At 35.7% G+C, this 144,179-nt stretch overlaps 5 protein-coding genes and 4 long non-coding RNA genes across 9 annotated transcripts in view; 1 reads left to right on the top strand and 8 right to left on the bottom strand.

Moving 5' to 3' along the window:
- Positions 1-16,978: 16,978 nt before the first annotated feature.
- Positions 16,979-18,082, bottom strand: LOC149937524 (uncharacterized). Its single transcript, XR_016482378.1, has 3 exons — positions 17,973-18,082; positions 17,789-17,872; positions 16,979-17,313 (listed from the first exon to the last, which is right to left on the bottom strand). It is a non-coding gene; the product is annotated as an uncharacterized LOC149937524 (long non-coding RNA).
- A 15,885-nt stretch (positions 18,083-33,967) lies between these two features.
- On the bottom strand, positions 33,968-35,039 carry LOC149937525 (uncharacterized). The gene is made up of 3 exons (XR_016482244.1): positions 34,992-35,039; positions 34,566-34,733; positions 33,968-34,169 (listed from the first exon to the last, which is right to left on the bottom strand). It is a non-coding gene; the product is annotated as an uncharacterized LOC149937525 (long non-coding RNA).
- A 335-nt stretch (positions 35,040-35,374) lies between these two features.
- On the bottom strand, positions 35,375-37,666 carry LOC149937526 (uncharacterized). Its single transcript, XM_090153815.1, has 3 exons — positions 36,581-37,666; positions 36,424-36,510; positions 35,375-35,542 (listed from the first exon to the last, which is right to left on the bottom strand). Exons 1-3 carry the CDS (start codon positions 36,752-36,754, stop codon positions 35,375-35,377), a joined length of 429 nt encoding a protein of 142 aa, XP_090009941.1. The 5' UTR covers positions 36,755-37,666.
- A 20,299-nt stretch (positions 37,667-57,965) lies between these two features.
- On the bottom strand, positions 57,966-73,062 carry LOC149937527 (uncharacterized). Its single transcript, XM_090153816.1, has 3 exons — positions 72,817-73,062; positions 72,516-72,744; positions 57,966-58,092 (listed from the first exon to the last, which is right to left on the bottom strand). Exons 1-3 carry the CDS (start codon positions 73,010-73,012, stop codon positions 57,966-57,968), a joined length of 552 nt encoding a protein of 183 aa, XP_090009942.1. The 5' UTR covers positions 73,013-73,062.
- A 23,703-nt stretch (positions 73,063-96,765) lies between these two features.
- Positions 96,766-97,869, bottom strand: LOC149937528 (uncharacterized). Its single transcript, XR_016482380.1, has 3 exons — positions 97,760-97,869; positions 97,576-97,659; positions 96,766-97,100 (listed from the first exon to the last, which is right to left on the bottom strand). It is a non-coding gene; the product is annotated as an uncharacterized LOC149937528 (long non-coding RNA).
- A 14,957-nt stretch (positions 97,870-112,826) lies between these two features.
- On the bottom strand, positions 112,827-114,828 carry LOC149937529 (uncharacterized). Its single transcript, XR_016472365.1, has 4 exons — positions 114,781-114,828; positions 114,355-114,522; positions 113,751-113,958; positions 112,827-112,986 (listed from the first exon to the last, which is right to left on the bottom strand). It is a non-coding gene; the product is annotated as an uncharacterized LOC149937529 (long non-coding RNA).
- A 335-nt stretch (positions 114,829-115,163) lies between these two features.
- On the bottom strand, positions 115,164-117,454 carry LOC149937530 (uncharacterized). The gene is made up of 3 exons (XM_090153817.1): positions 116,369-117,454; positions 116,212-116,298; positions 115,164-115,331 (listed from the first exon to the last, which is right to left on the bottom strand). Exons 1-3 carry the CDS (start codon positions 116,540-116,542, stop codon positions 115,164-115,166), a joined length of 429 nt encoding a protein of 142 aa, XP_090009943.1. The 5' UTR covers positions 116,543-117,454.
- An 8,843-nt stretch (positions 117,455-126,297) lies between these two features.
- Positions 126,298-129,725, bottom strand: LOC149937531 (uncharacterized). The gene is made up of 2 exons (XM_090153818.1): positions 126,367-129,725; positions 126,298-126,310 (listed from the first exon to the last, which is right to left on the bottom strand). The coding sequence occupies exons 1-2, from the start codon at positions 129,723-129,725 to the stop codon at positions 126,298-126,300; spliced, it is 3,372 nt and encodes a 1,123-aa protein (XP_090009944.1).
- Positions 129,726-142,640: 12,915 nt separating this feature from the next.
- Positions 142,641-144,179, top strand: part of LOC149937532 (uncharacterized) — a 9,480-nt gene continuing 7,941 nt past the window's right edge. The window contains exons 1-2 of the mRNA XM_090153819.1: positions 142,641-142,696; positions 142,754-143,276. Of these exons, the coding sequence (XP_090009945.1) occupies positions 142,695-142,696; positions 142,754-143,276 (525 nt within the window). The 5' untranslated portion in view covers positions 142,641-142,694. The remainder of the gene's footprint in view (positions 142,697-142,753; positions 143,277-144,179) is intronic.

Raw genomic sequence — 144,179 nt, forward strand, 5'->3', positions numbered from 1 at the left:
CACTAGAAATCCATCTCCGCTGTTCTCGGATGAGCACGTAGCCATGTAAGTTTTTATCAATTTTTATGTTTTTAGCTTGGTGATCTATTCCAAAATTAAATGGTAACCCTGTATGCGTAACAATTTCAATATGCAAGATACTCGAGAATGGTAAAATAGTCTATATTTAAATTTAAAGTGCGAAAACTATATTTGTATAGTCGAAATGAATTTTAACATATTAAAAGCAGAATGCATCTTTCTGACAAGAGTCTTACCCATCATACATACACCATCTAATCTGGAATCTATGTTTAACAATTGGATGAATTCATGTGTACGAAAGGTTCTTTTTAAACGTAACTTAGTACATTAATTGAGTATTTTGAAATATTCTAATATCGGAATTTTTTTGATGTATTTAAAGTAGAGTTAAGATGTTTTTATAGTATTTTCTATGTATTTGCATATCTGAACTTGAGGTTCAATTTTGGGTATATGCACCACTTACTTGCTAATGATATTAAAATGAAGTTAACGTCAAGAACGTCGAGGATTTAGACTGTCCTAAATTATCTACCATTCTTTGTATAAGTGCTCCTAAACATTGTCATTTTCACCGTGACCCTAATAATTGCGCCGTTGTGAAATCTCACAAAATCGCTGTGTGGTACCGAAAAATCGTGTGTAAGAAAATATAAGTCGTTTTAATATTATTTTTGCTACTTTTTCATCACATTGGTTTTACGTTATGTCTGTTTTCTAAAATTACGTTTCTTAAATAGCGTAACGTATTAAAGTTGAATAAAGAGTTTTTAATTTAATTTTAATTTTAGTGTTTTTATAATATCTTTCTGACTATATGTGTATTGTTTAACTTCTTTCATTTTTAAAAATGTAATTGCTGGATTTAAATAAAGCGTGAAAATTATTAGTTTCGAAATGATATTTACAAATCTTATCCAATCTAAAGTCCATCGTTCGGGTATTAGTAAGTATTTCATACAAACTAACTTAATTAAGTATTTTTAGAAGTGAAGAGAAACACATTGTGAAAAACCAAATGAAAAGAGACTTTAAACGGTTTTAAAAATCTTAATATATCTATTTAAAAAATCCAACGTTTCGGAGGAACTGTTCCTCCTTCTTTCATCCCAGCATGTATCCCCTTTTATCCTGGTTTCTCTCCAAAAATAGCCAAAAATCTTAAATCAGTACGTCTCGATCCTATTTATCACCCACCGCCCAAATTGTCAGCTTTATTATGTAATAACAAAGAACCAACTGCCCTCCTCGACAAGGCAATCATTTATAAAATCTCCTGTGATTGTGGTGATTATTACATTGGGCAATGCCGTAGCCCATTTCATCAAAGGCTTAAAGGGCAGAAAAATATAAACAACCCGTACAATAATTCTCCCCTCAACGAACACCTTCGTGTTTTTGGACCATAATGCTAGGTGGGACTCAATAGACATACTAGCTCAACCCAAAATTACATAAAACTCATTTTAATGTACGCGAATCCATCGAAATTTAAAAAAATAAATCTGCGCAATGTTTAAACCGTGACGATGGTCTCTTCAACTTATACACGTTTTCTCCACTTTTTAAACGTGTTTATGGGTCTCACCCTCTCACACACACAACAAACCAATTCCTCCTCTCGCAGAATCCACCATTCCGACAATAGTAGCCTCGAGCGCGAACGGAGATATTGAGCCCGTTGCTCATATAACACTTCGACGGGGTCGACTCGCATTTGAGAAAAAACGCTCGCGGCTAAAGAACAGTAGCCTCCACTATATGTATAAAGCGCATAAATATTTTTTCGTCCCAAAGTTTTACCATCGTACTGTCAGACTTGTAAAAATCCCTGAAGAAGGAGGAACAGTTTCTCCGAAACGTTCGATTTTTTAAATAAATATATTGTGAATTTTAAAAACGGTTAAAGTCTCTTTTCACTAAGTATTTTTAAATATTTGAATATCGGAATTGTATTTTGCCGCGTTAAAAGTAGAGTTTAGATGTATAGTCGTTTTAAGAAATACTCGTGATAAAGGTTCAAGTGCTAAGCATATTTAAGTACTACAATGATATTAAAATAAAGTTTAAAAATATTTCCATTCTACGTTACTTGAACAACGAATATTCTATGACGTCAAAACACTCAAATCCATGTTTCAAATTCAAATTAACCGCGCAAAACACTTAAATCTATGTTTTCATTTGATTTTTAAATTAACCGCGAAGCGCCCCCCGAGAAATCCGCGCCCCAGACCGCGTCCCCCCAGGGGAAATCAGCGCACGCGCGCCGCCCTGAAGTTCGTTAACTGTGGTAGTTGAAACATCTGTATAGAAACTTCAGATTGAATGTTATTTTAACAATTTTAACTGTTGAAAATGGTAACGTTTGTTATAAGCTTGTTGAGATAGCTATAGTCGACTGATATGTGTTCATAATGTCTTATGGGAAACCAAAGTCATTTTAAAATTTGTTTCAGCTTCAATTTTAAATATATCTAATTAAACAAAATAAAAGAAAGAAAGAAATAAAAAATGTAAAAATCATAGTTTGAAATTATAGTCGTTGTCGGAATTCGCGAACATATAGGGTCTTCTATCTAAGGCGATACCACCTTTGAGGTCGGGGATGGTTAACTTTTATTCAATAGATAAAGCTCTCAAAATTATTCGTAAAACGTTTTGATCAAGTAATTTATATTTCTGTATTATCCGATTACGCGCACCTCAGGTTATGACTTTTTACGCATTCTATCTGTTTGTATTTGGATTTTTTAGCCATTTCTATCTGGGTTGAAAAGGAACGAGTGGGCTCGAAAAAGCTTCCCCAATATTCTTTTTAATAAAAGTTTATTTTAAACCATGTATCTGTCTCTATAGTATATTACTTACTATTTACTAGTTTAAATTAACCATGGTAAAATTTTGCGTTTAGTCAGTACTTACTATTATCATTAAACTACGTTAGTCATAACTTACTATTAGCGTTTAGCTACTTTAGGCATTACCTATTATTATCTTAAACCTCCACGAGTTATTATAGAAAGGGGAAACCGATGAGCTCGGGGAAGTATTTGCGTCGACTGTCGCCGTTATGTCCTTTTTGCCCTAGTGGAAACCAGCCTTTAAGAGCTTTAACAATTTAACGGTATACGTTTTCGACAATACGACAAGTTCGCATTAACTTACGATGGACGACGTTACCTTTTTTTGGGTATGAACGAATCTTTTCTCTGTCAAACCGAAAAAATAAATTCCGTTTTAATACTTTATTGAAACAGGTCTGCTCGTAACTTCCAACAAAACTAACTCGGTTTGGAATTATTATTATTATTACTAAAATATTCAGTGGATTAATTAGTGATACAATCTAACTAATCTGAAGTTTCAAGTAATAAAAGTGCAATATGTGTAGTTACAAATGTTTATATGACGGTTAGATTTATTTATTTATTTAGTTATTTATTTAAGAGACATACCTACGAAGCTGGAACGATTTACATGTAAGCATCACGATATGTGCTTTAGCTGATTGGGTGAATGATTAGCGCGATATTTTGCAGATATGTTAATGTAACTGCAATGCGTTAACCGACGCCTTGTGAAATAAAATATTATACATAGTTTATATACCATTAATATATTAGCATCTCTGTATAATGTAAGTTGCGAAAATCACAGTGCGCGTAAAACTCAGACATTATATAGTGACTAGAAAAACAATATAGCATAGTGAACAAGTTGGCCTGAACACAATATGTTGATATACGAAGCCCTCCCCACCTCGCCGTAGCCCGGGCGGCGCGCGTGCGCTGATTTCCACTGGGGGGACGCGGTCTGGGGCGCGGATTTCTCGGGGGGCGCGTCGCGGTTTTATTTAAAAATCAAATTAAAACATAGATTTAAGTGTTTTGCGCTGTTAATTTGAATTTGAAACATGGATTTGAGTGTTTTGACGTCATAGAATATTCGTTGTTAAAGTAACGTAGATGGGAAATATTTTTAAACTTTATTTTAATATCATTGTAGTACTTAAATATGCTTGGCACTTGAACCTATATCACGAGTATTTCTTAAAACGACTATACATCTAAACTCTACTTTTAACGCGGCAAAATACAATTCCGATATTCAAATATTTAAAAATACTTAGTGAAAAGAGACTTTAACCGTTTTTAAAATTCACAATATATTTATTTAAAAAATCGAACGTTTCGGAGAAACTGTTCCTCCTTCTTCAGGGATTTTTACAAGTCTGACAGTACGATGGTAAAACTTTGGGACGAAAAAATATTTATGCGCTTTATACATATAGTGGAGGCTACTGTTCTTTAGCCGCGAGCGTTTTTTCTCAAAGGCGAGTCGACCCCGTCGAAGTGTTATATGAGCAACGGGCTCAATATCTTCGTTCGCGCTCTAGGCTACTATTGTCGGAATGGTGGATTCTGCGAGAGGAGGAATTGGTTTGTTGAATTGTTGTGTATTATAAAACCACTGGGCGAGTGAAAATTTGGCGCCCCCAATATAAGCTAATTTGTTTTTCAAATCATATTTTGTCGCCCCTATACCCTAAACACGACAGTGGAGCCCGGGGCCTTCCCTGTCCCCTACGGTTTCTACGCCCCTGATGAAAGTAACCAAACCGCAATCAGCTTTTAAAATACAAGTTATCTATATTGTGCACGATAACATTTTTGTTGTCAAGTCAATCGCTAAACTTCTGAACAATATTACACTTTAATAAGCCTTGGAATCCGAGGCTTAAACCATGTTCATTTTTACACCTCGAAAGCGCTTCGAATCGCTCTGAAGCGGTTTCTGGTAAATGTGAACACGGTGTCTGCTAATTAGCAGACGAAAATCCAGTAGTTAAGCGAGCTTCTCGCGTTGGCCGCTAGAAAGCTCTATGGTAGCCTAAATGGCTTATTGTTTTAGCGAAATGTAAGATGGTAGGGTGGACACCTCTGGTTGAGTTGTCATGGAACAAAAATATTAAATATACCAACACCTTTAATAATTGAAATCTATTGGTTGACAAGCAATTATAATGGAAAACTATGGCTTTTAACAAATAAACTTCTTTTCTATGCTATAAAGCTTCAAATTCGAATAACTATTGATAAATAACTTTAATCTTAACAAAATATATGCCTTTTCAAAAATGAATGTTGGCAATTAAATTTGAACACCTAAATAGAACTATTTCAAATTTGAGTGTTAGTGGTATTTTTCAATGCTAACATGATTAATTATCAACAATACATTTTGGCAATTAAATGAGAACGCACATACAAGGCTATTTCAAATTTGAGTGTTACTGGCATTTTTGAATGCTAACATTATTAATTATCAAAATTGAATGGTGATATTTAATTTTGAGCGCCAATATGAAGAAGCAATCAATGTTGAGTTATAGTTGTTAAATTTGAACTCCAATATTAAGAGTTGGTCAAATTTGAATAGTAGTAGTTAATTTTGAAAGCTAATACGAAGGATTGTTCAAAACTAAATGTTGTTAGTTAAATTTGAGAGGCAATTGAATGCTTTTTTTACAGTGTATGTAAATGTAAAGATTTTTTTGTATTCTATTTAACCTACGTATATATTTTTCTATTTGACACTATTTAATTTAACCTATGTACGTATTTTTTCTTTATTAAATAAACTAGTGATTTGTTTAGGTATATTTGCCAAATTTCTAATGATAAAATGCTTTAACATTGAAGCTTTAAAGTTTCTTTTATCATTCGAAATGTGGCTTATCATAATTTGGCAAATATACCTAAAAAGATCATTATTTTGGTTACACTAATTATAAAAAACAAGGTGATTAAGGAATCTGTAAAAATATTTGTTATTTCAGGGCATACGTTGTTAGCATCGCGTATTACTCCGATAAGTGTCAAACTTATTTGTGTCACACTTATATGTTAGTTCAGGTCATACGTTGTAAGCATCGCGTATTACTCCGATAAGTGTCACACATATTTGTAACTTCAGGTAATACGTTGTAAGCATCGCGTATTACTCCGATAAGTGTCACACTTATTTGTTACTTCAGGTCATTCGTTGTAAGCATCAAGTATTACTCCTATAAGTGTCTCACTTATTTGTTACTTCAGGTCATACGTTGTAAGCATCGCGTATTACTCCGATAAGTGTCACATTTATTTGTTACTTTTGGTCATATTAGAATGGCCTCCGATAAGTGTCACACTTATTTGTTACATCAGGTCATATTAGAACGGCCTTGGAAAATGTCAGAGAGAAATTCATGACCTCCGATAAGTGTCACACTTATTTGTTACTTCAGCTCATACGTTGTAAGCATCGCTTATTACTCCAATAAGTGTCACACTTATTTGTTACTTTCGGTCATATTAGAACTGCCTCCGATAAGTGACACACTTATTTGTTACTTCAGGTCATACGTTGTCAGCATCGCACGTCACACTTATTTGTTACTTCAGGTCATTCGTTGTAAGCATCGCACGTCACACTTATTTATTACTTTCGGTCATATTAGAACGGCCTCCTATAAGTGCCACACTTATTTATTACTTTAGGCCATATTAGAACGGCCTCCTATAAGTGTCACCCTTATTTATTTATTTGTTACTTCAGCTCATACGTTGTAAGCATCACCTATTACTCCGATAAGTGTCACACTTATTTATTACTTTCAGTATTATTAGAACGGCCTCCGATAAGTGTCACACTTATTTGTTCCTTCAGGTCATACGTTGTAAGCATCGCCTATTACTCCGGTAAGTGTCACACCTATTTGTTACTTTTGGTCATACTAGAATGGCCTCCGATAAGTGTCACACTTGTTTGTTACTTCAGGTCATACTTTGTTAGCATAGCGTATTACTCCGATAAGTGTCAAACTTATTTGTGTCACACTTATTTGTTACTTCAGGTCATACGTTGTAAACATTGCGTATTACTCCGAAACGTGTCACACTTATTTGTTACTTCAGCTCATACGTTGTAAGCATCGCCTATTACTCCGTTATGTGTCACACTTATTTGTTACTTTTGGTCATATTAGAATAGCCTCCGATAAGTGTCACACTTATTTGTTACTTCAGGTCATACGTTGTTAGCATCGCGTATTACTCCGATAAGTGTCAAACTTATTTGTGTCACACTTATTTGCTACTTTAGGTCATACGTTGTAAACATTGCGTATTACTCCGAAAAGTGTCACACTTATTTGTTACTTCAGCTCATACGTTGTAAGCATCGCTTATTACTCCGTTATGTGTCACACTTATTTGTACTTTCGGTCATATTAGAACTGCCTCCGATAAGTGACACACTTATTTGTTACTTCAGGTCATACGTTGTAAGTATCGCACGTCACACTTATTTGTTACTTCAGGTCATACGTTGTAAGCATCGTCTATTACTCCGATAAGTGTCACACTTATTTATTACTTTCGGTCATATTAGAACGGCCTCCAATAAGTGTCACACTTATTTACTTATTGGTTACTTCAGCTCATACGTTGTAAGCATCGCCTATTACTCCGATAAGTGTCACACTTATTTATTACTTTCGGTCATATTAGAACGGTCTCCGATAAGTGTCACACTTATTTGTTACTTTCGGTCATATTAGAACGGCCTCCAATAAGTGTCACACTTATTTACTTATTGGTTACTTCAGCTCATACGTTGTAAGCATCGCCTATTACTCCGATAAGTGTCACTCTTCTTTGTTACTTTCGGTCATATTAGAACGGCCTCCGATAAATGCACACTTATTTGTTACTTTAGGTCATACGTTGTAAGCATCGCACCGAAGGGATAATTCAACTTTATCCTTACCTATCCAATAATATTTTTTTAACGTTACCGCTTTTTAAAGTTACTGGACTTAATTTTTAACAAAATATCTACCACACACAGACAAACTCCCGAAAACGGTAAGTTGGGCAAATATTACATAGTATTTAAATTTTCGCGGTCAAGATGGTATTTCGCGCCACCTATCAATTAGGTCTTCCAATATATATCAATTTGGCACTAGAAGGTTTTTAAATTTAGATTTAAATTTTCGCGGTCAGGATGGTATTTGGGAGCGTCCATAAATTACGGGAGGCGTTTAGGGGAGGGAGGGGGTCGAGCTGAATCTCACCCAATCTCACGTGGAGGAGAGGGGGGGATTTGGGGCAAATATCACGTAATTTTTTCCCCGCAAGAAACAGAGTACAATTGTGATAACACTGGGTGAAATTAAGTAAAACATGATTATCAACTAAAATATATTTTACTACTTTGTTGTTTAGTCTTTATTTAGTACCATTGATTCGGAAATATAACGCTGTCAAAATTATATTATTAAAAAGTAAAAGATTTGTTAAAATATGAAATATTATTTGCACCAAGAATAAAGGCGTTATAATAATATATCGAAGAAAAACGGCGTTAGACGCGTGATTTTAAATTCGCTATTTAAGATCGCGCGCTCTTTCGACGTTAATAAAATTCTAACGATTTTCAGTTTGAAATTAGATTTGAATTTGTAAGCCCCCGAAAAGTGGAGCTCCATTTGATTTAACAAATATCGTTATTAAAGTCCTGTTTGGTTATCAACAGTAGAGTTTTACTTAAAATAGTTAGAATTAGTAAAAGGAATTCAAATGATTTTTCAGTCGGTCATTTGAATAGCTCTCCCAATTAACGTAGTGTCTAATACAATTCCGACATCTACTGTCCCAGTTGAAGACTCTACAGGGAAGGGAGAGGCGAGCCAAATCTCACGACATCTCACTAAAGGGGGAGGGGGGTCGGAAAATCGCCAAAATCGCCTCACGAAATTACGGACGCTCCCTTTCGCAAGACTAAAAATATTACATGGTATTTAAATTTTCGCGGTCAAGATATCTTTTCGCGCCACCTATCAATTAGGCCTTCCAATCTATAACAATTTTACAATAGAAGTTTTGAAGCATGTTTTACGAGCTAGATGATGGGGTAAATCGTAAAGCCGTCAGTTTTGGAAGCGGAGGGCCGTGAGTTCGAATCTCGGTAACGACGGTTTTTTTAAAAATTGGTTCTTCTGGTAAAATCCGGTAGGGGATCCTCCCTTGTGGTCCCCCTTTTCCCTTCCTGCCCCAAAATCGGTCCTACAGCTGGGAGCGGCGGCGGCGGCGTGACCATCTCTAATATTTCATTGATATCTATGTGAGGCAGCAATGAAATAAAAAGGTATTGAGTAGAGCCTTATTAACATACGAGGAAACGGAGACGACACTAACCGACACTGAGCTAGCAATGATCAACTCCAGACCCCTAACCTACGTCTATAACGATATCAACGAACTCATCCCGCTCACACCTGCCGAATTCTTAATTGGGAAAAGAATTACTTGCCTCCCTTTTTAGAAATTTCCAAATGACAAATTATCAGCCACTCGTGTCGAATTAACTAAACGGTTAAAATACCGACGAAAATTCATTCAAAACCTTTGGAAAAGATTTAGACACGAGAACTTGATGGAGCTAAGATCAGCCCATCACGCCGCGACCGTAAAGGAAAATAGATTAATTGAAATTGGTGACGTCATGCTTCTTCATGAGGATAAAAACTCGATGTAGTCACTAAAATCTTTTACGGCCGTGACGAAAAGGTGCGTAGATGATAATCAGGCCAGTACAATTGCTCTACGCGCTTGAAATCAAAAATGATATACTATTGCCGTATTTCGGGGGGAGTGTTAAAAAGTGTAAAATAAATTAACTAAAATTTCTTTAATTAAAATTAAAATAAAAGGTAAAATTCAAACTTTTAATAATTAAATCTTTTTTTAAAGGATAAGATATTGCTTCTTTAAAATTGTATGAAATATAGGTATACCAAAATAAGAAGAACCCCCAACTTGCCCAAATGATAAATTGGTCGCAAAACTATTGACAGGTGCTTGCGAAATTGAAGAAAGGGTTTCGGGAAAATTGGGAGAGGCTTTGCGACTGCTCGGGCCGTCTTGGCATTGTTTTATTGTATTCAGTCACAGTGGCGTACTTTTGGCGGGCCGATTGATACACCACGCGTTGGTTATCTTGCCTGGATAATGGTCTCGGAGAAAATCATATCTCCTTTTATTACCAAAAGCTTATTCGCTTCAGGCATGTCATGGTTAAAGAAGTTTAGGGAAGGCAGTTGGGGAGAGACGGAAAAGTTCCGTTGATATTTGAAATTTGTATTCTTGAGGACGGAGAAAAAAAGAACTCGAGGCACTTCGCATTTGGAGCTCCTTCAGAGCAGAATGGATTTTTGTTACGAAGTCAAATTATTACATTAAAATTTAATTTAGCCCACAATTTGGGAACAATAATTAATTAACCGCGTATTATTAGACCACAATGCACTAACTTGGCTCCTAAAAACTAAGGATCCAACTGGTGAATTCACCCACAATCCAATCGGTCAGAAAGCGTAAATATTAACTTAACAGCCATGATTTCGGCATACGTTATGGAACATCACGATCTTTGGTATGTTCACCTACAACAGTTTGCAATGGCTATGCGCTCCACGATTCAACGGGTTATTCGCTTTCGCATTTTTTTTTGGTAGAGAAATCAGAGAAACTGGAGAACCTGTGTCAGGTTCACACTTTGATCTTGAAACTAAAATAAGTAACGATCAAGCCCAAGCTCTCCTTACTCGTGCTAAATTAACTCTCGAAAAAGCTCTAAGTAAACAGGCAGCCAACTATCATAAAAAGCACGACGATAAGGAATTTAAAGTTGGGGATTACGTTCTGAAAAAGACTCATTCTTTCGTCAGCGACCTATAATGAAAAGTTAACTAGGGTAATATATCTTCTCCGTGACTGCATCACTGGTGCGGTTCTTAAAGGTACACACCATATAGCTCAGTTAAAACCATTCGTTAAACGCGAGGGTATCGATCCCGTGACACAAACGTAGAAGAGAAGATTCATTCAATCGATCTACAAGTGTCATTTGGTCTAATCATTTTACCCAAGAAGATTATGAGCGTAATTTAAAAGCAGAATTATTAGGTTATCAACCAAAAAATAATCTGGCAAAAGAGGCTTTAGTCTGTATTGCTAATGTTTCAAAAAGGGAAAGACAATCACGAGCTCACAAAAGAGAAAAACTGAAGTAAGCCAAAAGTGTTTTAAACGCGGATTTAACCGGCTCTAACGTAGAGTTAGAAAATATTAATATTTCAGTGAATGGGCATGTATTTGATACAAACAAAGATAACCAAAATATAACAAGGTGACAGTCGTGTAACAGTAACAACTTGGAAAAACAAAGCAACTTAATGAAATAATTGCAATCCAGATTCTCTACGTCAAGACCAAATTAAATAAAAAAAGTAAAAGAAGTAAACTCAAAATGGAAAAAATGCTCTTCAGATATCCAACAATCAACTCAAAAAATAACTTCAGCGTTTGAAGACAAAGAAAGCCAAAAGGGACCAGCTTAATCGTAAGTGCAATGTTATATTTATCACAGTTTTCACAAAAAGTCAGATTTAGCGATTAAAGGGCAAGAAAATGGTATTTTGGACAACTGAAGATATAACCAAAGCATTCACGTTGAGCTATTTTAATAAAATGGCGTATCTACTTGTGAGAAAACAACTTGGGATTCCTTTACCCAGCCTCTCAACATTAACAGGGTACGCGTCAAGAATTAATTTTAAAAAAGGAGTCTTAGGGCCTAGGGCCCAGTGCAGAGACGTTTTTAAGAATCGCAAAATAGCGATTCCTCGTTAAATTAACAGAAAGGGGGTGTGGTTTCGGAAAATCGCGAGCTTCACGCCAAATCGGTGTGCAGAGACATCGCGATCGCAAAAATAACAGGAAAATCTTCTGTTTATTGTGCGAGAGGTCTACGGCAGTCGCTAGCCGCCGAAATATCGCTAAAACAATGGCGGATAGTGGTACGCAAAGAGCTCGGGAAATTAATTGAGAAATAAACGCCTTTAACCTACTTTAATAAGAAAAATAATACAACACGGTAGGTCAGAATCTTTTAAATGATTAAAATTTGAGTTTCTAGCTCATTATCGCTTTCCGAAATTTTTTTGTCGAATTATTGTCAGAGCCAAGGCCTAACCACAATCAGGATTTACGAAACAGAAAAATAAGCCAGACACTCTTAGCAATTTAACAGGTAAGAATAAATTATAATAGGGGATCTTATACATTACTACTTTGGGTGTATTCTAAGCCTTGGTTTATTTATAGATCCTTATTTGCTGGTAGTGTATGCAGTGGGTTTTAACTAATGAGTCAGTAATGACATGGTGAATTTGTTCAGTGTATCAAAGATCTTTAGCTATCAACCAGCGTTTATTCCAATTCATCTACCGAGAAAAAACCTTTCCTCGGGTAGACTAGGAGTTGCGATAAAAGATGTATTGGAATATTCAAGTTTATTTGGCATGCATCAAGAGCTTACTGAGCCAATTAGACGTATTACCTTAAAAGTGTTTGTCAGTTAATTCTACACGCTTTTATCATTTGTTACAATTGATACCTGGACTAGTCTGATGTAAATGCCAGATAATAATAATATAAGATATTTCGCTAGAAATTGCTTTAGAAAATTACCATTTTTTGTACACTCGTGAAATTGCTGTTTTTTTATTGATTGATTATGTTATAACTAGTTTTATTTTAATTGCTATCAGCTAAGTTTCGAATTAAATATTTTCCTAAAAACTAAATGATACGGCTCATTTTCTAACAGAGAATTCTTTTCGGAAAATGTTTGCTTATAATAGTAATGAATCTTATTCTCATTCGTTATTTTATTGGTGTACCATATTATAAAAATATCTTTAATATAACCAAACCATTAAACTGTTCGATTGCGAGGATCGCAAAATAAACAGCTCGCTAAATTGCGATCCTGTTAAAATTAACAGGAATCGCAAAACGTCTCTGCACCAGGCCCTAAGGTGGTGTTTTGAAAATTAAGAAAAGTACGGGTATAAATTTGCCTGAGCCAGAGAAATTTTCAGTCTTGACATTTAACGAGATAAAGATCAAATCGCAATATGAATACGATGTAAAGGTTGATCAAGTAATTGTCAAACAGAGTCAAATGAAGGTGGCAATGGTCAGAGGATTATTCGATCGCAAAATGACTAGAAAACTACTAGTTGAAATTAGTAAATAGCAAGTAATATACTATAGAGACAGATACTTCATGGTTTAAAATAAACTTTTATAAAAAAAGAATATTGGGGAAGCTTTTCGAGCCCACTCGCTCCTTTTCAACCCTTAGATAGAAAGGGTGAAAAATCCAAATGCAACAAACAGATAGCAAAATCAGCGTACAGTTATTTTTGTTGAACGAGCTCTTCCCTTTTTATGGCCTAAAAACCTTTTAAAACTGCCCCAATTACTCACTTTCACCTTTACCCCGTTTAGGTTCATACCCCCTCTGTCAGCAATAAAAATGCTTTCTTCGAAGGTTCGACTGAACCAATTTTTTTCTTTTTCCAACACTCTCGCTTCTTCCCACTTGATGGCGTGTCCGTCGCCGCCAGAACTCCACATGTGTTCGGCTATCCCGTTCTCCCTATTGCCCTCTTTTACACAATTCTTACGCTCTTTAATCCTTACATTTAAATACCGCTTCGATTCACCTATATATTTTTTCCCGCATTTGCAACCGATCTCATATACAATTTCAGTCATTTCATAAAAAAATTATCTGGTTTATTTTTAATAAGAAGCGAACCCAATGAACCTTGGTTAGAGCCAACAAGTTTTATTCCTAATGGATTTAATTGGCGGTTGGTTTTTTCGGTTATTGATTTTACATAAGGTAACAATAATATTTTATTATTTCTCGTTACCGTGTATTTTTTATAATGTTTTACAAGATTTGCCGCAAAAATGTCTTCTACCAGTTTATTAGGATAATTACAATTCAATAATTGTTTTTTATATAACGCTTTATCTTCTATGGGCCAATCCGATGTTTTAACGATTCAACTATTCCTACCTTTACACTCCTGGGATGTGACGATTTAAAATTTACAAAAGATTGTGCATGAGTTGGTTTTTGGTACATTCTACTATTAAGTTTGTCACCTTCCCGAATTATTAAAATATCTATGAACGGTAACTTCTTATCCTGTTCTGTCTCATAGGTAAATTTAATGTCATCGTCCCAAAAGCGTGTCATTATTATAATTTTAAACGAATCATAAGTGCAAAAAAAGCTTTCGGAAATTCAGTTGGCATAAATTGGACATTTTGTAGACCCTAAAAACTACTTTTTTTGTTTAGTAAAAAACACCAACTTTTTGTCCCTAGAAAACGTGTGGGGGGTCCCACTGTAATTCTTTATAAAATTGCACTTGTTCTTACACTCAATGTAAAGGTAAAACAATGATTTGGCTCAAAACATGTTCATTTTTCACAGTCAATCATTACAATAACATGAGGCGTAAAAACATTTCGGTTGTACCAACTTTTTTTTTCATGACCTATTATTTCAGTGACAAAATATACGATTTTGACCATTCCAACTCCATTAAAGGTTTTCGAGTATGTTCTACAACTTACTGATTGAAACGTTTCGTCTACCACCTAGCGTTCAAAGAGCGGAAAACAGTTTCCAGTGGAATTTCAGCTTACTATCTTATATAGCATCGGGTGCTCATCGAATTAACCATATCTGAATTTTATGAAAAATTCCTTCAAAAGAACTACTCAGGATATTAAGTAAAAAACGTAAACTATGTATCAAATGTCAGTTTTTCTTATTGAAATATAGTATTTAAACTCAAAAATGTTATTAACAAGCAATACTTAAATTAATACAGGGTGTTTTGAATTGTCTGACTGCGCATTTTTTTCTGAAATTGCAAAAGATAGAGTGGAAAAATTTTCAGGGTATTATTTCTAGAGTGGGATCGCTTTAAATCCTAAATTTCAGAAAAATCGGAAATAATTTCGGGTTTTGGTAAAAACGTTTGAATGAGAAAGTTGTAGAAAGCTGTCGGAAATGTTCCAAGAAATTGGTTTCGTTGGAAAAGAACACTTTTTCCAGAAGATAAGAGCTGATGAATAAAAACAAGCTGTCCATAGGGGCCAATAGCCTTCACAATTTTGTACGTATTTCAGATTGTTCTTTTGTGGTAGGCTTCGTTGGTACGCGATAGTAGAATCTCGCCCAGTCATATAAAGAAGTCTTTTCCCGTTAACCAGGGCCATAAGGATATATATTATCATCCAGATGTTTCATTAATATATCTGCGCTCTCGGGGCCACTCTCTTTTAGGGATTTCAAATCTCTGAATCGCTGAAGTAAACGCTTTCATTGTTCCTTGGCAACGGTATTAATGAATACGAAAGTTAATGACTTTCCATACAAATGCTGAAGGGTTAAACGATCTGCCGCCTCGTTACTGAAAACTTCTCAATGCGATATCTGATTTATCTTTTTTTGTAATGTACGAAGTTAAATAACGCGCAATAGACTATAAATTGGATGTCCATGATGATTTAAAACGCCAAAACCAGCGCATAGTTAGAATAATTAATGTGAGTTTCAACCAGTGATCTGGGAAGCGAGTATACTTTTTGGACGATTTCCCAGAGATAAGATGTCTTATAGTATTATCAATTTCAGTTAGCTTCTCTAAGCTAATAACATCTAGAGTCTAGAGGAAATTTGAAACGGCAAATTGTTTAATTTGTGATAAATAGCATGAACTTATGATAAATAGATAAAAAGGGATGAAAATAATTATATCGAAATGTTAATAATAAAACTCACAAAACAAAGGATTTTAATCACGAATAGGGTGATTAAATCTGAATTAAAATACCATGAAAATGATTATCGTAATAAAACTGTTTAAACATGAGTAAATCACTAAAAAAGAAAATGATGAAATAAAAATTGGGTAACGATAATGACTAGGTAGAAGAAATTTAAAACGAATAGTAAATATTTTATGTTTTCTAGATACATTCCATTATTTTATTGGAAATCTAAAGTGTGACTTCATAAATGTCCCCGACTGTTCGACGAAAATATCATTGAAGTCCCCACAAATTAAATTCACGAGAAAATATAATTTTACGCGAAAAACAATAAAAGAACGCTAAACCAAACCAATAATATAATTATTGAAGTCCCCACAAATTAAAATTATTATTATTCATAATTTCAACCACATACACCTAAAGATGTGTGAAAATGTCCCCACTTATCCATTATTAAGGTAGTGAAAAACTCCCACTTGATATTAAATATTTTAAAAACACAAAGTTTTAAATATTCTAAGAAAATACCTATACTTTGTGTATCGCTAGAAATCGAATGTTTTTAAATGTCCCCGGATGTTGGATGTAAAGAACATGGATGTCCCCACATACCAAACTTAAAATCGTGGGTTAAAACAAATTGACACAAAAATCAATTATACGAAAACAAAATAATGCAATAAAATAAAAAACAATATACTAACTGTATATTTACTGGTATATCTATAGATATAAAGATAGATAAACCGAAAGTTATATCTTTATTTATATCTATAGATCTATCTATTTTTATATATTTAGGCATATTTATCTATAGATATATCTATAAGAAAATCAAAAGGCATATTTATAGATTTATCTATCTATCATGATCGTAATCCCGATCCATATCCTTATCTTTATATAAGAAATCAATAACGCATGAAGATATTATTTTAAGTCATATTTCATGAAATCAATAACGCATGAAGATTTCATTTTTATTTATAAATATATCTCCTTGAAGTATCTGCTACTTTCAATTGTTCCAAAAGTAGTTTGAATAAAACCGTAACACGCGAGTCTGCAATTTTTTTGACACCCGAACTCAATATTTCATTTTAAAAACAGACGCTTTAAACACCACATTGTTCGAAACCCCCTCTTCCACCATGAGTTATCAAACTAAAAAATAAGTGACATTTCAAACATTAAGTTTCAATAGTAGTTTTTATTGGCGACGATTATTATTTGTCTATCCCATAAACACAATATTGAAGTGCACGAACTTTTTTGTAGACTTCCATACACTCAGGAAGACATACTTTTAAGTTTTGTATGTGACAGTTAGGACGACATGCTTTTGCGGTTTTTTTTATGCAGTATCTATAATACTCTGATGATACTCGGCACAAGCACCGAAATCGGCATTCATCTAAGTGACGATGACGGTCTTGACAGTCAGAGGGCATGAGGCAATCAGCGGTAAAATTTGTTTTTTGGCAATCTACGAGCTCGCATTGATGTATCGTTTGACGGTCGCACACTGAGTCCGAATAGATATAAATTATTACATTTAAAAAAATTAAATCAAACAAACTTTTTTGCATTAATACTAATTTTAAAAGTATTTTATGTTTTTTATAGTCCTGGCGCGCTTTCTTTGACTAGGTTTCTCCAAAAAAATTCAAATTTTAGGTAAAATATATAAATTAATATACATAGTGTACTCATTTCAAAAATAAATTGATTTAAAAAAAAAAAAATATTTAGTTGGGACAAAACCTAAATCAGATTTTTTAGAGATTTTTATGTTCTTGGTAGGATCAACTTTTTGCTGGTGAATTTAATAGATTAGAGTTAGATCGCAATTTTGGTCAGCTGCGAATTTTTACTAGATATTCATATTTGTAAAAGTTAATTTTTAAATCTGCGAAACATTTGGTAGCAGCGTGAAAACTGAAATTTTAGTTTTTACGTAGCTTTGATCCAAAATGAAATCACAAACTATTTTTTCTTACAGTCTCCGAGTTTCTTCTTGCCATTGGCGTTAAGAAACAGATATTGGCCAGCCAAAAGGAATACCAAGCATTTAAATATCATTTCTGCAAAAAAAAGTAAAATCTTAATACTTGGAATGAAACTGAGAAACTTAAATTTTGTTACTCCGTGCCGGAACTGATTTTTAAAAAATACATTTGTTACCTTAGAACGATCTTTATGCAAAAGCCAAAAAAGATTACGAAAAGGATCACTGGAGTTAAGATCAAATCCGCACACCTCTTTGTTACGTTTAAAACTGCTTTCAAATAGACTTCTATTTATAATGATGCGCCACAAGAATGGCAAAACTATTTCCATAATATTAATTTTGAAATTTATGAAACCAATTGTCTGCTTTTTAAAAACGACAACGATATCGTTAATCAAGAAAATACAATGGCGATATAAACTTTCCAAAATATGTTACATTTCACAAATAACTCTTTTAATTGAATACGTAGAAAATCATCTCTTTCGATACGACTCGAAAAGAGTAAAAAGGGCAATAACGACGAAAAATAATGTTCTTTTGTTACGCCAATTTTTTTAAACTTGCGATGAAATGAATTAGAAGAGATTATTTTCATAGGCCGGTTATTTCTAAAGCTCATTATTGTGTTAATTTTTAAAATGCGTTTATATATCAAATGGAGCCGTAAGTTACCTTTGGTCAAATGAGATTGTTCAAGGTAATTTCGGTGACAATATAGAAGTGGGAGCCCGTAGACTGAAAAGTGAATAAGAAGCAGTCCATCCAAAAGGACCCACACAGGCCTAATTCGACTCGGGACTCGGGAAGTCAATTACCTTTGCTTTATATCTTTAACTGACATTATTAAACCTGCTCAAATAAATTGAAAAAAATCGATAATAAGAAATATGGTCCAGGCAAATTGTTAAGTTTCGTATAAAGTCTGGCGGGACTAAAATAGTGTGGTACGACTTGTTATGATGTATAATAAGCTAACCCTTTTTTTAATTTCGAGTGTTTTTAATCAAAAGATTTGGTCAGCCAACTCTGAGACGAAATTACCCCGATTTTCAATTGGTGCCAGGTTTTTATTTTTAAACCAACAATAATATTGCCAAATCGTTTAAAATAATTTCAGTTTCTGAATAGCGAAGCTCAAACTAATATTGCAAGTCATTCGGTCTAAGAAGCTCTTTTATAATCGTTGTCGAAGTTGGAGCGAGCCCGCGATCACTTCTTTAAAAGTGTGGAATGTCTTTGCTAGAGGCCCTTACAGTATATTTGGGTATCAAATGGATGACACGCAAAGATATCGCAAATTAATTGTACTTGTTGACTCACTTTAGTATGAACTCAGGCTGTTATGGGAAACATTACTGCAGGGATAAGAGAAATAAATATTTTCACGTTGAAAATAGCCGTTACTGAAATTTGCTTGTGTGAAACCATCCTATTTTCTCGGCTTGGTAGTGGCAGGTTTCAAACCAATGAAATTTCGTATAGTTGATTTAACTCTAAAAAAGATTTTCGAAATACAGGTGGCAGGAGGCCAATTTAAAAATATCATTGCTTTTTTAATTTTGTCTCGTTTGATATCTTGATCAGTCATGAATATTTAAAAAAAATTCTTCCCGGCTAATCGAGAGTGCGAATGTCGAAGTTAACGAACTATTGCTCTTGATCTTGATATAATAGTGGTAGCTTCTTACATTATAGTACAAAAAACGCCAATTTGAGATTTGATGACATTCGAGAAATTATGTTTCATATAATCGAGTTTAGTAGGTTTGTTTGCACACAACCAATAATTTGTGAATAGAGTAAGACGCTCAGAGATAAGAGAATAGATATTAAGCTCATATGTTATTTAACGAAAATTTCATAAAAGATTAGTTTCAAAAAAATATTTAGTTGGTAACATACGGATGATTAATGTAAAGAAATTAGTCTTGCCCACTTAAATTTGAGCTAATTCACAATGTTAGTTCAGATTCGGGTGTCTCTAAAATATTAAATAATTGGGCCATTGTGAAGAATAGACCTTAACTTTCTCGATTTTTAATAATTATAATACCTATAGTTTTTGTTAGAATAATAAATAATATAATTAGTATTTGGCCAACTTATATAATTATCTGCAAAATCAGATTTTAGCGGCTGGTTTCTAAAATAATAAGTGATATATCTATTGGTATATCTATACGTATTATGATATTTATTTATTTTAAAAGATATTGTATTATTTTGGCTATGTTTAGTTGATATTGGTGTAAAAATATATTTACACACGATTTTAATTTTTATATGTGGGGACCTCAATTCCAACATTCGGGGAATTTTTATCTAATGATTCAAAATATTGGGATATAATTAGAAAATGGAAAATTCGTGTTTAAAAAATATTTGCTTAAAAGTGGGGACTTTCACGATCTTCAGAATGGATATGTGGGGACATTTACACTCATCTTTATGGCAATGTTGTTAAAAATTTTAGTATGGTAACCACACTAAAATTTTTAGATCATGTGATATTACTTTTTGGGAAGCATGCATTAAGAAATCTCAATCGTGCTATTCCAAAGAATGTACCTCAACTTTAAATAATACGACAATACGTACGGCGTGGCGTACAATGTATATGTGTGAAATTGCCGGAGCTTTTTGAGATAGTAATGGAAGATGATAGTACAGAGTTAGGAAATTTATTATCTAAAATGTGGCTCCAAGCAATTGAAATAAACGAAGAAAGTTCAAAATCTGACGATTTCTTTATCGTCGTTATCACCATTGTAAATCGTATAAAATAAAAATTCCAACTTAGTATTCAGAATTTGTTATTGTCCATGGTTAAAAACTATAGTTAGTAATTTAAAAATAACCTAATAAAGGTTTTTAAATTCTAATCTCCATGTGTAATTATTTTATTTTTAAATTACTAACTTAGTATTCAGAAATAATTTTGAAATAGGCATTATCTCAATACAGTTTATCTCAGCTTTAACGTTAAGCTTTGGTAATAACAGTTACTTTTGGAAAATAGAAATGACCTAATCAGGTTATTAATCACGCGTAACCATTTCTAACTTCCCTATTGTAAATTGAATCTAAAAACCAGCTTTATGAAAAGAAACGCTACATCTGGAGATAAATCCATCGAAGTCGCCAAGAGATAATTTGGCCGCTACTCTGCAGATGGCGGTCAGGACCTTAAATTTAAAATACTAGACGCGAGTAGGGGGAGTTAGGTAGTTCAGCGGCTAAGCAGAGTTCAATGCTATCGTAGTTTGTTCTTAGTAAAAACGTTAATCTGTTCTTGTTTAAATGTATTATTTTTTCCAAAATATTAAATTGTTTTTAAATTAATTTCTGTTGGCAATTCTCTAATTTACTCCGATTTCTATTTAGTTCCAAATGTTTATATATGATTACTCATATGTAGTCAATATTCATTAAAATTGTAGTAAAGTGAATTTTTATTGCGTTTTTAAAATCAACTCAACTTTATTTAAATTTACTTAAAGTAACTTAAATTTACTCGATTTTACTCAAATACACTTGAAAACTTTGAAATATAACCAATCGTTCTGATATAACCTTGATTTTCATCAATTATAACAATAAAATTAATTTTCTCCCATAATTTATCGAATAACTCAATTTCAATTATTTTTGAAAAAAATTATATCAAACAACTTTTAGATATTTTGCCGACTATTTATTTTTTCAAAATTTTTCAATTTTGATATATTTTTTTTATTTTTGGTCAAGTGTGACGAAATTGACCAGAATAAATATTTTTTTATTAATTTCCTTAAAACAATATAAATTAGATTAGCATAGAAGGGTATCTAATCCTAGTCTTTACCCTAACTTTTTATCCAACAATCCATAATATTTATAAAAGAATATTTCACTAATTAACCCAATTTTTTTTAAAGAATCAAAGTCAAAATTAGCATAAACAAACTTTATATAAACCTCACGTAAAACCGCAGCGGCTGGCACGCTTTTAGCTGGCTAATTCACTTTAATCTATGTATAAAAAAATTAAATAAACATAAATAATATTTCTACCCCAAAGTGTATCAAAAAACATAAAAACTTAACGATTTGAGCTTAAATTAATCTATCGAGTAACCTTAACAAAACAATAATTCCCCAAACGAATACCTAACCAAGGATCCTATATGTTAGAAGGATATGAGGCGAGGGACGAAAAATGGCAGTGCCGTCGGTGGGTCATGCGCGATAGCGAATCCGTCTTTGATTCCGTCAAGGACAAACACATGAAGGAAGCACCGCCAAAATTTGTCCTTGAGAGAATAGAAACAAGACGTCCCACGTTTAGAGGCTCTTACCACTTACAATAATTTATATATAAAAAACCTAATTTTCCTTTTTCGTTGATGTGGGGGTAAAAAGAAAAAGAAAAAATTAAGTTTAATAAGTCACTTATCTCCCGCGTCTGCAAAGGGCACTGTGCAACAACACCAAAACTTAAAAGTAAGCTAACTAAGCTTTTAGGCCCATAACCTAACGATGAGAATCACTCCTTTTATAATCATAACACCTGCTAACCTCATTTTTCTAATAATAGTTTTATTAGGACCAACAATCTCACTAGAGCAACCTCCTGATTTTTAGTCTGATTTGGGCTCGAAATAAACTTGATAGGCCTTATTCCATTAAATATTAGTCGCTCAGAAGCCGCTATAAAATATTTATTTGTCCAAATGGTAGCTTCTTCTATACTTATTATCAGATCTGTACAAATATAAATAAATTTTTCATTTTCATCTCTCACACTCTTAGCGTTAATAGCGAAAATTGGAGCAGCCCCACTACATTTTTGGGTTCCTACACCAGAGATCCTGGCAGTTGTAGAGATGCGAAACTCGGCCGAAAACCTGACAAAAAATGCAAGCATCAGCGCCGCCCTTCGGCCGGAAGGAAGCGCCCGTTTCAAGGCGAGAGACGCAAAAATTGTAAACAACGGTAACAATCCTAGGATCTCTGCGATTACTCCCCACGTACAGGCGTCGCTGCGATCGGCAAAAATTTGAAAAAAACTGAGAGTGTAAGTTGGCTAAACACATTTATTATCCTTACATGACAAATCCTTACAACGAATTACCTTAACAATAACAAAAATAAATCTTTTATTTTATATTGTTTTATCATTAATTTTTTGAGTCTTAAGAGGGTTTAATCAAAAGAAATTCTAGGGTTTTCGTCTATCTCCCATTTGGCATGGCTCCTAGTAGCCCTAAAACTTAACTTTTCAATTAAACTTAACAATTTTCTAGTCTACACAATTACCTTAGCCATTCCATCAAATCTTTTAAATAAGCGCAATATTAGCTCACTTAACAAAACTTTATTTATAAATAAAGGATCTAGAATACATCTATATCTATTAATATTAAGTTTGGGAGGGATAGCCTCTATAATTGGATTTTTCCCAAAAATTCTAGTTCTTTCAGCACTAGTCACAAGTACTAGATACCTCCTAATTTTCTAAATATTACTAGGGTCCATAATTAACTTACATTTTTATCTACGAATAACCTACAGCACCCTCGTCATGTTCAACCAAAGACCTCCTAAACTACAAAAAGAACAAAACTGGCTATCAATTTTGTTCCTTTTATTAGGCCCGCTAATAACACTAAGCTATTAAAGCTTTAAGTTAAAAAAATATAAACCTTCAAAGTTTACATTAATTAAAGTTAAGCTTTAATAACGTAAATCTTAAAATTTGCAATAAAATGTTTTTTAGACTATAAAACCCTAGTAAAAGGAATAAGCCATCAACAAATTTACAATTTATCTCTTATCTTCAGACATTTTACCGCGATGAATATGTTCAACTAACCATAAAGATATTGGGATACTATATATAATTTTTGGGGTTTGAGCCGCAATGGGCGGTTCTGCCCTAAGCATCCTTATTCGAATTGAATTAGGGCAACCGGGCTCAATAATAGAAAATGAAAAATTTATAACGTAATTGTTACATCCCACGCTTTTGTCATAATTTCTTTATAGCGATACCTATTATAATAGGTAGTTTTGGGAACTGATTAGTTCCTTTAATGTTAGGGGTCCCAAACATAGCTTTCGCCCGTTTAAACAAAATAAGATTTTGGCTACTACCCCCCTTCTTCCTACTGCTTTTGAGATTAACTTTAGTGGAAAGAGGCGCAGGTACTGGGTGGACGGTATACCCCTATATCAAGAAATTTGAACCATAGAGGGCCCTCTGTTGATCTAACTATTTTGTCTTTACATTTAGCAGGTATTTCCTCAATTCTTGGGGCTGTAAATTTCATCACAACTGTAATTAATATACGAACCCCAGGGATAAGTTTTGAACGAGTGCCTTTATTCGTCCGGTCAATTAAAATTACAGCAATTCTCCTTCTTCTATCCTTACCAGTCCTCGCAAGGGCTATTACAATACTTCTAACAGACCGTGATTTTAACACTTCTTTTTTTGAGCCCGCAGGTAGGGGGTGGGGACCCAATTTTATACCAGCACATATATTTTAATCCTCCCAGGATTCGGGATAGTCTCCCACATCATTAGACACCAAACAGGAAAAAAAGAACAATTATTGACACTGGGAATAATATACGCGATGTTAGCTATTGGTATTTTAGGCTTTGTAGTTTGGGCCCATCACATATTTACTTTAGGAATAGATGTAGATACCCGAGCTTATTTTACCGCCGCCACAATAATTATTGCCGTCCCAACAGGAATTTAAATTTTTAGCTGATTAGCAACCATACATGGATCAAAATTACATTTAGACCACTCTCTTTATTGGAGTCTGGGTTTTGTCTTTTTTTTCACCATAGGGGGACTTACAGGAGTAATCTTAGCAAATTCGTGCCTAGATATCATCCTCCACGACACCTACTATGTGGTTGCACATTTTCATCATGTTCTATCAATGGGGCAGTCTTCGCCATCATAGGAGGAATTGTCCACTGAATAAATCTATTTACAGTACTAATCATGAACCCTAAATGATTAAAAACACATTTTATCCTTATATTTTTAGGGGTTAATTTAACCTTTTCCCCCAACACTTTCTAGGTTGGGGAGGAATACATCGACGCTTCTCAGATTATCCAGATGCCTACACCTTATGAAATGTCATATCCTCACTTGGTTCCACTCTATCCGTGACTGCAATAATTTATTTAATTTTCATCGACTGAGAAAGCATAGTAGCCCAACGAGTTATAGTATTCTCATCACATATACCGACTTCTGTAGAATGGACACATCAACATCCACCAATAAGTCATACTAACACCAAATTAAATTTAATATTCAATTAATGGCAGCTTGAAATAAAATTTTCTTTCCAGACGGAGCTTCACCTATTATAGAACAAATAATCTCCTTCCATGATCACACCCTAATCATTTTAATCTTAATCACTATCCTAGTCTCCTATATGATAATTAACTCGTTAATCAATACCTATTCAAATCGACTTCTATTAGAAGGGCAGGAAATCGAAACTTTCTGACCAATCATCCCCGCTTTCATGCTTATTTTTATCGCCTTCCCATCACTACAATTACTATATATAATGGATGAAACAAACCACCCCAACATAACCATTAAAAACAAGGGGCACCAATCATATGTATATACAGACTTCAAGGACATTATTTTTGACTCGTACATAATTCAAACAAATGATATCTCTAGAGGGATAATTTCCGACTACTCGAAGTAGTAATCCCAACTAACATTAATGTTCGGCTTTTAATCTTAGCCACCGATGTAATCCATTCCTAAGCTATGCCATCAATAGGTATTAAAGCAGATACTATCCCCGGGCGAATAAACCAACTCCCTCTACTATCTGTACGAAATGGTATTTCGACGGCCAATGCTCAGAAATTTGTGGGGCTGAACACAGTTTTATACCCATCGTGCTAGAAAGTGTTCCCACACAAAATTATATCAATTGGATTAAAATGGAAGGTTGAGAAGGTATATAAATAACCCCATTAAGTGGCTGAAATTATAAGCTTAATAAATAATGAAAAGGATAGTTAACAAATAACGGTATTTTGTCAAAATACAATCGCAATCACTCCTTTTATTGCCACAAATAGCCCCTATAATATGAACGAGCCTTTTCCTTTATCCTATAATTCTAAAAGGGTTAACTTTAATTGCCCTTAATTTTTACAAAAAATTTAATGGTGCTCACGCAATTAGATTACCAAAAAAGCAAAACAAAAACTTAAGTTGACAATAATAACTAATTTGTTCACCAGTTTCCACCCTTCTACTTCCCAGAATTTCTCAATTAACTGACTAAGAGCTTTTAGCACTATCCTCATTATACCATTTTAATTTTGGCTCTCCCCAACTCGAAGCAATACTTTAATAAGTAACTTAGTAACTTCCCTAACTAAAGAACTTACAGCTCTATTTGGTAGAACTTCAACGCGAGGAATACCTCTAATTATTATTGCCCCGATATGAATAATCCTAATCAATAAATTAATAGGATTATTCTCATTTATATTCACCGCCACAAGTCACATAGTAATCACACTAAGATTAGCATTTCCAATCTGAATCACATTTATGCTATTCGGATGACTAAATAATACAAATAAGATATTTGCACATTTACTCCCGAACAACACCCCGGTTGCTTTAATAATCTTCATAATTGAAACAATTAGTAACGCAATTCGACCTATTACACTCGCTATTCGGCTATCAGCTAATATAATTGCAGGGCATCTTCTTCTGACACTCCTAGGTAACCAGGGAACAATTAATTATCTAACCAAAAGAGTGGCAATTATTTCAACACAATTCTTACTCTTAACGCTAGAATGAGCAGTTGCCATAATCCAAGCTTACGTTTTCATTGTTTTAATCTCTTAATACTCAACAGAAATTCACTATGACCCTTTATAACATCATTTAGCATCCTATTTATAACCTCAGGTATTATTAGATGGATATACCTTAAAGTTAACTTCTTACTGTTAATTAGATTAATAATACTATCTTTATCAGCTTACCAATGATGACGGGATATCACTCGAGAAGCTACTTTCCAAGGGATACACTCCAACAAAGTTACAATAGGGCTCCAATGTGGTATAATCCTATTTATTATCTCAGAGGTATTTTTCTTTATCTCTTTCTTCTGAGCTTTTTTACATAGAAGATTATCCCCCAAAATCGAAGTAGGAATAATCTGGCCACCACAAACAATCCAACCTTTTAACCCCCTTCAAATCCCATTACTTAATTCAACAATCCTCCTGTCTTTAGGCATCTCAATTACATGAGCACATCACAGACTACTACATAATAATTTTTCACAAGCTAAATCAGCCCTTAGAATCACCCTCGCGCTAGGATTAGACTTCACAATACTACAAGCCTGGGAGTATATTGAGGCCCCTTTTAGCATCGCAGATTCAATTTATGGCACCACATTTTTCGTCTCGACAGGTTTTCATGGGTAATGGATTACATGTACTAGTAGGGTCAACCCTCCTACTAATCTCTTTGCTACGGCATAACAACCTCCATTTCTTAAGCCTTCATCGCTTTGGGTTTGAAGCTTCAGCTTGATACTGGCATTTTGTAGATGTAGTTTGACTGTTACTATACTCAATAATCTACTGATGAGGCAGTTTCTAATTAGTATAATCAAAGTACAATTAGTTTCCAACTAAAAGGTTTAAATAAATTAGATAATCATTGTTTTACTAATTTCAATCGCTCTAATAATTAGAATCTTATTTATATTTCTTACCTCTAATTTAGCCTTTACCCCTCACATTGCGCTAGAAAACGTTTCCCCCTTTGAATGTGGATTTAACCCCCTCTATAAAAACCGAATCCCATTCTCTTTACAATTTCTTTTAATTGCATTAATTCTTATCGTATTTGATATCGAGATCGTCAATAAAATCCCCATCCCTATTAGAGACTTTTTATCAATAACAATAGTAATATCTGTTATTATTTTTATAACCATCTTAATATTAGGGTTACTACATGAGTGGAACCAACGGGCACTTAATTGAACTTAAGGTTAGTATATAAAAAAATAAAATTTAATTTGCCATTAAAAAGTCTGCCTAGCCTTACAATCATTAATAGTAGTATAAACTTGCATTCAGTTTCGGCCTGAAAAAAGGACAAACCTTATTAATTTAATAGAAACCAAATAGAGGTATCTTATTGTTAATAAGAAAATTGAAAATACTCCTATTAAAGAGAATAAATAGATAAAGCCGCTAACTTTAAAAATGTTAATTAATAACATAGTCTCTATTTTTATAGTGTAAAAAACACCGCCTAAAATTTGAATCAGCCCGTATGTATCTTTTTGTATAAAAAAGAAAAAATCTTCTAATAGCCAACGCAACAGAAAAAAAATCAACCTAGACAATCAAATAAAAACGTAAAACTTAACCCCACACTACCCTCGTATAAAGAATACTCTAAAACAAATCTTTTACCACTTATTAACAAATTTAACCCAAAAACAAGACACCCAAATAACACACTATCAGTAACGTAAACCTAATTTTAAAAATATTCACTACCTAAAAACTTCATATTATCTTCAACACCACAATTTGAAAATTTTTCTTAAACTATTTAAGGCTAAAAACATCAAAATTAAGTATAAAAGAGGCATAATATGTATTATTATTATTATTAGTTTTTTTGATTTATTAATGCAAACAAAAAATACAAATATAATATGTACTAAGACAACAAATCTCTCCCGTAAGTCAAGACAGCCAAAAAAACTATAACTACACAAAAAAGGACCATGATGAACCAAAGAAAAAAAATATAAAGAATAAACTGCGCCTAAAAAAAATTTTAGCCCCAAAGGAACTACATACAAAAGTTTTTAAATCTCCCTGTGATAAACAAATAACTCTCGCCAAAACACCACCTAAAATAGAAAAACTTACTACTAAGTCTAATCAAGCTTTAAGAGCCCTTACAAAAAAAGGTAAAAATCGAATAAGATCATAACCCCCCAATTTCAGTATAATAATAATCAGCTAGGCTAATACTCAAGGCACCACCTTAGGCCTAAGTCATCATGCGACTTTTGAAGCCCTTAATTCAGGTGGCCGGGTTACAATGCGTAGGAGGGTATAACACCGGCCAACACTATAGAGCCAGAAACGGAAGCTTCCACGTGTGCCCTAGGTAGCCACAAATGAACCATATATGCAGGCAATTTAACTAAAAAAGCCAAAAAAGTTAAAGGGAAGTAAATAAAATCAAATCACAATCACAATTAATATAATACAAATAACTCTAACCTAATCTATCCACATTAAATCTAATTAATAAAATGCCAGCTAATAGTGGTAAAGAACCAAAGATAGTATAAAATAGTATATAAAGACCAGCACCAACCCTCTCAGGTTGTGAACCATACCCCACAACAATTACTAAAAGAAGGACCAAAGATACTTCAAAAAATATATAGAATAACATAAAATCATTCACGCTAAATATCAAAAATAAAACGTTTATAAGAACAATACCCAAAGAAAGAAACATCTTTCCCCCGCCCATTTTAAATAAAGAGTAAGAGTTTAATAGACTCAATACCGTAATTATAATCGTTAAAAACAAAAGGACACAACCTAAACTATCTAATCCAAAGAATTCTCTAAAAGAATCCCACTCCCCTATAGGATAAACGGGTACTATTAATACCGTTAAAAATAATAAACAAGCTACAATAATATAATACTCTTAATAGGCCTAAAAAAGAGTCAAAAATAAGCTGAATAAAAAAATCTTTAACATTGTAACAAACTTATTAAACCAAATATCTCCCCTTCAAACACTTTTACTAGGCTAATCAATCATTTTTAATCTATATATTAATACAATTTTACACAACTAAAAAATTTTAATTTATTCCGTTCCATTTTTACCGAAACTGCTTTTGATCAAATTGGTACATATTCCTTAAATTTTATCAATTTTGAAAATATTTCATTTCAAACTATTTTAAGATTTTTCGTAAAATTTAGTAATTTTTTATATTTTTTAAAATTAAACAAATTTGATCATTGTTGACCAAATTCACCAAAATATTCCTTTCAAATACACCAATTTATCTACATATCAAAGTTGACCAATTTGGATTTTTTTCGTAAATTTTATCTATTTCTTCTATCGGTCAGAAGCCCATGTTATTTTCTCTGAGCAAATTTACAGTTTTTGTGGATAAAAACATTTTTCGTTGCCATGGCAAAACGGTTGCCCATTGAATAAAGTCCCTTTTATTGAAATATAAGTTACACGAGGGCTTACCAATCCCCCGAGTTTGAACAGAATCGTTGGTTTACAACTCGGGATGTCTCCTAACAAGACTTTTTCAGTCTTCCTTAACTGAGCGGACTATACAGATTTTAATATATAAGAAAAAAACAGCTGAACATGCCAGTCCTACAGCTATAGCTTTAAGGCCTTTCGCCATTTTAGCTCAGATTTGATAGAATGGGCTTCAGTCTTAGAATAAGGTACGCTTAAATCTATTCGAATTCGAAATTGAAGTGGTGTAGTTAAATATTTCGCCCGCGTGTGATATTGTCAAAGCCCCTCAGAAAAATTCATAATTAATTACGAAATTATGTTCAGCTTTCTAAATCCATTAGAACATCGTATTTATAAATATTAAAAGGCAGATTTCTAATAAACCAAGAACGGAAAATAAGACTTTAGATAAATAAAACAAAATAAAGCCGACAATTTGCTTCAATAGTTAATGCCTGAACATATTTCATTCTTCTAATTCATTGCATCGTTGTTTTTTAAATACACCTGACCTTTTCAAAAGAACATAACTTTTATCTTTTCGAAATTAATCGAAAGTACTGGTTTTCTACGTCTTCGTTAAAATAAAGGCTTATTTATGAAAGGTAATATATTTCAAAGTGTTTATAGCACCATTGTATTTTACCACTACCCACAATTCGAAAAATTTCACCTTACGAGTGTTTTCATATACACTAATTTCCGAAACGTATACCTGGCGCCGCGCTGCCATAATCGTACAGGCAAACGACGAGCAAGCGTTTTACCAAAGAAATTTTATCTACCTCAATCTCTGAAGAGAAAGTTCGTCTGCTATTTACTCCGAAGTAATCATAGATGGCGATACTCAGTTACGCAGAAGCAAACGAACATTCCTACAGTGCCACCACTTCATTTCCCACGCTAGCTGCGAGGAGGGTTTGAAATCTCTACGTGATTAATCATTAATTTTAATTAGTAATAATTAATTACTATTTAGTAATAAATAATAATTCATACTAATTTATTAATAATAATAATAACAATTGATTAGTAGTAATCAACAACTATTTAGTTATTAGTAATTAATGATTATTAATAAGTTATTGTCGTAACTAATAAATTACTGTTAGTGGTGAAAGTAAACAATACTTTTGTTAAAACATTGCATTTTCAAAAGTCATTTTATTTTGAGCTGGGAAAACCATTTTACATTTTAAATTTTCAAAATGCATTTGTTATTATGCATTTTGAGATTAAGCTTGTACATGTTTAGCTAATCGAAACCTAAGATTCGAAAGCATAAGTATAGAGCAACAATACGTGTATTTCAACTGTCGGGCCGCTCTGTCTTTAGTCGATCCACCTCCGTACCGAAGCAAAAGGCTGTCTTGGTTTCCCTCTGTTCCGCGGGTCGCTTTCTCTTCGCCGGCTCGCCTTCGCCTTCCTTACTGACTAACCAAAAGCTCGAACGACCAACCAACCAAGTGTTTTTTATAATATAGATAAGCTGAGAAACCAGGCCACCCAGTGGCATAGCTACGGGGGGGGGGGGGCGGTCCACCCCGGGTTCCACCCATTTGGGTAACACACAACCGGGAAAAAAATAAAAACTTGCACAAACTAGAGACTAGTAAGTAGCACACCATGATATCCACCCCGGGTGTCACCCATGCTAGCTACGCCACTGGCCATCGGCCAGGCTTTCAGCAAGTTGAGTAAGTTGGGGTTTAGAAAACGGAAATAACATGCACTATACTTTAAATATGCAAATAAAATTATTTTTGAACAGTAAATAGGCATTTTTTAAATTACAAACGTTTAATAAAGCAAAATATCATATCTTGTAATATAAAGATATATATTTTTTCTTTTAATTAGTTTAAGATGCAATTATGATCAAGCGTTTTTGTACACAATATTTTTAGTTTCTCCGTTCGCATGGTTTTTCTGAATCAATTCCCGCAGTTTTAAGTGACACAGATAGGGAGGGAGGGTGGGTGGGGGCAGTAGCGCCGCCAGCGGTAGGCACAAGTAGGCACGTGCAAACGTAGAACATTTTAGGGCCTACTTAAAGGTGCCTATTTTTGATTCATGATTATAAATTGAACCATTAGAAACCCTTTAAAAACTTCATAGGGTTTGCAACAAAGCCCCGTAAATACAGAAAATCGACACAAGACGGTTTATATTTTAACTCTTTTCAAACCCTTTAAACACTTCCTAGGGTTTGCAACAAAGCCCTGTAGATACTAGAAATTTCCACTATAGGGTTTATATTTAAACCCCTTAAAAACTTCCTAGGGTTTGCAACAAAGCCCCGTACATTCAGAAAATCGACACAACTGGGTTTATTTTTAAACCTTTTTCACACTTTTTAAAGACTTCCTTGGGTTTGCAACAAAGCCCCGTAAATACAGAAAATTGACACAACAGGGTTTGCTACAAAACCCTGTAGATACTGAAAATTGCAACAAAAGGGTTTATATTTAAACCATTTTCAAACCCTAAAACACTTCCTAGGGTTTACAACAAAACCCCGTAGACACAGAAAATTGCCACAATAGGGTTTATATTTAAACCCTTTTCAAACCCTTTAAACACTTCCTAGGGTTTACAACAAAACCCCGTAGTTATGGGATTTTCCATAGTACATACAAAAGTTTGGTCCAAGTATAGTTCAAATTCATCGCTTTCAAAGATGGTATTCTTGTTGTATAATATTGTGGGTTCACCTCTTTGGGAATTTGTCCATTTTTTCGGTAAATATATTTTCCTGTTGTTTCATTAAAAAGTGTTGGAATCAATAAGATGCTTCCAAATAGGCGTAGCTCTAAGTTTTTTTAATTAATTTTTATTATAATAGCTAGGTATAAACTGCCTTAGAGCTTACTATTTACTTCTTGTACATTCTGTGTTCTCATTTCTGCAGAATTTCACTTCTTAATGATGGAGGTTTTTTCGCCGATACCATTTTCCATACAGCATCAGCCTTTGATGCTAACATTCCATTAAATTTTTCATTTAAATCCACTTTAGTAATGGATTTAAACTCCATGAGAATCTACAAAGATTAAAACTTTTAATTAATGCTATATTCATATACAGTGTCTTTTTTGCTGGGAAAAGTGATTTGTTTTTCAAAAACTATACTACTGATTTCTAATTTGGAAGGTCAATTTACTTAACCGGGGAACATAAGTGTGAGAAATTTCAGCGAATCTGGTAATGTTTTTAACCAATTTAAAAAAAAATTCACCACTAGGTGCGAGACTAAAAATGTCTGTTGTAAATTTGTAGTTCGCCATCGAAAACTCTTAAAAATTATGACTTAGCGAAAAAAGACAGAGGTTGAAAAATTAAATTTTTGGTCTCGCACCTAGTGGTGAAACAATTTTTCAAAAATGGTGAAAAACCTTACCAAATACGCTGAAATATCTCACACTAATGTCCCACGGTACAGTAAATTGACCTTCCAAATTTGAAATCAATAGTATAAATACTTTTGGAAAAAAAAAGTTTTCCGAGCAAAAAAAGGACCCTGTACGTACAATTCATTTAATATAGAGTGGATGGCTAAAACCAACTCCCCACAGCTTAGGTGGGCGTGAAGGAGGTATATTCTAGGCAAAAGCTCCCCAGGCTCGTTCCCCTAACTAAATTTTCATAACAAAAAAGACGTTATTTGATATTGTCTGACTATTTAACAAAGAACACAACTTTGGAGTAACATATTTTCTGCTGGGGCCTGAGAATGCTTACTTGTGCCAAAACTCTAGCCCACAGCCATCATGCACCACAATGAAATCATGTCAGTAAATAACGTACCTGTTGCGGTCTTGCGGATCGTGTAAGGCTGGATATTCCTCCAAAACTGATGTGATGTTTTGTTCTCTAACTATTTTTGACCGGTCCAGAAACGTTCTTTCCATTTTTGATCTAATGATCCGCCAGTCTGGGTCATTTTTTTCAGCTCTTCTTTCATTTGTGCCTTGTGATGCTCTATTGAGATTTCATCCTCAAAGTCTTCGCTTTCCTAATAAAATAATATATAAATAAAAGCAAATATTTTGTTTATCAACTTTTCCGTTTCTTGGTAGTTTCAAAGATAATTTGTAGAAAGATAAAACATGGAAAAATAGTTCTGACAACGAATTTTTAAACTTCCGGTTCCGTAATTTCCAATAACGCAATAGCCCTACCACAGACGAATTAGCCTTCATGGTCGAGTGTCATACTTCAGAGGTATTATGCTATTCATGGTACTACTCACACTACCATCTATAAGAGAAATTGGCCGATAGGTACCAAGAAAAAGCCTTGGTACTCAAGATATTGCAAAAAGATTAAGTAATACAAGTCTAAAAACCTTTCCTTATAATTATTGTTAATACATTTTTTTTAAATTTTATATCTCAGTTATGCAACCTACGGGAATTTCGAAGCGCATCACAGTAGATAGTGTTTCATTCTCAGATGTGGTTGAAGTTTTCCTCGAAGCTTTTCCAAATTTATGCTTTTTTCCTATCACAGTTGGATCAGTTTTAATTTTGTAACTGAAGTTTTTGAAATGCCCCCTTAACCTATTTCTCCATGTTTCCTATAAATGGAGTGTTCAAAATTTCAAATTATTCTTTTTAGTGCGAATATACAAATGATTATTGATGAAATAAAACATACATATCCTTCTCCAGGCTTAACACACAAGTGCGGATAGTGTCAATTGTATTTACAAGAACATATATTTTATCATAATGCTTTTAACAAGATGTTATTAATTAAATTAAGATGTTTTAAAAGCCTTTAAAAAGCCCTTGTCAGTGAGCCCATATCACCTAAATTTCAAATATTTACTTACAAGGAGTATTCGTGTATCAAATCATTTGACAAAATAGTGAGGATTTCTTTATCTGTAAACTCTCTTTTCTCTTCAGATAAAGCTTTATATTTATCAGAATTGGTTTCAGTCTCTGGGAGGCTTGGAAGCGTATATTCAAAGCAGAAAGTAGTTTTACATGTTACTGGGATTCTACTTTTTTGATTGTCAATAATCCTGCTCAAAAAAATTGGAATTAGTTGAATAATTTTTCTAAACATATACGAATAGAGTATTGGCCATCTGTAGATTTTGATAAGTCTATTTTCTTTTTAAATTGATATTTAAAGCAGAAAACCTGAGTTCATTTTTAAGTGTCATTACTCTATTAACTAGATAAATAATGAATATGTGTTCATTACAACTTACAAAGAGCCAGATTCTGTATTTTTATCAGAAATAACTATAGTTCCTTCTTGACATGTTTGATTTTGATCAGTAATGCAGGAATTATTTTCTAAAGAATTTGATTTGATTACAGCTCTTTCTACTTCAGAGTTACTATCCTTCCTCAGCTTTTTAACTGGTAATTCCTGATTTACACAAATTACATATATTAAACAATAATAAACTTGTAAATACATTAAATATTAATTAATTTGTGAATACATGAAATATAAAATGAATAAATCATATACCTATCGACACCAAGTGGGAAAATTTTGAATAACACGAAGGGAAAGTGATCAAGAACACGCTATCTTAACAAGTTTACCATTTTTCGGTCCAAGTTATTTTTTAATTAAAAAGTGTATGGCAATCGTGTTAGATAGTAGCAGAGATTGTTAAGTCGCTCCACAACTTTACACTCTCTGATAGTAGCGGAGAAAAGGGGTTTCCAATTTGCAATACATATTTCATTCAATATTGCATGGCAGCCTTGATAATATAGGGTATGCTTCCATATAAATCTCATGGGTAACTAGAATGCTGCCGTGTAACTGGCAAATGGTACAAACGCCGCAGTGGCGGATTTAGAGGGGGACGCTCCCCTTGACGCGGGGTTTTCTTAAGCTTTGTATGTGACTTGATGATTTGCTATTGCACCCATAAAATAATAGCGCCACCCCCTCCCCCTTGAGTTTTTTTCTTGATCCGCTACTGATGGCGGCTCCTTTGAAATAACCGCATTAAATAATCTATAGCGATATACTTAAATTTGAAACGCCTTGAAAATGAAGGCCATTTTGGAGTTACTAAGCTGTTCACAAATTTAGGTTTTTTTTTTTTCATATACAACCCCACACCTCGCGAGAGCTTAAAACCATGGAGTTAAACGTTAAAAAACTATCCATTTGTACCCCCTCCCCTCCCACAATCAATATTTACCAAGGCCACGTAAATACGGAAAATATAATTTATCTGGGCCGTGTTTAATTATTATTAAGTTGCGCTGTGAATTAAATATTCTTACCGCAAATTTGACTGTTATAATCGTTTTATCTTCAATCACTGTAGACTCGTCTACCTCTACATCAGTATTAAACATTTCATCTGGTACCTGAAAAACATTATGGGGGTGTTAACATTAAATAACGTACGAATTATAATAACAATAATGGAACTATTACAAATTGGTTATTTTCCAAGTATATTAAGTCCGGTCCTTTAAATCCATGTAAAGACTCGTCCTTTTCTAATTGAGTGTTGAATCCATCAAGCGTTGGTTCCGTTAAAACAATCTTTCTTTTCCTTTCTCCAAAACATAGTAAACACGTAACCGACTTCACCGAATTTGAATTCATTTTGTTCGTGAGCTACTCCAAAAATTACAAACACGTTCCAATGTACCTTGCGAAATAAATGAATATAATTAAGTTTGTAGATCATATATAAATATCCTTCCTCGTCACTCGAAATACATCTGTACCGTTCTATAACTGTTTTGAGAATTTCAATCTCCGGCTCCGCGCTACTAAGTTTTTCCCGTAGGGCAAGCTAGACCCCTTTCTCTAGTTTGAAGCAAATATTCTTCTTTGGGGCTTTCCACTCTTAACATACCAAAACCTAGGTTCGGTCCATCGCGAGTTCCTCGATACCTTGAAAGAAGGAGAGAGGGAAGGGAAATGTTAATAGGCGAAACACTACATACTCTCAAAACTCTGCAGATAGGTCCGAAAATTTCGCGAACTTGCGAAAAGTTTTCACGCGTGACGTTCGTTATCATAGTAATTTTTCGTATAGAGCGTTATTTGTTTTTCGCTCTTATCATGTCTAATTACAAAATAAAATTTCTATATCGCGGCCGCTATAATTCTAGTAAAAACAAATAATGTAATATATCTACGATTTACAATTCCCCAAAAAACCTTAAAAAAAGTATGACCTTGTAAAGTTTGACCAAGGTTAATAAATGTTAGGCTATAAAAGGTTGCCTCAAAACGTGGTGGTTGCTAAGGGTGTGGTGTTTGGCTATTTTGTGGCTAACGAAAATCATGACGTCACTGAGATCACATCCATTTGAAATCAATGGGATCTCAACTGAGTGGCGTCAGCAGCAGACGATTTCTTGAGGCAATCTAAAAATTATTTCAAACCGTTTCTCGATCGAGATTCCGCTGAAGCTTAATTAGCTTTACGAAAAGAGAATATGTGATATTCACTTTTCGTAAAGCTAGCCTAATTAAGTTTTTACGGCGCATACTGCTCGCGTCGGTAGCCCCGTCGCAGCAAAGAGTATAAAAACTACGTAACCTAGAGATATAATGACGGCCGAAAGCGGTAAATGAAATGGCAGCAATCGGGAGAAAGCACTCAGTGAATTTTGTTCTTGAAATTTCGGTACCGCAGCGCCACTACGGCAGTTTTTAATATGATTAATAATAGTACAGGATAAAGACGTTTTGAAACTGCCGTAGTAGCGCTGCGGTACCGAAATTTAAAGGAAAATTCACAGAGTGCCTTCCCCCCGGTTAACTTTCGGCCATCATTATATCTCTAGGTTAAGTAGTTTTTATACTCTTTGCTAGCAGTACATTTTTTATCAGGTCATACTTTTTCTTAAGGCTTTTGAGGGGATTTCAAACTGGTAGAAATATTACATTATTTTGGTACCAGAATTATACGATCCGCGATTGCAAATTGTAATTAGACATGACAAGAGCGAAAAATTAACAGTTTCAGTAAACCCTTTTCTAGGGGTTTACGCGAACGTCTGCAACCATAAGTTTATAATACTTTACATAAGTATGTCTCTTTTTAGAAATATTTTACTGAGAGTTATTCACATAGTGATGTCATCACGGTAAGAAAATCGCCCCTTAGCGTGGAGCCGTTAAAGGCCAGATGAGCACCTGAAACATGAAGCTTTCAATTCAAATTCCAACATCGTATCTCATTTTTTAGATTCCGAAACATCTAAGATGATTCTAAATAGTCAAGAAGGATTTTCTCCGTGGACGTTACAATTTCAGATTTACTTGGACGAGTTCGAACTTTGTAATCCGTTGGGATCAAAAAGGGGACAGAATAAAATTTTGGGCTGTTATTTCTCAATTCTAAACAGAAAAGCGAAACAAAAATCAAAATACAGTGATATCCATCTTGTGTTTTTAGCAAAATCTGTAGACATTGATAAATACGGATTACAGGAAGTCTTGGAACCTTTAATTTTCGATTTAAATTTAATGCAAAATGACGGAGTATTTTTAGATTGCCTAAATATGAAAGTAAAAGTTATCGCTTCTATTTTCTAGTGGGATAATCTCGGTTTACATAAACTAGCTGGCTTTAACGCGAGCTTCAGCAGAGGTCGCGTATGCCGATTTTGAATGATCAACTACTCAGAAATCCCAGTCAAAACTAATGAAAAAGACGTTGTTCTACGTACTTTGCAGAGACATAAATATCACTTGAAAAACATAGATTTAGATGAAAAAGATTGCTCAGCTTACGGAGTTAGAAATGAAAGCCTGTTAATGAAAATTCATGGTTTCGATTTAACCAAAGATTTACCTCCAGACCCTTTGCACTATTTAAAAGAAGGGGTAATTCCTTCAGTAATTAAAGAAGTTGTAAAAAACTAAGTTTCTTCGAAGAAAATTACACTTGAAATTTTCAATGAAAATATACAAAACTTTAATTTTGGAAAAACTGAGATAAACAAGCCGCAAACGCAGACCCGACAAGTCGCTATAGGAGATAGTAACTTTAAAGGATCGGCCAGTGAAATATATTGTCTTTTTAGACTTCTACACTTAATGTTTTACGATTGCGTCTCCCACAACGACAACGAAACGTGGAACATTTACCTACAGTTGCGAGAAAAATGTGATTATATATACGCTCCCACTCTTCCGAAAACAGTTTTTCCCCAACTTGTTTCTAAAATTGAAGCATTTTTGATTAATTGTAGAAATGCATTTGGGGCTAAAAAGTTAACGCCGAAATTTCATTATTTAGTTCACTACGCGAGAAGTGTATTTTTGTACGGTCCTCTGAGTCATGTCTCGTGTATGAGATATGAAAGTAAGCGTAATTATTTTGAAACAATATCTCTCGCGTCACGTAATTTTATTAATATTACAAAAACTCTAAGCGAACGTCATCAATTCTATCAATGCTATAATACAATTGAAGAAAATTTTCAAGGAATACGGGATACATCTTCCAATCGACTAATTGAAAAGATAGACCCGTCACTAAGCTTCCAAACGCTATTAAACGGTTTTCCTTATAGAATATGCCTTGTTAACCGCGTGGTTTTTGAGAATATGACGTACAAGTATGGATGCTACTTCGTTTCTGACTACGATAATAGCGGTGTAACGCAATTTGTTAAAATTCGGTATATTATTCCTTCGAATGGGGACGTATTTTTGGGGAGTTCGGTAAGAAATGTGTTGTCCTTTAACAAAAGGATGCCCACTTACGAATTAAAACCTGAAGAGCAAGTAAATTGGGTTTTACTGAAAGCGGGCGCAGAAGAATACTATGAGTTGTACGACGACTATGTTATAGATCAAAAGCATTACGTGGTAGTTAAGTGTAATTTTTTTGGAGATGTAGTGTAAGAAATTTAAATATTTTACTGTAAATAAAAAGTAATATTTTTTTCCACTTATAATGTTGAAGTTTAAGGAATATAGGGTGATACAGCCTCTACTTGTTTTTTTCTTCTTCGAGGGAACTTTATTCCCTTGGAGAGGTTTGACAATCACCTTGTCTGTCTGTATGTGTGTCCGTCTGTCTGGGCTAATTCTTAAATTACCCGAATTTAGGAAATCAATAAATTACGCGGTAAATTACAGTAGCTTTAAATTAAAAGGAATTGCGTTTTTTTACTATTAAAACATGGAAAACTGCCCAAAAAGTTTCAATTAAATTGGAAATTCATTAACGCAGATGCTCCTAGACATCCGAATTCCGAGTAACCAAATGTGAAAATAAAATTAACAATTTAGCAGACTACAGATGGATGTGATTTTATTAAACAGGGAAAAGTAAAAGTATTCTTCCTATACAACGTATAAAACTATTCAAAATTTTTCTTCGACTTCGCAAACAAAACGAATCTAGGTGGCGTGGCCGAGCCTAGCTACGCGCCTATGATCTAGCGTCCGCAATACACTCTTTTCTGGGGAATTTTTTGGGCTCGCCCATGTTGAGTTTACTCCCCTTAACCCCCCCCCCCCGGTGTGGGCTCGTAACTGGGCTTCAGCCCAGGCTAACGGAGAGGGGCCGGGCAAACTGGCCGTCTCGGCGGTTTGGGTTGCCTGCTGTGGGGCTGCGGGCCTCCGTATGAGGGCACGGCGCCCATCTTCCGGCCTTTTGGGGTTCCACTACGATTTCTGGTGCCAGCTGTGCCGGGTTATGCGGTCTGTCGTGTGCCCGCCGTTCCCCTTTAGGCGCTCTTTCCAAAGGGCTTGGCTCTCTACCTTTCTAGGTAGGGTGTCGGCTGGCGTTGCCAGAGCATACGCTCTTATTCCCACTGCTGTGTGCGAAATGGCGCGTTGGTCGGCCCATTGCTGCACCTTCTGCTGGGTTGAGCGGCTTGCGTCGAAGGTGCGACCATCAGTAGTAGGGTTCTACTACCCATGCGGGTTTTGTCACCTGTCCGGGCGTGTGGACGCTGGCGTAGGGCATTTGATGATGGACCTCCGGTGGTGTGGTTTCAATCTTACCGGTACACCGGGCTATAAATCTGATGCATGTCCCCTTAACCCCATTATCCATATCCTGGGACAAAAAACAAGTGTCGTCGCTAGACCCTTTTTGTCAAGGTCCAGTGGAGGATTATCCAATAGACTGAGTAGGCCCGGATCAATTCATCTAGAAGGGCCCTTTAAAGTTTCCCAAGGTCGCGGGGCCCTAAATAAAGCCAAGCCTAAGGGACCGAGTGGTAGTGAATATTTTCCTCTCCCATAGACATTAGATATTCATAGGATATCTTCTTATATGTCATATAACCCGCAGATGACAGGAGCCCACCAAATGTTCTCGGATTAATCATCAAATTCCCATTATATTGGCCGGGTTTCGAACCCAAGCCCTCTAGCACGACAGGCGGGCGTTTTACCACAGAACCACCGCCAGCTGTTATAATGCAACGATATTAAGAGAAACCATTTTGGGCAAAGTCCGTCTTCCGATAGGTTTTTTATGAACTTACTATCGTCATTTTTTTTATAATACATTTACGTGAATAAGATATTGAGAGTCAACTTATTCAGTACGACTTCTGTATTTATAGATTACATTAAAATCAATTAAATTATTTTACGACTTTATAACAAATTTTGGCGATTGCATCGGCGGGGTTTCGAACCCAAGCCCTCTACCACGACAGGCGGGCGTTTTACCACAGATCCACCTAAAGATGTATGACTGCAACGATGTTTAAAGAAACCATTTTGGGGAAAGTCCGTCTTCCTTTACGTTTTATGAAATTATTATACGGCTTGATATAAAATTTTGGTGTAGATGGCGTGAGATAGTTTAAAACGTGCAAGGTTTGAAAAGGGTTTTAGAAAGTGATAAATTATTATTTTTCTATAGGTTCTTAAATTGGAATCCGAAGGGTTTTCCATTGACCTATAGGGGTTTCCTTTAAACATTTAAACCCTTTTCAAACCATGCAAGTTGCCAAAACAAACCTTAAGGGTTTAAAATGTTTTCCTAAACCTTTTTTAAACCCAAAGCAAACCCTAATAAAACCCATGGAAACCCTTTTTTCTAACTGAGTGATTAACCTTAGTGAAATTTTGTTAGGTGAATGATGGTAAAGGAGGTTAATGAATCAGGTGGTTTCTTTTCCGTAATTGCCGAAGACACTAGAGATAATGCGGGAGTAGAACAGCTGAGTGTTTGCATTAGGTATACTAGAAACGAAATTGGCGTAGTAGAGTGATTTTTAGCATACACAGATTTGCATAAGATCGACTCTGAAAGCATCAGCTTGGCTATAATTACCATTTTGGCGGAGAATGGACTGAAAATTTAAAATTGCGTTGCTCAGACTTTTGATGGGGCCAGTGTAATGAGCGGGCACGTAAAAGGGGTGAGGGTTCCCATAGAGAAGGCAGTAGGTGGAAATTGTCCGTACGTCCATTGAATGCTGCTCCAATATAGTCGCGGTTAGGGAATTACTCGGACTAGTTCAAGCGATCTATAATTTCCAAAGCAATTCAGTTATTAGGAGTGAATGTTTTGATAATTCTTAAAAAGAGCTGTGCTACGAAATAGTTATTAAAATGCCGCAAAGCTGCGACACTAGGTGGTGGAGCAAAAAAAAGGTCTTCATTACTTCAGAAGTGAATTTGATTCTGTGCTATTAACATTGGAGAACTTAGAAAATGGTAAACCCGAAGAAGATGCCGAGTGTCAAGGGTACATATTGCAATTACAAAACTTAACTAACTTGATTTTGATTACGGCTTTAGATGAAATATTAGGTATAACCAACTCCTTGTCTGAATATTTACAAAGTTCGAGAGTCGTTCTAACTGAAGCTATCGCTATTTGCAAAGCTAACATAACTACCTTAGAGGAAGTAAGCAACCCCGAAAAATTCGACTTAATTTGGGACGAAGCTTATAAGTTAGCAGAATCCGTTTTTATCACGGTTCCCGATCCCAACATTGCACCTTTAGCTGACTAAAGCATAGTGTGGTAACGTGTACAAAAGGAAACCGAGACACTGAAACAAAGACCTTAAATGAACATTTGAGATCAACTTACTACAAAATAATCGATAAATTTATATTAGAATTGAAAAACCGATTTTTAGAAAATAATAGCCTAATTAAAGGAATAACTGCGTCTGACCCCGACTCAGAAAACTTTCTCGTAGAAAATGTCGTCCTAGCCCACTGCCAAATATACAATCGCTTTAATTTCGACCTAGATTCATTGAAGGGTCAAATTAAAATAGCCAGAAATTTAATAAAATCGAAAAATTTGAAAAGTGTAACAGACTGTTATTACTATCTAATGACGATGGAAGGTGGCTTTCCCGACTAAGTTAAGTACTATAAAGTTGTTCTGTGTATTCCCGTGGCCAATACTATTTCTGAAAGGAGTTTCAGTTCCTTGAATAGAATTGAAACGCGTCTACGGACCACAATGCGAGAGGATAGACTTTCCAACCTGGCCACTCAATCCATTAATCGAGATTTATCGAATCATTTAAAAGAACATCCGATGTTAGTGGTTGATGAATTTGGGGAGAGCTCTAATCGCAGAGTGTCATTCATTGAGTCAAACGACTTTAATATTTAAAATAAGCTATTATTGGAATTGGGGATATTGGATATCTAAATGTTGGTTAAACTGGGGGACAAGTGAAAAAATGAATTTAATTTTAGCTTTACATAATTTTGCAATAAGAAACACGGTGAACTCTTTCAAAACGGAGAGTTTAGTTCCCAAATATTCTCGAGATAAATATTTAATGACCTTGAACTAATGTTTTAAGGTCATCCTAATTTGCACATTTCGAACTCCCCACTCGGTTAAGTATGTCACGACCATTTTGATCCCTTAAGTCTGGTTGTTTTCAATTTATAATTCGTTAAATGTCGCATCTTGATTAGAATTCCACACACGACCTTATGGTTTTCGGTCTAACAATTCTCGGCTTCTTATTGGCCAAATCAGATCGTGTAAAGACTGTTTAGACTTAAAATAAGACGTGGAACACATTTGTAATTGGATCCATTCTTCTAATCCTAATTTTTCTCGAGAAAAATTTTGAATGACCTTGAAGACCGGGTTCGAGGTCATTGAAATTTCATTGAAATTTGTTCCCCTGCACACACTATGTAACCTGAAAATTTCCAAATCTGCCTTAAACACGTTCTTAGTATTGTTCTTGTATTGTTTTGAGTTAACATCCTGTAGATACGTAGACTTAGAGGTCTAAAATATACCTAAGCAACTTAAAGACATCAAAATATTAGGCTTGCATCTCAATAGAACTCCCACATAATAGAATATGAAAATATTCTTTATTAAAATGAAGTTATTTAATTATTTAAATTATATCCTAGTCGCTCGGTAAAGGGGTTACGACGCCCGCCAGCGGAAATCAAAACAATGACGGAAATACGCACCCCACCAACAAGATGCAGACCGGGCTCCCTCCACTTTTTAGCACCTTGAAATCCAAGCTGGCTGAAGCCAAGGTTTGTTAAAATGCACGCCGCAATATAAGGTTGGCTCACGCGGACGCGTCGGGCACCGGTTTTTGGGGGAAAACCTTTGGGGCGGGAAGAAATAGACGTGCCTCGAGCTTTGGGCGTCACAAATTCCAGAGAGAGAAGAAACAAGATTCCCCGCATGGAACTAACTGACGCTAGCGTTAGTTAGTTCTGTAGAATAAGTGTGGTAAAATTAAACGACTCTAGGCTTTAAACGTAACTCTTTGTTAATATATTCTTCCAAATCTTTTTACACATCTACACTCTTTTAAATTCAATCTTCAACTGACTTCTTCACGCGCCTCCGTTTTCAAAACTCCCCTCGCGCTCGCAACCCGCTCCGTTTACACGTGCTTTATTCTTTCTCTACAATTTGTTTATCATATACATTTGTTTTACAATTTTGTTACGCTGAATATGCCAAATTATATTACACACCTCCCCCCCCTACAAAAAACACGTCCTCGTGTTTACAAACAGTCCGAAACTTAAAAGGCCGTTGCAACGCCGTCTTCGTTTTCATCTGTAGTCGCTTCAATGTGATGACGTAATTTAGGTTGAGGAGTGTTACCGTTTTTGTTTTTCGAGGGTTCCGGATCGACAATGGAGACGTTTCTTGATGTTGTCGCGCTAGAATAGCATCTCTTTAGTCTGTTGTGGTGGACGATGAAATCTTTTCCATCACTATCTCGCCTGATTTTGTAGTTCACGGGTCCGACGTTTTCCTTTATAGTAAACGGTCCGGTCCACGGCCTGAGAAATTTTTCACTTTGCCCTGGCGGACAATACGGATTGTGAAGCCAAACTCTTTCGTTGACTTGGAAGGGAGTGTATTTAACGCGGTTGTCATACTGTTTCTTTTGGTATATTTGTTTTTTGCGGATTTGGTTGAGGGCGGCGCGGTTGACGTTAGCCATTTCATTCTCTGTAGCGCGTAAGTACGTTTCTACGGTTTGGAGAGGCGCGTTATCCATTTCTAAGAACGTATCTGAAGGCAACCTCGCTTCTCTCCCAGTAGCTAATTTGTACGGAGTGACTCCTGTCGAGCTATGGATGCTCCCTCTCATTGACATAAGCATGTAGGGTAGCCAGTCATCCCAATCGTCTTGTTCTTTAGCAATGTACATTGTTAATTTCTCTTCCAAGGTTCGGTTTTGTCTCTCAGAGAGCCCATCCGACTGAGGATGATACGGTGATGTACGATTTCGTTTGATCCTAAGTTTTTTACAAAAGTCCTGAAAGGTTCCAGAATCAAAGTTTCGGCCCTGATCGGTGATAATTACCAATGGTAAACCCCAAGAAGCAACGTATTGTAGAAGAGCCACTATTATGGTTTCTGTTTTTTGATCTGGTAACGCGTAGGCCTCGGGCCATTTCGTAAAATAATCGGTGACAGTGAGAACGTACATATTGCCTCTCTTGGTTTCGCGAAGCGGTCCAACGATGTCAACTCCAACTTTATCAAAGGCGCGTCCTACTTCGATATTAATCATCGGCGCTACTTGATAATGATGCGGAGGTTTTGTTTGAGCGCACGGGATACATTCGTTACACCACGCGCTAACATCGTCAGCCATCAAGGGCCACCAATAGCGACGTTGAATTGCTGTTAAAGTTTTTTCCCTCCCGCGATGTCCAGAATACGGAGCGTCGTGAAACTCGTGAATAAGTTCTGGAATTAAACTCTCTGGTACGACGATTTGAGGATAAGTGCTTTTTCGTTTCTTCCTCCAGAGCAACCTTTTTTCTAAGTACAAATCATTAGAGTTTCTCCAAAGATATAGGAAACGACGATTGTCGTCCCCTTTCAAATCTTCCGCATTTGGCTTCTCGCCGGTTTGCAATATTAGAGTCATTTTATTAATATTGCGATCTTCCGATTGTAGTTTTTCGAGTTGTTCTTTGGTTATTTTTGATTCGCAGTAAAACGTGGCGTTAACCGTTTGATGCAAGTCGTCCCCCGTGACGTTACTCGTACCGTCAGGCATTCGCGACGAGGCATCCACGTTAGCGTGTTTTTTCCCACTCCGGTATCGTATTTCGTAGTCGTATTCCTCCAATTTCAATATCCATCTTGCGAATTTCCCGCGCGGTTCTTTCATATTCCGAAGCCAAACCAATGGGTTATGGTCGCTGATTATGATGAAATGGCGTCCGAAAAGATAGGGGCGAAATTTTTCAATGGCGTAAATAACAGCCAGCATTTCTCTTTCAACGGTTGAATAATTCTTCTCACTCTTGTTGAGAGAGCGACTTTCAAACGCTATAACCCTTTCTTTGTCCTGCTGAATTTGCGATAGTATTCCACTGATGCCATGGCCCGACGCATCGGTTTCAACGCGAAATTCTTCTTTGAAGTTAGGGTATGCCAAGATCGGTGGATTGGTTAATCGACGCTTTAGTGTTTCAAAAGCCTCCTGGCATGTCGTCGTCCAACTGAAGACAGTTTTTGGTTTGAGAAGAGCGTGGAGTGGCGCTGCGATACGAGCAAATCCCCTGACAAATTTACGATAGTACGATGCGAGTCCGAGAAATGACTGCACGTCCTTAGCAGAAGTGGGTGTTGGCCAATTCACCACTTTCGACGTATTCTTCGGGTTAGTCTGAATGCCCGCGCCAGACACCAAATGTCCCAAGTATTCTACTTCGTCCCTGCAGAAAAAACATTTGCTCGGCTTCAGTTTAATACCGCTGACCTCGAATCGGACGAAGACCTTTTCCAGTCGGTTCAAATGTTCGGCAAATGTAGATGAAAACACTATAACATCGTCCAAATATATTAAGCAAATTTCCCATTGAAGTCCGCGCAGAACACATTCCATCAGCCTATGAAAGGTGATAGGGCTGTTTGAGAGCCCAAATGGCATTTTATTGAATTCAAATAATCCTTTATTGGTAATGAAAGCTGTTTTTTCTTTATCGCGATCATCCATGTCTATTTGCCAATACCCAGAAGCCAGATCTAACGTGGTAAAGAGCGTCGCTCCCGATAGAGAGTCAAGCGTTTCACTAATTAGCGGTAAAGGATAGGCATCTTTTTTGGTAACGTCATTTAGAGATCTGTAGTCAACGCAAAAACGCCAGGAGTTATCTTTTTTTTTCACAAGTAGTATGGGCGCTGCCCAGGGACTAAGGCTGGGAGCTATTATGTTGTGTTTCAACATAGAGTCTATTTGAGTGTCAATAATATCTTTCTGCGAATAAGGCACACGATATGGTCTTTTCCTGATTGGCTGGGCTTCGCCCGTATTGATCGTATGTTGAACGTTCTTTACAAGTCCCAAATCATATTCATTCTTCGAAAATATGTGGTCGTAGCGCTGGAGTAACTCTGCCAGTTTGGTCTTCTCCTGGGGCTCTATCGAAGTGCATTCAAGGTCAAACCCACTAGCGAGTCTGTGGTTGGTTCCATTTTTTGCGGTGTGTTTCTTCGAGACATCTTCAACTTCATTGACCTCGTGCAACGTACCAATTATAGAGTCTTTATAGATTACGCTTGGAGTAGGGCCAGTATTAATCAGTCTAATAAATAACGAGTCACTTGTCAAATTTACTAGACTCCTACCCAGATCCAGAGTACTCGATTGACGGAAACTTTCGACTGGTTCAATCAAACCGTACCAATTTTTGAGACGGTTTAATTCAAAATGGCGAGAGTCTTGAGTTATTGCCCCTTTTACAATCATTTCGTGATTAGCCGGAATTTCAACTTCTTCGGCTAGGGCTATTCTACACAACACTGAATCGGAAGAGTGAAGGGACTTGAGCAACGGAAGCGTTATGTCTTTTATACGCAATACTTTCTTCCCAAAGTCAAGTTGTACTTCCATAAAATCCAGGAGATCGCAACCAATTACGCAATTGTTCACCAGACCCTCGGCAATGTAAACGACCCATTTTTGTTTAATTGATCCAAAACCGTATTCGATTTCCGTGGTTCCTAAAACTTTAATAGCTTCTCCAGTTATTGAGAATAATTTAGTTTGACTTTCCTCGTTGTGGGGCTCAAACGTTAATCCGAAATCCCGAGCCAATGACGCTCGAAGAATGCTAATCGAAGATCCACTGTCTATGAGGCTAGAAACTTGCCGATTATTGATTTCAACCGGTGAATAGTAGGTAACTCCAGAGTGACCCTTTACTTGCATCGCGTGGTTCGGGCGGTTTGGTGCGGAGTTGTCGTCTCTTGGAGTGGAAAACCCTGAAGCTTCTTGGCGATATTTACGCGTGGCATGCGTATTTCCATGACGGTTTTCCCTTAAATTTTCTTCCATTTTGAAACGATGATGGCAATCCCTCTGAAAATGACCCTTTTCTTGACAAAAGAAACACGTTGGCCTGGAATCAAAATACTCCGGTTGAGCCCAACCATAATCTGGGGCGGCGTAACGTTGTCGATATGACCGGGAACTCCTGTTACGTGGCGAGCCATACCGCGAATAATAATAACCAGGAGCCGCGAAACGAAGTGGGTTGTTTTGAGGTGAAGGGTAGTATGGATTAGCGTAGTAACTTGCCGATTGGCGCTGAGGCGATTCCGACGAATGGTACGTATCTTGAATCGTGGTCGTATCTGTTTGGTGTCTTTGAAGACGTAAAGCGGCTACCTCCGTGGCTAGTCGAGACACGGTGGTTCTCAAAGAATTTAATTCTTCTTTGTCTGTCAAGTTTGTTGAGTGCGTAGGTAGCGGAGTTTTAGCTACACCTTGAAGGGTTTCTGGTCGACAGTAACGAGGATCGTTTCGTCTCATTTCTTGAAGAGCCTGTAAACGTTTCGCCACTGACAAGGCTTCAGAGAGGCTATTAGGGTTAGCTTGATGTACCCCGTCTTGAAGGCTGGCGTGTAATCCGTATAGAAACTGCTCGAATACCAGAATTTCGTACGCATCGACATCTAATCCTGGCATTGCTCGTTCGACAAGTCTCCGAAGGTCTTGGCAGAAATCATCCAAATGTTCATTTGGTTGCTGGAGTCTTGTGCGAAACCCCAATACGTGGATTCTTTGACGTTCGGGTTGAATAAAAGCGTCAGTTAATGATTGTACCAGGTTATCATACCTGTCTTTTTGTTGCTGTGGTAAATTATCGTAAGTATTGAAAGCTCGGCCGACTAGAAACGTAGGAAGAAGTCTGCGCTTCTTCTCGTCGTCCCATTCATTCGCAATTGCGCAAACCTCGAAATATCTCATCCATAGTCCAAAGTCACCTTCTCCGTCGTACTTATCCGGTGTAGCGTCTAGGTTCGAACGGAAAATAACGGGTGGAATTTCTTGCCGATTTCGTGGCATTTTCGACGGTAAATGGTGAATATCCCACTTCTGCCACCAATGTAGAATAAGTGTGGTAAAATTAAACGACTCTAGGCTTTAAACGTAACTCTTTGTTAATATATTCTTCCAAATCTTTTTACACATCTACACTCTTTTAAATTCAATCTTCAACTGACTTCTTCACGCGCCTCCGTTTTCAAAACTCCCCTCGCGCTCGCAACCCGCTCCGTTTACACGTGCTTTATTCTTTCTCTACAATTTGTTTATCATATACATTTGTTTTACAATTTTGTTACGCTGAATATGCCAAATTATATTACAGTTCTATGTTCCCCGCGTACGAAAACCCCTTGTAACGTTTGGCGTGAAGCGAGGCGTGCAGAATTTAAAAAAGGTGACTTACTCTTTTCATCTATTTGAAAATAAAAATAATAATTGAAATAAAGAATTATTTCTAAATTAATTATTATTTACCAATTAAGAGTAAAAGACAACGAAGATTAAAAGTACGCAAAAAAATTATTTTTAAAAATTATACAATTAAACCCGACTAATTTCGGTCGCGTTATTAGACTGTCATTAAGGGAATAACCCGTTTACAGTCGTATCTTTTATTTGTAACCTCTTTTGTTTAGTTTTAAAGAAGCGATGGGAAAAGAACAAAATATATTGGAGGAATCTACGGCATTATCGGGCGGAGAAGCACCCGTCACTGATATGGAAAAGAATCATAACAGCGATGAAGCGCACCTTGGGTACCAAATTTGAAATGTTCAAATTGGAGATAGAGCAAAGTGTCGAAAAATTGTGGCCAAAGAAATGGTTAAAAATATGGCAAAATGGGATGACAAATTTGTCGCCATGACTGAGAACTAAAACACCACCCAGAATGAAATTTCAAAGCCAAAAATGGACATGGTCGCCCGACTTAAAGGGAAAGTAAGGTCGACACGCCACTCCCCCATTTCACCCCTTAAATCCCGGATCCCGATGATCCCGACGATCCTGATCCCGGGAGTGGCGTGTCGAACTTACTTTCCCTCTTCTGAATATTATATCTGGTATTTCTGTTGCCCTCCGAGGGTTCCAATATTGTCCGCAGCCTCCCATGGCTTTTCACAGTTTCGGCCGCTGATAATCGTTGATTGTGATGGGAATCAAGGAAATTGATGGGGTCTTCCATATAGAACGCGTTGGAGGTTCTATTCCCTTAAAGGATCTGAATGAAAAAATGATCATCAAAAAAGTGCGAAAATAGACATGAATAAAGTAATAAACAGAGCCGTCGCTGAAACGCGTCGTAGACGTGGGAAGCAGAATTAAAAGAAATAGCTCGTAACGAGAATAGTCAACTCCTCATTTCCTTTTTGGATCTCCGGAAAGCGTATGACACCGTTAGTAGACCGAAGCTTTTCTAAACTCTCGTGGAACTCGGGATACCCATTCCGTTCGTTCGTCACCTTCAGGCCTTCTATAGGAAAACGTCGTATCGATAAAACTTAGAAGACGCGAGGACTAACTTCGTGGAAAGCAAGATCGGTCTAAAACAAGGTTGCCCGATGTCGCCACTTCTGTTCGCGCTCTACCTCGTTCCTCTGGAGCGACGTCTTTGCGACCTCGAGAAGGGTACGCGCTAACTCACCCATCATACTCTACATTTCGGATTATCATAAAGCGCTTTTTTTCGCCGATGATATCGCCGCAATTGCAGACTCCGCGGAAAATCTCTTGACTACGTGCGGTGACTAGGCCACAGAGTACGGCCTTGAATTTAGCCACAGGAAGTTTGGCTACAAATACTCACATGCCATATTCATACCATGACCTTTACATCCAACGCTCAATCACCCCGTACAAAGACGAAGCGGTTTACCTGGGCGTTACGATTGGCGCCTCTCACGATTACTTAGCATCTCACGAACAGTCGCTGTTGGCGAAAGCGGGACGACTGTCGGGTCGTGTACGACACAAAGGCTTCCATTCGTATAACGTAGCCTCCACCACTCGACCACTCTGGAAAGGGATCGCCGTACCGGGACTGACATAGGGAAACCACAATACAGAAATGGGAACAAACGCAGAATGTAGTTGGAAAGGCGGCTGTTGGAGGGAATTTATTAAAGTCGAAGGCGGCCATTAAGGTAGAACTCGCTTGAACTTCCTTCAAAGAGCGGGAAGCCAAAAGGAAACTGAACTACCAAGGAAAGTTAATGTACATGGATCCCGACCGAATTGCCAAGTGAGTATTTAATTATGTCCGCCTGACAAGATTTAATTTTTCGTGGTATAAAAATATCTCCTTTCTCGATGGCCAGTATGCAGTGGGCACTCACAGATCGTCTGCAAAGTCATCGTTGAGAAGGGTATTTTGGAGGTTGCATGAAAGAAATGGGAAAATGAAGTAGCTAAACATCCTAGTTTGGAGCTTTACGGCTCCAAAGATCGTCCCTTCTTCGAACGCATCTATCAAAATGGCTCACTACAAACGGCGAAAAGAAATTCAGAGGCGTTTGGAGAGGATCCTTCTGCCCGTCTTGCAAAGATCCAGAAGAAACAATAGCGCACATTTTAATGCAATGTCCACGGTTCTACGATATCCGCGCTCAAAATCGAGCTATCCCTTTGGTCCGTAACTTGGGTATAAAAATTCGAAAAAATAACAGCGTCGCCGATTAACAGGAATCGCTAAAAGCCTAAAACGTCTCTGCACCGCGATTGCGAGGATCGCAAAATAAACAACTCGCTAATTCGGAATCGCAAAATAGCGATCCAGCTGAATTTTTTACTTGTGGCTGTTTCAAATCATTCTCTATATAAGTTATTTCATGGGAGATCGTAGTAGAATTTAGGATGTTAAAAAAATCTGGTGCCATTTCTAGCCCCAATTCGTCATTAATGCTAATAGACTGATCAATGGTGCTTTCATTACTGTCACTTCCCAATGTATTAATGTCTTCAACACTGACTTTTCTAATTTCGTTCCCAGAGCCTAGGAACAGAGTAAAACCATGATGATGTTCAAAACCAAAGTTTACTTCTGAAGAGTCCTCTTTAGAAAATTAATGCAATGTCTATATCAATGGATGATAAAATTATTTAAAAACAAATATTTTCACTTAACTGTACCTAAAAATTGTCTTACATTATTGAAATCGTTATCGTGAGATTTCAAAATGCTCATTCCTGGTTTAAAAATACTAGGTTTGAACTCTGATAGTGACCTCTGATTCAGCGAGTTTTCCACATCCATAGTAACAAGTTTCTCCTGAAAAGTTGAGAATTGTAGCCGGTTGGTAAATTTATAGCATATTTTATTTACCTTTCCATGGGTAGGGTTAGGGAATTGGTCAGTCGGTCCATTTCCTCCAGCAAAATGTTTAGTGTACAAAATATGTGTTTCTATTTACACTACTCAAACTAGAATCTGTTTTCAGCTCTTTCAACCATTTTACCCATTGTCTACAAATTTCAAGTTTTGAGAAGGATTTAGGAAAAGGTAATAGTTTTACACCTACCATATAAGGGCGGTCAGCATACCTAGAATCACTTTTGCATTATAGTGCTCCGCATGGTTCCAGATCCGACTCCGGCTCCGACCCCTACGGCTCCAGAGGCGGTCGGCTCTGGCTCCAGATCCAAAATATTCAGTTCCGGATCTGGAACCGTGGCTCCAGATCCCCTCTTTTTGGTTCGGTTCCAGTTCCGATTCCACGTTAAACGGAGATGGTTCCGACCTACTTTATTTAAATATTACAATATACCCTAACTCTAGAAACGTATAATTTTACTCGTTTTCCTTTAAATGTGATAAAATATCAGCAGACTGCCGTAACTTTACTCGAACTTCGTTTACTAGTTGGTAATTTTACTAATTTCCGGTAAACGTCCAAATTCAAAACTACTATCTAAACTCTGGTTTTTCCTCAACACCCATCTGATATTCTGCTTCAATATCTCGGTCGATATAGATTGAGAAGACAGTAAAGCACTTGGTAAAACTTTGATTTAAAATAAATCTAAATTCATAGCAATAATTTAAAACCGTGGTTTTTCTTAAATTTAGTTAATGTAATACAACAGACGGCGATTTTTAACGTTTATGTTATTCTTCGTAGAAAAAAGTTCGTATAGCCTAATAAATTACTTAAGTTAGTTTCGTCTTTTAATTTATTTTTCTCGAATTGACTATTGAGTCCCACTGTATTCAGATTTAGAAATGTTTGTTTATTTAGCTTTAGTTTTCGGTTTCGGTTTTTACAATTTCTCGACTCAGTCGGCAGAATGGCTGCTGTATTTGATATGACTGAAGAAGACAATGAAAACGAAAACTTTGAAGATCAAAATACATCAGAAAAAAAACCTGGTCAATGGAAAAAATATTTTACTGAGGTCATCGACAAAAAAGATTTGTAAAAATGCAACGAATGCAGGCATGTGATTCTCTTTTGTTTCTAAATATTTTGTCATTAACATGAAATATTAGGCTATTTTTAACAAAAGGTACTTTGGTTTTTTTTCGTTAAATTTGCAATTAGCCTTAATAAAAGTTTTCTTTATACCTACAATTTACCAACGCATATAGTACTGCTAAAAAAATATATTAATTTAATTTATAGTTATGTTCATTTTGAAAAAATAAAAAAATAAAACGTTTTTACTAAATAATACGTTTGTTAATTTCTTTAATTCCGCTTTAGTATAGTTGGTCGCTAAAAAATCCCAGGGTTAGTTTGCTTGACTGCGTCTGTCGGTGGTCCGTCGATACATAGTTACATGGTTTTAGGAAAAAAAAATAACGCGAGGAAAACGCGAGGGAAAACGTCCATATATAATACTTTTTCCTAAAACCATGTATCAACGGACCCCCGACGGACGCCGTCATGCAAACTCACTCTGAGATTTTTTTTGCGACCATTTGTAAATTTAATTGTTTTCTATATAAACATTACGATAAAGAAGGAGCCGGCTCTTGGTTTCAAATCCAGATCCAGATAATAGTAGGAACCGAAATTTAGATCCGGTTCCAGTCCCAGACGGTTTTGTAGCCGCTTTCGAGGTCGAATCCGAGGGGTAAGACACTCTGAGAACTCGGTGTACATTGCCGTACCTTTGACAGTGCTAAATGGAACTCGCGAACTCTTGAAAATATGTACCTTTAACAGTGCTAAATGCACGAACTCGGTGTACAGATTATCTGAGACTGTCTTACCCCTCGGTCGGATCCGGATCTGCGGAGCACTAAGTATCTATAATTGGTGCTTCTAAAATTTCATCATCTACATGTTGCTGATTTTCTGGGGGAAATAAATCTTGCATTTGTGAGTTAATTGCATTAGCTACACGTCGCCTTTTCTGGAGCTCTGAAACTTCAAAATTGCTCATTTTCTAAATATGCCTAAACAGCGAAAGCTATATTTAAATAAAACCCAGAAAAACCTGTACATTTTATACATGGAATTTGTAAAAGGCAAAACATTTATCTTTAAATGTAACGCCCCCTAACAATTAACTCTGAAAAGCTATATTATAAATCAGGTAAAATTGAATACCATACTAAATCAATAAAGTTAAGACTAATAATGTACATTTTCAAATACATTTATGGGAAGCTTCTTTCACATTTGACTTTGAAAAATCCATGCCTTGATTAATTCAATAAATTTCCATGTATGCAAATTTTTTACTCTAAATAAAATTATAACCTTATCACGGTGTTATATTACTTTGCATAAACTTATTACCCTTGAATAACCCAAAAAAATGCCAGAGTTCATTTAAATTGGAAGTTAAAAAATGTATTAATTTAATCATAAAAGTCAAACTCAAATTTGCGTTATGTAACCAAATTTAACTTTCTTTTTACCTAATGCCGTATTAAATAGGTGCACACAACACTAGCGTTCATTTTCAAATACATTTAGGAGAAGCTTCCTTCACATTTGACTTTGAAAAATCAACGCCTTGATTAATTCAATAAACTTCCATACATGCAATTTTTTTACTCTAAATAAAATTATCACCTAAGCAAGGTGTTGTATTACTTTGCAAAAACTTAATACCGTTGAATAACCAAAAAAAAATAAAAGTCATACTCAAACTTTCGTTAAGTGACCAAATATAACTTCCTTTTTTCAGTAATGCCTTACTAAATAGGTGCACACAACAATGTGCATTTACAAATACATTTATGAGAATCTTGCTACATTCACATTTATCTTTGAAAAAGCCACACTTAAACGTCAACGCAAGCTCTGAGGCAAAATAAAGAAAAGCAACATGCTTTGACAACCCCTCCAAAGCCTTCACTTGAACTGGCAAGGAAACAGGCTCAACCATAAATTTTGCATTTCACATATATATGCACACATCAGTGTTCCTAAAAAGCCACGTTTTTAAAGAAAACTTCTAGCCAGTGGTAAATAATGGCTAATAATGGCTAGAGGGGAGATTTTATAGGTTAAAAATGACTAATTCGATAGTATTACTTAAATGTTTATTGGTTATACATGTATATGTGGTAAAAATATTACAAAAACACTTCAAAAATGTTTTTCAAACCTAACAAAAAAGTTCGTCTGAGATTTAACTTTTTGTTATGTTATGCAAATAGCCCGAACTATAGGCTTAGCTATCATTTTATCACCAAAATAGCCCAAATTCGGGGAACTTTAGGCGGAATTTTCGTCAAAATAGCCCAATAGGGCTATTTTATATTTACACTATGATAAGAACTATTGTTTTGCAGTAAACATTATATTGGCCACCAAATAGACTATTGTCCAGGCCGTTAAAACCTTTATTTCCCCTTGGCGTTTTCCACCTCGAAACACTGGCACACATATGCCAGGTCACTTGTATTGCCCTTTTATACAATAAAATTCCATAAATGCAAATTAAACGTTTTATTCAAAGTGTTGATTTTATCGCAAAAAAGATTCAACACGCTCTCATTACTTTGCATACCCTTAGAGACATTCTCAGGTGGGGTGGCGGAGTGGTTAGCACTTCCGCCTGGCAGCAAGAGGAGCCGGGTTCATTCCCAGCTTGTAGCGCTGGGTTAAAACTCGGAATAACTCCTTTTGCGTTGAGTTTGCAAGTTCTCCCCCCACTGGTTTCAGGGGTTTTCCCCTGAGATCTGCGGTTTCAACTTCCATAAAAACTTGTTAGGGTTAACGGTAATAGTTAGTGTAGGGAGCTGTTAGCTTGCAGGGCTTGCCACCACCCTCCTACGCATTGTAGCCCGTCCACCTGAATTAAAGGCTTTAAAATCGCTCGATGACTTAGAACTAGGGTGGTGCCTTGGGAATTAGCCTAGCTGATTATTATTATTATTCAAGATACGGTTGAAATGAATAAAAAAGTTACAACTTTTGAATCACGCATGGCTCCCAAAAACATCCAACTTAAAATATCACACTAAATAGGTGCACACAACATTAATAATGTTCATTTTCAAATAAATTTAGGAGCAACTTCCCTTTTTTTGATTTAAGCTTCCGTCAAAACATAAATAGAGATGTGCGTTAATTTCACATATGGAAATAATAAATAGGGGCTTCGTTTTAATAACATCAATTATCTTTAATTTCATATATATATGACAGACGGACATAGGCAAATGCAGCTCTATTAGGCCTCAACCCAAATGAAGGTATTAGAAGTATGGTATTTTTAAGAATAAAATACACTAAAATATAGAATATGTAGCCAAGTGTGCAGTTTCCACAAAATCCGAGAGTTTCAGTTATCAAACTTTTAAACCTTATCTTTGGATTAATAGTTAAACCATGGTGAAACTGTGTTAACTTTCTAATCCAAGGTCTCAACGAAAAGGTGTCAATGCAAATTACATCTATTCAGCCTAAGCTAAGTGTTTAAGCTTGGTGTATTGTCTAAACAATCGAATACATTTGATTGCCTTATTATTATCTACTTATGAAATATTGAAAACTTAATTTTACTTACCAAATTATTAACTTTCGTTTTATTTTTGACGGGCTGAGAAGTGAGAACATCCGTAACGAGACCAAGACGGAATGAAAGCTCGGTTATTCTGGTAAACGGCCACCCCCGGTTTTAGCGTCCAAAGCACTCCATAATGTTTGATTCTCGCCGTCATCAATTTCATCGCGATCATCTGGACTAGTATCACCGTCATTTTGATTTTTATCATTTCTGAGTAGTTCAATTTCATTTTGAAGAAGCGTAGTTGCTAATTTTTTCCATGACTTTGCAAAAGTACTGCTTTATACATTGGGTCTACTATCGTACTTGAAAGTTGTTCGCAAAACCTTTTGTGAAAATTCTTGAAGTAAAGAACTTTGTCTTTATAATTCAACTTGCAAGCAATGAAGAGCCGGAAAAACCATGGATAACGTAAGATATTATTCAGCACTCAAATGCCTGGTTGCTCCTTCCAATGACTTCAAAACTCGCAGCAAGTGGAGCCGGGTTCGATCCCAACTTCTGGCACTGGGTGAGAACTCGGAACTACTCCTTTGCGTTGAGTTTGCAAGTCCTCTCCCCACTGGTTAAAGGGGTTTTACCCCAAGTTCTTCGGTTTCCTCTTTCCATAAAAACTTGTATAGGTTAACGGTAATAGTTAGTGTATGGGGCTGTTGGCTCGCGTGTTATGAAGGGCTTGCCACCACCCTCCTACGCATTGTGACCCGGCCACCTGTAATAATGGCATGCCGAGCATGTGGAGTGAAACATAACTTTCCTATATGCGAATTGAACGAAGCGAACAAAACGAAAAAATAATCTGATGAAACGGCTCCCCAAGGAAAAGGTAGACGTAAACTCGACATCTACCGGACATGGCCTCATCAGCGCGCGGAAAACTCTACTTCAAACCACTATGATTAAGATTGAAAACCGCGTATCTTCCGAAGTAATGGAAGAAGAAGTAAGATGTCTTTTCGACGCAGGTAGCGAAATTAGCTTCTTAAGAGAAGAGTATTCTAGAAGAATTAGGATTGACAGTAAATAACTTTGGCAACGAATTTCCGAAACACACCATTGATAGTTTTGGTTACAAGTTTATTTCTGGTTTTTGTTACTAAAATTCGAAATACAAATTCTATTTAGGACGTCAAACTCCTTAAATCCATTTTCATCACTTATCTGGGAAATCTTGTACCAAAACGAATCGACAGATTTTTCAATTTTAACATCTTCTGGCAGTCCATATACCATAAGGTATCACCATTGATTATCAAGTTTTTGCCAGTTTTCGTTATTAATTAATCTTGGTATAGCTTGTGCTAATGGAAGTAATGATTGCACATTTCCATTTAACACAGATTTGGGTTGCAAAATACTAATTCTTGATAAAACTTGATCAGAAAAATCATATCGTTTCTGGATTTCTTTTCAACCGACAAATAAAACATTTTGGCATGTAGTTAGAAAATCGTCTTTGAGTTGATTGTAGAAAGGGGTCGTTCAGTTTTGTGGAAACCTTTACACCTAGGTAAATTTGATTTAGTGAAATTGCCTTAATATTGGCTGGTGTTCTTAAAATATAACTTTCCATTACAGATAATAGTAGATCTTTATAAGCTGTCAATTTTTTCATGGAGATCTGTGATGACTACTTTTTCAGATTGGAAATATTCGTTTATTTTCGTAAACTTAGGCAAGACACATTCTAGAAATAGCAAATATAACTTCACAATAGGATCATTCAAGCTCTTCTGAATGTCTTCAGCTGCTACCAGTCGTTCACGGTTCCACATATTGTTGAAACATTTGAGACGGATGTAACATTTTGTGAATTTTTAAATTGCAACCACCAGAACCAAATCCAATAATGTTTTTAAAATTGCACTTTACAATCTTGAAATACCTTTACAATCGCATTGAAGAGCTTTTCTGCAGTGCTCCTTTCCCCTTTATCTAGCTGAATTAATTTAAAAAACTTGCTCCGAACATGTCGCTCAGACTTATCAATAAACCTTACTACAACACTTGAGCTTTTCACTGCTGAAATTACTGGGGACTCATCCGTTAAAATGCTAAGCTGAACATTCACCAGCTCATTGAAATGAACTTGTCCGATAACGTTAGTTGATATTTCAATTGCTTTAGTACGCTTAAATTTAACTTCCTAGGCCATTTTGGAGTCTGGAAAACATTCCTTGGCCGCTTTAAAAGCAATATTATGTTCTATTACAAAGGCACACATTTTAAGTTCTGCTCTTTTTGCATCAACTGAAACTTTAGGTTTTTCTATAGATAAAAGCTTTTGAGAGATGATTACTTTGTATCATTAATTCTTACAACATGTTTCTTGCTTTTGATGTGAAGTTTATGATATGAAGCTCCGATAACATTGAGGTTTTAATCATAAAGAAAATTCGGTGATGGTTTCACAATGCTTCCTATATTTTTTAATTCTTCGCTTTCTCGCTTTGGCTTGGAGATAAAAATAGTCATCTGAGTCATTAGAATGACTAGATATTTCTAACGAAATGGCAACAGTGCAATAAAAAAATCCGTCACTTTTCATAAAAATATAATTATTTACCTATTTTCTGTATTTCAAGTATTCCACGAAAGTAGGCCTAGCGAATGCGGCAGCGCGGTTAACGGCGGCTTCCCGTCAACTGCAGACCACTGAGCTTGTAGGCACCTGACGACTGATTCGGACAGGGGACTGACAAACTGACAGAGACAGTGAGTCACTGTCAGTTTCACCACGGCCAACTTAGATCTGTTCTCGCTGTACTCGCACAAGAAGGCCCGCCAGCTTGAAACGACTCAATGTTAACGAGCGTATGAGAAATTCACGTTTTATTCAGAATAGTTTACGAATAATCACGGAACTTCTCAGACATCGCCATTTTGCCAAATGGCTTCGGAATTCTTTCAAAATAGAAAGGACTTATTTATTCGATCATTTAATGAAACAGAAAAATTCCGATTAATCGTCGTAAATTACGGAATTTATATGACCGTGAGACATTTTGACATCCGCCATTTTTCAAAAGGGCCTTGAAATTTATTAAAATTAATAGGATATATTATCTTTAATAGATAATGTAAAGTAGAAAATTTCAAGTAATTGGACAAATAATTTCGGCAGTCATCGCATTATGATATCTGCCATTTTGTAAAATGGCGTCAGAATTCTATCACAGTGTAAGGGGCTTATTTATTCGGTCAGATAATATAATGTAGAAAATTTCATGTAAATAGACTAATAATTTTGGCAATTATCGCATCATAAGTTATATTTATATCCACCATATTTCAAAATGGCGTCGTATTATTATTGGATAACCCATAGGTCTAATTAACTCGTGTATATAATGAAACGTAGAAAATTTCTGATTAATCGACGAACATTAACGGAACTTTAAAAATCTATAGTACGAGTAGAAGGAAAGTGAGGTCGACACATCGATCCCAGGATCGAGGATCGAGGATCCAGGATTTAAGGGGTGAAATGGGGGTAAAATCGTCGAAAAGTCAATGTATTTATGGTATTCCTCGCGACGATTTGTTTTCCCGTATATCAACATATTGTGTTCCGGCCCAACTTGTTCATATATCTCCGCTTATCTCGAAAGATACTTGAACGTATATCTTATCGCGTTTTATCGTACGGAATAAGTTGAAATGATGTAAAAAGTGATAACCTGAGTGGGAGATAGCGCGCGTGCGCGGATTTCCTGGGGCGCGGATTACCCGGGAGGCGCGGTTAATTTGAATTTAAGAGTGTTTTGACGTTATGGAATATGGGACGCGGTTAACGTGCGCGGATTGAGGCGCGGTTAATTTGAATTTAAAACATGGATTTGAGTGTTTTGACGTCATGGAATATTCGTTGTTAAAATGACGTAGAATGGAAATATTTTTAAACTTCATTTTAATATCATTGTAGTACTTAAATATGCTTGACACTTGAACCTATCTCACGAGTATTTCAAGTTTAAGTATGAGAAACGTATCGTTCTCAAGTATTGTAATTGTACACGTGATCCCGTATGAGGACCGGGTAAATTCCTATATACGTAACGCGATACACTTCAAAATGCGTATACGTAGAATGGAATTAATTTTAAGCCCCATTTTAATAAATAAGATATCGAAGATAAATAATTTTAGAGTATAAAAAGAGAAAACCGTATAATAGTAAGACCATATTTAGAAAGTTCACCATCTGAATTGTATTGGAAGTGACTCCGAGGAACCTTAAAATGTAAGTAGGAATACTCAGTGATAATTCTTAACTTGTCTTAATGTATTTATTTTATAGGAATTGTTCATTTCCTGTGTCTGGTGATAAAGGGTTAATCGTTTATGCAGATGAAACCATCTACTGCGGTCTATTAGATTTAACAAAGGGCATCAAACTAACAGAAGCGGAACTGCAAGAGCTATGGACAAAGAAAGATGCCATTGAAGCTTATTTCAATAACGAAGCTGAAACTTCATGGGTTTTCACAGGTTCTGAAACCAAACGGTTTTCGGTTCATAGATTTGCTGAACAAAAGGTTTTAGATGTTAGACAAATGTACCATGGTTATGGAGTAAACTATGGAAAACTGTTACCGACTAAAGAGGGGGTAGCTTTCGCTCAATCTTCTTGGTTGAATTTCCTCGACCAGTACGAGTCTATTCAGAAGTGTTTAAAGCAAATCAAGGAAATAAAGGAGGCGATGACTAACGTTGTAATTAAACAATTACACGGAGCTCTTAAGAAAGCGTGCAATGGCTGCCAAATTGATCATCCATCTCAACTCCAGCATGATTGTATCATGTCGGATTATTCTAAGCGTGTAGATTTGCATTTTTATGAAATAATTATGTCGGTAGATTGTGAAAATATTATTGAAATGTTTACTATTCGCTGTGAATTGTCGAAAGAAATTTTAAATAATATAATGTCACTAATAATATGCAATGCTAAAAACTTGTTAAAAAACTAATAAAATTGATTGCACTAATGTTCCGATTGTCATTTACCATTATGGATTTAAGCTTACAACATCCAATGAATGGGCTTGTAGCCGGGTCCACCCAATGCGGAAAGTCATTCCTGGTGGGACGGTTGATTCAACATAAGAAGACCTGCATATCCCCTCCTCCGGAGAGGATAATATGGTGTTATACCGAGTATCAGCCGAAACTATTTCAATCAATATTAGAACACACACCTTCAGTCGAGTTTCACGAAGGGTTACTCGATGTTAATATATTAAACCCGCAAATTAGGAATTTAGTTATTTTAGACGATTTATTATGCGAGATATCTAATAATAAAGATGTGACTAATTTATTTATTCGTGGATCTCATCACAGAAACACCTCCGTACTAATTTTAATGCAAAACCTTTATTATCCTGGAAAAGAAATAAGAACTTTAAATTTAAATGCTCATTATCTATTTATTTTTAAATCACCACGAGATAAATCAACAATTTATCATCTCGCGAGGCAGATATCTCCAACCAATAGCAAATACGTTATTGATGCGTTTCAACAAGCTACGTCACGGAAATCTGGGTATTTATTAGTTGACTTGAAACCTCACACCCCAGATCAGTATTTACTTCGAACAGGTTTAATACCGGGTGAAGAATCGGCTGTCTTTATTCCAAAATGAAGTGTATTATAGAAGGGAATTTTTTTAGGGTTAATCGAGAGTGGATTATTAAAGAATTAGCTTACGTAGTATTAGAAACTGAAGAATCGGAAGTGTTTACTTTCAAATCTCCATACCCTTTCAAAGAGCTTTCAAACGAAGATAAAAGACAATGCAGATGGATATCTCATAACATTTGTCATCTTCGATGGAATGACGGCGAACGTCCTTACAGAACGAGACGTGACATTTGCAATCAGATAGCGGAAAAAGCAACTTCGTTTTTCACCAAAGGTTTAGAAAAAGCTGCAGTATTATCGACACTCCTCGGTGTTCCAGTAACTAACATCGAAGATACCGGTTGTCCTAAATTATCAGAACTAGAAGACGTTGAATTAGACTGTCCTTTTCATTCCGAAACTGTTCATTGCGCTTTAAGAAAGGCTAAGAAAATCTCTAAATGGATGTCTCAAAACGAGTTAAGAAAAACATAGACTTTCTACGTTTCCTAACATCCTGTAATCTAAATCAAAGAAAGACAGCTATTAAATACGCTAGCCAGGAGGCTATATTGGCTCTCGTTGAATGTTGTATAAATGTATTGCACGGAACAATTGAACTGTCAGAACGTCATCGTAAGCGGTTAAAGAAACATAGCGCGGTTATACGAAACGTGTCGAAGAAGAACCCTATATCAAAACGACGAAAGATACTGGTACAAAAGGGTGGTTTTCTTCCATTTTTATTAGCGCCACTGCTATCTATCGTTAGCTCAGTCGCCGGAAGTGCAATAAGCCGAGCTATAAACCGATGATGGCTCGAAAAATGCTTCTAGTACCTGAAGATGTAATGGAGAGATTAAAAAACAATACACCTTCCAAAACAGAAGAAACACCTGAACTTCAAAAAGAGAAGACACTCGATGATGAAATGAAATCTATTCTAGATAATCCAGATTTAAACGAATCAGAGAAATTAGCATTATACAATCAAACTCTCCAACGACGGTTAACTTACGTACGTAAAGAGCAAATCTCTCCCGTTATTGAAAACTCTGAACGACCTAAAACTTGGTTCGCGCAAATATCTTATTCTCTACCTGCAACTTATGTTAGTGATGCAATTTCATTATACCGAGCGACTACGGAAGATCCGAGATATATTAGATGGACTAACTCAGGAGAGCTTTCTATTCGAGGATAAGTTATCTAATATAATCGATCTTTTGTATGACGCTGTGAGAAAAACACCTGGAACAGTGATTGATCCTATAGGAGTTACTGAGTTTTACGAGGGCATTCATAAGTCAAATATTTCAAAACGTTTAATTAAAAATCCTGTAAGATTGACACTGTTAAAAACATTCGCTGTATTTCATACACCACCAAGTAGTTCAATGTTATCATCATCTTCACCTAGTCCTCTAAGACCTTGGATACATACTAAATAAAATATATTAACCTGATAATTTTGTTCTCATTTCATAGTATAAGCCTACAATGGAAGGTTGTACAGAAACGGTCTCTTTAGGACTTTTAGCCTATTTATCACAATAATTTTCAAAATCACCGAAAATTATCACAGCTGTATTAATTATCATAGTTATTATAATATTAGAATTATTTAATTTTTTTTTGGCGTTACATGCCATTACATCAAAATATTACCCAATATGGAGAAAGAACTTGAGCAGATCTATACTAACCCCGCAGACCCAGGGTCATTCGCTGGAGTTCGAGCGCTCTATAATTCAGCTCGACATAAAGGTTTAAAGGTTTCATTGGAAAAAGTAAAACAATTTCTAATAAAGCAGGATACATATACGCTGCATAAACCTGCTAGAAGACGATTCAAACGAAATCGAACTATTGTTTATGGAATTGACGAACAGTGGCAAGCGGACTTGGCAGATTTTCAGAAGCTGTCTAAATATAATTCAGGATCTCGCTACGTATTATGTATTATCGACATATTTAGCAAATACGCTATGGCTGTAGCGGTTAAAAATAAGAAAGGTGTAACAATTTTAGAAGCGTTACGTAACGTTTTTGAAAAAGGCTGTCAACCGAAAAGAATTCAAAGTGATCATGGAAACGAATTTGTCTGTCAAGAAGTGCAGAGTGAATTACAACGAAGGAACATTAAATTTTTCGCTACCCGATCAGAAATGAAAGCGTCCATTATTGAAAGATTCATTAGAAGTTTTAAATCTCGTTTATATCGCTATTTCACGCAGAATAACACCCTTAAATATATCGACGTTTTAGATGATATTATAAACGCTTATAACAATAGTTATTACAGATCAATTAAATGTAAACCCGCGGAAGTTACTCTAGATAACTCTGCTAAAATATGGAAAAATCTTTACGGTTCGGTAAATTTTTCTCCTCCGTTAACATACGCGTTTGAAATTGGAGATATTTGTAGAATAAGTAGAAATTTATCAATTTTCGATAAGAAATATAACCCGAATTTTACTACAGAATTGTTTAAAATAGCTGAGAGACTACCACGTGACCCACCTGTATATAAGCTGATGGATTTAAATTCTAACCCCATTTTAGGAGTATTCTATCGAGAAGAGGTTCAGATTGTTGGTCGAGATTTAAAAGACTGTTACTTCATAATCGAAAAAGTAATAAAAAAGAGGAAAAAATCGGACGGCCGCGTAGAACTGTATGTCAAGTGGCAAGATTACGACCCTACATTTAATTCTTGGATACAAGAAGTGGATTTAAAATGAGTTTTTACGTAACGCTACCTTCAGATTCCTCGTCATTATATTACCAAGATAATAGCGTTGGTAAATTTCGAACGTATTTAGCTGAACCGTTAAGATTTGAGGAACAGTACGAAGTTGGGTTAGCGGAAATAAGCTATCCTCGGACATGGAATAACGTTCGAAAACCTAATCTATTGGTTATTAAAGACCCTCTCGAATATGATCAAATGACTGATAACCCTTTAGTTAAAGACCCTCTCGAATATGATAAAATAATTGAAGTTCCCGCGGGTTTTTATAAAACTCCGGAAGAACTATTACATGTTATAAACGTCCACAACCAAGAAGAAGAACAAGTTACATTCGCTTATTTAAATTATTCTAATCGAATTAAAGTTAAATTGCAACCGAAAATCAGAGCTGTAATTGGCCCCGATCTATCGATTTTACTAGGTTTTAAGGATAGAAGAGATAATGATTTCACCATTTTAAATTCAATGATAACCCCCTACCCAGTTGATATGAACGCTGGGTTACATTCCTTATTCGTTTATTCTGATCTGGTTGAAAATAGCGTTGTTGGGGATAGTTTAGCACCTCTATTAAGAATCATAAGCGTCGAAGAGAAAGGCGAGTCTAATGGGAAAACAACTACAAAAATATTTTTACAACCTCATTACCTACCAGTCGTGTGTAATAATATTAAGACTATAGAGATTAATATAATAGATGATTTAGGTGAGCCAATACAGTTTCATAGTGGAAAAGCTCACGTTGTATTACATTTTAAACCCCGTAAAATGTGGACTTCACTATAAACCTTTAATCATTCAGGACACACCTTCATTCTAGCTTAAGAGAGCGAACAGTTAACATCATGAGGTCTGAATATTCACCTTCAAGAACTGATTATGAAAGTTACTATTTAAACCAGGTTGGTTTCGGTGGAATACCTGTATATAGAGGTTTAGCCGTGCAAAGAGGACATGGACTAGGAAATATATTATCTTCAGCGTTTAGATTCGCGGTACCTTTACTGAAGGAAGGCGCTACTTTTAAGTACCGGAGCGAAAGTAGCGACCGATGTTGTTAGCGGAGTCCCAATTTAAACAGCGCTTAAATCGCATTCTATTAACGCTGGAAGGGAAACTTTAGCTTCAGCAGCTGATGAAGCCATGAGACTAACATCTTCAGCTACGGATCATATTAAAAGAATGACGGGTTCCGGAAATAAAAGGAAACGAACTCAATCGAAAAACGCCATTTCAACAGCAGGCAGGATAGCGAAAGGACGGTTCCCTAAACGTTCCGATATATTCTCATAATGTCCCTTTTACACCCGCACTCAGTTGAGTGTATAAATTCCGAGCTAGATTTGTTTCAAGTACCTATGACACAATCTTCGATTATTGGTGGAGAATGGGTTGAGTATAATCCAATATCAAATATAGTTGATAACGCATCAATTACATTTTCTATCAACAGTAACTCTGAAACGTATATAGACCTTTCACAAACTTTGCTGCACGTTCGAGTTAAGGTAACTAAAGATAATGGTCAACTACCACAACCCGCGGTTCCAGGTGTTGCGGGTGGGGCCGCCGGAACTCCAGCCGACAATATCGCCCCCGAGAATTTGTTTCTTCATTCGCTTTTTAGCGACGTCCACGTATTTCTTAATGAAAGATCAGTAACACCTTCCAGTCAAAATTACGCTTATAAAAGTATGATACAAACTTTATTAACGTTCGGAGATTCTGCGAAAAAAAGTTATTTAACGAGTTCACTTTTCTATCGGGATACGCCTGGAAAGTTCGATTCATTTTTCGATAACGATGGTTTCTCTAAACGAGCGAGTTTAGCGCAAAAAGGGGCGATTGACTTGTTAGGCGTAGTCCATACTGATTTATGTCAACAACCACGCTTTTTATTAAATATGGTTGATTTGAAATTTAAATTCGATAAAAATAGAGCAGCTTTTTGCGTTTATTCCGACGTAAAATGTAAAGTGGAGATTTTATCAGCTTCCCTTTATCTGAGGAAAGTTAAAGTGATACCGGAACTATCGCTCGCTCAAGCCAAGGCGCTACAATATGGAACCGCTAAATATCCTGTAACTCGTTCGGAGTGCACCTCATTTTCTGTACCCGCTGGTTTTATGGCTAGTGTGCAAGATCATTTATTTACCGGACAAGCACCCAAGAAAGTTGTTATCGGGTTTGTGGAACAAAAAGCGTTTCTAGGAGATTTGAAAAAATCCCCGTACAACTTTCAACATTTCGATTTATCAAGCATTGGATTGTACATTGACGGTAGCAGCGTCCCTCATAAGGCGTTATCTCTAAACTTTGAGGAGAATCAATATATTCAAGCGTATTGCAATCTTTTCATTCAAACTAATCAGTGGAACGTAGATGAAGGGAATCAGATAAGTCGGGAAGATTACCCTAACGGAAATTGTTTATTCGCGTACAATTTAACCTCGGATCTTAATAACAACGCTAATCACTTGCATCTTGTAAAAAACAGTAACCTGAGATTAGAATTAAAATTTGCAAAACCGTTACCGGAGACGATTTCCATTCTAATTTACGCTGAGTTTCAAAATTTGATTGAAATTGATAAAAATCGAACCGTGATTTTCGATTACAGTAATTAATGGATTCGCTACAGATAACTAAAATTCTTGAAAAAGATTTAAGTACTAAAAGTATATTTCAAGGCGTGTTCGCGGCTGACAAGCTACCTAAATACGTAAAAATATTCCCTTCTCTATTTATTGTAAATACCGATACGAGTGCTGAACCTGGAGAACACTGGGTTCTAATATATTTTTCTAAACATAAAAATTGTGAATTTATGGATTCCTTTGGAAACCCGCCAGATTATTTTAAATTTAATGACTTTATTGAACGAAACAGTAAAACTGTAACTTTTAATTCTAATCAATTACAGAGTAATTCTAGTAATACGTGTGGAGCATTCTGTATCTATTTTGCTATACACAGGTGTAAAGGAATAGAAATGTATAACATTGTGTCTAGGTTTAAGAAAGATAAATATGTAAACGATAAAATGATTAAAGAGTTCATGTGCAAAATGTATTCAATAAAATAATTTTTTTTACAATTTATAGCAATAGCAGTTTTTTTATATATATACATAAATACAAGCATTCATTATAATTTTTCAATATCTTTATGACCGTGCGCTAATGTACGAACCCCGCAGGGTAGAATGTATCTCTTATCATCATTTGGTGATAAACAAAGTTTTCTAGTATTTAAAGTAAATAGTTCATGCTTGAAACTAGCTATACGCATCATCTCGGCTGACATGGTTTCTTGATTAAAAAGACAACGTTCATAGTCTTCGTGGCGGATGACGTTTCTAATAACGTTCATGGCAACGCCCTTACAAACCTTTTTATGGTTTAAAATTGACTCTAAAGATTTCCCCAATCGCAACGCCTTTTCTATCTCTTCAGCGGTCTTAGACTCCCCGTACAATTTAATAGAATAAAGCTTTGGACGAAGTCCTACAAAGCTTTGAATTAACTGCGAATTTGTCTCGTCTTTAAAATAACCGAGAGCTTTTTTATTCTGATTAGAATGAAGGAAATGCGAAGGTGGATAATCAGAGAAGTCAAAGCGGTTTTTATGAACTTCAAAGTCTTTATAAACATCATCCGTCTTAATGTTGTACGTTAGACTGTCTGTAAATATTTTATATATTAGTACTATTTAAATAAAAAATGCATATTAAATTAAATTACCAGTGTCTGTAAATAATAGTGATGCTTTGTCCCCGTACGTATTTTTTATGAATCCATAATGGAACCGATACATGAGCTCCTTAGATAAATCTAGAATGGTGAATCCGGTAAATATAGGCCGGTTAAGAACAATATTAGCTCTCTTCTTATGAGCGCCGGCTAACTCTTCATTAAAGATGGTAAAGTGTTCAAACTGCGGGGAACTTGTAACTTTTAACATTCTTTCTGGTTTATGAATCAATTCGAAATTTATATGCTTCCGTAAATTTTCCATTGTTTTTCTAAAGAATTAAATGAAGTAAGGGAAAAACCGCAATAAATTATTTAAATTGATTTACCCGAAAACAGAGTTAACCATTAGTTTCCAGAAATTCTTTTCAAATGAACTCTTGGATAATTTCCTCTGTTCAGTGTTGAATCTAACATATTTTTCTAACCATTTTCCTTGAGTGAAGGTTAGAGCTCGATGAACCTTGGTTATTTTCAAACCTAATTCTACATAATATTTTAAATTGCGGTAATGTACTATGTATTTCTCTTTATTATTTAAATTAGGAAAAAGTTTTGGTAGACTTTGATTCTCCTTAATATTTAATTTTCCTAAGAGATCTTTGGAGTATGGAGATAGCATATCATGTGTAATAACTTTAGATTCCGCCGCTACTGGGAGATCGTTATGTAAGTCATGCAACTCTGGAGGATATTCAAGATCCACCTGCAAAGGAAACTATTCTTTAAAAATATAATTCAATAATTATAACACTTGTTATTTACCTCTAAAATGTATCCGTTTTCAAAATATTTCTTAACAATCTGAAATTTACTGGCTCCTTCCAAAACGAGATTAGATACTAGAGCATCGAGGCTATCGCTTAGAAATCGATAAGAGTCTAAAAACCGAAATCTCCCTAAAAATAATAATAAAATTACTGTTAAGGTTAAATCCATAATTAAATATATTTTACCTAGTTTGAGTGAAATATAATTTTCGCTAGTGGAAGGAATACAGTCAAGTGTCTGTTCCTTAAAATGACCAATCTCCTGACATATAAGATGTAAATCGTATCTATGAAGATTTATTATTATTAGGTTTATTTCCTGGATAATTAACTTAATAAATTCACCTGCTAAGGTTATGAAGGAAAACAGGGATAAATTCTGGAACTTTCTTTTGAAGATTACAGAGGTTATGCGCTGGTCCCCTGTATTTCCCAGTGAAATGACAATGATCGCGAACCGCGGGCATATTTCCCTGGTTAAGCTGCTTCTGACAAATGTAGCAATGTGTAGCAGCTTGAAACTGTTCCTCCTCCACCGGGGTAATAATCATTGGTACATTTGTCTCAATGAGTTCCATCAACTCCTTTTCTAATTCCAAAATAGACACTAGAAATCTTCGAGTTGCATCTTGTCCTCGATAGCAATCAGTTCGAACAGGTACACCTATTAGTATCCTATTATAATTTATCTGTTAAACAAAATTTTGCAAAATAACTTACCGTTAGGTCCTACAAGTACCGAAGAATACGCACAACTGATATGCATGTTTACTTTGCTGGTATTTGTATCGGGATCTAGATCACATCCTTGAACTCTCGGTAGGATTGCTTCAAAATAGGCGTAAAATACATACTGCACCTAATAATTTAATTTCATTAAGAGTTAAATTAAATAATTTTTATTTTTACCTTTTCTGTCCACACATATTTATCAAAATAAAGCGTCTTCTTCTTGGTAGGGAAAACTGTTTTTTGGACGCCGTGGGTGGCGCATTCTTCGATATGTGCATCACGTCGCTGTTCCGCGTGGTTTCCACTGAATCGGTGAAGACACATCCTAATAGAGAAAATAATTAGTAGATTGCAAACTAATATATTGGAAACTAAATTACCTGCAATAATAACTTGTACTTCTGTGTTTTGTTAGATGCTGTAGCAGTTTTCCTAGGTCTCGTATAAGACAGTAATGTCTATTCCCATCGTCAATATCTTTAGTTTCATCGGTGATGTATAGCAAATCAACCTCCCTTTCCTTACCACACTTGTTGGCGCTTACGTAAAGAGGGAATATATCTCCCGAGAAGCCAAAAACAGATATTGATAAATTATTCATTAATTCAAATTTTTTAAGTTCCGTAGCGTTTAATTTGAAAGGGAAAGATATATCACTGGTATCAAGTTCATTTTCGTAAGGTGTATATTTCGAAACACGGTTAGCGTTTTGAGTCAAAGGAACTGGCTGAAGCTTAGCTAGAATTGACCAGAGAAAACATTTATCATCATTTTCGTTTCTAATATTAAGAATCGCACGATGTTGACAGAGTTTTTTAGTAGTTCCATATACGATGACCCCCGTAGCGGCTGGTAAGATGCTACATTTAATTCTACATACAGAATACGATCAATTACCCAACCCGATCCTGTTAAAAATATAATGTTTTATTTCAAAATATAACTTATAAATTTTAGTACATACCTGTCGCTTCAAAGTTTTCCGCTGCTGACTGTATTGTTTCAATGCAGTCGTTCAGCTGGTTTTCAATGACATCGAGCGTTAATGTTGTTTGCATAGTGCTCCGGAAGTAGGGTCGTACTTCCGCTCTTTGTTCCACACCTCCTAAAGGTCTCATATACACAGATCTTACGAGTAGGAACCACTTAATTCCACGTTTACTAGCCAGTCTTTCCATTAGAAATTTACGGAAAGCGGCTCGGTAACGTCCAATAAACATCCCTGCATCAATATCATAGTCTTCAGCATTGTAACGGATAGAGGCTAGCGTATCATTCAAGGCTTGGACCATACTTGGGGATGCTGGTGGTGTTTCATCAAGTATTGGTGAGGCGGGAACAGGTGATGGTGTTAGGTTGTCGGGTAAAGCTGATGTAGATGGCTGTGTACGGGTAGATTCCAATTGAATGTCTTGAAGCAAACTAGGTGACGGTGGACGGGTTGGTGATGGCGAACGTTGCATTGGCGACGGTGTGCGAGACAGGTTCATAGGTTCGGAAGGGCCGGGTGCGTTCAAGTCATGAGTTCGTTGATGGTTCTTAAAATATTCCAATCTAGCAACAGTCTTACCACATACTTCACAGATAAACTTATGTCTATCACCGTGTACTTCTCTAACATGCCGATTTAAATTTGATTTGATAGAAAAACTTTTCGCGCACGTAGGACACGTATACTGAGCTTTATTCATCTTGAATATAGCTATCGCAGTTAACCGTGGAATGACCTCCCACAACCCTATACAACCCTTTTATAGGATATTCAAGTATCATTTGAGAATGATACGTTTCTCATACTTAAACTTTAGATATTCGTTTGAAATACTCGTGAGATAGGTTCAAGTGCCAAGCGTATTTAAGTACTACAATGATATTAAAATGAAATTTAAAAATATTTCCATTCTACGTCATTTTAACAGCGAATATTCAATGACGTCAAAACACTCCATGTTTTAAATTCAAATTAACCGCGTCCCCCGTAGGTTCAAGTGCCAAGTATATTTAAGTACCACTTACGTGATAATGATATTAAAATGAAGTTTAAAAATATTTCCATTCTACTTTAACAACGAATATTCCATTACGTCAAAACACTCTTAAATTCAAATTAACCGCGTCCTCCGGGGTAATCTGCGCACGCGCCACCCAGGTTATCAATTTTTACATCATTTCAACTTATTCCGTACGATAAAACTTGATAAGATATACGTTCAAGTATCTTTCGAGATAAGCGTAGATAAATGAACAAGTTGGCCTGGACATAATATGTTGATATACGGGAAAACAAATCGTCGCGAGGAATACCATAAATACATTGACTTTTCGATGATTTTACCCCCATTTCACCCCTTAAATCCTGGATCCTCGATCCTCGATCCTGGGATCGATGTGTCGACCTCACTTTCCTTCTACTAGTACGAATTCATTCGGGCAGATAATGTAACGTAGAAAATCTCAGGTTAATCGGATACAAATTACCTAACTTATTGCACCATGATTTATATTTGTATCCGCCATTTCATAAAATGGCGTGGTTTTTCTATCGAAATCTAAAAATCTGTTTACATCGTTCAGATAATGTAATGTAGAAATTTTAAGATTTATTGGCGAAAATATATGGCACTTATCATGGCATAAGTTTTACAAATATTTTGTATTGTACCTAAAATTTCGACCTATTTATTCAAATTAGCTCGAGTTCACCCAAAATGGTTTTTATTCCCCCCTATTTGTCCAAAGAAATCCAAAAATGTAAAATTTACTATTTTTTTTAATTTTTTTAAAATTAATATATTTTTGCTACATCAAAGATTGCAACATTGCACCCTCAGCTCGACGAAGGAGGAGGTGGTTTGACAGTATAAGAGCTAACTTACGGCAAAAAGCATCCTATAATAATAGCAAAAGCAAATCGCTTCTCCGAATTAATCTTAATGAGAAGTCACCTGGATACACTGCACGGAGGAGTGCGAGAGACTATTACGCAAACCAGAGAAACATTCTGAATTGGTTCTGGTAGGCAATTAGCAAAAAACGTAATTAGCAGTTGCATAAAGTGCAGAAAAATGAAAGCAAAGCCTCTTGTAGCACCAGTAGTTCCTCTTCCTGCGGATAGAATGAGAGAATCGAAACCGTTTGAAATTATTGGAATAAATTTCGCGGGACCGTTATTCATACGTTAAACTAATGGCCCGCCAGAAAAAGCCTACATTTGGCTCGTGTCACTAGGGCAATTCATTTAAAATGAGTATCATCGTTAAGAACAGATGAGTTTCTCTTGGCGTTCCGTGGAGTAGTAGCGAGAAGGGGCATTTCATCGGTGGTCTATACCGAAAATAACATTTCACAGAACGAAAAAGGACTTAAAACTAATTTGGAAATGCTTGGATAGCGCAGAACTAAAACAATATTTTGGAGTGAATGGTATTACATGGAAATTTATAGCAGAACACCCAGCTTGGTTGGGGGGGGGGGGTCGTAGGAGCGATTAGTACGCTGTACCCAAACCACTTTAAATCAAGTTCGCCAAGAAGGCGATGATATTATTTCATTGCACGGCTCTCAATTAAACCGTTATTTATCAAGCAGAGATTGGCATTCTAATATACCTATTATATAAAGTTTAACTGTGTTAAATTGGTTTCTTTAAAATTTAATTTAACAACACTCTATAGTACAAACGTTTTTACTATAGGGTGTTTTTAAAATTAAAGCCCGCAACCTTCTGAACGCCAGAAGCCAACGCTGTGTAATCCCCACGCCCCAGCCGCGAAGAAAAATTTCGTATACTTTTTCCAAGTTATACACGATGATTTTATTAAATTAAAAGTTGGTTTTAATCAATAAAATAATGTAAATATAATTTTTGTACTTTGCATCTACATTTCGATTGAGAGTAGGTTATTTAACCATTTGATTATGTCTTTAAAGGAGAGAAGGGGGAGGGGAATGGCGAAGTCTAAGGACAGACGGTCTATATATATGTCGGGAAATTAGTCCGTACTATTCGACGCGTTGCCTGCTTATACACTATACAGTAAGGTTATTACAATACGTTTGGCGCGGTTTCCGGGTTTCATACTATTATCACGGTTTATAAATTTACACAGGTTTGACTTTTTGTACCTTCATCATACGTGCTAGCGTTTTGAGCCTCTTAAGTTCTTCTGACAGGCAACCCTGTTGTCTACTATGCTACTGGTACGCCCTCTTATGTAATATTTTAAAAATTTCATCTAAAAAATATTTCATAAAAAATAAGAATAGAAAATTAAAAATTAAGTTCTTTGAAACCTAGAAATAAAAAGAAATTTCTGGTAATTTAGAGGGGATCTTTATATATTAAGTGCCACCCCGCCTAAGCTCACGCACTGAAGTTTTGCGAAAGACGCTAAAAATGGCCAATTTCAAAAAAATTCGTTTTGATAGAAATAATTTTGACGCCAAAACCAAATTTGACAGATACCTTTATATACGTAAGAAGGTGCTTATTTGAAATTGTCGTTGAAATTGGATGAGGCATATTTCGTTAAATAAAGGATAAGTGCCACCCCTCTATCCAGCTCGTACAGCGCAGTTTTGCGAAAAACGCGAAAAATGGCCAATTTAAAAAAATTTGCTTTGATATAAATAATTTGGTCGCCAACACCAAATTTAATAGGGACCTTTCTATGTGCAAGGAGGTGCTTATTACAAATTTTTATTGAATTCTGAGATGGACCCCTTTGTAAAAACCATGGTTTGCACTACCCCCAAACAGCTTTTATTTCAAAAACTAGAGCCCATAGAGTAAATTGGAAGCCAAATTCTGAATCTGTAGGTCTCTATAGCTAAGAATACCAATTGCCATATTTTGAAGAGTTTTACGAATCATGTTACTGAAAAAAATGTTTATTAAGTAACAAAACTCTAGCCAAAATGCATGAAATTTAAAAAATCATAACATTTAAAATTTTTAAAATTAGCCCGCTAAATTCCAGGAGGCTTCATATTTAGGGTAAATAAACCAGGGAAAAAATTTTGGGCGAAATCCGTCACTATCGAGTAACAACGCTTGACGATTTCACGTTGAATGACCCTTATAAAAATCTAAGACAAGCTTAATGAGACGAGGGTGACTATTTGTATACTTTTGTGGCGGAGGACCTCGTTTCTTCCCCCCCCCCAAAAAATAAGTTGTATGGCGATAACGAGCCAGTTGTTGGCAAGCCAACCGCTGACGAGCCAAACGCTAAGGAACCAACCGCTGAGGAAACCGAACCAACTGTTTAATATATTACCTATGTATATATTTTTCGATTTAATTTACCCTATGTATATGTATATATTTTTCTATTTAATTTACCCTATGTATATGTATATATTTTTCTATTTAATTTACCCTATGTATATGTATATATTTTTCTATTTAATTTAACCTATGTATATGTATATATTTTTCTATTTAAATTAACCTAAATATATGTATATATTTTTCTATTTAAATTATCCTAAATATATGTAAAGATTTTGTATATTTAATTTAACCTAAATGTATATGTAAAGTTTTTTTGTATTTAATTTAACCTATACACTCTAAAACACATCAGTCGACTTTGAATGTTCGAGCATTCATTGGCTTGCCACTGTGGGGGCTAGCTTTATCAAAAAAAATTGAAAGCATTTAAGCTCGTTCAAAAATGAATGCTTGTCGAGCTCTCAAATTTGAACGCATTTAAACGCGTTCAAAAATGAATGCTTGTAGTGCGATCAAATTTGAACGCATTTAAACGCGTTCAAAAATGAATGCTTGTAGAGCGATCAAAATTGAAGATAACCAATACCTTCAGTATTCTTAAACAAGCAAAACAAATAGACGTATAAAGGATAAGTGGGTTTGTATACCGATAGGGGGCCCCCGCGGGCGGGGGAAACGGTGGTGAAACAGGCCCCCGTGGGGGTAAGCATTCCCCCGCTTTCCCCCCATTTGCGACATTATTCGGCGGGGTCAAAAGGTTAGCTGATTTACGAGGTCAATAGGTTAGATGATTTACGATGTTATAACCCCTCATAAAACCCTAGGTGGTAACCCCCCATTTTAGGTCAATAGGTTAGATGATGTCGCTATTCGGCAGGCGGTGTGAACTGACACGATGTTATGCAAACAGCTATAAACCGTTAAATATATCCGTCAAAACCTATCCGTCATAGTGAATGTAGCCCTAAGGCACCTGTCTTTCGAGGTGGTAATAAATAGTTCAATGGGTTTTCGCCGACAAACACTTTCCCCCAGTATTTTCAAACACTTTCCAGCTTATATATGGGCCCCAAGGGGTGTAAAAGGGTAGCGTAAAATAGCGGGGCGGTCCTCGCTAAAAGTGTTTTGGCAAAAAAAGAGTCGAGTGTATACAAATTATAAGGTTTTATTTATACATTCAAAGTTACAGTACATTAAGCGGATGAAAAAAACGCTTAAAGATAAAACAATATAGTTTTAATATATTTATGGTTTGTAGATACCATAGTGAACAAATTGTAAAAGTTAAATACACAAAACATATTTTGGTTGGCAACTGTTTCTTTAAAATCTTCAATGATTTTAAATGCTGTTACGTAATTGGACGCATAGCGTAAAATGGTATCATACCTTTCATGTTCATCCGATAGAAATAAATTGTTGGGTGCGCATGGTTCTTTATACATTATTTCGTAACTTTTACGATAATTATCGGTTATAACGTAACCCATTAATTCAAAGAGTTTTTGGTTCACTTTAAGGAGTTGAATGTGCGAATTAATGAAATATTTGAGTCTGTCCAATTCTCGAGTTTCAGGCGCTTTGATTACGACCGACGCTTCGAATATCGTACTTTGCAAGGTTAATTTTTTTTTGGTCAGACATGGCGGCGGTCACTAGCGCATCAGATAGCGGGAACGGTGATCGAAAGGGGAGCCTTTGTGGATCATTTATTTGTTCCCAGTGCCCGTATAAATCGTCCAAGGCGCGCAAAGACATCTCAAAGACCTGGTGTGGGATTTTATTCCATAGAGCTACAGATATATCGAGCTCAGACGTAAAACCCGTAGTAACGAAAAGCTCGGCTGAAAGTGAATACCGAGGGTTAATTTTCCGCTGAGTCGGGTCAAATTTAGACATTTTAGTTATCTACACAGCTTCGTTTAGACATGATGCTCGAGAAACGGTTTGTAGTGTACTGCCGATGTATGATGGGTATGAATGCCTTATATATAGCGATAATAATTTGATGACGTAATCAGGATGACGCAATGGGTTGACTCAATAACTCACGCGATAAGTCAAATTTTGCGGTGTTATGTGTATAGCGACACCCATATTGGTAAACCAAAGAGATAGAAATTCTACAAGTCCCGGTAAAGGGTAGACAATAGGTCAAATGATTTATCGATAGTTGGAGCATCCCCCCCTTTAGCGTCCCTATTAGGTAGGGGTGGTGGAATCATCTGACATGATGTTATGCAAACAGCCAGTAACTATAAACCCGAGTAATAGGCCTACTTACCTATAAGTCAATGGGTCCCTCATTATTTCTCAACCACTTGTCAAAGCCCTATCCGTCGCTGTCAAACACTTTTCTCAGCGTGCGAGTGGAATCTTTGGTGGTGTTATGTAATAAATCCAAGTTGTTCAATGGGTCGAGCCTTTTGTGTATCTATTCATAACTATTTTCACCGACAAACACTTTCCCCTTGTAACATTATTTTCAAACACTTTTACTACGAGCAAAGCTATCCGTCTTACGGAATAACCCCCCTAAGGGGCAAAAGGTAGTGAATTGCCCTTAGCCACGTACGTAAAATAGACACAGCGGGTGTCCCCCCTTGCTAGCTAAAAGTGTCGTTTTGGTAAAAAAGGGCCGAGTGTATTATAAAAACGGTTTATTTTTCGACGACATTCTATGATTTGTAGAGACCATGGCGAATAAATTTAAAAAGTGGCCCCCAACTTTTTACATCAGGTGTGGATTCTTAGCGCTAAAATGGTTATAACAAACGAGTGTTCCCAACAAAAATGTTTTTTTGCTGGTAGAATTTTATGGGGGCCCATAAACTAGTAGTGGGAATAGAACCTCTTAACTATTTCAGTTTAACTACGCGGGATTCTCATAGATTTTTGTTTTTACATCCCAAATGGCCCTACGTAAGGGGGGGCAAAGTGTGTAAGGTGGGTCCTTTTGGGTATAAAAACCCAGGGATTTGGTCCCTAAGACATCACAACTCTGTTCTTTTTTTGTATCCAACCAAGTCCACTAGAAATCCATCTCCGCTGTTCTCGGATGAGCACGTAGCCATGTAAGTTTTTATCAATTTTTATGTTTTTAGCTTGGTGATCTATTCCAAAATTAAATGGTAACCCTGTATGCGTAACAATTTCAATATGCAAGATACTCGAGAATGGTAAAATAGTCTATATTTAAATTTAAAGTGCGAAAACTATATTTGTATAGTCGAAATGAATTTTAACATATTAAAAGCAGAATGCATCTTTCTGACAAGAGTCTTACCCATCATACATACACCATCTAATCTGGAATCTATGTTTAACAATTGGATGAATTCATGTGTACGAAAGGTTCTTTTTAAACGTAACTTAGTACATTAATTGAGTATTTTGAAATATTCTAATATCGGAATTTTTTTGATGTATTTAAAGTAGAGTTAAGATGTTTTTATAGTATTTTCTATGTATTTGCATATCTGAACTTGAGGTTCAATTTTGGGTATATGCACCACTTACTTGCTAATGATATTAAAATGAAGTTAACGTCAAGAACGTCGAGGATTTAGACTGTCCTAAATTATCTACCATTCTTTGTATAAGTGCTCCTAAACATTGTCATTTTCACCGTGACCCTAATAATTGCGCCGTTGTGAAATCTCACAAAATCGCTGTGTGGTACCGAAAAATCGTGTGTAAGAAAATATAAGTCGTTTTAATATTATTTTTGCTACTTTTTCATCACATTGGTTTTACGTTATGTCTGTTTTCTAAAATTACGTTTCTTAAATAGCGTAACGTATTAAAGTTGAATAAAGAGTTTTTAATTTAATTTTAATTTTAGTGTTTTTATAATATCTTTCTGACTATATGTGTATTGTTTAACTTCTTTCATTTTTAAAAATGTAATTGCTGGATTTAAATAAAGCGTGAAAATTATTAGTTTCGAAATGATATTTACAAATCTTATCCAATCTAAAGTCCATCGTTCGGGTATTAGTAAGTATTTCATACAAACTAACTTAATTAAGTATTTTTAGAAGTGAAGAGAAACACATTGTGAAAAACCAAATGAAAAGAGACTTTAAACGGTTTTAAAAATCTTAATATATCTATTTAAAAAATCCAACGTTTCGGAGGAACTGTTCCTCCTTCTTTCATCCCAGCATGTATCCCCTTTTATCCTGGTTTCTCTCCAAAAATAGCCAAAAATCTTAAATCAGTACGTCTCGATCCTATTTATCACCCACCGCCCAAATTGTCAGCTTTATTATGTAATAACAAAGAACCAACTGCCCTCCTCGACAAGGCAATCATTTATAAAATCTCCTGTGATTGTGGTGATTATTACATTGGGCAATGCCGTAGCCCATTTCATCAAAGGCTTAAAGGGCAGAAAAATATAAACAACCCGTACAATAATTCTCCCCTCAACGAACACCTTCGTGTTTTTGGACCATAATGCTAGGTGGGACTCAATAGACATACTAGCTCAACCCAAAATTACATAAAACTCATTTTAATGTACGCGAATCCATCGAAATTTAAAAAAATAAATCTGCGCAATGTTTAAACCGTGACGATGGTCTCTTCAACTTATACACGTTTTCTCCACTTTTTAAACGTGTTTATGGGTCTCACCCTCTCACACACACAACAAACCAATTCCTCCTCTCGCAGAATCCACCATTCCGACAATAGTAGCCTCGAGCGCGAACGGAGATATTGAGCCCGTTGCTCATATAACACTTCGACGGGGTCGACTCGCCTTTGAGAAAAAACGCTCGCGGCTAAAGAACAGTAGCCTCCACTATATGTATAAAGCGCATAAATATTTTTTCGTCCCAAAGTTTTACCATCGTACTGTCAGACTTGTAAAAATCCCTGAAGAAGGAGGAACAGTTTCTCCGAAACGTTCGATTTTTTAAATAAATATATTGTGAATTTTAAAAACGGTTAAAGTCTCTTTTCACTAAGTATTTTTAAATATTTGAATATCGGAATTGTATTTTGCCGCGTTAAAAGTAGAGTTTAGATGTATAGTCGTTTTAAGAAATACTCGTGATAAAGGTTCAAGTGCTAAGCATATTTAAGTACTACAATGATATTAAAATAAAGTTTAAAAATATTTCCATTCTACGTTACTTTAACAACGAATATTCTATGACGTCAAAACACTCAAATCCATGTTTCAAATTCAAATTAACCGCGCAAAACACTTAAATCTATGTTTTCATTTGATTTTTAAATTAACCGCGAAGCGCCCCCCGAGAAATCCGCGCCCCAGACCGCGTCCCCCCAGGGGAAATCAGCGCACGCGCGCCGCCCTGAAGTTCGTTAACTGTGGTAGTTGAAACATCTGTATAGAAACTTCAGATTGAATGTTATTTTAACAATTTTAACTGTTGAAAATGGTAACGTTTGTTATAAGCTTGTTGAGATAGCTATAGTCGACTGATATGTGTTCATAATGTCTTATGGGAAACCAAAGTCATTTTAAAATTTGTTTCAGCTTCAATTTTAAATATATCTAATTAAACAAAATAAAAGAAAGAAAGAAATAAAAAATGTAAAAATCATAGTTTGAAATTATAGTCGTTGTCGGAATTCGCGAACATATAGGGTCTTCTATCTAAGGCGATACCACCTTTGAGGTCGGGGATGGTTAACTTTTATTCAATAGATAAAGCTCTCAAAATTATTCGTAAAACGTTTTGATCAAGTAATTTATATTTCTGTATTATCCGATTACGCGCACCTCAGGTTATGACTTTTTACGCATTCTATCTGTTTGTATTTGGATTTTTTAGCCATTTCTATCTGGGTTGAAAAGGAACGAGTGGGCTCGAAAAAGCTTCCCCAATATTCTTTTTAATAAAAGTTTATTTTAAACCATGTATCTGTCTCTATAGTATATTACTTACTATTTACTAGTTTAAATTAACCATGGTAAAATTTTGCGTTTAGTCAGTACTTACTATTATCATTAAACTACGTTAGTCATAACTTACTATTAGCGTTTAGCTACTTTAGGCATTACCTATTATTATCTTAAACCTCCACGAGTTATTATAGAAAGGGGAAACCGATGAGCTCGGGGAAGTATTTGCGTCGACTGTCGCCGTTATGTCCTTTTTGCCCTAGTGGAAACCAGCCTTTAAGAGCTTTAACAATTTAACGGTATACGTTTTCGACAATACGACAAGTTCGCATTAACTTACGATGGACGACGTTACCTTTTTTTGGGTATGAACGAATCTTTTCTCTGTCAAACCGAAAAAATAAATTCCGTTTTAATACTTTATTGAAACAGGTCTGCTCGTAACTTCCAACAAAACTAACTCGGTTTGGAATTATTATTATTATTACTAAAATATTCAGTGGATTAATTAGTGATACAATCTAACTAATCTGAAGTTTCAAGTAATAAAAGTGCAATATGTGTAGTTACAAATGTTTATATGACGGTTAGATTTATTTATTTATTTAGTTATTTATTTAAGAGACATACCTACGAAGCTGGAACGATTTACATGTAAGCATCACGATATGTGCTTTAGCTGATTGGGTGAATGATTAGCGCGATATTTTGCAGATATGTTAATGTAACTGCAATGCGTTAACCGACGCCTTGTGAAATAAAATATTATACATAGTTTATATACCATTAATATATTAGCATCTCTGTATAATGTAAGTTGCGAAAATCACAGTGCGCGTAAAACTCAGACATTATATAGTGACTAGAAAAACAATATAGCATAGTGAACAAGTTGGCCTGAACACAATATGTTGATATACGAAGCCCTCCCCACCTCGCCGTAGCCCGGGCGGCGCGCGTGCGCTGATTTCCACTGGGGGGACGCGGTCTGGGGCGCGGATTTCTCGGGGGGCGCGTCGCGGTTTTATTTAAAAATCAAATTAAAACATAGATTTAAGTGTTTTGCGCTGTTAATTTGAATTTGAAACATGGATTTGAGTGTTTTGACGTCATAGAATATTCGTTGTTAAAGTAACGTAGATGGGAAATATTTTTAAACTTTATTTTAATATCATTGTAGTACTTAAATATGCTTGGCACTTGAACCTATATCACGAGTATTTCTTAAAACGACTATACATCTAAACTCTACTTTTAACGCGGCAAAATACAATTCCGATATTCAAATATTTAAAAATACTTAGTGAAAAGAGACTTTAACCGTTTTTAAAATTCACAATATATTTATTTAAAAAATCGAACGTTTCGGAGAAACTGTTCCTCCTTCTTCAGGGATTTTTACAAGTCTGACAGTACGATGGTAAAACTTTGGGACGAAAAAATATTTATGCGCTTTATACATATAGTGGAGGCTACTGTTCTTTAGCCGCGAGCGTTTTTTCTCAAAGGCGAGTCGACCCCGTCGAAGTGTTATATGAGCAACGGGCTCAATATCTTCGTTCGCGCTCTAGGCTACTATTGTCGGAATGGTGGATTCTGCGAGAGGAGGAATTGGTTTGTTGAATTGTTGTGTATTATAAAACCACTGGGCGAGTGAAAATTTGGCGCCCCCAATATAAGCTAATTTGTTTTTCAAATCATATTTTGTCGCCCCTATACCCTAAACACGACAGTGGAGCCCGGGGCCTTCCCTGTCCCCTACGGTTTCTACGCCCCTGATGAAAGTAACCAAACCGCAATCAGCTTTTAAAATACAAGTTATCTATATTGTGCACGATAACATTTTTGTTGTCAAGTCAATCGCTAAACTTCTGAACAATATTACACTTTAATAAGCCTTGGAATCCGAGGCTTAAACCATGTTCATTTTTACACCTCGAAAGCGCTTCGAATCGCTCTGAAGCGGTTTCTGGTAAATGTGAACACGGTGTCTGCTAATTAGCAGACGAAAATCCAGTAGTTAAGCGAGCTTCTCGCGTTGGCCGCTAGAAAGCTCTATGGTAGCCTAAATGGCTTATTGTTTTAGCGAAATGTAAGATGGTAGGGTGGACACCTCTGGTTGAGTTGTCATGGAACAAAAATATTAAATATACCAACACCTTTAATAATTGAAATCTATTGGTTGACAAGCAATTATAATGGAAAACTATGGCTTTTAACAAATAAACTTCTTTTCTATGCTATAAAGCTTCAAATTCGAATAACTATTGATAAATAACTTTAATCTTAACAAAATATATGCCTTTTCAAAAATGAATGTTGGCAATTAAATTTGAACACCTAAATAGAACTATTTCAAATTTGAGTGTTAGTGGTATTTTTCAATGCTAACATGATTAATTATCAACAATACATTTTGGCAATTAAATGAGAACGCACATACAAGGCTATTTCAAATTTGAGTGTTACTGGCATTTTTGAATGCTAACATTATTAATTATCAAAATTGAATGGTGATATTTAATTTTGAGCGCCAATATGAAGAAGCAATCAATGTTGAGTTATAGTTGTTAAATTTGAACTCCAATATTAAGAGTTGGTCAAATTTGAATAGTAGTAGTTAATTTTGAAAGCTAATACGAAGGATTGTTCAAAACTAAATGTTGTTAGTTAAATTTGAGAGGCAATTGAATGCTTTTTTTACAGTGTATGTAAATGTAAAGATTTTTTTGTATTCTATTTAACCTACGTATATATTTTTCTATTTGACACTATTTAATTTAACCTATGTACGTATTTTTTCTTTATTAAATAAACTAGTGATTTGTTTAGGTATATTTGCCAAATTTCTAATGATAAAATGCTTTAACATTGAAGCTTTAAAGTTTCTTTTATCATTCGAAATGTGGCTTATCATAATTTGGCAAATATACCTAAAAAGATCATTATTTTGGTTACACTAATTATAAAAAACAAGGTGATTAAGGAATCTGTAAAAATATTTGTTATTTCAGGGCATACGTTGTTAGCATCGCGTATTACTCCGATAAGTGTCAAACTTATTTGTGTCACACTTATATGTTAGTTCAGGTCATACGTTGTAAGCATCGCGTATTACTCCGATAAGTGTCACACATATTTGTAACTTCAGGTAATACGTTGTAAGCATCGCGTATTACTCCGATAAGTGTCACACTTATTTGTTACTTCAGGTCATTCGTTGTAAGCATCAAGTATTACTCCTATAAGTGTCTCACTTATTTGTTACTTCAGGTCATACGTTGTAAGCATCGCGTATTACTCCGATAAGTGTCACATTTATTTGTTACTTTTGGTCATATTAGAATGGCCTCCGATAAGTGTCACACTTATTTGTTACATCAGGTCATATTAGAACGGCCTTGGAAAATGTCAGAGAGAAATTCATGACCTCCGATAAGTGTCACACTTATTTGTTACTTCAGCTCATACGTTGTAAGCATCGCTTATTACTCCAATAAGTGTCACACTTATTTGTTACTTTCGGTCATATTAGAACTGCCTCCGATAAGTGACACACTTATTTGTTACTTCAGGTCATACGTTGTCAGCATCGCACGTCACACTTATTTGTTACTTCAGGTCATTCGTTGTAAGCATCGCACGTCACACTTATTTATTACTTTCGGTCATATTAGAACGGCCTCCTATAAGTGCCACACTTATTTATTACTTTAGGCCATATTAGAACGGCCTCCTATAAGTGTCACCCTTATTTATTTATTTGTTACTTCAGCTCATACGTTGTAAGCATCACCTATTACTCCGATAAGTGTCACACTTATTTATTACTTTCAGTATTATTAGAACGGCCTCCGATAAGTGTCACACTTATTTGTTCCTTCAGGTCATACGTTGTAAGCATCGCCTATTACTCCGGTAAGTGTCACACCTATTTGTTACTTTTGGTCATACTAGAATGGCCTCCGATAAGTGTCACACTTGTTTGTTACTTCAGGTCATACTTTGTTAGCATAGCGTATTACTCCGATAAGTGTCAAACTTATTTGTGTCACACTTATTTGTTACTTCAGGTCATACGTTGTAAACATTGCGTATTACTCCGAAACGTGTCACACTTATTTGTTACTTCAGCTCATACGTTGTAAGCATCGCCTATTACTCCGTTATGTGTCACACTTATTTGTTACTTTTGGTCATATTAGAATAGCCTCCGATAAGTGTCACACTTATTTGTTACTTCAGGTCATACGTTGTTAGCATCGCGTATTACTCCGATAAGTGTCAAACTTATTTGTGTCACACTTATTTGCTACTTTAGGTCATACGTTGTAAACATTGCGTATTACTCCGAAAAGTGTCACACTTATTTGTTACTTCAGCTCATACGTTGTAAGCATCGCTTATTACTCCGTTATGTGTCACACTTATTTGTACTTTCGGTCATATTAGAACTGCCTCCGATAAGTGACACACTTATTTGTTACTTCAGGTCATACGTTGTAAGTATCGCACGTCACACTTATTTGTTACTTCAGGTCATACGTTGTAAGCATCGTCTATTACTCCGATAAGTGTCACACTTATTTATTACTTTCGGTCATATTAGAACGGCCTCCAATAAGTGTCACACTTATTTACTTATTGGTTACTTCAGCTCATACGTTGTAAGCATCGCCTATTACTCCGATAAGTGTCACACTTATTTATTACTTTCGGTCATATTAGAACGGTCTCCGATAAGTGTCACACTTATTTGTTACTTTCGGTCATATTAGAACGGCCTCCAATAAGTGTCACACTTATTTACTTATTGGTTACTTCAGCTCATACGTTGTAAGCATCGCCTATTACTCCGATAAGTGTCACTCTTCTTTGTTACTTTCGGTCATATTAGAACGGCCTCCGATAAATGCACACTTATTTGTTACTTTAGGTCATACGTTGTAAGCATCGCACCGAAGGGATAATTCAACTTTATCCTTACCTATCCAATAATATTTTTTTAACGTTACCGCTTTTTAAAGTTACTGGACTTAATTTTTAACAAAATATCTACCACACACAGACAAACTCCCGAAAACGGTAAGTTGGGCAAATATTACATAGTATTTAAATTTTCGCGGTCAAGATGGTATTTCGCGCCACCTATCAATTAGGTCTTCCAATATATATCAATTTGGCACTAGAAGGTTTTTAAATTTAGATTTAAATTTTCGCGGTCAGGATGGTATTTGGGAGCGTCCATAAATTACGGGAGGCGTTTAGGGGAGGGAGGGGGTCGAGCTGAATCTCACCCAATCTCACGTGGAGGAGAGGGGGGGATTTGGGGCAAATATCACGTAATTTTTTCCCCGCAAGAAACAGAGTACAATTGTGATAACACTGGGTGAAATTAAGTAAAACATGATTATCAACTAAAATATATTTTACTACTTTGTTGTTTAGTCTTTATTTAGTACCATTGATTCGGAAATATAACGCTGTCAAAATTATATTATTAAAAAGTAAAAGATTTGTTAAAATATGAAATATTATTTGCACCAAGAATAAAGGCGTTATAATAATATATCGAAGAAAAACGGCGTTAGACGCGTGATTTTAAATTCGCTATTTAAGATCGCGCGCTCTTTCGACGTTAATAAAATTCTAACGATTTTCAGTTTGAAATTAGATTTGAATTTGTAAGCCCCCGAAAAGTGGAGCTCCATTTGATTTAACAAATATCGTTATTAAAGTCCTGTTTGGTTATCAACAGTAGAGTTTTACTTAAAATAGTTAGAATTAGTAAAAGGAATTCAAATGATTTTTCAGTCGGTCATTTGAATAGCTCTCCCAATTAACGTAGTGTCTAATACAATTCCGACATCTACTGTCCCAGTTGAAGACTCTACAGGGAAGGGAGAGGCGAGCCAAATCTCACGACATCTCACTAAAGGGGGAGGGGGGTCGGAAAATCGCCAAAATCGCCTCACGAAATTACGGACGCTCCCTTTCGCAAGACTAAAAATATTACATGGTATTTAAATTTTCGCGGTCAAGATATCTTTTCGCGCCACCTATCAATTAGGCCTTCCAATCTATAACAATTTTACAATAGAAGTTTTGAAGCATGTTTTACGAGCTAGATGATGGGGTAAATCGTAAAGCCGTCAGTTTTGGAAGCGGAGGGCCGTGAGTTCGAATCTCGGTAACGACGGTTTTTTTAAAAATTGGTTCTTCTGGTAAAATCCGGTAGGGGATCCTCCCTTGTGGTCCCCCTTTTCCCTTCCTGCCCCAAAATCGGTCCTACAGCTGGGAGCGGCGGCGGCGGCGTGACCATCTCTAATATTTCATTGATATCTATGTGAGGCAGCAATGAAATAAAAAGGTATTGAGTAGAGCCTTATTAACATACGAGGAAACGGAGACGACACTAACCGACACTGAGCTAGCAATGATCAACTCCAGACCCCTAACCTACGTCTATAACGATATCAACGAACTCATCCCGCTCACACCTGCCGAATTCTTAATTGGGAAAAGAATTACTTGCCTCCCTTTTTAGAAATTTCCAAATGACAAATTATCAGCCACTCGTGTCGAATTAACTAAACGGTTAAAATACCGACGAAAATTCATTCAAAACCTTTGGAAAAGATTTAGACACGAGAACTTGATGGAGCTAAGATCAGCCCATCACGCCGCGACCGTAAAGGAAAATAGATTAATTGAAATTGGTGACGTCATGCTTCTTCATGAGGATAAAAACTCGATGTAGTCACTAAAATCTTTTACGGCCGTGACGAAAAGGTGCGTAGATGATAATCAGGCCAGTACAATTGCTCTACGCGCTTGAAATCAAAAATGATATACTATTGCCGTATTTCGGGGGGAGTGTTAAAAAGTGTAAAATAAATTAACTAAAATTTCTTTAATTAAAATTAAAATAAAAGGTAAAATTCAAACTTTTAATAATTAAATCTTTTTTTAAAGGATAAGATATTGCTTCTTTAAAATTGTATGAAATATAGGTATACCAAAATAAGAAGAACCCCCAACTTGCCCAAATGATAAATTGGTCGCAAAACTATTGACAGGTGCTTGCGAAATTGAAGAAAGGGTTTCGGGAAAATTGGGAGAGGCTTTGCGACTGCTCGGGCCGTCTTGGCATTGTTTTATTGTATTCAGTCACAGTGGCGTACTTTTGGCGGGCCGATTGATACACCACGCGTTGGTTATCTTGCCTGGATAATGGTCTCGGAGAAAATCATATCTCCTTTTATTACCAAAAGCTTATTCGCTTCAGGCATGTCATGGTTAAAGAAGTTTAGGGAAGGCAGTTGGGGAGAGACGGAAAAGTTCCGTTGATATTTGAAATTTGTATTCTTGAGGACGGAGAAAAAAAGAACTCGAGGCACTTCGCATTTGGAGCTCCTTCAGAGCAGAATGGATTTTTGTTACGAAGTCAAATTATTACATTAAAATTTAATTTAGCCCACAATTTGGGAACAATAATTAATTAACCGCGTATTATTAGACCACAATGCACTAACTTGGCTCCTAAAAACTAAGGATCCAACTGGTGAATTCACCCACAATCCAATCGGTCAGAAAGCGTAAATATTAACTTAACAGCCATGATTTCGGCATACGTTATGGAACATCACGATCTTTGGTATGTTCACCTACAACAGTTTGCAATGGCTATGCGCTCCACGATTCAACGGGTTATTCGCTTTCGCATTTTTTTTTGGTAGAGAAATCAGAGAAACTGGAGAACCTGTGTCAGGTTCACACTTTGATCTTGAAACTAAAATAAGTAACGATCAAGCCCAAGCTCTCCTTACTCGTGCTAAATTAACTCTCGAAAAAGCTCTAAGTAAACAGGCAGCCAACTATCATAAAAAGCACGACGATAAGGAATTTAAAGTTGGGGATTACGTTCTGAAAAAGACTCATTCTTTCGTCAGCGACCTATAATGAAAAGTTAACTAGGGTAATATATCTTCTCCGTGACTGCATCACTGGTGCGGTTCTTAAAGGTACACACCATATAGCTCAGTTAAAACCATTCGTTAAACGCGAGGGTATCGATCCCGTGACACAAACGTAGAAGAGAAGATTCATTCAATCGATCTACAAGTGTCATTTGGTCTAATCATTTTACCCAAGAAGATTATGAGCGTAATTTAAAAGCAGAATTATTAGGTTATCAACCAAAAAATAATCTGGCAAAAGAGGCTTTAGTCTGTATTGCTAATGTTTCAAAAAGGGAAAGACAATCACGAGCTCACAAAAGAGAAAAACTGAAGTAAGCCAAAAGTGTTTTAAACGCGGATTTAACCGGCTCTAACGTAGAGTTAGAAAATATTAATATTTCAGTGAATGGGCATGTATTTGATACAAACAAAGATAACCAAAATATAACAAGGTGACAGTCGTGTAACAGTAACAACTTGGAAAAACAAAGCAACTTAATGAAATAATTGCAATCCAGATTCTCTACGTCAAGACCAAATTAAATAAAAAAAGTAAAAGAAGTAAACTCAAAATGGAAAAAATGCTCTTCAGATATCCAACAATCAACTCAAAAAATAACTTCAGCGTTTGAAGACAAAGAAAGCCAAAAGGGACCAGCTTAATCGTAAGTGCAATGTTATATTTATCACAGTTTTCACAAAAAGTCAGATTTAGCGATTAAAGGGCAAGAAAATGGTATTTTGGACAACTGAAGATATAACCAAAGCATTCACGTTGAGCTATTTTAATAAAATGGCGTATCTACTTGTGAGAAAACAACTTGGGATTCCTTTACCCAGCCTCTCAACATTAACAGGGTACGCGTCAAGAATTAATTTTAAAAAAGGAGTCTTAGGGCCTAGGGCCCAGTGCAGAGACGTTTTTAAGAATCGCAAAATAGCGATTCCTCGTTAAATTAACAGAAAGGGGGTGTGGTTTCGGAAAATCGCGAGCTTCACGCCAAATCGGTGTGCAGAGACATCGCGATCGCAAAAATAACAGGAAAATCTTCTGTTTATTGTGCGAGAGGTCTACGGCAGTCGCTAGCCGCCGAAATATCGCTAAAACAATGGCGGATAGTGGTACGCAAAGAGCTCGGGAAATTAATTGAGAAATAAACGCCTTTAACCTACTTTAATAAGAAAAATAATACAACACGGTAGGTCAGAATCTTTTAAATGATTAAAATTTGAGTTTCTAGCTCATTATCGCTTTCCGAAATTTTTTTGTCGAATTATTGTCAGAGCCAAGGCCTAACCACAATCAGGATTTACGAAACAGAAAAATAAGCCAGACACTCTTAGCAATTTAACAGGTAAGAATAAATTATAATAGGGGATCTTATACATTACTACTTTGGGTGTATTCTAAGCCTTGGTTTATTTATAGATCCTTATTTGCTGGTAGTGTATGCAGTGGGTTTTAACTAATGAGTCAGTAATGACATGGTGAATTTGTTCAGTGTATCAAAGATCTTTAGCTATCAACCAGCGTTTATTCCAATTCATCTACCGAGAAAAAACCTTTCCTCGGGTAGACTAGGAGTTGCGATAAAAGATGTATTGGAATATTCAAGTTTATTTGGCATGCATCAAGAGCTTACTGAGCCAATTAGACGTATTACCTTAAAAGTGTTTGTCAGTTAATTCTACACGCTTTTATCATTTGTTACAATTGATACCTGGACTAGTCTGATGTAAATGCCAGATAATAATAATATAAGATATTTCGCTAGAAATTGCTTTAGAAAATTACCATTTTTTGTACACTCGTGAAATTGCTGTTTTTTTATTGATTGATTATGTTATAACTAGTTTTATTTTAATTGCTATCAGCTAAGTTTCGAATTAAATATTTTCCTAAAAACTAAATGATACGGCTCATTTTCTAACAGAGAATTCTTTTCGGAAAATGTTTGCTTATAATAGTAATGAATCTTATTCTCATTCGTTATTTTATTGGTGTACCATATTATAAAAATATCTTTAATATAACCAAACCATTAAACTGTTCGATTGCGAGGATCGCAAAATAAACAGCTCGCTAAATTGCGATCCTGTTAAAATTAACAGGAATCGCAAAACGTCTCTGCACCAGGCCCTAAGGTGGTGTTTTGAAAATTAAGAAAAGTACGGGTATAAATTTGCCTGAGCCAGAGAAATTTTCAGTCTTGACATTTAACGAGATAAAGATCAAATCGCAATATGAATACGATGTAAAGGTTGATCAAGTAATTGTCAAACAGAGTCAAATGAAGGTGGCAATGGTCAGAGGATTATTCGATCGCAAAATGACTAGAAAACTACTAGTTGAAATTAGTAAATAGCAAGTAATATACTATAGAGACAGATACTTCATGGTTTAAAATAAACTTTTATAAAAAAAGAATATTGGGGAAGCTTTTCGAGCCCACTCGCTCCTTTTCAACCCTTAGATAGAAAGGGTGAAAAATCCAAATGCAACAAACAGATAGCAAAATCAGCGTACAGTTATTTTTGTTGAACGAGCTCTTCCCTTTTTATGGCCTAAAAACCTTTTAAAACTGCCCCAATTACTCACTTTCACCTTTACCCCGTTTAGGTTCATACCCCCTCTGTCAGCAATAAAAATGCTTTCTTCGAAGGTTCGACTGAACCAATTTTTTTCTTTTTCCAACACTCTCGCTTCTTCCCACTTGATGGCGTGTCCGTCGCCGCCAGAACTCCACATGTGTTCGGCTATCCCGTTCTCCCTATTGCCCTCTTTTACACAATTCTTACGCTCTTTAATCCTTACATTTAAATACCGCTTCGATTCACCTATATATTTTTTCCCGCATTTGCAACCGATCTCATATACAATTTCAGTCATTTCATAAAAAAATTATCTGGTTTATTTTTAATAAGAAGCGAACCCAATGAACCTTGGTTAGAGCCAACAAGTTTTATTCCTAATGGATTTAATTGGCGGTTGGTTTTTTCGGTTATTGATTTTACATAAGGTAACAATAATATTTTATTATTTCTCGTTACCGTGTATTTTTTATAATGTTTTACAAGATTTGCCGCAAAAATGTCTTCTACCAGTTTATTAGGATAATTACAATTCAATAATTGTTTTTTATATAACGCTTTATCTTCTATGGGCCAATCCGATGTTTTAACGATTCAACTATTCCTACCTTTACACTCCTGGGATGTGACGATTTAAAATTTACAAAAGATTGTGCATGAGTTGGTTTTTGGTACATTCTACTATTAAGTTTGTCACCTTCCCGAATTATTAAAATATCTATGAACGGTAACTTCTTATCCTGTTCTGTCTCATAGGTAAATTTAATGTCATCGTCCCAAAAGCGTGTCATTATTATAATTTTAAACGAATCATAAGTGCAAAAAAAGCTTTCGGAAATTCAGTTGGCATAAATTGGACATTTTGTAGACCCTAAAAACTACTTTTTTTGTTTAGTAAAAAACACCAACTTTTTGTCCCTAGAAAACGTGTGGGGGGTCCCACTGTAATTCTTTATAAAATTGCACTTGTTCTTACACTCAATGTAAAGGTAAAACAATGATTTGGCTCAAAACATGTTCATTTTTCACAGTCAATCATTACAATAACATGAGGCGTAAAAACATTTCGGTTGTACCAACTTTTTTTTTCATGACCTATTATTTCAGTGACAAAATATACGATTTTGACCATTCCAACTCCATTAAAGGTTTTCGAGTATGTTCTACAACTTACTGATTGAAACGTTTCGTCTACCACCTAGCGTTCAAAGAGCGGAAAACAGTTTCCAGTGGAATTTCAGCTTACTATCTTATATAGCATCGGGTGCTCATCGAATTAACCATATCTGAATTTTATGAAAAATTCCTTCAAAAGAACTACTCAGGATATTAAGTAAAAAACGTAAACTATGTATCAAATGTCAGTTTTTCTTATTGAAATATAGTATTTAAACTCAAAAATGTTATTAACAAGCAATACTTAAATTAATACAGGGTGTTTTGAATTGTCTGACTGCGCATTTTTTTCTGAAATTGCAAAAGATAGAGTGGAAAAATTTTCAGGGTATTATTTCTAGAGTGGGATCGCTTTAAATCCTAAATTTCAGAAAAATCGGAAATAATTTCGGGTTTTGGTAAAAACGTTTGAATGAGAAAGTTGTAGAAAGCTGTCGGAAATGTTCCAAGAAATTGGTTTCGTTGGAAAAGAACACTTTTTCCAGAAGATAAGAGCTGATGAATAAAAACAAGCTGTCCATAGGGGCCAATAGCCTTCACAATTTTGTACGTATTTCAGATTGTTCTTTTGTGGTAGGCTTCGTTGGTACGCGATAGTAGAATCTCGCCCAGTCATATAAAGAAGTCTTTTCCCGTTAACCAGGGCCATAAGGATATATATTATCATCCAGATGTTTCATTAATATATCTGCGCTCTCGGGGCCACTCTCTTTTAGGGATTTCAAATCTCTGAATCGCTGAAGTAAACGCTTTCATTGTTCCTTGGCAACGGTATTAATGAATACGAAAGTTAATGACTTTCCATACAAATGCTGAAGGGTTAAACGATCTGCCGCCTCGTTACTGAAAACTTCTCAATGCGATATCTGATTTATCTTTTTTTGTAATGTACGAAGTTAAATAACGCGCAATAGACTATAAATTGGATGTCCATGATGATTTAAAACGCCAAAACCAGCGCATAGTTAGAATAATTAATGTGAGTTTCAACCAGTGATCTGGGAAGCGAGTATACTTTTTGGACGATTTCCCAGAGATAAGATGTCTTATAGTATTATCAATTTCAGTTAGCTTCTCTAAGCTAATAACATCTAGAGTCTAGAGGAAATTTGAAACGGCAAATTGTTTAATTTGTGATAAATAGCATGAACTTATGATAAATAGATAAAAAGGGATGAAAATAATTATATCGAAATGTTAATAATAAAACTCACAAAACAAAGGATTTTAATCACGAATAGGGTGATTAAATCTGAATTAAAATACCATGAAAATGATTATCGTAATAAAACTGTTTAAACATGAGTAAATCACTAAAAAAGAAAATGATGAAATAAAAATTGGGTAACGATAATGACTAGGTAGAAGAAATTTAAAACGAATAGTAAATATTTTATGTTTTCTAGATACATTCCATTATTTTATTGGAAATCTAAAGTGTGACTTCATAAATGTCCCCGACTGTTCGACGAAAATATCATTGAAGTCCCCACAAATTAAATTCACGAGAAAATATAATTTTACGCGAAAAACAATAAAAGAACGCTAAACCAAACCAATAATATAATTATTGAAGTCCCCACAAATTAAAATTATTATTATTCATAATTTCAACCACATACACCTAAAGATGTGTGAAAATGTCCCCACTTATCCATTATTAAGGTAGTGAAAAACTCCCACTTGATATTAAATATTTTAAAAACACAAAGTTTTAAATATTCTAAGAAAATACCTATACTTTGTGTATCGCTAGAAATCGAATGTTTTTAAATGTCCCCGGATGTTGGATGTAAAGAACATGGATGTCCCCACATACCAAACTTAAAATCGTGGGTTAAAACAAATTGACACAAAAATCAATTATACGAAAACAAAATAATGCAATAAAATAAAAAACAATATACTAACTGTATATTTACTGGTATATCTATAGATATAAAGATAGATAAACCGAAAGTTATATCTTTATTTATATCTATAGATCTATCTATTTTTATATATTTAGGCATATTTATCTATAGATATATCTATAAGAAAATCAAAAGGCATATTTATAGATTTATCTATCTATCATGATCGTAATCCCGATCCATATCCTTATCTTTATATAAGAAATCAATAACGCATGAAGATATTATTTTAAGTCATATTTCATGAAATCAATAACGCATGAAGATTTCATTTTTATTTATAAATATATCTCCTTGAAGTATCTGCTACTTTCAATTGTTCCAAAAGTAGTTTGAATAAAACCGTAACACGCGAGTCTGCAATTTTTTTGACACCCGAACTCAATATTTCATTTTAAAAACAGACGCTTTAAACACCACATTGTTCGAAACCCCCTCTTCCACCATGAGTTATCAAACTAAAAAATAAGTGACATTTCAAACATTAAGTTTCAATAGTAGTTTTTATTGGCGACGATTATTATTTGTCTATCCCATAAACACAATATTGAAGTGCACGAACTTTTTTGTAGACTTCCATACACTCAGGAAGACATACTTTTAAGTTTTGTATGTGACAGTTAGGACGACATGCTTTTGCGGTTTTTTTTATGCAGTATCTATAATACTCTGATGATACTCGGCACAAGCACCGAAATCGGCATTCATCTAAGTGACGATGACGGTCTTGACAGTCAGAGGGCATGAGGCAATCAGCGGTAAAATTTGTTTTTTGGCAATCTACGAGCTCGCATTGATGTATCGTTTGACGGTCGCACACTGAGTCCGAATAGATATAAATTATTACATTTAAAAAAATTAAATCAAACAAACTTTTTTGCATTAATACTAATTTTAAAAGTATTTTATGTTTTTTATAGTCCTGGCGCGCTTTCTTTGACTAGGTTTCTCCAAAAAAATTCAAATTTTAGGTAAAATATATAAATTAATATACATAGTGTACTCATTTCAAAAATAAATTGATTTAAAAAAAAAAAAATATTTAGTTGGGACAAAACCTAAATCAGATTTTTTAGAGATTTTTATGTTCTTGGTAGGATCAACTTTTTGCTGGTGAATTTAATAGATTAGAGTTAGATCGCAATTTTGGTCAGCTGCGAATTTTTACTAGATATTCATATTTGTAAAAGTTAATTTTTAAATCTGCGAAACATTTGGTAGCAGCGTGAAAACTGAAATTTTAGTTTTTACGTAGCTTTGATCCAAAATGAAATCACAAACTATTTTTTCTTACAGTCTCCGAGTTTCTTCTTGCCATTGGCGTTAAGAAACAGATATTGGCCAGCCAAAAGGAATACCAAGCATTTAAATATCATTTCTGCAAAAAAAAGTAAAATCTTAATACTTGGAATGAAACTGAGAAACTTAAATTTTGTTACTCCGTGCCGGAACTGATTTTTAAAAAATACATTTGTTACCTTAGAACGATCTTTATGCAAAAGCCAAAAAAGATTACGAAAAGGATCACTGGAGTTAAGATCAAATCCGCACACCTCTTTGTTACGTTTAAAACTGCTTTCAAATAGACTTCTATTTATAATGATGCGCCACAAGAATGGCAAAACTATTTCCATAATATTAATTTTGAAATTTATGAAACCAATTGTCTGCTTTTTAAAAACGACAACGATATCGTTAATCAAGAAAATACAATGGCGATATAAACTTTCCAAAATATGTTACATTTCACAAATAACTCTTTTAATTGAATACGTAGAAAATCATCTCTTTCGATACGACTCGAAAAGAGTAAAAAGGGCAATAACGACGAAAAATAATGTTCTTTTGTTACGCCAATTTTTTTAAACTTGCGATGAAATGAATTAGAAGAGATTATTTTCATAGGCCGGTTATTTCTAAAGCTCATTATTGTGTTAATTTTTAAAATGCGTTTATATATCAAATGGAGCCGTAAGTTACCTTTGGTCAAATGAGATTGTTCAAGGTAATTTCGGTGACAATATAGAAGTGGGAGCCCGTAGACTGAAAAGTGAATAAGAAGCAGTCCATCCAAAAGGACCCACACAGGCCTAATTCGACTCGGGACTCGGGAAGTCAATTACCTTTGCTTTATATCTTTAACTGACATTATTAAACCTGCTCAAATAAATTGAAAAAAATCGATAATAAGAAATATGGTCCAGGCAAATTGTTAAGTTTCGTATAAAGTCTGGCGGGACTAAAATAGTGTGGTACGACTTGTTATGATGTATAATAAGCTAACCCTTTTTTTAATTTCGAGTGTTTTTAATCAAAAGATTTGGTCAGCCAACTCTGAGACGAAATTACCCCGATTTTCAATTGGTGCCAGGTTTTTATTTTTAAACCAACAATAATATTGCCAAATCGTTTAAAATAATTTCAGTTTCTGAATAGCGAAGCTCAAACTAATATTGCAAGTCATTCGGTCTAAGAAGCTCTTTTATAATCGTTGTCGAAGTTGGAGCGAGCCCGCGATCACTTCTTTAAAAGTGTGGAATGTCTTTGCTAGAGGCCCTTACAGTATATTTGGGTATCAAATGGATGACACGCAAAGATATCGCAAATTAATTGTACTTGTTGACTCACTTTAGTATGAACTCAGGCTGTTATGGGAAACATTACTGCAGGGATAAGAGAAATAAATATTTTCACGTTGAAAATAGCCGTTACTGAAATTTGCTTGTGTGAAACCATCCTATTTTCTCGGCTTGGTAGTGGCAGGTTTCAAACCAATGAAATTTCGTATAGTTGATTTAACTCTAAAAAAGATTTTCGAAATACAGGTGGCAGGAGGCCAATTTAAAAATATCATTGCTTTTTTAATTTTGTCTCGTTTGATATCTTGATCAGTCATGAATATTTAAAAAAAATTCTTCCCGGCTAATCGAGAGTGCGAATGTCGAAGTTAACGAACTATTGCTCTTGATCTTGATATAATAGTGGTAGCTTCTTACATTATAGTACAAAAAACGCCAATTTGAGATTTGATGACATTCGAGAAATTATGTTTCATATAATCGAGTTTAGTAGGTTTGTTTGCACACAACCAATAATTTGTGAATAGAGTAAGACGCTCAGAGATAAGAGAATAGATATTAAGCTCATATGTTATTTAACGAAAATTTCATAAAAGATTAGTTTCAAAAAAATATTTAGTTGGTAACATACGGATGATTAATGTAAAGAAATTAGTCTTGCCCACTTAAATTTGAGCTAATTCACAATGTTAGTTCAGATTCGGGTGTCTCTAAAATATTAAATAATTGGGCCATTGTGAAGAATAGACCTTAACTTTCTCGATTTTTAATAATTATAATACCTATAGTTTTTGTTAGAATAATAAATAATATAATTAGTATTTGGCCAACTTATATAATTATCTGCAAAATCAGATTTTAGCGGCTGGTTTCTAAAATAATAAGTGATATATCTATTGGTATATCTATACGTATTATGATATTTATTTATTTTAAAAGATATTGTATTATTTTGGCTATGTTTAGTTGATATTGGTGTAAAAATATATTTACACACGATTTTAATTTTTATATGTGGGGACCTCAATTCCAACATTCGGGGAATTTTTATCTAATGATTCAAAATATTGGGATATAATTAGAAAATGGAAAATTCGTGTTTAAAAAATATTTGCTTAAAAGTGGGGACTTTCACGATCTTCAGAATGGATATGTGGGGACATTTACACTCATCTTTATGGCAATGTTGTTAAAAATTTTAGTATGGTAACCACACTAAAATTTTTAGATCATGTGATATTACTTTTTGGGAAGCATGCATTAAGAAATCTCAATCGTGCTATTCCAAAGAATGTACCTCAACTTTAAATAATACGACAATACGTACGGCGTGGCGTACAATGTATATGTGTGAAATTGCCGGAGCTTTTTGAGATAGTAATGGAAGATGATAGTACAGAGTTAGGAAATTTATTATCTAAAATGTGGCTCCAAGCAATTGAAATAAACGAAGAAAGTTCAAAATCTGACGATTTCTTTATCGTCGTTATCACCATTGTAAATCGTATAAAATAAAAATTCCAACTTAGTATTCAGAATTTGTTATTGTCCATGGTTAAAAACTATAGTTAGTAATTTAAAAATAACCTAATAAAGGTTTTTAAATTCTAATCTCCATGTGTAATTATTTTATTTTTAAATTACTAACTTAGTATTCAGAAATAATTTTGAAATAGGCATTATCTCAATACAGTTTATCTCAGCTTTAACGTTAAGCTTTGGTAATAACAGTTACTTTTGGAAAATAGAAATGACCTAATCAGGTTATTAATCACGCGTAACCATTTCTAACTTCCCTATTGTAAATTGAATCTAAAAACCAGCTTTATGAAAAGAAACGCTACATCTGGAGATAAATCCATCGAAGTCGCCAAGAGATAATTTGGCCGCTACTCTGCAGATGGCGGTCAGGACCTTAAATTTAAAATACTAGACGCGAGTAGGGGGAGTTAGGTAGTTCAGCGGCTAAGCAGAGTTCAATGCTATCGTAGTTTGTTCTTAGTAAAAACGTTAATCTGTTCTTGTTTAAATGTATTATTTTTTCCAAAATATTAAATTGTTTTTAAATTAATTTCTGTTGGCAATTCTCTAATTTACTCCGATTTCTATTTAGTTCCAAATGTTTATATATGATTACTCATATGTAGTCAATATTCATTAAAATTGTAGTAAAGTGAATTTTTATTGCGTTTTTAAAATCAACTCAACTTTATTTAAATTTACTTAAAGTAACTTAAATTTACTCGATTTTACTCAAATACACTTGAAAACTTTGAAATATAACCAATCGTTCTGATATAACCTTGATTTTCATCAATTATAACAATAAAATTAATTTTCTCCCATAATTTATCGAATAACTCAATTTCAATTATTTTTGAAAAAAATTATATCAAACAACTTTTAGATATTTTGCCGACTATTTATTTTTTCAAAATTTTTCAATTTTGATATATTTTTTTTATTTTTGGTCAAGTGTGACGAAATTGACCAGAATAAATATTTTTTTATTAATTTCCTTAAAACAATATAAATTAGATTAGCATAGAAGGGTATCTAATCCTAGTCTTTACCCTAACTTTTTATCCAACAATCCATAATATTTATAAAAGAATATTTCACTAATTAACCCAATTTTTTTTAAAGAATCAAAGTCAAAATTAGCATAAACAAACTTTATATAAACCTCACGTAAAACCGCAGCGGCTGGCACGCTTTTAGCTGGCTAATTCACTTTAATCTATGTATAAAAAAATTAAATAAACATAAATAATATTTCTACCCCAAAGTGTATCAAAAAACATAAAAACTTAACGATTTGAGCTTAAATTAATCTATCGAGTAACCTTAACAAAACAATAATTCCCCAAACGAATACCTAACCAAGGATCCTATATGTTAGAAGGATATGAGGCGAGGGACGAAAAATGGCAGTGCCGTCGGTGGGTCATGCGCGATAGCGAATCCGTCTTTGATTCCGTCAAGGACAAACACATGAAGGAAGCACCGCCAAAATTTGTCCTTGAGAGAATAGAAACAAGACGTCCCACGTTTAGAGGCTCTTACCACTTACAATAATTTATATATAAAAAACCTAATTTTCCTTTTTCGTTGATGTGGGGGTAAAAAGAAAAAGAAAAAATTAAGTTTAATAAGTCACTTATCTCCCGCGTCTGCAAAGGGCACTGTGCAACAACACCAAAACTTAAAAGTAAGCTAACTAAGCTTTTAGGCCCATAACCTAACGATGAGAATCACTCCTTTTATAATCATAACACCTGCTAACCTCATTTTTCTAATAATAGTTTTATTAGGACCAACAATCTCACTAGAGCAACCTCCTGATTTTTAGTCTGATTTGGGCTCGAAATAAACTTGATAGGCCTTATTCCATTAAATATTAGTCGCTCAGAAGCCGCTATAAAATATTTATTTGTCCAAATGGTAGCTTCTTCTATACTTATTATCAGATCTGTACAAATATAAATAAATTTTTCATTTTCATCTCTCACACTCTTAGCGTTAATAGCGAAAATTGGAGCAGCCCCACTACATTTTTGGGTTCCTACACCAGAGATCCTGGCAGTTGTAGAGATGCGAAACTCGGCCGAAAACCTGACAAAAAATGCAAGCATCAGCGCCGCCCTTCGGCCGGAAGGAAGCGCCCGTTTCAAGGCGAGAGACGCAAAAATTGTAAACAACGGTAACAATCCTAGGATCTCTGCGATTACTCCCCACGTACAGGCGTCGCTGCGATCGGCAAAAATTTGAAAAAAACTGAGAGTGTAAGTTGGCTAAACACATTTATTATCCTTACATGACAAATCCTTACAACGAATTACCTTAACAATAACAAAAATAAATCTTTTATTTTATATTGTTTTATCATTAATTTTTTGAGTCTTAAGAGGGTTTAATCAAAAGAAATTCTAGGGTTTTCGTCTATCTCCCATTTGGCATGGCTCCTAGTAGCCCTAAAACTTAACTTTTCAATTAAACTTAACAATTTTCTAGTCTACACAATTACCTTAGCCATTCCATCAAATCTTTTAAATAAGCGCAATATTAGCTCACTTAACAAAACTTTATTTATAAATAAAGGATCTAGAATACATCTATATCTATTAATATTAAGTTTGGGAGGGATAGCCTCTATAATTGGATTTTTCCCAAAAATTCTAGTTCTTTCAGCACTAGTCACAAGTACTAGATACCTCCTAATTTTCTAAATATTACTAGGGTCCATAATTAACTTACATTTTTATCTACGAATAACCTACAGCACCCTCGTCATGTTCAACCAAAGACCTCCTAAACTACAAAAAGAACAAAACTGGCTATCAATTTTGTTCCTTTTATTAGGCCCGCTAATAACACTAAGCTATTAAAGCTTTAAGTTAAAAAAATATAAACCTTCAAAGTTTACATTAATTAAAGTTAAGCTTTAATAACGTAAATCTTAAAATTTGCAATAAAATGTTTTTTAGACTATAAAACCCTAGTAAAAGGAATAAGCCATCAACAAATTTACAATTTATCTCTTATCTTCAGACATTTTACCGCGATGAATATGTTCAACTAACCATAAAGATATTGGGATACTATATATAATTTTTGGGGTTTGAGCCGCAATGGGCGGTTCTGCCCTAAGCATCCTTATTCGAATTGAATTAGGGCAACCGGGCTCAATAATAGAAAATGAAAAATTTATAACGTAATTGTTACATCCCACGCTTTTGTCATAATTTCTTTATAGCGATACCTATTATAATAGGTAGTTTTGGGAACTGATTAGTTCCTTTAATGTTAGGGGTCCCAAACATAGCTTTCGCCCGTTTAAACAAAATAAGATTTTGGCTACTACCCCCCTTCTTCCTACTGCTTTTGAGATTAACTTTAGTGGAAAGAGGCGCAGGTACTGGGTGGACGGTATACCCCTATATCAAGAAATTTGAACCATAGAGGGCCCTCTGTTGATCTAACTATTTTGTCTTTACATTTAGCAGGTATTTCCTCAATTCTTGGGGCTGTAAATTTCATCACAACTGTAATTAATATACGAACCCCAGGGATAAGTTTTGAACGAGTGCCTTTATTCGTCCGGTCAATTAAAATTACAGCAATTCTCCTTCTTCTATCCTTACCAGTCCTCGCAAGGGCTATTACAATACTTCTAACAGACCGTGATTTTAACACTTCTTTTTTTGAGCCCGCAGGTAGGGGGTGGGGACCCAATTTTATACCAGCACATATATTTTAATCCTCCCAGGATTCGGGATAGTCTCCCACATCATTAGACACCAAACAGGAAAAAAAGAACAATTATTGACACTGGGAATAATATACGCGATGTTAGCTATTGGTATTTTAGGCTTTGTAGTTTGGGCCCATCACATATTTACTTTAGGAATAGATGTAGATACCCGAGCTTATTTTACCGCCGCCACAATAATTATTGCCGTCCCAACAGGAATTTAAATTTTTAGCTGATTAGCAACCATACATGGATCAAAATTACATTTAGACCACTCTCTTTATTGGAGTCTGGGTTTTGTCTTTTTTTTCACCATAGGGGGACTTACAGGAGTAATCTTAGCAAATTCGTGCCTAGATATCATCCTCCACGACACCTACTATGTGGTTGCACATTTTCATCATGTTCTATCAATGGGGCAGTCTTCGCCATCATAGGAGGAATTGTCCACTGAATAAATCTATTTACAGTACTAATCATGAACCCTAAATGATTAAAAACACATTTTATCCTTATATTTTTAGGGGTTAATTTAACCTTTTCCCCCAACACTTTCTAGGTTGGGGAGGAATACATCGACGCTTCTCAGATTATCCAGATGCCTACACCTTATGAAATGTCATATCCTCACTTGGTTCCACTCTATCCGTGACTGCAATAATTTATTTAATTTTCATCGACTGAGAAAGCATAGTAGCCCAACGAGTTATAGTATTCTCATCACATATACCGACTTCTGTAGAATGGACACATCAACATCCACCAATAAGTCATACTAACACCAAATTAAATTTAATATTCAATTAATGGCAGCTTGAAATAAAATTTTCTTTCCAGACGGAGCTTCACCTATTATAGAACAAATAATCTCCTTCCATGATCACACCCTAATCATTTTAATCTTAATCACTATCCTAGTCTCCTATATGATAATTAACTCGTTAATCAATACCTATTCAAATCGACTTCTATTAGAAGGGCAGGAAATCGAAACTTTCTGACCAATCATCCCCGCTTTCATGCTTATTTTTATCGCCTTCCCATCACTACAATTACTATATATAATGGATGAAACAAACCACCCCAACATAACCATTAAAAACAAGGGGCACCAATCATATGTATATACAGACTTCAAGGACATTATTTTTGACTCGTACATAATTCAAACAAATGATATCTCTAGAGGGATAATTTCCGACTACTCGAAGTAGTAATCCCAACTAACATTAATGTTCGGCTTTTAATCTTAGCCACCGATGTAATCCATTCCTAAGCTATGCCATCAATAGGTATTAAAGCAGATACTATCCCCGGGCGAATAAACCAACTCCCTCTACTATCTGTACGAAATGGTATTTCGACGGCCAATGCTCAGAAATTTGTGGGGCTGAACACAGTTTTATACCCATCGTGCTAGAAAGTGTTCCCACACAAAATTATATCAATTGGATTAAAATGGAAGGTTGAGAAGGTATATAAATAACCCCATTAAGTGGCTGAAATTATAAGCTTAATAAATAATGAAAAGGATAGTTAACAAATAACGGTATTTTGTCAAAATACAATCGCAATCACTCCTTTTATTGCCACAAATAGCCCCTATAATATGAACGAGCCTTTTCCTTTATCCTATAATTCTAAAAGGGTTAACTTTAATTGCCCTTAATTTTTACAAAAAATTTAATGGTGCTCACGCAATTAGATTACCAAAAAAGCAAAACAAAAACTTAAGTTGACAATAATAACTAATTTGTTCACCAGTTTCCACCCTTCTACTTCCCAGAATTTCTCAATTAACTGACTAAGAGCTTTTAGCACTATCCTCATTATACCATTTTAATTTTGGCTCTCCCCAACTCGAAGCAATACTTTAATAAGTAACTTAGTAACTTCCCTAACTAAAGAACTTACAGCTCTATTTGGTAGAACTTCAACGCGAGGAATACCTCTAATTATTATTGCCCCGATATGAATAATCCTAATCAATAAATTAATAGGATTATTCTCATTTATATTCACCGCCACAAGTCACATAGTAATCACACTAAGATTAGCATTTCCAATCTGAATCACATTTATGCTATTCGGATGACTAAATAATACAAATAAGATATTTGCACATTTACTCCCGAACAACACCCCGGTTGCTTTAATAATCTTCATAATTGAAACAATTAGTAACGCAATTCGACCTATTACACTCGCTATTCGGCTATCAGCTAATATAATTGCAGGGCATCTTCTTCTGACACTCCTAGGTAACCAGGGAACAATTAATTATCTAACCAAAAGAGTGGCAATTATTTCAACACAATTCTTACTCTTAACGCTAGAATGAGCAGTTGCCATAATCCAAGCTTACGTTTTCATTGTTTTAATCTCTTAATACTCAACAGAAATTCACTATGACCCTTTATAACATCATTTAGCATCCTATTTATAACCTCAGGTATTATTAGATGGATATACCTTAAAGTTAACTTCTTACTGTTAATTAGATTAATAATACTATCTTTATCAGCTTACCAATGATGACGGGATATCACTCGAGAAGCTACTTTCCAAGGGATACACTCCAACAAAGTTACAATAGGGCTCCAATGTGGTATAATCCTATTTATTATCTCAGAGGTATTTTTCTTTATCTCTTTCTTCTGAGCTTTTTTACATAGAAGATTATCCCCCAAAATCGAAGTAGGAATAATCTGGCCACCACAAACAATCCAACCTTTTAACCCCCTTCAAATCCCATTACTTAATTCAACAATCCTCCTGTCTTTAGGCATCTCAATTACATGAGCACATCACAGACTACTACATAATAATTTTTCACAAGCTAAATCAGCCCTTAGAATCACCCTCGCGCTAGGATTAGACTTCACAATACTACAAGCCTGGGAGTATATTGAGGCCCCTTTTAGCATCGCAGATTCAATTTATGGCACCACATTTTTCGTCTCGACAGGTTTTCATGGGTAATGGATTACATGTACTAGTAGGGTCAACCCTCCTACTAATCTCTTTGCTACGGCATAACAACCTCCATTTCTTAAGCCTTCATCGCTTTGGGTTTGAAGCTTCAGCTTGATACTGGCATTTTGTAGATGTAGTTTGACTGTTACTATACTCAATAATCTACTGATGAGGCAGTTTCTAATTAGTATAATCAAAGTACAATTAGTTTCCAACTAAAAGGTTTAAATAAATTAGATAATCATTGTTTTACTAATTTCAATCGCTCTAATAATTAGAATCTTATTTATATTTCTTACCTCTAATTTAGCCTTTACCCCTCACATTGCGCTAGAAAACGTTTCCCCCTTTGAATGTGGATTTAACCCCCTCTATAAAAACCGAATCCCATTCTCTTTACAATTTCTTTTAATTGCATTAATTCTTATCGTATTTGATATCGAGATCGTCAATAAAATCCCCATCCCTATTAGAGACTTTTTATCAATAACAATAGTAATATCTGTTATTATTTTTATAACCATCTTAATATTAGGGTTACTACATGAGTGGAACCAACGGGCACTTAATTGAACTTAAGGTTAGTATATAAAAAAATAAAATTTAATTTGCCATTAAAAAGTCTGCCTAGCCTTACAATCATTAATAGTAGTATAAACTTGCATTCAGTTTCGGCCTGAAAAAAGGACAAACCTTATTAATTTAATAGAAACCAAATAGAGGTATCTTATTGTTAATAAGAAAATTGAAAATACTCCTATTAAAGAGAATAAATAGATAAAGCCGCTAACTTTAAAAATGTTAATTAATAACATAGTCTCTATTTTTATAGTGTAAAAAACACCGCCTAAAATTTGAATCAGCCCGTATGTATCTTTTTGTATAAAAAAGAAAAAATCTTCTAATAGCCAACGCAACAGAAAAAAAATCAACCTAGACAATCAAATAAAAACGTAAAACTTAACCCCACACTACCCTCGTATAAAGAATACTCTAAAACAAATCTTTTACCACTTATTAACAAATTTAACCCAAAAACAAGACACCCAAATAACACACTATCAGTAACGTAAACCTAATTTTAAAAATATTCACTACCTAAAAACTTCATATTATCTTCAACACCACAATTTGAAAATTTTTCTTAAACTATTTAAGGCTAAAAACATCAAAATTAAGTATAAAAGAGGCATAATATGTATTATTATTATTATTAGTTTTTTTGATTTATTAATGCAAACAAAAAATACAAATATAATATGTACTAAGACAACAAATCTCTCCCGTAAGTCAAGACAGCCAAAAAAACTATAACTACACAAAAAAGGACCATGATGAACCAAAGAAAAAAAATATAAAGAATAAACTGCGCCTAAAAAAAATTTTAGCCCCAAAGGAACTACATACAAAAGTTTTTAAATCTCCCTGTGATAAACAAATAACTCTCGCCAAAACACCACCTAAAATAGAAAAACTTACTACTAAGTCTAATCAAGCTTTAAGAGCCCTTACAAAAAAAGGTAAAAATCGAATAAGATCATAACCCCCCAATTTCAGTATAATAATAATCAGCTAGGCTAATACTCAAGGCACCACCTTAGGCCTAAGTCATCATGCGACTTTTGAAGCCCTTAATTCAGGTGGCCGGGTTACAATGCGTAGGAGGGTATAACACCGGCCAACACTATAGAGCCAGAAACGGAAGCTTCCACGTGTGCCCTAGGTAGCCACAAATGAACCATATATGCAGGCAATTTAACTAAAAAAGCCAAAAAAGTTAAAGGGAAGTAAATAAAATCAAATCACAATCACAATTAATATAATACAAATAACTCTAACCTAATCTATCCACATTAAATCTAATTAATAAAATGCCAGCTAATAGTGGTAAAGAACCAAAGATAGTATAAAATAGTATATAAAGACCAGCACCAACCCTCTCAGGTTGTGAACCATACCCCACAACAATTACTAAAAGAAGGACCAAAGATACTTCAAAAAATATATAGAATAACATAAAATCATTCACGCTAAATATCAAAAATAAAACGTTTATAAGAACAATACCCAAAGAAAGAAACATCTTTCCCCCGCCCATTTTAAATAAAGAGTAAGAGTTTAATAGACTCAATACCGTAATTATAATCGTTAAAAACAAAAGGACACAACCTAAACTATCTAATCCAAAGAATTCTCTAAAAGAATCCCACTCCCCTATAGGATAAACGGGTACTATTAATACCGTTAAAAATAATAAACAAGCTACAATAATATAATACTCTTAATAGGCCTAAAAAAGAGTCAAAAATAAGCTGAATAAAAAAATCTTTAACATTGTAACAAACTTATTAAACCAAATATCTCCCCTTCAAACACTTTTACTAGGCTAATCAATCATTTTTAATCTATATATTAATACAATTTTACACAACTAAAAAATTTTAATTTATTCCGTTCCATTTTTACCGAAACTGCTTTTGATCAAATTGGTACATATTCCTTAAATTTTATCAATTTTGAAAATATTTCATTTCAAACTATTTTAAGATTTTTCGTAAAATTTAGTAATTTTTTATATTTTTTAAAATTAAACAAATTTGATCATTGTTGACCAAATTCACCAAAATATTCCTTTCAAATACACCAATTTATCTACATATCAAAGTTGACCAATTTGGATTTTTTTCGTAAATTTTATCTATTTCTTCTATCGGTCAGAAGCCCATGTTATTTTCTCTGAGCAAATTTACAGTTTTTGTGGATAAAAACATTTTTCGTTGCCATGGCAAAACGGTTGCCCATTGAATAAAGTCCCTTTTATTGAAATATAAGTTACACGAGGGCTTACCAATCCCCCGAGTTTGAACAGAATCGTTGGTTTACAACTCGGGATGTCTCCTAACAAGACTTTTTCAGTCTTCCTTAACTGAGCGGACTATACAGATTTTAATATATAAGAAAAAAACAGCTGAACATGCCAGTCCTACAGCTATAGCTTTAAGGCCTTTCGCCATTTTAGCTCAGATTTGATAGAATGGGCTTCAGTCTTAGAATAAGGTACGCTTAAATCTATTCGAATTCGAAATTGAAGTGGTGTAGTTAAATATTTCGCCCGCGTGTGATATTGTCAAAGCCCCTCAGAAAAATTCATAATTAATTACGAAATTATGTTCAGCTTTCTAAATCCATTAGAACATCGTATTTATAAATATTAAAAGGCAGATTTCTAATAAACCAAGAACGGAAAATAAGACTTTAGATAAATAAAACAAAATAAAGCCGACAATTTGCTTCAATAGTTAATGCCTGAACATATTTCATTCTTCTAATTCATTGCATCGTTGTTTTTTAAATACACCTGACCTTTTCAAAAGAACATAACTTTTATCTTTTCGAAATTAATCGAAAGTACTGGTTTTCTACGTCTTCGTTAAAATAAAGGCTTATTTATGAAAGGTAATATATTTCAAAGTGTTTATAGCACCATTGTATTTTACCACTACCCACAATTCGAAAAATTTCACCTTACGAGTGTTTTCATATACACTAATTTCCGAAACGTATACCTGGCGCCGCGCTGCCATAATCGTACAGGCAAACGACGAGCAAGCGTTTTACCAAAGAAATTTTATCTACCTCAATCTCTGAAGAGAAAGTTCGTCTGCTATTTACTCCGAAGTAATCATAGATGGCGATACTCAGTTACGCAGAAGCAAACGAACATTCCTACAGTGCCACCACTTCATTTCCCACGCTAGCTGCGAGGAGGGTTTGAAATCTCTACGTGATTAATCATTAATTTTAATTAGTAATAATTAATTACTATTTAGTAATAAATAATAATTCATACTAATTTATTAATAATAATAATAACAATTGATTAGTAGTAATCAACAACTATTTAGTTATTAGTAATTAATGATTATTAATAAGTTATTGTCGTAACTAATAAATTACTGTTAGTGGTGAAAGTAAACAATACTTTTGTTAAAACATTGCATTTTCAAAAGTCATTTTATTTTGAGCTGGGAAAACCATTTTACATTTTAAATTTTCAAAATGCATTTGTTATTATGCATTTTGAGATTAAGCTTGTACATGTTTAGCTAATCGAAACCTAAGATTCGAAAGCATAAGTATAGAGCAACAATACGTGTATTTCAACTGTCGGGCCGCTCTGTCTTTAGTCGATCCACCTCCGTACCGAAGCAAAAGGCTGTCTTGGTTTCCCTCTGTTCCGCGGGTCGCTTTCTCTTCGCCGGCTCGCCTTCGCCTTCCTTACTGACTAACCAAAAGCTCGAACGACCAACCAACCAAGTGTTTTTTATAATATAGATAAGCTGAGAAACCAGGCCACCCAGTGGCATAGCTACGGGGGGGGGGGGGGCGGTCCACCCCGGGTTCCACCCATTTGGGTAACACACAACCGGGAAAAAAATAAAAACTTGCACAAACTAGAGACTAGTAAGTAGCACACCATGATATCCACCCCGGGTGTCACCCATGCTAGCTACGCCACTGGCCATCGGCCAGGCTTTCAGCAAGTTGAGTAAGTTGGGGTTTAGAAAACGGAAATAACATGCACTATACTTTAAATATGCAAATAAAATTATTTTTGAACAGTAAATAGGCATTTTTTAAATTACAAACGTTTAATAAAGCAAAATATCATATCTTGTAATATAAAGATATATATTTTTTCTTTTAATTAGTTTAAGATGCAATTATGATCAAGCGTTTTTGTACACAATATTTTTAGTTTCTCCGTTCGCATGGTTTTTCTGAATCAATTCCCGCAGTTTTAAGTGACACAGATAGGGAGGGAGGGTGGGTGGGGGCAGTAGCGCCGCCAGCGGTAGGCACAAGTAGGCACGTGCAAACGTAGAACATTTTAGGGCCTACTTAAAGGTGCCTATTTTTGATTCATGATTATAAATTGAACCATTAGAAACCCTTTAAAAACTTCATAGGGTTTGCAACAAAGCCCCGTAAATACAGAAAATCGACACAAGACGGTTTATATTTTAACTCTTTTCAAACCCTTTAAACACTTCCTAGGGTTTGCAACAAAGCCCTGTAGATACTAGAAATTTCCACTATAGGGTTTATATTTAAACCCCTTAAAAACTTCCTAGGGTTTGCAACAAAGCCCCGTACATTCAGAAAATCGACACAACTGGGTTTATTTTTAAACCTTTTTCACACTTTTTAAAGACTTCCTTGGGTTTGCAACAAAGCCCCGTAAATACAGAAAATTGACACAACAGGGTTTGCTACAAAACCCTGTAGATACTGAAAATTGCAACAAAAGGGTTTATATTTAAACCATTTTCAAACCCTAAAACACTTCCTAGGGTTTACAACAAAACCCCGTAGACACAGAAAATTGCCACAATAGGGTTTATATTTAAACCCTTTTCAAACCCTTTAAACACTTCCTAGGGTTTACAACAAAACCCCGTAGTTATGGGATTTTCCATAGTACATACAAAAGTTTGGTCCAAGTATAGTTCAAATTCATCGCTTTCAAAGATGGTATTCTTGTTGTATAATATTGTGGGTTCACCTCTTTGGGAATTTGTCCATTTTTTCGGTAAATATATTTTCCTGTTGTTTCATTAAAAAGTGTTGGAATCAATAAGATGCTTCCAAATAGGCGTAGCTCTAAGTTTTTTTAATTAATTTTTATTATAATAGCTAGGTATAAACTGCCTTAGAGCTTACTATTTACTTCTTGTACATTCTGTGTTCTCATTTTCTGCAGAATTTCACTTCTTAATGATGGAGGTTTTTTCGCCGATACCATTTTCCATACAGCATCAGCCTTTGATGCTAACATTCCATTAAATTTTTCATTTAAATCCACTTTAGTAATGGATTTAAACTCCATGAGAATCTACAAAGATTAAAACTTTTAATTAATGCTATATTCATATACAGTGTCTTTTTTGCTGGGAAAAGTGATTTGTTTTTCAAAAACTATACTACTGATTTCTAATTTGGAAGGTCAATTTACTTAACCGGGGAACATAAGTGTGAGAAATTTCAGCGAATCTGGTAATGTTTTTAACCAATTTAAAAAAAAATTCACCACTAGGTGCGAGACTAAAAATGTCTGTTGTAAATTTGTAGTTCGCCATCGAAAACTCTTAAAAATTATGACTTAGCGAAAAAAGACAGAGGTTGAAAAATTAAATTTTTGGTCTCGCACCTAGTGGTGAAACAATTTTTCAAAAATGGTGAAAAACCTTACCAAATACGCTGAAATATCTCACACTAATGTCCCACGGTACAGTAAATTGACCTTCCAAATTTGAAATCAATAGTATAAATACTTTTGGAAAAAAAAAGTTTTCCGAGCAAAAAAAGGACCCTGTACGTACAATTCATTTAATATAGAGTGGATGGCTAAAACCAACTCCCCACAGCTTAGGTGGGCGTGAAGGAGGTATATTCTAGGCAAAAGCTCCCCAGGCTCGTTCCCCTAACTAAATTTTCATAACAAAAAAGACGTTATTTGATATTGTCTGACTATTTAACAAAGAACACAACTTTGGAGTAACATATTTTCTGCTGGGGCCTGAGAATGCTTACTTGTGCCAAAACTCTAGCCCACAGCCATCATGCACCACAATGAAATCATGTCAGTAAATAACGTACCTGTTGCGGTCTTGCGGATCGTGTAAGGCTGGATATTCCTCCAAAACTGATGTGATGTTTTGTTCTCTAACTATTTTTGACCGGTCCAGAAACGTTCTTTCCATTTTTGATCTAATGATCCGCCAGTCTGGGTCATTTTTTTCAGCTCTTCTTTCATTTGTGCCTTGTGATGCTCTATTGAGATTTCATCCTCAAAGTCTTCGCTTTCCTAATAAAATAATATATAAATAAAAGCAAATATTTTGTTTATCAACTTTTCCGTTTCTTGGTAGTTTCAAAGATAATTTGTAGAAAGATAAAACATGGAAAAATAGTTCTGACAACGAATTTTTAAACTTCCGGTTCCGTAATTTCCAATAACGCAATAGCCCTACCACAGACGAATTAGCCTTCATGGTCGAGTGTCATACTTCAGAGGTATTATGCTATTCATGGTACTACTCACACTACCATCTATAAGAGAAATTGGCCGATAGGTACCAAGAAAAAGCCTTGGTACTCAAGATATTGCAAAAAGATTAAGTAATACAAGTCTAAAAACCTTTCCTTATAATTATTGTTAATACATTTTTTTTAAATTTTATATCTCAGTTATGCAACCTACGGGAATTTCGAAGCGCATCACAGTAGATAGTGTTTCATTCTCAGATGTGGTTGAAGTTTTCCTCGAAGCTTTTCCAAATTTATGCTTTTTTCCTATCACAGTTGGATCAGTTTTAATTTTGTAACTGAAGTTTTTGAAATGCCCCCTTAACCTATTTCTCCATGTTTCCTATAAATGGAGTGTTCAAAATTTCAAATTATTCTTTTTAGTGCGAATATACAAATGATTATTGATGAAATAAAACATACATATCCTTCTCCAGGCTTAACACACAAGTGCGGATAGTGTCAATTGTATTTACAAGAACATATATTTTATCATAATGCTTTTAACAAGATGTTATTAATTAAATTAAGATGTTTTAAAAGCCTTTAAAAAGCCCTTGTCAGTGAGCCCATATCACCTAAATTTCAAATATTTACTTACAAGGAGTATTCGTGTATCAAATCATTTGACAAAATAGTGAGGATTTCTTTATCTGTAAACTCTCTTTTCTCTTCAGATAAAGCTTTATATTTATCAGAATTGGTTTCAGTCTCTGGGAGGCTTGGAAGCGTATATTCAAAGCAGAAAGTAGTTTTACATGTTACTGGGATTCTACTTTTTTGATTGTCAATAATCCTGCTCAAAAAAATTGGAATTAGTTGAATAATTTTTCTAAACATATACGAATAGAGTATTGGCCATCTGTAGATTTTGATAAGTCTATTTTCTTTTTAAATTGATATTTAAAGCAGAAAACCTGAGTTCATTTTTAAGTGTCATTACTCTATTAACTAGATAAATAATGAATATGTGTTCATTACAACTTACAAAGAGCCAGATTCTGTATTTTTATCAGAAATAACTATAGTTCCTTCTTGACATGTTTGATTTTGATCAGTAATGCAGGAATTATTTTCTAAAGAATTTGATTTGATTACAGCTCTTTCTACTTCAGAGTTACTATCCTTCCTCAGCTTTTTAACTGGTAATTCCTGATTTACACAAATTACATATATTAAACAATAATAAACTTGTAAATACATTAAATATTAATTAATTTGTGAATACATGAAATATAAAATGAATAAATCATATACCTATCGACACCAAGTGGGAAAATTTTGAATAACACGAAGGGAAAGTGATCAAGAACACGCTATCTTAACAAGTTTACCATTTTTCGGTCCAAGTTATTTTTTAATTAAAAAGTGTATGGCAATCGTGTTAGATAGTAGCAGAGATTGTTAAGTCGCTCCACAACTTTACACTCTCTGATAGTAGCGGAGAAAAGGGGTTTCCAATTTGCAATACATATTTCATTCAATATTGCATGGCAGCCTTGATAATATAGGGTATGCTTCCATATAAATCTCATGGGTAACTAGAATGCTGCCGTGTAACTGGCAAATGGTACAAACGCCGCAGTGGCGGATTTAGAGGGGGACGCTCCCCTTGACGCGGGGTTTTCTTAAGCTTTGTATGTGACTTGATGATTTGCTATTGCACCCATAAAATAATAGCGCCACCCCCTCCCCCTTGAGTTTTTTTCTTGATCCGCTACTGATGGCGGCTCCTTTGAAATAACCGCATTAAATAATCTATAGCGATATACTTAAATTTGAAACGCCTTGAAAATGAAGGCCATTTTGGAGTTACTAAGCTGTTCACAAATTTAGGTTTTTTTTTTTCATATACAACCCCACACCTCGCGAGAGCTTAAAACCATGGAGTTAAACGTTAAAAAACTATCCATTTGTACCCCCTCCCCTCCCACAATCAATATTTACCAAGGCCACGTAAATACGGAAAATATAATTTATCTGGGCCGTGTTTAATTATTATTAAGTTGCGCTGTGAATTAAATATTCTTACCGCAAATTTGACTGTTATAATCGTTTTATCTTCAATCACTGTAGACTCGTCTACCTCTACATCAGTATTAAACATTTCATCTGGTACCTGAAAAACATTATGGGGGTGTTAACATTAAATAACGTACGAATTATAATAACAATAATGGAACTATTACAAATTGGTTATTTTCCAAGTATATTAAGTCCGGTCCTTTAAATCCATGTAAAGACTCGTCCTTTTCTAATTGAGTGTTGAATCCATCAAGCGTTGGTTCCGTTAAAACAATCTTTCTTTTCCTTTCTCCAAAACATAGTAAACACGTAACCGACTTCACCGAATTTGAATTCATTTTGTTCGTGAGCTACTCCAAAAATTACAAACACGTTCCAATGTACCTTGCGAAATAAATGAATATAATTAAGTTTGTAGATCATATATAAATATCCTTCCTCGTCACTCGAAATACATCTGTACCGTTCTATAACTGTTTTGAGAATTTCAATCTCCGGCTCCGCGCTACTAAGTTTTTCCCGTAGGGCAAGCTAGACCCCTTTCTCTAGTTTGAAGCAAATATTCTTCTTTGGGGCTTTCCACTCTTAACATACCAAAACCTAGGTTCGGTCCATCGCGAGTTCCTCGATACCTTGAAAGAAGGAGAGAGGGAAGGGAAATGTTAATAGGCGAAACACTACATACTCTCAAAACTCTGCAGATAGGTCCGAAAATTTCGCGAACTTGCGAAAAGTTTTCACGCGTGACGTTCGTTATCATAGTAATTTTTCGTATAGAGCGTTATTTGTTTTTCGCTCTTATCATGTCTAATTACAAAATAAAATTTCTATATCGCGGCCGCTATAATTCTAGTAAAAACAAATAATGTAATATATCTACGATTTACAATTCCCCAAAAAACCTTAAAAAAAGTATGACCTTGTAAAGTTTGACCAAGGTTAATAAATGTTAGGCTATAAAAGGTTGCCTCAAAACGTGGTGGTTGCTAAGGGTGTGGTGTTTGGCTATTTTGTGGCTAACGAAAATCATGACGTCACTGAGATCACATCCATTTGAAATCAATGGGATCTCAACTGAGTGGCGTCAGCAGCAGACGATTTCTTGAGGCAATCTAAAAATTATTTCAAACCGTTTCTCGATCGAGATTCCGCTGAAGCTTAATTAGCTTTACGAAAAGAGAATATGTGATATTCACTTTTCGTAAAGCTAGCCTAATTAAGTTTTTACGGCGCATACTGCTCGCGTCGGTAGCCCCGTCGCAGCAAAGAGTATAAAAACTACGTAACCTAGAGATATAATGACGGCCGAAAGCGGTAAATGAAATGGCAGCAATCGGGAGAAAGCACTCAGTGAATTTTGTTCTTGAAATTTCGGTACCGCAGCGCCACTACGGCAGTTTTTAATATGATTAATAATAGTACAGGATAAAGACGTTTTGAAACTGCCGTAGTAGCGCTGCGGTACCGAAATTTAAAGGAAAATTCACAGAGTGCCTTCCCCCCGGTTAACTTTCGGCCATCATTATATCTCTAGGTTAAGTAGTTTTTATACTCTTTGCTAGCAGTACATTTTTTATCAGGTCATACTTTTTCTTAAGGCTTTTGAGGGGATTTCAAACTGGTAGAAATATTACATTATTTTGGTACCAGAATTATACGATCCGCGATTGCAAATTGTAATTAGACATGACAAGAGCGAAAAATTTACAGTTTCAGTAAACCCTTTTCTAGGGGTTTACGCGAACGTCTGCAACCATAAGTTTATAATACTTTACATAAGTATGTCTCTTTTTAGAAATATTTTACTGAGAGTTATTCACATAGTGATGTCATCACGGTAAGAAAATCGCCCCTTAGCGTGGAGCCGTTAAAGGCCAGATGAGCACCTGAAACATGAAGCTTTCAATTCAAATTCCAACATCGTATCTCATTTTTTAGATTCCGAAACATCTAAGATGATTCTAAATAGTCAAGAAGGATTTTCTCCGTGGACGTTACAATTTCAGATTTACTTGGACGAGTTCGAACTTTGTAATCCGTTGGGATCAAAAAGGGGACAGAATAAAATTTTGGGCTGTTATTTCTCAATTCTAAACAGAAAAGCGAAACAAAAATCAAAATACAGTGATATCCATCTTGTGTTTTTAGCAAAATCTGTAGACATTGATAAATACGGATTACAGGAAGTCTTGGAACCTTTAATTTTCGATTTAAATTTAATGCAAAATGACGGAGTATTTTTAGATTGCCTAAATATGAAAGTAAAAGTTATCGCTTCTATTTTCTAGTGGGATAATCTCGGTTTACATAAACTAGCTGGCTTTAACGCGAGCTTCAGCAGAGGTCGCGTATGCCGATTTTGAATGATCAACTACTCAGAAATCCCAGTCAAAACTAATGAAAAAGACGTTGTTCTACGTACTTTGCAGAGACATAAATATCACTTGAAAAACATAGATTTAGATGAAAAAGATTGCTCAGCTTACGGAGTTAGAAATGAAAGCCTGTTAATGAAAATTCATGGTTTCGATTTAACCAAAGATTTACCTCCAGACCCTTTGCACTATTTAAAAGAAGGGGTAATTCCTTCAGTAATTAAAGAAGTTGTAAAAAACTAAGTTTCTTCGAAGAAAATTACACTTGAAATTTTCAATGAAAATATACAAAACTTTAATTTTGGAAAAACTGAGATAAACAAGCCGCAAACGCAGACCCGACAAGTCGCTATAGGAGATAGTAACTTTAAAGGATCGGCCAGTGAAATATATTGTCTTTTTAGACTTCTACACTTAATGTTTTACGATTGCGTCTCCCACAACGACAACGAAACGTGGAACATTTACCTACAGTTGCGAGAAAAATGTGATTATATATACGCTCCCACTCTTCCGAAAACAGTTTTTCCCCAACTTGTTTCTAAAATTGAAGCATTTTTGATTAATTGTAGAAATGCATTTGGGGCTAAAAAGTTAACGCCGAAATTTCATTATTTAGTTCACTACGCGAGAAGTGTATTTTTGTACGGTCCTCTGAGTCATGTCTCGTGTATGAGATATGAAAGTAAGCGTAATTATTTTGAAACAATATCTCTCGCGTCACGTAATTTTATTAATATTACAAAAACTCTAAGCGAACGTCATCAATTCTATCAATGCTATAATACAATTGAAGAAAATTTTCAAGGAATACGGGATACATCTTCCAATCGACTAATTGAAAAGATAGACCCGTCACTAAGCTTCCAAACGCTATTAAACGGTTTTCCTTATAGAATATGCCTTGTTAACCGCGTGGTTTTTGAGAATATGACGTACAAGTATGGATGCTACTTCGTTTCTGACTACGATAATAGCGGTGTAACGCAATTTGTTAAAATTCGGTATATTATTCCTTCGAATGGGGACGTATTTTTGGGGAGTTCGGTAAGAAATGTGTTGTCCTTTAACAAAAGGATGCCCACTTACGAATTAAAACCTGAAGAGCAAGTAAATTGGGTTTTACTGAAAGCGGGCGCAGAAGAATACTATGAGTTGTACGACGACTATGTTATAGATCAAAAGCATTACGTGGTAGTTAAGTGTAATTTTTTTGGAGATGTAGTGTAAGAAATTTAAATATTTTACTGTAAATAAAAAGTAATATTTTTTTCCACTTATAATGTTGAAGTTTAAGGAATATAGGGTGATACAGCCTCTACTTGTTTTTTTCTTCTTCGAGGGAACTTTATTCCCTTGGAGAGGTTTGACAATCACCTTGTCTGTCTGTATGTGTGTCCGTCTGTCTGGGCTAATTCTTAAATTACCCGAATTTAGGAAATCAATAAATTACGCGGTAAATTACAGTAGCTTTAAATTAAAAGGAATTGCGTTTTTTTACTATTAAAACATGGAAAACTGCCCAAAAAGTTTCAATTAAATTGGAAATTCATTAACGCAGATGCTCCTAGACATCCGAATTCCGAGTAACCAAATGTGAAAATAAAATTAACAATTTAGCAGACTACAGATGGATGTGATTTTATTAAACAGGGAAAAGTAAAAGTATTCTTCCTATACAACGTATAAAACTATTCAAAATTTTTCTTCGACTTCGCAAACAAAACGAATCTAGGTGGCGTGGCCGAGCCTAGCTACGCGCCTATGATCTAGCGTCCGCAATACACTCTTTTCTGGGGAATTTTTTGGGCTCGCCCATGTTGAGTTTACTCCCCTTAACCCCCCCCCCCCCGGTGTGGGCTCGTAACTGGGCTTCAGCCCAGGCTAACGGAGAGGGGCCGGGCAAACTGGCCGTCTCGGCGGTTTGGGTTGCCTGCTGTGGGGCTGCGGGCCTCCGTATGAGGGCACGGCGCCCATCTTCCGGCCTTTTGGGGTTCCACTACGATTTCTGGTGCCAGCTGTGCCGGGTTATGCGGTCTGTCGTGTGCCCGCCGTTCCCCTTTAGGCGCTCTTTCCAAAGGGCTTGGCTCTCTACCTTTCTAGGTAGGGTGTCGGCTGGCGTTGCCAGAGCATACGCTCTTATTCCCACTGCTGTGTGCGAAATGGCGCGTTGGTCGGCCCATTGCTGCACCTTCTGCTGGGTTGAGCGGCTTGCGTCGAAGGTGCGACCATCAGTAGTAGGGTTCTACTACCCATGCGGGTTTTGTCACCTGTCCGGGCGTGTGGACGCTGGCGTAGGGCATTTGATGATGGACCTCCGGTGGTGTGGTTTCAATCTTACCGGTACACCGGGCTATAAATCTGATGCATGTCCCCTTAACCCCATTATCCATATCCTGGGACAAAAAACAAGTGTCGTCGCTAGACCCTTTTTGTCAAGGTCCAGTGGAGGATTATCCAATAGACTGAGTAGGCCCGGATCAATTCATCTAGAAGGGCCCTTTAAAGTTTCCCAAGGTCGCGGGGCCCTAAATAAAGCCAAGCCTAAGGGACCGAGTGGTAGTGAATATTTTCCTCTCCCATAGACATTAGATATTCATAGGATATCTTCTTATATGTCATATAACCCGCAGATGACAGGAGCCCACCAAATGTTCTCGGATTAATCATCAAATTCCCATTATATTGGCCGGGTTTCGAACCCAAGCCCTCTAGCACGACAGGCGGGCGTTTTACCACAGAACCACCGCCAGCTGTTATAATGCAACGATATTAAGAGAAACCATTTTGGGCAAAGTCCGTCTTCCGATAGGTTTTTTATGAACTTACTATCGTCATTTTTTTTATAATACATTTACGTGAATAAGATATTGAGAGTCAACTTATTCAGTACGACTTCTGTATTTATAGATTACATTAAAATCAATTAAATTATTTTACGACTTTATAACAAATTTTGGCGATTGCATCGGCGGGGTTTCGAACCCAAGCCCTCTACCACGACAGGCGGGCGTTTTACCACAGATCCACCTAAAGATGTATGACTGCAACGATGTTTAAAGAAACCATTTTGGGGAAAGTCCGTCTTCCTTTACGTTTTATGAAATTATTATACGGCTTGATATAAAATTTTGGTGTAGATGGCGTGAGATAGTTTAAAACGTGCAAGGTTTGAAAAGGGTTTTAGAAAGTGATAAATTATTATTTTTCTATAGGTTCTTAAATTGGAATCCGAAGGGTTTTCCATTGACCTATAGGGGTTTCCTTTAAACATTTAAACCCTTTTCAAACCATGCAAGTTGCCAAAACAAACCTTAAGGGTTTAAAATGTTTTCCTAAACCTTTTTTAAACCCAAAGCAAACCCTAATAAAACCCATGGAAACCCTTTTTTCTAACTGAGTGATTAACCTTAGTGAAATTTTGTTAGGTGAATGATGGTAAAGGAGGTTAATGAATCAGGTGGTTTCTTTTCCGTAATTGCCGAAGACACTAGAGATAATGCGGGAGTAGAACAGCTGAGTGTTTGCATTAGGTATACTAGAAACGAAATTGGCGTAGTAGAGTGATTTTTAGCATACACAGATTTGCATAAGATCGACTCTGAAAGCATCAGCTTGGCTATAATTACCATTTTGGCGGAGAATGGACTGAAAATTTAAAATTGCGTTGCTCAGACTTTTGATGGGGCCAGTGTAATGAGCGGGCACGTAAAAGGGGTGAGGGTTCCCATAGAGAAGGCAGTAGGTGGAAATTGTCCGTACGTCCATTGAATGCTGCTCCAATATAGTCGCGGTTAGGGAATTACTCGGACTAGTTCAAGCGATCTATAATTTCCAAAGCAATTCAGTTATTAGGAGTGAATGTTTTGATAATTCTTAAAAAGAGCTGTGCTACGAAATAGTTATTAAAATGCCGCAAAGCTGCGACACTAGGTGGTGGAGCAAAAAAAAAGGTCTTCATTACTTCAGAAGTGAATTTGATTCTGTGCTATTAACATTGGAGAACTTAGAAAATGGTAAACCCGAAGAAGATGCCGAGTGTCAAGGGTACATATTGCAATTACAAAACTTAACTAACTTGATTTTGATTACGGCTTTAGATGAAATATTAGGTATAACCAACTCCTTGTCTGAATATTTACAAAGTTCGAGAGTCGTTCTAACTGAAGCTATCGCTATTTGCAAAGCTAACATAACTACCTTAGAGGAAGTAAGCAACCCCGAAAAATTCGACTTAATTTGGGACGAAGCTTATAAGTTAGCAGAATCCGTTTTTATCACGGTTCCCGATCCCAACATTGCACCTTTAGCTGACTAAAGCATAGTGTGGTAACGTGTACAAAAGGAAACCGAGACACTGAAACAAAGACCTTAAATGAACATTTGAGATCAACTTACTACAAAATAATCGATAAATTTATATTAGAATTGAAAAACCGATTTTTAGAAAATAATAGCCTAATTAAAGGAATAACTGCGTCTGACCCCGACTCAGAAAACTTTCTCGTAGAAAATGTCGTCCTAGCCCACTGCCAAATATACAATCGCTTTAATTTCGACCTAGATTCATTGAAGGGTCAAATTAAAATAGCCAGAAATTTAATAAAATCGAAAAATTTGAAAAGTGTAACAGACTGTTATTACTATCTAATGACGATGGAAGGTGGCTTTCCCGACTAAGTTAAGTACTATAAAGTTGTTCTGTGTATTCCCGTGGCCAATACAATTTCTGAAAGGAGTTTCAGTTCCTTGAATAGAATTGAAACGCGTCTACGGACCACAATGCGAGAGGATAGACTTTCCAACCTGGCCACTCAATCCATTAATCGAGATTTATCGAATCATTTAAAAGAACATCCGATGTTAGTGGTTGATGAATTTGGGGAGAGCTCTAATCGCAGAGTGTCATTCATTGAGTCAAACGACTTTAATATTTAAAATAAGCTATTATTGGAATTGGGGATATTGGATATCTAAATGTTGGTTAAACTGGGGGACAAGTGAAAAAATGAATTTAATTTTAGCTTTACATAATTTTGCAATAAGAAACACGGTGAACTCTTTCAAAACGGAGAGTTTAGTTCCCAAATATTCTCGAGATAAATATTTAATGACCTTGAACTAATGTTTTAAGGTCATCCTAATTTGCACATTTCGAACTCCCCACTCGGTTAAGTATGTCACGACCATTTTGATCCCTTAAGTCTGGTTGTTTTCAATTTATAATTCGTTAAATGTCGCATCTTGATTAGAATTCCACACACGACCTTATGGTTTTCGGTCTAACAATTCTCGGCTTCTTATTGGCCAAATCAGATCGTGTAAAGACTGTTTAGACTTAAAATAAGACGTGGAACACATTTGTAATTGGATCCATTCTTCTAATCCTAATTTTTCTCGAGAAAAATTTTGAATGACCTTGAAGACCGGGTTCGAGGTCATTGAAATTTCATTGAAATTTGTTCCCCTGCACACACTATGTAACCTGAAAATTTCCAAATCTGCCTTAAACACGTTCTTAGTATTGTTCTTGTATTGTTTTGAGTTAACATCCTGTAGATACGTAGACTTAGAGGTCTAAAATATACCTAAGCAACTTAAAGACATCAAAATATTAGGCTTGCATCTCAATAGAACTCCCACATAATAGAATATGAAAATATTCTTTATTAAAATGAAGTTATTTAATTATTTAAATTATATCCTAGTCGCTCGGTAAAGGGGTTACGACGCCCGCCAGCGGAAATCAAAACAATGACGGAAATACGCACCCCACCAACAAGATGCAGACCGGGCTCCCTCCACTTTTTAGCACCTTGAAATCCAAGCTGGCTGAAGCCAAGGTTTGTTAAAATGCACGCCGCAATATAAGGTTGGCTCACGCGGACGCGTCGGGCACCGGTTTTTGGGGGAAAACCTTTGGGGCGGGAAGAAATAGACGTGCCTCGAGCTTTGGGCGTCACAAATTCCAGAGAGAGAAGAAACAAGATTCCCCGCATGGAACTAACTGACGCTAGCGTTAGTTAGTTCTGTAGAATAAGTGTGGTAAAATTAAACGACTCTAGGCTTTAAACGTAACTCTTTGTTAATATATTCTTCCAAATCTTTTTACACATCTACACTCTTTTAAATTCAATCTTCAACTGACTTCTTCACGCGCCTCCGTTTTCAAAACTCCCCTCGCGCTCGCAACCCGCTCCGTTTACACGTGCTTTATTCTTTCTCTACAATTTGTTTATCATATACATTTGTTTTACAATTTTGTTACGCTGAATATGCCAAATTATATTACACACCTCCCCCCCCTACAAAAAACACGTCCTCGTGTTTACAAACAGTCCGAAACTTAAAAGGCCGTTGCAACGCCGTCTTCGTTTTCATCTGTAGTCGCTTCAATGTGATGACGTAATTTAGGTTGAGGAGTGTTACCGTTTTTGTTTTTCGAGGGTTCCGGATCGACAATGGAGACGTTTCTTGATGTTGTCGCGCTAGAATAGCATCTCTTTAGTCTGTTGTGGTGGACGATGAAATCTTTTCCATCACTATCTCGCCTGATTTTGTAGTTCACGGGTCCGACGTTTTCCTTTATAGTAAACGGTCCGGTCCACGGCCTGAGAAATTTTTCACTTTGCCCTGGCGGACAATACGGATTGTGAAGCCAAACTCTTTCGTTGACTTGGAAGGGAGTGTATTTAACGCGGTTGTCATACTGTTTCTTTTGGTATATTTGTTTTTTGCGGATTTGGTTGAGGGCGGCGCGGTTGACGTTAGCCATTTCATTCTCTGTAGCGCGTAAGTACGTTTCTACGGTTTGGAGAGGCGCGTTATCCATTTCTAAGAACGTATCTGAAGGCAACCTCGCTTCTCTCCCAGTAGCTAATTTGTACGGAGTGACTCCTGTCGAGCTATGGATGCTCCCTCTCATTGACATAAGCATGTAGGGTAGCCAGTCATCCCAATCGTCTTGTTCTTTAGCAATGTACATTGTTAATTTCTCTTCCAAGGTTCGGTTTTGTCTCTCAGAGAGCCCATCCGACTGAGGATGATACGGTGATGTACGATTTCGTTTGATCCTAAGTTTTTTACAAAAGTCCTGAAAGGTTCCAGAATCAAAGTTTCGGCCCTGATCGGTGATAATTACCAATGGTAAACCCCAAGAAGCAACGTATTGTAGAAGAGCCACTATTATGGTTTCTGTTTTTTGATCTGGTAACGCGTAGGCCTCGGGCCATTTCGTAAAATAATCGGTGACAGTGAGAACGTACATATTGCCTCTCTTGGTTTCGCGAAGCGGTCCAACGATGTCAACTCCAACTTTATCAAAGGCGCGTCCTACTTCGATATTAATCATCGGCGCTACTTGATAATGATGCGGAGGTTTTGTTTGAGCGCACGGGATACATTCGTTACACCACGCGCTAACATCGTCAGCCATCAAGGGCCACCAATAGCGACGTTGAATTGCTGTTAAAGTTTTTTCCCTCCCGCGATGTCCAGAATACGGAGCGTCGTGAAACTCGTGAATAAGTTCTGGAATTAAACTCTCTGGTACGACGATTTGAGGATAAGTGCTTTTTCGTTTCTTCCTCCAGAGCAACCTTTTTTCTAAGTACAAATCATTAGAGTTTCTCCAAAGATATAGGAAACGACGATTGTCGTCCCCTTTCAAATCTTCCGCATTTGGCTTCTCGCCGGTTTGCAATATTAGAGTCATTTTATTAATATTGCGATCTTCCGATTGTAGTTTTTCGAGTTGTTCTTTGGTTATTTTTGATTCGCAGTAAAACGTGGCGTTAACCGTTTGATGCAAGTCGTCCCCCGTGACGTTACTCGTACCGTCAGGCATTCGCGACGAGGCATCCACGTTAGCGTGTTTTTTCCCACTCCGGTATCGTATTTCGTAGTCGTATTCCTCCAATTTCAATATCCATCTTGCGAATTTCCCGCGCGGTTCTTTCATATTCCGAAGCCAAACCAATGGGTTATGGTCGCTGATTATGATGAAATGGCGTCCGAAAAGATAGGGGCGAAATTTTTCAATGGCGTAAATAACAGCCAGCATTTCTCTTTCAACGGTTGAATAATTCTTCTCACTCTTGTTGAGAGAGCGACTTTCAAACGCTATAACCCTTTCTTTGTCCTGCTGAATTTGCGATAGTATTCCACTGATGCCATGGCCCGACGCATCGGTTTCAACGCGAAATTCTTCTTTGAAGTTAGGGTATGCCAAGATCGGTGGATTGGTTAATCGACGCTTTAGTGTTTCAAAAGCCTCCTGGCATGTCGTCGTCCAACTGAAGACAGTTTTTGGTTTGAGAAGAGCGTGGAGTGGCGCTGCGATACGAGCAAATCCCCTGACAAATTTACGATAGTACGATGCGAGTCCGAGAAATGACTGCACGTCCTTAGCAGAAGTGGGTGTTGGCCAATTCACCACTTTCGACGTATTCTTCGGGTTAGTCTGAATGCCCGCGCCAGACACCAAATGTCCCAAGTATTCTACTTCGTCCCTGCAGAAAAAACATTTGCTCGGCTTCAGTTTAATACCGCTGACCTCGAATCGGACGAAGACCTTTTCCAGTCGGTTCAAATGTTCGGCAAATGTAGATGAAAACACTATAACATCGTCCAAATATATTAAGCAAATTTCCCATTGAAGTCCGCGCAGAACACATTCCATCAGCCTATGAAAGGTGATAGGGCTGTTTGAGAGCCCAAATGGCATTTTATTGAATTCAAATAATCCTTTATTGGTAATGAAAGCTGTTTTTTCTTTATCGCGATCATCCATGTCTATTTGCCAATACCCAGAAGCCAGATCTAACGTGGTAAAGAGCGTCGCTCCCGATAGAGAGTCAAGCGTTTCACTAATTAGCGGTAAAGGATAGGCATCTTTTTTGGTAACGTCATTTAGAGATCTGTAGTCAACGCAAAAACGCCAGGAGTTATCTTTTTTTTTCACAAGTAGTATGGGCGCTGCCCAGGGACTAAGGCTGGGAGCTATTATGTTGTGTTTCAACATAGAGTCTATTTGAGTGTCAATAATATCTTTCTGCGAATAAGGCACACGATATGGTCTTTTCCTGATTGGCTGGGCTTCGCCCGTATTGATCGTATGTTGAACGTTCTTTACAAGTCCCAAATCATATTCATTCTTCGAAAATATGTGGTCGTAGCGCTGGAGTAACTCTGCCAGTTTGGTCTTCTCCTGGGGCTCTATCGAAGTGCATTCAAGGTCAAACCCACTAGCGAGTCTGTGGTTGGTTCCATTTTTTGCGGTGTGTTTCTTCGAGACATCTTCAACTTCATTGACCTCGTGCAACGTACCAATTATAGAGTCTTTATAGATTACGCTTGGAGTAGGGCCAGTATTAATCAGTCTAATAAATAACGAGTCACTTGTCAAATTTACTAGACTCCTACCCAGATCCAGAGTACTCGATTGACGGAAACTTTCGACTGGTTCAATCAAACCGTACCAATTTTTGAGACGGTTTAATTCAAAATGGCGAGAGTCTTGAGTTATTGCCCCTTTTACAATCATTTCGTGATTAGCCGGAATTTCAACTTCTTCGGCTAGGGCTATTCTACACAACACTGAATCGGAAGAGTGAAGGGACTTGAGCAACGGAAGCGTTATGTCTTTTATACGCAATACTTTCTTCCCAAAGTCAAGTTGTACTTCCATAAAATCCAGGAGATCGCAACCAATTACGCAATTGTTCACCAGACCCTCGGCAATGTAAACGACCCATTTTTGTTTAATTGATCCAAAACCGTATTCGATTTCCGTGGTTCCTAAAACTTTAATAGCTTCTCCAGTTATTGAGAATAATTTAGTTTGACTTTCCTCGTTGTGGGGCTCAAACGTTAATCCGAAATCCCGAGCCAATGACGCTCGAAGAATGCTAATCGAAGATCCACTGTCTATGAGGCTAGAAACTTGCCGATTATTGATTTCAACCGGTGAATAGTAGGTAACTCCAGAGTGACCCTTTACTTGCATCGCGTGGTTCGGGCGGTTTGGTGCGGAGTTGTCGTCTCTTGGAGTGGAAAACCCTGAAGCTTCTTGGCGATATTTACGCGTGGCATGCGTATTTCCATGACGGTTTTCCCTTAAATTTTCTTCCATTTTGAAACGATGATGGCAATCCCTCTGAAAATGACCCTTTTCTTGACAAAAGAAACACGTTGGCCTGGAATCAAAATACTCCGGTTGAGCCCAACCATAATCTGGGGCGGCGTAACGTTGTCGATATGACCGGGAACTCCTGTTACGTGGCGAGCCATACCGCGAATAATAATAACCAGGAGCCGCGAAACGAAGTGGGTTGTTTTGAGGTGAAGGGTAGTATGGATTAGCGTAGTAACTTGCCGATTGGCGCTGAGGCGATTCCGACGAATGGTACGTATCTTGAATCGTGGTCGTATCTGTTTGGTGTCTTTGAAGACGTAAAGCGGCTACCTCCGTGGCTAGTCGAGACACGGTGGTTCTCAAAGAATTTAATTCTTCTTTGTCTGTCAAGTTTGTTGAGTGCGTAGGTAGCGGAGTTTTAGCTACACCTTGAAGGGTTTCTGGTCGACAGTAACGAGGATCGTTTCGTCTCATTTCTTGAAGAGCCTGTAAACGTTTCGCCACTGACAAGGCTTCAGAGAGGCTATTAGGGTTAGCTTGATGTACCCCGTCTTGAAGGCTGGCGTGTAATCCGTATAGAAACTGCTCGAATACCAGAATTTCGTACGCATCGACATCTAATCCTGGCATTGCTCGTTCGACAAGTCTCCGAAGGTCTTGGCAGAAATCATCCAAATGTTCATTTGGTTGCTGGAGTCTTGTGCGAAACCCCAATACGTGGATTCTTTGACGTTCGGGTTGAATAAAAGCGTCAGTTAATGATTGTACCAGGTTATCATACCTGTCTTTTTGTTGCTGTGGTAAATTATCGTAAGTATTGAAAGCTCGGCCGACTAGAAACGTAGGAAGAAGTCTGCGCTTCTTCTCGTCGTCCCATTCATTCGCAATTGCGCAAACCTCGAAATATCTCATCCATAGTCCAAAGTCACCTTCTCCGTCGTACTTATCCGGTGTAGCGTCTAGGTTCGAACGGAAAATAACGGGTGGAATTTCTTGCCGATTTCGTGGCATTTTCGACGGTAAATGGTGAATATCCCACTTCTGCCACCAATGTAGAATAAGTGTGGTAAAATTAAACGACTCTAGGCTTTAAACGTAACTCTTTGTTAATATATTCTTCCAAATCTTTTTACACATCTACACTCTTTTAAATTCAATCTTCAACTGACTTCTTCACGCGCCTCCGTTTTCAAAACTCCCCTCGCGCTCGCAACCCGCTCCGTTTACACGTGCTTTATTCTTTCTCTACAATTTGTTTATCATATACATTTGTTTTACAATTTTGTTACGCTGAATATGCCAAATTATATTACAGTTCTATGTTCCCCGCGTACGAAAACCCCTTGTAACGTTTGGCGTGAAGCGAGGCGTGCAGAATTTAAAAAAGGTGACTTACTCTTTTCATCTATTTGAAAATAAAAATAATAATTGAAATAAAGAATTATTTCTAAATTAATTATTATTTACCAATTAAGAGTAAAAGACAACGAAGATTAAAAGTACGCAAAAAAATTATTTTTAAAAATTATACAATTAAACCCGACTAATTTCGGTCGCGTTATTAGACTGTCATTAAGGGAATAACCCGTTTACAGTCGTATCTTTTATTTGTAACCTCTTTTGTTTAGTTTTAAAGAAGCGATGGGAAAAGAACAAAATATATTGGAGGAATCTACGGCATTATCGGGCGGAGAAGCACCCGTCACTGATATGGAAAAGAATCATAACAGCGATGAAGCGCACCTTGGGTACCAAATTTGAAATGTTCAAATTGGAGATAGAGCAAAGTGTCGAAAAATTGTGGCCAAAGAAATGGTTAAAAATATGGCAAAATGGGATGACAAATTTGTCGCCATGACTGAGAACTAAAACACCACCCAGAATGAAATTTCAAAGCCAAAAATGGACATGGTCGCCCGACTTAAAGGGAAAGTAAGGTCGACACGCCACTCCCCCATTTCACCCCTTAAATCCCGGATCCCGATGATCCCGACGATCCTGATCCCGGGAGTGGCGTGTCGAACTTACTTTCCCTCTTCTGAATATTATATCTGGTATTTCTGTTGCCCTCCGAGGGTTCCAATATTGTCCGCAGCCTCCCATGGCTTTTCACAGTTTCGGCCGCTGATAATCGTTGATTGTGATGGGAATCAAGGAAATTGATGGGGTCTTCCATATAGAACGCGTTGGAGGTTCTATTCCCTTAAAGGATCTGAATGAAAAAATGATCATCAAAAAAGTGCGAAAATAGACATGAATAAAGTAATAAACAGAGCCGTCGCTGAAACGCGTCGTAGACGTGGGAAGCAGAATTAAAAGAAATAGCTCGTAACGAGAATAGTCAACTCCTCATTTCCTTTTTGGATCTCCGGAAAGCGTATGACACCGTTAGTAGACCGAAGCTTTTCTAAACTCTCGTGGAACTCGGGATACCCATTCCGTTCGTTCGTCACCTTCAGGCCTTCTATAGGAAAACGTCGTATCGATAAAACTTAGAAGACGCGAGGACTAACTTCGTGGAAAGCAAGATCGGTCTAAAACAAGGTTGCCCGATGTCGCCACTTCTGTTCGCGCTCTACCTCGTTCCTCTGGAGCGACGTCTTTGCGACCTCGAGAAGGGTACGCGCTAACTCACCCATCATACTCTACATTTCGGATTATCATAAAGCGCTTTTTTTCGCCGATGATATCGCCGCAATTGCAGACTCCGCGGAAAATCTCTTGACTACGTGCGGTGACTAGGCCACAGAGTACGGCCTTGAATTTAGCCACAGGAAGTTTGGCTACAAATACTCACATGCCATATTCATACCATGACCTTTACATCCAACGCTCAATCACCCCGTACAAAGACGAAGCGGTTTACCTGGGCGTTACGATTGGCGCCTCTCACGATTACTTAGCATCTCACGAACAGTCGCTGTTGGCGAAAGCGGGACGACTGTCGGGTCGTGTACGACACAAAGGCTTCCATTCGTATAACGTAGCCTCCACCACTCGACCACTCTGGAAAGGGATCGCCGTACCGGGACTGACATAGGGAAACCACAATACAGAAATGGGAACAAACGCAGAATGTAGTTGGAAAGGCGGCTGTTGGAGGGAATTTATTAAAGTCGAAGGCGGCCATTAAGGTAGAACTCGCTTGAACTTCCTTCAAAGAGCGGGAAGCCAAAAGGAAACTGAACTACCAAGGAAAGTTAATGTACATGGATCCCGACCGAATTGCCAAGTGAGTATTTAATTATGTCCGCCTGACAAGATTTAATTTTTCGTGGTATAAAAATATCTCCTTTCTCGATGGCCAGTATGCAGTGGGCACTCACAGATCGTCTGCAAAGTCATCGTTGAGAAGGGTATTTTGGAGGTTGCATGAAAGAAATGGGAAAATGAAGTAGCTAAACATCCTAGTTTGGAGCTTTACGGCTCCAAAGATCGTCCCTTCTTCGAACGCATCTATCAAAATGGCTCACTACAAACGGCGAAAAGAAATTCAGAGGCGTTTGGAGAGGATCCTTCTGCCCGTCTTGCAAAGATCCAGAAGAAACAATAGCGCACATTTTAATGCAATGTCCACGGTTCTACGATATCCGCGCTCAAAATCGAGCTATCCCTTTGGTCCGTAACTTGGGTATAAAAATTCGAAAAAATAACAGCGTCGCCGATTAACAGGAATCGCTAAAAGCCTAAAACGTCTCTGCACCGCGATTGCGAGGATCGCAAAATAAACAACTCGCTAATTCGGAATCGCAAAATAGCGATCCAGCTGAATTTTTTACTTGTGGCTGTTTCAAATCATTCTCTATATAAGTTATTTCATGGGAGATCGTAGTAGAATTTAGGATGTTAAAAAAATCTGGTGCCATTTCTAGCCCCAATTCGTCATTAATGCTAATAGACTGATCAATGGTGCTTTCATTACTGTCACTTCCCAATGTATTAATGTCTTCAACACTGACTTTTCTAATTTCGTTCCCAGAGCCTAGGAACAGAGTAAAACCATGATGATGTTCAAAACCAAAGTTTACTTCTGAAGAGTCCTCTTTAGAAAATTAATGCAATGTCTATATCAATGGATGATAAAATTATTTAAAAACAAATATTTTCACTTAACTGTACCTAAAAATTGTCTTACATTATTGAAATCGTTATCGTGAGATTTCAAAATGCTCATTCCTGGTTTAAAAATACTAGGTTTGAACTCTGATAGTGACCTCTGATTCAGCGAGTTTTCCACATCCATAGTAACAAGTTTCTCCTGAAAAGTTGAGAATTGTAGCCGGTTGGTAAATTTATAGCATATTTTATTTACCTTTCCATGGGTAGGGTTAGGGAATTGGTCAGTCGGTCCATTTCCTCCAGCAAAATGTTTAGTGTACAAAATATGTGTTTCTATTTACACTACTCAAACTAGAATCTGTTTTCAGCTCTTTCAACCATTTTACCCATTGTCTACAAATTTCAAGTTTTGAGAAGGATTTAGGAAAAGGTAATAGTTTTACACCTACCATATAAGGGCGGTCAGCATACCTAGAATCACTTTTGCATTATAGTGCTCCGCATGGTTCCAGATCCGACTCCGGCTCCGACCCCTACGGCTCCAGAGGCGGTCGGCTCTGGCTCCAGATCCAAAATATTCAGTTCCGGATCTGGAACCGTGGCTCCAGATCCCCTCTTTTTGGTTCGGTTCCAGTTCCGATTCCACGTTAAACGGAGATGGTTCCGACCTACTTTATTTAAATATTACAATATACCCTAACTCTAGAAACGTATAATTTTACTCGTTTTCCTTTAAATGTGATAAAATATCAGCAGACTGCCGTAACTTTACTCGAACTTCGTTTACTAGTTGGTAATTTTACTAATTTCCGGTAAACGTCCAAATTCAAAACTACTATCTAAACTCTGGTTTTTCCTCAACACCCATCTGATATTCTGCTTCAATATCTCGGTCGATATAGATTGAGAAGACAGTAAAGCACTTGGTAAAACTTTGATTTAAAATAAATCTAAATTCATAGCAATAATTTAAAACCGTGGTTTTTCTTAAATTTAGTTAATGTAATACAACAGACGGCGATTTTTAACGTTTATGTTATTCTTCGTAGAAAAAAGTTCGTATAGCCTAATAAATTACTTAAGTTAGTTTCGTCTTTTAATTTATTTTTCTCGAATTGACTATTGAGTCCCACTGTATTCAGATTTAGAAATGTTTGTTTATTTAGCTTTAGTTTTCGGTTTCGGTTTTTACAATTTCTCGACTCAGTCGGCAGAATGGCTGCTGTATTTGATATGACTGAAGAAGACAATGAAAACGAAAACTTTGAAGATCAAAATACATCAGAAAAAAAACCTGGTCAATGGAAAAAATATTTTACTGAGGTCATCGACAAAAAAGATTTGTAAAAATGCAACGAATGCAGGCATGTGATTCTCTTTTGTTTCTAAATATTTTGTCATTAACATGAAATATTAGGCTATTTTTAACAAAAGGTACTTTGGTTTTTTTTCGTTAAATTTGCAATTAGCCTTAATAAAAGTTTTCTTTATACCTACAATTTACCAACGCATATAGTACTGCTAAAAAAATATATTAATTTAATTTATAGTTATGTTCATTTTGAAAAAATAAAAAAATAAAACGTTTTTACTAAATAATACGTTTGTTAATTTCTTTAATTCCGCTTTAGTATAGTTGGTCGCTAAAAAATCCCAGGGTTAGTTTGCTTGACTGCGTCTGTCGGTGGTCCGTCGATACATAGTTACATGGTTTTAGGAAAAAAAAATAACGCGAGGAAAACGCGAGGGAAAACGTCCATATATAATACTTTTTCCTAAAACCATGTATCAACGGACCCCCGACGGACGCCGTCATGCAAACTCACTCTGAGATTTTTTTTGCGACCATTTGTAAATTTAATTGTTTTCTATATAAACATTACGATAAAGAAGGAGCCGGCTCTTGGTTTCAAATCCAGATCCAGATAATAGTAGGAACCGAAATTTAGATCCGGTTCCAGTCCCAGACGGTTTTGTAGCCGCTTTCGAGGTCGAATCCGAGGGGTAAGACACTCTGAGAACTCGGTGTACATTGCCGTACCTTTGACAGTGCTAAATGGAACTCGCGAACTCTTGAAAATATGTACCTTTAACAGTGCTAAATGCACGAACTCGGTGTACAGATTATCTGAGACTGTCTTACCCCTCGGTCGGATCCGGATCTGCGGAGCACTAAGTATCTATAATTGGTGCTTCTAAAATTTCATCATCTACATGTTGCTGATTTTCTGGGGGAAATAAATCTTGCATTTGTGAGTTAATTGCATTAGCTACACGTCGCCTTTTCTGGAGCTCTGAAACTTCAAAATTGCTCATTTTCTAAATATGCCTAAACAGCGAAAGCTATATTTAAATAAAACCCAGAAAAACCTGTACATTTTATACATGGAATTTGTAAAAGGCAAAACATTTATCTTTAAATGTAACGCCCCCTAACAATTAACTCTGAAAAGCTATATTATAAATCAGGTAAAATTGAATACCATACTAAATCAATAAAGTTAAGACTAATAATGTACATTTTCAAATACATTTATGGGAAGCTTCTTTCACATTTGACTTTGAAAAATCCATGCCTTGATTAATTCAATAAATTTCCATGTATGCAAATTTTTTACTCTAAATAAAATTATAACCTTATCACGGTGTTATATTACTTTGCATAAACTTATTACCCTTGAATAACCCAAAAAAATGCCAGAGTTCATTTAAATTGGAAGTTAAAAAATGTATTAATTTAATCATAAAAGTCAAACTCAAATTTGCGTTATGTAACCAAATTTAACTTTCTTTTTACCTAATGCCGTATTAAATAGGTGCACACAACACTAGCGTTCATTTTCAAATACATTTAGGAGAAGCTTCCTTCACATTTGACTTTGAAAAATCAACGCCTTGATTAATTCAATAAACTTCCATACATGCAATTTTTTTACTCTAAATAAAATTATCACCTAAGCAAGGTGTTGTATTACTTTGCAAAAACTTAATACCGTTGAATAACCAAAAAAAAATAAAAGTCATACTCAAACTTTCGTTAAGTGACCAAATATAACTTCCTTTTTTCAGTAATGCCTTACTAAATAGGTGCACACAACAATGTGCATTTACAAATACATTTATGAGAATCTTGCTACATTCACATTTATCTTTGAAAAAGCCACACTTAAACGTCAACGCAAGCTCTGAGGCAAAATAAAGAAAAGCAACATGCTTTGACAACCCCTCCAAAGCCTTCACTTGAACTGGCAAGGAAACAGGCTCAACCATAAATTTTGCATTTCACATATATATGCACACATCAGTGTTCCTAAAAAGCCACGTTTTTAAAGAAAACTTCTAGCCAGTGGTAAATAATGGCTAATAATGGCTAGAGGGGAGATTTTATAGGTTAAAAATGACTAATTCGATAGTATTACTTAAATGTTTATTGGTTATACATGTATATGTGGTAAAAATATTACAAAAACACTTCAAAAATGTTTTTCAAACCTAACAAAAAAGTTCGTCTGAGATTTAACTTTTTGTTATGTTATGCAAATAGCCCGAACTATAGGCTTAGCTATCATTTTATCACCAAAATAGCCCAAATTCGGGGAACTTTAGGGCTATTTTATATTTACACTATGATAAGAACTATTGTTTTGCAGTAAACATTATATTGGCCACCAAATAGACTATTGTCCAGGCCGTTAAAACCTTTATTTCCCCTTGGCGTTTTCCACCTCGAAACACTGGCACACATATGCCAGGTCACTTGTATTGCCCTTTTATACAATAAAATTCCATAAATGCAAATTAAACGTTTTATTCAAAGTGTTGATTTTATCGCAAAAAAGATTCAACACGCTCTCATTACTTTGCATACCCTTAGAGACATTCTCAGGTGGGGTGGCGGAGTGGTTAGCACTTCCGCCTGGCAGCAAGAGGAGCCGGGTTCATTCCCAGCTTGTAGCGCTGGGTTAAAACTCGGAATAACTCCTTTTGCGTTGAGTTTGCAAGTTCTCCCCCCACTGGTTTCAGGGGTTTTCCCCTGAGATCTGCGGTTTCAACTTCCATAAAAACTTGTTAGGGTTAACGGTAATAGTTAGTGTAGGGAGCTGTTAGCTTGCAGGGCTTGCCACCACCCTCCTACGCATTGTAGCCCGTCCACCTGAATTAAAGGCTTTAAAATCGCTCGATGACTTAGAACTAGGGTGGTGCCTTGGGAATTAGCCTAGCTGATTATTATTATTATTCAAGATACGGTTGAAATGAATAAAAAAGTTACAACTTTTGAATCACGCATGGCTCCCAAAAACATCCAACTTAAAATATCACACTAAATAGGTGCACACAACATTAATAATGTTCATTTTCAAATAAATTTAGGAGCAACTTCCCTTTTTTTGATTTAAGCTTCCGTCAAAACATAAATAGAGATGTGCGTTAATTTCACATATGGAAATAATAAATAGGGGCTTCGTTTTAATAACATCAATTATCTTTAATTTCATATATATATGACAGACGGACATAGGCAAATGCAGCTCTATTAGGCCTCAACCCAAATGAAGGTATTAGAAGTATGGTATTTTTAAGAATAAAATACACTAAAATATAGAATATGTAGCCAAGTGTGCAGTTTCCACAAAATCCGAGAGTTTCAGTTATCAAACTTTTAAACCTTATCTTTGGATTAATAGTTAAACCATGGTGAAACTGTGTTAACTTTCTAATCCAAGGTCTCAACGAAAAGGTGTCAATGCAAATTACATCTATTCAGCCTAAGCTAAGTGTTTAAGCTTGGTGTATTGTCTAAACAATCGAATACATTTGATTGCCTTATTATTATCTACTTATGAAATATTGAAAACTTAATTTTACTTACCAAATTATTAACTTTCGTTTTATTTTTGACGGGCTGAGAAGTGAGAACATCCGTAACGAGACCAAGACGGAATGAAAGCTCGGTTATTCTGGTAAACGGCCACCCCCGGTTTTAGCGTCCAAAGCACTCCATAATGTTTGATTCTCGCCGTCATCAATTTCATCGCGATCATCTGGACTAGTATCACCGTCATTTTGATTTTTATCATTTCTGAGTAGTTCAATTTCATTTTGAAGAAGCGTAGTTGCTAATTTTTTCCATGACTTTGCAAAAGTACTGCTTTATACATTGGGTCTACTATCGTACTTGAAAGTTGTTCGCAAAACCTTTTGTGAAAATTCTTGAAGTAAAGAACTTTGTCTTTATAATTCAACTTGCAAGCAATGAAGAGCCGGAAAAACCATGGATAACGTAAGATATTATTCAGCACTCAAATGCCTGGTTGCTCCTTCCAATGACTTCAAAACTCGCAGCAAGTGGAGCCGGGTTCGATCCCAACTTCTGGCACTGGGTGAGAACTCGGAACTACTCCTTTGCGTTGAGTTTGCAAGTCCTCTCCCCACTGGTTAAAGGGGTTTTACCCCAAGTTCTTCGGTTTCCTCTTTCCATAAAAACTTGTATAGGTTAACGGTAATAGTTAGTGTATGGGGCTGTTGGCTCGCGTGTTATGAAGGGCTTGCCACCACCCTCCTACGCATTGTGACCCGGCCACCTGTAATAATGGCATGCCGAGCATGTGGAGTGAAACATAACTTTCCTATATGCGAATTGAACGAAGCGAACAAAACGAAAAAATAATCTGATGAAACGGCTCCCCAAGGAAAAGGTAGACGTAAACTCGACATCTACCGGACATGGCCTCATCAGCGCGCGGAAAACTCTACTTCAAACCACTATGATTAAGATTGAAAACCGCGTATCTTCCGAAGTAATGGAAGAAGAAGTAAGATGTCTTTTCGACGCAGGTAGCGAAATTAGCTTCTTAAGAGAAGAGTATTCTAGAAGAATTAGGATTGACAGTAAATAACTTTGGCAACGAATTTCCGAAAGAAACGCAGAGGCACGTAGTTAGAGTTACAATTCAGAACAAACGTTATCCAGGATTGAAAATTGAAATCATAGCTATGAGGTACCTGTCTTATGTAATTTAATGACTACCAAACATCGCGGAAAAATGGAAGAATTTATGAAAGAAAAGGGCCGAGAAATGGCAGACGAACCAAGTTTAGCCAATAAAAATATTTCCAGTATTAGCTTATTAGTTGGAGCAGCGTTGCTAGATTTAATCAATATAAAATATTACTAATTACTTTCAATTTAAATTTTTTGTTACAAAACATGCAGATAACTGTTCTCCTGTGTCGTTTCTTTATGTGGAGTGGATGTAGTCAGTATCGAGTGATCTGGCAGCACTTGAACTTGGGCTTAATATTTAAGTTTAAAAAAATAAAATATTTTTAAGAATTTTTTTAAGTGTTCAGCTAAAGATTTATTTACACTTATAGAACATTTTTGAGAAGTTGGCAAAAATAGTTTACTTTTATTTGTAACTACATGTTTACACTTTAAATTATGTGATCACTTAAAAAAATATCACAGAAAATATATGTATATTGGTTAAGCTTTAAACAATTTATAGAATAAAAGAAAATATCGCAGGCCCTTTATTCACATTGCTCACCCTTTAATTAATTTATAGGAATAATAGGATTACTTGAAAAACTATCACTTTTTATATGCAAATTGTTTACGCGTTAAACAATCTATAGAATGACTTAAAATTTTCACAGGCTGTCGGAACTTGAATGTTGATCCCCTGATTCTGTCGGCAAATACATGTTACTAGATGTCAGGTCAAACACACCATTGATAGTTTTGGTTACAAGTTTATTTCTGGTTTTTGTTACTAAAATTCGAAATACAAATTCTATTTAGGACGTCAAACTCCTTAAACCCATTTTCATCACTTATCTGGGAAATCTTGTACCAAAACGAATCGACAGATTTTTCAATTTTAACATCTTCTGGCAGTCCATATACCATAAGGTATCACCATTGATTATCAAGTTTTTGCCAGTTTTCGTTATTAATTAATCTTGGTATAGCTTGTGCTAATGGAAGTAATGATTGCACATTTCCATTTAACACAGATTTGGGTTGCAAAATACTAATTCTTGATAAAACTTGATCAGAAAAATCATATCGTTTCTGGATTTCTTTTCAACCGACAAATAAAACATTTTGGCATGTAGTTAGAAAATCGTCTTTGAGTTGATTGTAGAAAGGGGTCGTTCAGTTTTGTGGAAACCTTTACACCTAGGTAAATTTGATTTAGTGAAATTGCCTTAATATTGGCTGGTGTTCTTAAAATATAACTTTCCATTACAGATAATAGTAGATCTTTATAAGCTGTCAATTTTTTCATGGAGATCTGTGATGACTACTTTTTCAGATTGGAAATATTCGTTTATTTTCGTAAACTTAGGCAAGACACATTCTAGAAATAGCAAATATAACTTCACAATAGGATCATTCAAGCTCTTCTGAATGTCTTCAGCTGCTACCAGTCGTTCACGGTTCCACATATTGTTGAAACATTTGAGACGGATGTAACATTTTGTGAATTTTTAAATTGCAACCACCAGAACCAAATCCAATAATGTTTTTAAAATTGCACTTTACAATCTTGAAATACCTTTACAATCGCATTGAAGAGCTTTTCTGCAGTGCTCCTTTCCCCTTTATCTAGCTGAATTAATTTAAAAAACTTGCTCCGAACATGTCGCTCAGACTTATCAATAAACCTTACTACAACACTTGAGCTTTTCACTGCTGAAATTACTGGGGACTCATCCGTTAAAATGCTAAGCTGAACATTCACCAGCTCATTGAAATGAACTTGTCCGATAACGTTAGTTGATATTTCAATTGCTTTAGTACGCTTAAATTTAACTTCCTAGGCCATTTTGGAGTCTGGAAAACATTCATTGGCCGCTTTAAAAGCAATATTATGTTCTATTACAAAGGCACACATTTTAAGTTCTGCTCTTTTTGCATCAACTGAAACTTTAGGTTTTTCTATAGATAAAAGCTTTTGAGAGATGATTACTTTGTATCATTAATTCTTACAACATGTTTCTTGCTTTTGATGTGAAGTTTATGATATGAAGCTCCGATAACATTGAGGTTTTAATCATAAAGAAAATTCGGTGATGGTTTCACAATGCTTCCTATATTTTTTAATTCTTCGCTTTCTCGCTTTGGCTTGGAGATAAAAATAGTCATCTGAGTCATTAGAATGACTAGATATTTCTAACGAAATGGCAACAGTGCAATAAAAAAATCCGTCACTTTTCATAAAAATATAATTATTTACCTATTTTCTGTATTTCAAGTATTCCACGAAAGTAGGCCTAGCGAATGCGGCAGCGCGGTTAACGGCGGCTTCCCGTCAACTGCAGACCACTGAGCTTGTAGGCACCTGACGACTGATTCGGACAGGGGACTGACAAACTGACAGAGACAGTGAGTCACTGTCAGTTTCACCACGGCCAACTTAGATCTGTTCTCGCTGTACTCGCACAAGAAGGCCCGCCAGCTTGAAACGACTCAATGTTAACGAGCGTATGAGAAATTCACGTTTTATTCAGAATAGTTTACGAATAATCACGGAACTTCTCAGACATCGCCATTTTGCCAAATGGCTTCGGAATTCTTTCAAAATAGAAAGGACTTATTTATTCGATCATTTAATGAAACAGAAAAATTCCGATTAATCGTCGTAAATTACGGAATTTATATGACCGTGAGACATTTTGACATCCGCCATTTTTCAAAAGGGCCTTGAAATTTATTAAAATTAATAGGATATATTATCTTTAATAGATAATGTAAAGTAGAAAATTTCAAGTAATTGGACAAATAATTTCGGCAGTCATCGCATTATGATATCTGCCATTTTGTAAAATGGCGTCAGAATTCTATCACAGTGTAAGGGGCTTATTTATTCGGTCAGATAATATAATGTACAAAATTTCATGTAAATAGACTAATAATTTTGGCAATTATCGCATCATAAGTTATATTTATATCCACCATATTTCAAAATGGCGTCGTATTATTATTGGATAACCCATAGGTCTAATTAACTCGTGTATATAATGAAACGTAGAAAATTTCTGATTAATCGACGAACATTAACGGAACTTTAAAAATCTATAGTACGAGTAGAAGGAAAGTGAGGTCGACACATCGATCCCAGGATCGAGGATCGAGGATCCAGGATTTAAGGGGTGAAATGGGGGTAAAATCGTCGAAAAGTCAATGTATTTATGGTATTCCTCGCGACGATTTGTTTTCCCGTATATCAACATATTGTGTTCCGGCCCAACTTGTTCATATATCTCCGCTTATCTCGAAAGATACTTGAACGTATATCTTATCGCGTTTTATCGTACGGAATAAGTTGAAATGATGTAAAAAGTGATAACCTGAGTGGGAGATAGCGCGCGTGCGCGGATTTCCTGGGGCGCGGATTACCCGGGAGGCGCGGTTAATTTGAATTTAAGAGTGTTTTGACGTTATGGAATATGGGACGCGGTTAACGTGCGCGGATTGAGGCGCGGTTAATTTGAATTTAAAACATGGATTTGAGTGTTTTGACGTCATGGAATATTCGTTGTTAAAATGACGTAGAATGGAAATATTTTTAAACTTCATTTTAATATCATTGTAGTACTTAAATATGCTTGAGACTTGAACCTATCTCACGAGTATTTCAAGTTTAAGTATGAGAAACGTATCGTTCTCAAGTATTGTAATTGTACACGTGATCCCGTATGAGGACCGGGTAAATTCCTATATACGTAACGCGATACACTTCAAAATGCGTATACGTAGAATGGAATTAATTTTAAGCCCCATTTTAATAAATAAGATATCGAAGATAAATAATTTTAGAGTATAAAAAGAGAAAACCGTATAATAGTAAGACCATATTTAGAAAGTTCACCATCTGAATTGTATTGGAAGTGACTCCGAGGAACCTTAAAATGTAAGTAGGAATACTCAGTGATAATTCTTAACTTGTCTTAATGTATTTATTTTATAGGAATTGTTCATTTCCTGTGTCTGGTGATAAAGGGTTAATCGTTTATGCAGATGAAACCATCTACTGCGGTCTATTAGATTTAACAAAGGGCATCAAACTAACAGAAGCGGAACTGCAAGAGCTATGGACAAAGAAAGATGCCATTGAAGCTTATTTCAATAACGAAGCTGAAACTTCATGGGTTTTCACAGGTTCTGAAACCAAACGGTTTTCGGTTCATAGATTTGCTGAACAAAAGGTTTTAGATGTTAGACAAATGTACCATGGTTATGGAGTAAACTATGGAAAACTGTTACCGACTAAAGAGGGGGTAGCTTTCGCTCAATCTTCTTGGTTGAATTTCCTCGACCAGTACGAGTCTATTCAGAAGTGTTTAAAGCAAATCAAGGAAATAAAGGAGGCGATGACTAACGTTGTAATTAAACAATTACACGGAGCTCTTAAGAAAGCGTGCAATGGCTGCCAAATTGATCATCCATCTCAACTCCAGCATGATTGTATCATGTCGGATTATTCTAAGCGTGTAGATTTGCATTTTTATGAAATAATTATGTCGGTAGATTGTGAAAATATTATTGAAATGTTTACTATTCGCTGTGAATTGTCGAAAGAAATTTTAAATAATATAATGTCACTAATAATATGCAATGCTAAAAACTTGTTAAAAAACTAATAAAATTGATTGCACTAATGTTCCGATTGTCATTTACCATTATGGATTTAAGCTTACAACATCCAATGAATGGGCTTGTAGCCGGGTCCACCCAATGCGGAAAGTCATTCCTGGTGGGACGGTTGATTCAACATAAGAAGACCTGCATATCCCCTCCTCCGGAGAGGATAATATGGTGTTATACCGAGTATCAGCCGAAACTATTTCAATCAATATTAGAACACACACCTTCAGTCGAGTTTCACGAAGGGTTACTCGATGTTAATATATTAAACCCGCAAATTAGGAATTTAGTTATTTTAGACGATTTATTATGCGAGATATCTAATAATAAAGATGTGACTAATTTATTTATTCGTGGATCTCATCACAGAAACACCTCCGTACTAATTTTAATGCAAAACCTTTATTATCCTGGAAAAGAAATAAGAACTTTAAATTTAAATGCTCATTATCTATTTATTTTTAAATCACCACGAGATAAATCAACAATTTATCATCTCGCGAGGCAGATATCTCCAACCAATAGCAAATACGTTATTGATGCGTTTCAACAAGCTACGTCACGGAAATCTGGGTATTTATTAGTTGACTTGAAACCTCACACCCCAGATCAGTATTTACTTCGAACAGGTTTAATACCGGGTGAAGAATCGGCTGTCTTTATTCCAAAATGAAGTGTATTATAGAAGGGAATTTTTTTAGGGTTAATCGAGAGTGGATTATTAAAGAATTAGCTTACGTAGTATTAGA

This window comes from Leiobunum rupestre, chromosome 7 (genome assembly GCF_980474605.1).
Source record: "Leiobunum rupestre chromosome 7, qqLeiRupe1.1.hap1, whole genome shotgun sequence".
NCBI classification, from domain to species: domain Eukaryota; kingdom Metazoa; phylum Arthropoda; class Arachnida; order Opiliones; family Sclerosomatidae; genus Leiobunum; species Leiobunum rupestre.

Bases quoted from the DNA above. Each gene is read 5' to 3' on its own strand.
- LOC149937526 (XM_090153815.1), bottom strand. From the start codon at position 36,754: ATGAATTCAAATTCGGTGAAGTCGGTTACGTGTTTACTATGTTTTGGA. The intron at 36,511-36,580 runs GTAATAGTTCCA...AATGTTTTTCAG, and splicing joins ACTTGGAAAATAACCAATTT to GTACCAGATGAAATGTTTAA. The intron at 35,543-36,423 runs GTAAGAATATTT...TGTGTAAATCAG, and splicing joins TTATAACAGTCAAATTTGCG to GAATTACCAGTTAAAAAGCT.
- LOC149937527 (XM_090153816.1), bottom strand. From the start codon at position 73,012: ATGAACCTGTCTCGCACACCGTCGCCAATGCAACGTTCGCCATCACCA. The intron at 72,745-72,816 runs GTATGGTCCAAG...ATATTGATGCAG, and splicing joins AACACCACCAGCATCCCCAA to GGATGTTTATTGGACGTTAC. The intron at 58,093-72,515 runs GTCAGCAGCGGA...TGAACTACTCAG, and splicing joins GACTGCATTGAAACAATACA to AAATGATAAAAATCAAAATG.
- LOC149937530 (XM_090153817.1), bottom strand. From the start codon at position 116,542: ATGAATTCAAATTCGGTGAAGTCGGTTACGTGTTTACTATGTTTTGGA. The intron at 116,299-116,368 runs GTAATAGTTCCA...AATGTTTTTCAG, and splicing joins ACTTGGAAAATAACCAATTT to GTACCAGATGAAATGTTTAA. The intron at 115,332-116,211 runs GTAAGAATATTT...TGTGTAAATCAG, and splicing joins TTATAACAGTCAAATTTGCG to GAATTACCAGTTAAAAAGCT.
- LOC149937531 (XM_090153818.1), bottom strand. From the start codon at position 129,725: ATGCCACGAAATCGGCAAGAAATTCCACCCGTTATTTTCCGTTCGAAC.